The sequence below is a fragment of the Schistocerca gregaria genome, chromosome 10 (assembly GCF_023897955.1).
Source record: "Schistocerca gregaria isolate iqSchGreg1 chromosome 10, iqSchGreg1.2, whole genome shotgun sequence".
In the NCBI taxonomy this organism is placed as follows: Eukaryota; Metazoa; Arthropoda; class Insecta; order Orthoptera; family Acrididae; genus Schistocerca; species Schistocerca gregaria.
In genome coordinates, this window is record NC_064929.1 from 60,073,714 (window position 1) to 60,217,892 (window position 144,179).

General features: G+C 49.4%; 21 non-coding genes across 21 annotated transcripts; all 21 read right to left on the bottom strand.

Moving 5' to 3' along the window:
- Positions 1-46,757: 46,757 nt before the first annotated feature.
- On the bottom strand, positions 46,758-46,830 carry Trnaa-cgc (transfer RNA alanine (anticodon CGC)). Its single transcript has one exon. It is a non-coding gene; the product is annotated as a tRNA-Ala (tRNA).
- Positions 46,831-68,934: 22,104 nt separating this feature from the next.
- Positions 68,935-69,007, bottom strand: Trnaa-cgc (transfer RNA alanine (anticodon CGC)). The gene has a single exon. It is a non-coding gene; the product is annotated as a tRNA-Ala (tRNA).
- Positions 69,008-76,863: 7,856 nt separating this feature from the next.
- Positions 76,864-76,936, bottom strand: Trnaa-cgc (transfer RNA alanine (anticodon CGC)). The gene has a single exon. It is a non-coding gene; the product is annotated as a tRNA-Ala (tRNA).
- Positions 76,937-84,812: 7,876 nt separating this feature from the next.
- On the bottom strand, positions 84,813-84,885 carry Trnaa-cgc (transfer RNA alanine (anticodon CGC)). The gene has a single exon. It is a non-coding gene; the product is annotated as a tRNA-Ala (tRNA).
- Positions 84,886-86,403: 1,518 nt separating this feature from the next.
- On the bottom strand, positions 86,404-86,476 carry Trnaa-cgc (transfer RNA alanine (anticodon CGC)). The gene has a single exon. It is a non-coding gene; the product is annotated as a tRNA-Ala (tRNA).
- A 1,517-nt stretch (positions 86,477-87,993) lies between these two features.
- On the bottom strand, positions 87,994-88,066 carry Trnaa-cgc (transfer RNA alanine (anticodon CGC)). The gene has a single exon. It is a non-coding gene; the product is annotated as a tRNA-Ala (tRNA).
- A 1,016-nt stretch (positions 88,067-89,082) lies between these two features.
- Trnat-agu (transfer RNA threonine (anticodon AGU)) lies at positions 89,083-89,156 on the bottom strand. The gene has a single exon. It is a non-coding gene; the product is annotated as a tRNA-Thr (tRNA).
- A 427-nt stretch (positions 89,157-89,583) lies between these two features.
- Trnaa-cgc (transfer RNA alanine (anticodon CGC)) lies at positions 89,584-89,656 on the bottom strand. The gene has a single exon. It is a non-coding gene; the product is annotated as a tRNA-Ala (tRNA).
- Positions 89,657-91,171: 1,515 nt separating this feature from the next.
- Positions 91,172-91,244, bottom strand: Trnaa-cgc (transfer RNA alanine (anticodon CGC)). Its single transcript has one exon. It is a non-coding gene; the product is annotated as a tRNA-Ala (tRNA).
- A 1,516-nt stretch (positions 91,245-92,760) lies between these two features.
- Positions 92,761-92,833, bottom strand: Trnaa-cgc (transfer RNA alanine (anticodon CGC)). Its single transcript has one exon. It is a non-coding gene; the product is annotated as a tRNA-Ala (tRNA).
- Positions 92,834-94,351: 1,518 nt separating this feature from the next.
- On the bottom strand, positions 94,352-94,424 carry Trnaa-cgc (transfer RNA alanine (anticodon CGC)). Its single transcript has one exon. It is a non-coding gene; the product is annotated as a tRNA-Ala (tRNA).
- Positions 94,425-95,941: 1,517 nt separating this feature from the next.
- On the bottom strand, positions 95,942-96,014 carry Trnaa-cgc (transfer RNA alanine (anticodon CGC)). Its single transcript has one exon. It is a non-coding gene; the product is annotated as a tRNA-Ala (tRNA).
- A 1,516-nt stretch (positions 96,015-97,530) lies between these two features.
- Trnaa-cgc (transfer RNA alanine (anticodon CGC)) lies at positions 97,531-97,603 on the bottom strand. The gene has a single exon. It is a non-coding gene; the product is annotated as a tRNA-Ala (tRNA).
- A 3,105-nt stretch (positions 97,604-100,708) lies between these two features.
- Positions 100,709-100,781, bottom strand: Trnaa-cgc (transfer RNA alanine (anticodon CGC)). The gene has a single exon. It is a non-coding gene; the product is annotated as a tRNA-Ala (tRNA).
- A 1,516-nt stretch (positions 100,782-102,297) lies between these two features.
- On the bottom strand, positions 102,298-102,370 carry Trnaa-cgc (transfer RNA alanine (anticodon CGC)). The gene has a single exon. It is a non-coding gene; the product is annotated as a tRNA-Ala (tRNA).
- A 1,531-nt stretch (positions 102,371-103,901) lies between these two features.
- Trnaa-cgc (transfer RNA alanine (anticodon CGC)) lies at positions 103,902-103,974 on the bottom strand. The gene has a single exon. It is a non-coding gene; the product is annotated as a tRNA-Ala (tRNA).
- Positions 103,975-107,284: 3,310 nt separating this feature from the next.
- Positions 107,285-107,357, bottom strand: Trnaa-cgc (transfer RNA alanine (anticodon CGC)). Its single transcript has one exon. It is a non-coding gene; the product is annotated as a tRNA-Ala (tRNA).
- A 1,719-nt stretch (positions 107,358-109,076) lies between these two features.
- Positions 109,077-109,149, bottom strand: Trnaa-cgc (transfer RNA alanine (anticodon CGC)). Its single transcript has one exon. It is a non-coding gene; the product is annotated as a tRNA-Ala (tRNA).
- Positions 109,150-110,667: 1,518 nt separating this feature from the next.
- On the bottom strand, positions 110,668-110,740 carry Trnaa-cgc (transfer RNA alanine (anticodon CGC)). The gene has a single exon. It is a non-coding gene; the product is annotated as a tRNA-Ala (tRNA).
- Positions 110,741-112,258: 1,518 nt separating this feature from the next.
- On the bottom strand, positions 112,259-112,331 carry Trnaa-cgc (transfer RNA alanine (anticodon CGC)). Its single transcript has one exon. It is a non-coding gene; the product is annotated as a tRNA-Ala (tRNA).
- A 30,915-nt stretch (positions 112,332-143,246) lies between these two features.
- On the bottom strand, positions 143,247-143,319 carry Trnat-agu (transfer RNA threonine (anticodon AGU)). Its single transcript has one exon. It is a non-coding gene; the product is annotated as a tRNA-Thr (tRNA).
- Positions 143,320-144,179: the final 860 nt, after the last annotated feature.

Sequence of the window (144,179 nt, forward strand, 5' to 3'; positions counted from 1 at the left end):
TGCTTGCTTGTCAGAGACAGATTATCGCAAAACATACAACTCACTCCATGATTTGATTGCTACGGCATCTGTTATCAGCAGTCACAACTAGCAACACCAGTAGCAGCCGACTGCACGCAAAGAATAGGAATGTGCAGTGGGATTTACGTGAACTCGGCGCAAGGCAGATCTTTCCGACATAGGCTTGAGAATCTTACGGGAACACTTGTACTGTTTCTAAATTAAGTGTAGGCGTGGGAGGAGCGTGCTTCCCGCGCACTAATAACAGCACGCTTGCCAATTGTGGATGCTAATCATTCGCTTGTATCTTCCTAGACACATCTGCAGGCTGAGAATTATTCCACTTGCATGGCAAGGTGCGCATGTAGGTGTGTTAAAAGTTCTGGAGGCACTGGGTATTGATCCCAGTACCTCACGCTTACTAAGCGAGCGCTCTACCATCTGAGCTACGCCCGCCCCCCCGAAGACTAATGGTGCTACATACAGCCATATAGAAGACAAAGACCCTTGCACTCCCATTATTCAGCAGACAAACACTACTCTCTATGTATCCGTTAGGGTGTCTTTCAGGTTTCGTGCATTCTGTATCGAATCGTAGTTGGCCACACTGAAAGTGGCACGTATAACGTCGAAAATAGAGTTCGGACACCGCTCTGAGTAAGACGAACGTGTTGTCCACCCTCTAGACTTCAATGAGGTTAAGCCGTGATACCTAAGACAGATCTGCACTCGATGACACCTCGATTACAGCCGGTCCCCACACTTACATCTTGCTCTCCTTACGTCAGTATACATCATTTCAGTTTGTGACGCTGGCTTTGCAACATCTTGCGTGCCTTTAGGTTCGCCGCGACCAACACTTACGATGCACTGCCCACAAAAAATTGGGGCGCCGCGGCTTGAACCCTGCACCTTTCTCATGCGAAGAGAACGCTCCACCATCTCAGCTACGCCCCAGGCACGACCAAACTGCGCTATTCCCCATTCTTTGCGACTCTGATGCGCACGGACACGATGGTTGGTTGGTTTGTAGCGGTGAAAGGAGCAGAGTACAAAGGCGCGGACACGTTCATGTACACAAAAGTTCCAAGTAGTTTCGATGCTCTGGTATTACAAATGCAAATTCCGTCTGTTTTTAACGTCTTAAATTGAAAGAGCCGTCACAAATTGCTCCGTTTTCACTCCTTGTCGACAATCATACAGTACCTGAGGTAACAAACACATCTCGAGCCCCATTGTGCACTCCATTATTCATGCCAACTCAGAGCCCCGCTATTTACTACTGTGTACTAATCTTGTCGTCCAACTGCAAAACACTGGGCCACAACAAGTTTCCGCGTCTCCATTGCACTGCGCATACTACAAAACGCTCCCCAAACTTGGCACTCACCCACGCAGCCGACTTTTCCGACTTTCCACGACGCTCACGCTAGTGACAGCATTATTTAAGTTCGACGTCGCGCCAAAGCGAATGAGCACATTTCGCCTACGGCTTAGGCAGCCCTCCTAGTGTGGCTGCTCGGTGTCTGCAGGCAGCGAGCGTCTGCTAGCTTCCTGTGTTCGTACCTATGTCACCTGTGCTTGCTTGTCAGAGACAGACTATCGCAAAACATACAACTCACTCCATGATTTGATTGCTACGGCATCTGTTATCAGCAGTCACAACTAGCAACACCAGTAGCAGCCGACTGCACGCAAAGAATAGGAATGTGCAGTGGGATTTACGTGAACTCGGCGCAAGACAGATCTTTCCGACATAGGCTTGAGAATCTTACGGGAACACTTGTACTGTTTCTAAATAAAGTGTAGGCGTGGGAGGAGGGTGCTTCCCGCGCACTAATAACAGCACGCTTGCCAATTGTGGATGCTAATCATTCGCTTGTATCTTCCTAGACACATCTGCAGGCTGAGAATTATTCCACTTGCATGGCAAGGTGCGCATGTAGGTGTGTTAAAAGTTCTGGAGGCACTGGGTATTGATCCCAGTACCTCACGCTTACTAAGCGAGCGCTCTACCATCTGAGCTACGCCCGCCCCCCCGAAGACTAATGGTGCTACATACAGCCATATAGAAGACACAGACCCTTGCACTCCCATTATTCAGCAGACAAACACTACTCTCTATGTATCCGTTAGGGTGTCTTTCAGGTTTCGTGCATTCTGTATCGAATCGTAGTTGGCCACACTGAAAGTGGCACGTATAACGTCGAAAATAGAGTTCGGACACCGCTCTGAGTAAGACGAACGTGTTGTCCACCCTCTAGACTTCAATGAGGTTAAGCCGTGATACCTAAGACAGATCTGCACTCGATGACACCTCGATTACAGCCGGTCCCCACACTTACATCTTGCTCTCCTTACGTCAGTATACATCATTTCAGTTTGTGACGCTGGCTTTGCAACATCTTGCGTGCCTTTAGGTTCGCCGCGACCAACACTTACAATGCACTGCCCAAAAAAAATTGGGGCGCCGCGGCTTGAACCCTGCACCTTTCTCATGCGAAGCGAACGCTCTACCATCTCAGCTACGCCCCAGGCACGACCAAACTGCGCTATTCCCCATTCTTTGCGACTCTGATGCGCACGGACACGATGGTTGGTTGGTTTGTAGCGGTGAAGGGAGCAGAGTACAAAGGCGCGGACACGTTCATATACACAAAAGTTCCAAGTAGTTTCGATGCTCTGGTATTACAAATGCAAATTCCGTCTGTTTTTAACGTCTTAAATTGAAAGAGCCGTCACAAATTGCTCCGTTTTCACTCCTTGTCGACAATCATACAGCACCTGAGGTAACAAACACATCTCGAGCCCCATTGTGCACTCCATTATTCATGCCAACTCAGTGCCTCGCTCTTTACTACTGTGTACCAATCTTGTCGTCCAACTGCAAAACACTGGGCCACAACAAGTTTCCGCGTCTCCATTGCACTGCGCATACTACAAAACGCTCCCCAAACTTGGCACTCACCCACGCAGCCGACTTTTCCGACTTTCCACGACGCTCACGCTAGTGACAGCATTATTTATAGTTCGACGTCGCGCCAAAGCGAATGAGCACATTTCGCCTACGGCTTAGGCAGCCCTCCTAGAGTGGCTGCTCGGTGTCTGCAGGCAGCGAGGGTCTGCTAGCTTCCTGTGTTCGCACCTATGTCACCTGTGCTTGCTTGTCAGAGACAGATTATCGCAAAACATACAACTCACTCCATGATTTGATTGCTACGGCATCTGTTATCAGCAGTCACAACTAGCAACACCAGTAGCAGCCGACTGCACGCAAAGAATAGGAATGTGCAGTGGGATTTACGTGAACTCGGCGCAAGGCAGATCTTTCCGACATAGGCTTGAGAATCTTACGGGAACACTTGTACTGTTTCTAAATTAAGTGTAGGCGTGGGAGGAGCGTGCTTCCCGCGCAGTAATAACAGCACGCTTGCCAATTGTGGATGCTAATCATTCGCTTGTATCTTCCTAGACACATCTGCAGGCTGAGAATTATTCCACTTGCATGGCAAGGTGCGCATGTAGGTGTGTTAAAAGTTCTGGAGGCACTGGGTATTGATCCCAGTACCTCACGCTTACTAAGCGAGCGCTCTACCATCTGAGCTACGCCCGCCCCCCCGAAGACTAATGGTGCTACATACAGCCATATAGAAGACAAAGACCCTTGCACTCCCATTATTCAGCAGACAAACACTACTCTCTATGTATCCGTTAGGGTGTCTTTCAGGTTTCGTGCATTCTGTATCGAATCGTAGTTGGCCACACTGAAAGTGGCACGTATAACGTCGAAAATAGAGTTCGGACACCGCTCTGAGTAAGACGAACGTGTTGTCCACCCTCTAGACTTCAATGAGGTTAAGCCGTGATACCTAAGACAGATCTGCACTCGATGACACCTCGATTACAGCCGGTCCCCACACTTACATCTTGCTCTCCTTACGTCAGTATACATCATTTCAGTTTGTGACGCTGGCTTTGCAACATCTTGCGTGCCTTTAGGTTCGCCGCGACCAACACTTACGATGCACTGCCCACAAAAAATTGGGGCGCCGCGGCTTGAACCCTGCACCTTTCTCATGCGAAGAGAACGCTCCACCATCTCAGCTACGCCCCAGGCACGACCAAACTGCGCTATTCCCCATTCTTTGCGACTCTGATGCGCACGGACACGATGGTTGGTTGGTTTGTAGCGGTGAAAGGAGCAGAGTACAAAGGCGCGGACACGTTCATGTACACAAAAGTTCCAAGTAGTTTCGATGCTCTGGTATTACAAATGCAAATTCCGTCTGTTTTTAACGTCTTAAATTGAAAGAGCCGTCACAAATTGCTCCGTTTTCACTCCTTGTCGACAATCATACAGTACCTGAGGTAACAAACACATCTCGAGCCCCATTGTGCACTCCATTATTCATGCCAACTCAGTGCCTCGCTCTTTACTACTGTGTACTAATCTTGTCGTCCAACTGCAAAACACTGGGCCACAACAAGTTTCCGCGTGTCCATTGCACTGCGCATACTACAAAACGCTCCCCAAACTTGGCACTCACCCACGCAGCCGACTTTTCCGACTTTCCACGACGCTCACGCTAGTGACAGCATTATTTATAGTTCGACGTCGCGCCAAAGCGAATGAGCACATTTCGCCTACGGCTTAGGCAGCCCTCCTAGTGTGGCTGCTCGGTGTCTGCAGGCAGCGAGGGTCTGCTAGCTTCCTGTGTTCGCACCTATGTCACCTGTGCTTGCTTGTCAGAGACAGACTATCGCAAAACATACAACTCACTCCATGAATTGATTGCTACGGCATCTGTTATCAGCAGTCACAACTAGCAACACCAGTAGCAGCCGACTGCACGCAAAGAATAGGAATGTGCAGTGGGATTTACGTGAACTCGGCGCAAGGCAGATCTTTCCGACATAGGCTTGAGAGAATCTTACGGGAACACTTGTACTGTTTCTAAATAAAGTGTAGGCGTGGGAGGAGGGTGCTTCCCGCGCACTAATAACAGCACGCTTGCCAATTGTGGATGCTAATCATTCGCTTGTATCTTCCTAGACACATCTGCAGGCTGAGAATTATTCCACTTGCATGGCAAGGTGCACATGTAGGCATGTTAAAAATTCTGGAGGCACTGGGTATTGATCCCAGTACCTCACGCTTACTAAGCGAGCGCTCTACCATCTGAGCTACGCCCGCCCCCCCCGAAGACTAATGGTGATACATACAGCCATATAGAAGACACAGACCCTTGCACTCCCATTATTCAGCAGACAAACACTACTCTCTATGTATCCGTTAGGGTGTCTTTCAGGTTTCGTGCATTCTGTATCGAATCGTAGTTGGCCACACTGAAAGTGGCACGTATAACGTCGAAAATAGAGTTCGGACACCGCTCTGAGTAAGACGAAGGTGTTGTCCATCCTCTAGACTTCAATGAGGTTAAGCCGTGATACCTAAGACAGATCTGCACTCGATGACACCTCGATTACAGCCGGTCCCCACACTTACATCTTGCTCTCCTTACGTCAGTATACATCATTTCAGTTTGTGACGCTGGCTTTGCAACATCTTGCGTGCCTTTAGGTTCGCCGCGACCAACACTTACAATGCACTGCCCACAAAAAATTGGGGCGCCGCGGCTTGAACCCTGCAACTTTCTCATGCGAAGCGAACGCTCTACCATCTCAGCTACGCCCCAGGCACGACCAAACTGCGCTATTCCCCATTCTTTGCGACTCTGATGCGCACGGACACGATGGTTGGTTGGTTTGTAGCGGTGAAGGGAGCAGAGTACAAAGGCGCGGACACGTTCATATACACAAAAGTTCCAAGTAGTTTCGATGCTCTGGTATTACAAATGCAAATTCCGTCTGTTTTTAACCTCTTAAATTGAAAGAGCCGTCACAAATTGCTCCGTTTTCACTCCTTGTCGACAATCATACAGCACCTGAGGTAACAAACACATCTCGAGCCCCATTGTGCACTCCATTATTCATGCCAACTCAGTGCCTCGCTCTTTACTACTGTGTACTAATCTTGTCGTCCAACTGCAAAACACTGGGCCACAGCAAGTTTCCGCGTCTCCATTGCACTGCGCATACTACAAAACGCTCCCCAAACTTGGCACTCACCCACGCAGCCGACTTTTCCGACTTTCCACGACGCTCACGCTAGTGACAGCATTATTTATAGTTCGACGTCGCGCGAAAGCGAATGAGCACATTTCGCCTACGGCTTAGGCCGCCCTCCTAGAGTGGCTGCTCGGTGTCTGCAGGCAGCGAGGGTGTGCTAGCTTCCTGTGTTCGCACCTATGTCACCTGTGCTTGCTTGTCAGAGACAGACTATCGCAAAACATACAACTCACTCCATGAATTGATTGCTACGGCATCTGTTATCAGCAGTCACAACTAGCAACACCAGTAGCAGCCGACTGCACGCAAAGAATAGGAATGTGCAGTGGGATTTACGTGAACTCGGCGCAAGGCAGATCTTTCCGACATAGGCTTGAGAATCTTACGGGAACACTTGTACTGTTTCTAAATAAAGTGTAGGCGTGGGAGGAGGGTGCTCCCCGCGCACTAATAACAGCACGCTTGCCAATTGTGGATGGTAATCATTCGCTTGTATCTTCCTAGACACATCTGCAGGCTGAGAATTATTCCACTTGCATGGCAAGGTGCGCATGTAGGTGTGTTAAAAATTGTGGAGGCACTGGGTATTGATCCCAGTACCTCACACTTACTAAGCGAGCGCTCTACCATCTGAGCTACGCCCGCCCCCCCGAAGACTAATGGTGCTACATACAGCCATATAGAAGACACAGACCCTTGCACTCCCATTATTCAGCAGACAAACACTACTCTCTATGTATCCGTTAGGGTGTACTTCAGGTTTCGTGCATTCTGTATCGAATCGTAGTTGGCCACACTGAAAGTGGCACGTATAACGTCGAAAATAGAGTTCGGACACCGCTCTGAGTAAGACGAACGAGTTGTCCACCCTCTAGACTTCAATGAGGTTAAGCCGTGATACCTAAGACAGATCTGCACTCGATGACACCTCGATTACAGCCGATCCCCACACTTACATCTTGCTCTCCTTACGTCAGTATACATCATTTCAGTTTGTGACGCTGGCTTTGCAACATCTTGCGTGCCTTTAGGTTCGCCGCGACCAACACTTACAATGCAGTGCCCACAAAAAATTGGGGCGCCGCGGATTGAACCCTGCACCTTTCTCATGCGAAGCGAACGCTCTACCATCTCAGCTATGCCCCAGGCACGACCAAACTGCGCTATTCCCCATTCTTTGCGACTCTGATGCGCACGGACACGATGGTTGGTTGGTTTGTAGCGGTGAAGGGAGCAGAGTACAAAGGCGCGGACACGTTCATATACACAAAAGTTCCAAGTAGTTTCGATGCTCTTGTATTACAAATGCAAATTCCGTCTGTTTTTAACGTCTTAAATTGAAAGAGCCGTCACAAATTGCTCCGTTTTCACTCCTTGTCGACAAACATACAGCACCTGAGGTAACAAACACATCTCGAGCCCCATTGTGCACTCCATTATTCATGCCAACTCAGTGCCTCGCTCTTTACTACTGTGTACTAATCTTGTCGTCCAACTGCAAAACACTGGGCCACAACAAGTTTCCGCGTCTCCATTGCACTGCGCATACTACAAAACGCTCCCCAAACTTGGCACTCACCCACGCAGCCGACTTTTCCGATTTTCCACGACGCTCACGCAACGCTCACGCTAGTGACAGCATTATTTATAGTTCGACGTCGCGCGAAAGCGAATGAGCACATTTCGCCTACGGCTTAGGCCGCCCTCCTAGAGTGGCTGCTCGGTGTCTGCAGGCAGCGAGGGTCTGCTAGCTTCCTGTGTTCGCACCTATGTCACCTGTGCTTGCTTGTCAGAGACAGACTATCGCAAAACATACAACTCACTCCATGAATTGATTGCTACGGCATCTGTTATCAGCAGTCACAACTAGCAACACCAGTAGCAGCCGACTGCACGCAAAGAATAGGAATGTGCAGTGGGATTTACGTGAACTCGGCGCAAGGCAGATCTTTCCGACATAGGCTTGAGAATCTTACGGGAACACTTGTACTGTTTCTAAATAAAGTGTAGGCGTGGGAGGAGGGTGCTTCCCGCGCACTAATAACAGCACGCTTGCCAATTGTGGATGCTAATCATTCGCTTGTATCTTCCTAGACACATCTGCAGGCTGAGAATTATTCCACTTGCATGGCAAGGTGCGCATGTAGGTGTGTTAAAAATTCTGGAGCCACTGGGTATTGATCCCAGTACCTCACGCTTACTAAGCGAGCGCTCTACCATCTGAGCTACGCCCGCCCCCCCGAAGACTAATGGTGCTACATACAGCCATATAGAAGACACAGACCCTTGCACTCCCATTATTCAGCAGACAAACACTACTCTCTATGTATCCGTTAGGGTGTCTTTCAGGTTTCGTCCATTCTGTATCGAATCGTAGTTGGCCACACTGAAAGTGGCACGTATAACGTCGAAAATAGAGTTCGGACACCGCTCTGAGTAAGACGAACGTGTTGTCCACCCTCTAGACTTCAATGAGGTTAAGCCGTGATACCTAAGACAGATCTGCACTCGATGACACCTCGATTACAGCCGGTCCCCACACTTACATCTTGCTCTCCTTACGTCAGTATACATCATTTCAGTTTGTGACGCTGGCTTTGCAACATCTTGCGTGCCTTTAGGTTCGCCGCGACCAACACTTACAATGCACTGCCCACAAAAAATTGGGGCGCCGCGGCTTGAACCCTGCACCTTTCTCATGCGAAGCGAACGCTCTACCATCTCAGTTACGCCCCAGGCACGACCAAACTGCGCTATTCCCCATTCTTTGCGACTCTGATGCGCACGGACACGATGGTTGGTTGGTTTGTAGCGGTGAAGGGAGCAGAGTACAAAGGCGCGGACACGTTCATATACACAAAAGTTCCAAGTAGTTTCGATGCTCTGGTATTACAAATGCAAATTCCGTCTGTTTTTAACGTCTTAAATTGAAAGAGCCGTCACAAATTGCTCCGTTTTCACTCCTTGTCGACAATCATACAGCACCTGAGGTAACAAAAACATCTCGAGCCCCATTGTGCACTCCATTATTCATGCCAACTCAGTGCCTCGCTCTTTACTACTGTGTACTAATCTTGTCGTCCAACTGCAAAACACTGGGCCACAACAAGTTTCCGCGTCTCCATTGCACTGCGCATACTACAAAACGCTCCCCAAACTTGGCACTCACCCACGCAGCCGAATTTTCTGACTTTCCACGACGCTCACGCAACGCTCACGCTAGTGACAGCATTATTTATAGTTCGACGTCGCGCGAAAGCGAATGAGCACATTTCGCCTACGGCTTAGGCCGCCCTCCTAGAGTGCCTGCTCGGTGTCTGCAGGCAGCGAGGGTCTGCTAGCTTCCTGTGTTAGCACCTATGTCACCTGTGCTTGCTTGTCAGAGACAGACTATCGCAAAACATACAACTCACTCCATGAATTGATTGCTACGGCATCTGTTATCAGCAGTCACAACTTGCAACACCAGTAGCAGCCGACTGCACGCAAAGAATAGGAATGTGCAGTGGGATTTACGTGAACTCGGCGCAAGGCAGATCTTTCCGACATAGGCTTGAGAATCTTACGGGAACACTTGTACTGTTTCTAAATAAAGTGTAGGCGTGGGAGGAGGGTGCTTCCCGCGCACTAATAACAGCACACTTGCCAATTGTGGATGCTAATCATTCGCTTGTATCTTCCTAGACACATCTGCAGGCTGAGAATTATTACACCTGCATGGCAAGGAGCGCATGTAGGTGTGTTAAAAATTCTGGAGGCACTGGGTATTGATCCCAGTACCTCACGCTTACTAAGCGAGCGCTCTACCATCTGAGCTACGCCCGCCCCCCCGAAGACTAATGGTGCTACATACAGCCATATAGAAGACACAGACCCTTGCACTCCCATTATTCAGCAGACAAACACTACTCTCTATGTATCCGTTAGGGTGTCTTTCAGGTTTCGTGCATTCTGTATCGAATCGTAGTTGGCCACACTGAAAGTGGCACGTATAACGTCGAAAATAGAGTTCGGACACCGCTCTGAGTAAGACTTAGGTGTTGTCCACCCTCTAGACTTCAATGAGGTTAAGCCGTGATACCTAAGACAGATCTGCACTCGATGACACCTCGATTACAGCCGGTCCCCACACTTACATCTTGCTCTCCTTACGTCAGTATACATCATATCAGTTTGTGACGCTGGCTTTGCAACATCTTGCGTGCCTTTAGGTTCGCCGCGACCAACACTTACAAATTCACTGCCCACAAAAAATTGAGGTGCCGCGGCTTGAACCCTGCACCTTTCTCATGCGAAGCGAACGCTCTACCATCTGAGCTACGCCCCAGGCACGACCAAACTGCGCTATTCCCCATTCTTTGCGACTCTGATGCGCACGGACACGATGGTTGGTTGGTTTGTAGCGGTGAAGGGAGCAGAGTACAAAGGCGCGGACACGTTCATATACACAAAAGTTCCAAGTAGTTTCGATGCTCTGGTATTACAAATGCAAATTCCGTCTGTTTTTAACGTCTTAAATTGAAAGAGCCGTCACAAATTGCTCCGTTTTCACTCCTTGTCGACAATCATACAGCACCTGAGGTAACAAACACATCTCGAGCCCCATTGTGCACTCCATTATTCATGCCAACTCAGTGCCTCGCTCTTTACTACTGTGTACTAATCTTGTCGTCCAACTGCAAAACACTGGGCCACAACAAGTTTCCGCGTCTCCATTGCACTGCGCATACTACAAAACGCTCCCCAAACTTGGCACTCACCCACGCAGCCGACTTTTCCAACTTTCCACGACGCTCACGCTAGTGACAGCATTATTTATAGTTCGACGTCGCGCCAAAGCGAATGAGCACATTTCGCCTACGGCTTAGGCCGCCCTCCTAGAGTGCCTGCTCGGTGTCTGCAGGCAGCGAGGGTCTGCTAGCTTCCTGTGTTAGCACCTATGTCACCTGTGCTTGCTTGTCAGAGACAGACTATCGCAAAACATACAACTCACTCCATGAATTGATTGCTACGGCATCTGTTATCAGCAGTCACAACTTGCAACACCAGTAGCAGCCGACTGCACGCAAAGAATAGGAATGTGCAGTGGGATTTACGTGAACTCGGCGCAAGGCAGATCTTTCCGACATAGGCTTGAGAATCTTACGGGAACACTTGTACTGTTTCTAAATAAAGTGTAGACGTGGGAGGAGGGTGCTTCCCGCGCACTAATAACAGCACACTTGCCAATTGTGGATGCTAATCATTCGCTTGTATCTTCCTAGACACATCTGCAGGCTGAGAATTATTCCACTTGCATGGCAAGGTGCGCATGTAGGTGTGTTAAAAATTCTGGAGGCACTGGGTATTGATCCCAGTACCTCACGCTTACTAAGCGAGCGCTCTACCATCTGAGCTACGCCCGCCCCCCCGAAGAGTAATGGTGCTACATACAGCCATATAGAAGACACAGACCCTTGCACTCCCATTATTCAGCAGACAAACACTACTCTCTATGTATCCGTTAGGGTGTCTTTCAGGTTTCGTGAATTCTGTATCGAATCGTAGTTGGCCACACTGAAAGTGGCACGTATAACGTCGAAAATAGAGTTCGGACACCGCTCTGAGTAAGACGAACGTGTTGTCCACCCTCTAGACTTCAATGAGGTTAAGCCGTGATACCTAAGACAGATCTGCACTCGATGACACCTCGATTACAGCCGGTCCCCACACTTACATCTTGCTCTCCTTACGTCAGTATACATCATATCAGTTTGTGACGCTGGCTTTGCAACATCTTGCGTGCCTTTAAGTTCGCCGCGACCAACACTTACAATGCACTGCCCACAAAAAATTGAGGCGCCGCGGCTTGAACCCTGCACCTTTCTCATGCGAAGCGAACGCTCTACCATCTGAGCTACGCCCCAGGCACGACCAAACTGCGCTATTCCCCATTCTTTGCGACTCTGATGCGCACGGACACGATGGTTGGTTGGTTTGTAGCGGTGAAGGGAGCAGAGTACAAAGGCGCGGACACGTTCATATACACAAAAGTTCCAAGTAGTTTCGATGCTCTGGTATTACAAATGCAAATTCCGTCTGTTTTTAACGTCTTAAATTGAAAGAGCCGTCACAAATTGCTCCGTTTTCACTCCTTGTCGACAATCATACAGCACCTGAGGTAACAAACACATCTCGAGCCCCATTGTGCACTCCATTATTCATGCCAACTCAGTGCCTCGCTCTTTACTACTGTGTACTAATCTTGTCGTCCAACTGCAAAACACTGGGCCACAACAAGTTTCCGCGTCTCCATTGCACTGCGCATACTACAAAACGCTCCCCAAACTTGGCACTCACCCACGCAGCCGACTTTTCCGACTTTTCACGACGCTCACGCTAGTGACAGCATTATTTATAGTTCGACGTCGCGCCAAAGCGAATGAGCACATTTCGCCTACGGCTTAGGCCGCCCTCCTAGAGTGGCTGCTCGGTGTCTGCAGGCAGCGAGGGTCTGCTAGCTTCCTGTGTTCGCACCTATGTCACCTGTGCTTGCTTGTCAGAGACAGACTATCGCAAACCATACAACTCACTCCATGAATTGATTGCTACGGCATCTGTTATCAGCAGTCACAACTAGCAACACCAGTAGCAGCCGACTGCACGCAAAGAATAGGAATGTGCAGTGGGATTTACGTGAACTCGGCGCAAGGCAGATCTTTCCGACATAGGCTTGAGAATCTTACGGGAACACTTGTACTGTTTCTAAATAAAGTGTAGGCGTGGGAGGAGGGTGCTTCCCGCGCACTAATAACAGCACGCTTGCCAATTGTGGATGCTAATCATTCGCTTGTATCTTCCTAGACACATCTGCAGGCTGAGAATTATTCCACCTGCATGGCAAGGTGCGCATGTAGGTGTGTTAAAAATTCTGGAGGCACTGGGTATTGATCCCAGTACCTCACGCTTACTAAGCGAGCGCTCTACCATCTGAGCTACGCCCGCCCCCCCGAAGACTAATGGTGCTACATACAGCCATATAGAAGAAACAGACCCTTGCACTCCCATTATTCAGCAGACAAACACTACTCTCTATGTATCCGTTAGGGTGTCTTTCAGGTTTCGTGCATTCTGTATCGAATCGTAGTTGGCCACACTGAAAGTGGCACGTATAACGTCGAAAATAGAGTTCGGACACCGCTCTGAGTAAGACGAACGTGTTGTCCACCCTCTAGACTTCAATGAGGTTAAGCCGTGATACCTAAGACAGATCTGCACTCGATGACACCTCGATTACAGCCGGTCCCCACACTTACATCTTGCTCTCCTTACGTCAGTATACATCATATCAGTTTGTGACGCTGGCTTTGCAACATCTTGCGTGCCTTTAGGTTCGCCGCGACCAACACTTACAAATTCACTGCCCACAAAAAATTGAGGCGCCGCGGCTTGAACCCTGCACCTTTCTCATGCGAAGCGAACGCTCTACCATCTGAGCTACGCCCCAGGCACGACCAAACTGCGCTATTCCCCATTCTTTGCAACTCTGATGCGCACGGACACGATGGTTGGTTGGTTTGTAGCGGTGAAGGGAGCAGAGTACAAAGGCGCGGACACGTTCATATACACAAAAGTTCCAAGTAGTTTCGATGCTCTGGTATTACAAATGCAAATTCCGTCTGTTTTTAACGTCTTAAATTGAAAGAGCCGTCACAAATAGCTCCGTTTTCACTCCTTGTCGACAATCATACAGCACCTGAGGTAACAAACACATCTCGAGCCCCATTGTGCACTCCATTATTCATGCCAACTCAGTGCCTCGCTCTTTACTACTGTGTACTAATCTTGTCGTCCAACTGCAAAACACTGGGCCACAACAAGTTTCCGCGTCTCCATTGCACTGCGCATACTACAAAACGCTCCCCAAACTTGGCACTCACCCACGCAGCCGACTTTTCCGACTTTCCACGACGCTCACGCTAGTGACAGCATTATTTATAGTTCGACGTCGCGCCAAAGCGAATGAGCACATTTCGCCTACGGCTTAGGCCGCCCTCCTAGAGTGGCTGCTCGGTGTCTGCAGGCAGCGAGGGTCTGCTAGCTTCCTGTGTTCGCACCTATGTCACCTGTGCTTGCTTGTCAGAGACAGACTATCGCAAAACATACATCTCACTCCATGAATTGATTGCTACGGCATCTGTTATCAGCAGTCACAACTAGCAACACCAGTAGCAGCCGACTGCACGCAAAGAATAGGAATGTGCAGTGGGATTTACGTGAACTCGGCGCAAGGCAGATCTTTCCGACATAGGCTTGAGAATCTTACGGGAACACTTGTACTGTTTCTAAATAAAGTGTAGGCGTGGGAGGAGGGTGCTTCCCGCGCACTAATAACAGCACGCTTGCCAATTGTGGATGCTAATCATTCGCTTGTATCTTCCTAGACACATCTGCAGGCTGAGAATTATTCCACTTGCATGGCAAGGTGCGCATGTAGGTGTGTTAAAAATTCTGGAGGCACTGGGTATTGATCCCAGTACCTCACGCTTACTAAGCGAGCGCTCTACCATCTGAGCTACGCCCGCCCCCCTGAAGACTAATGGTGCTACATACAGCCATATAGAAGACACAGACCCTTGCACTCCCATTATTCAGCAGACAAACACTACTCTCTATGTATCCGTTAGGGTGTCTTTCAGGTTTCGTGCATTCTGTATCGAATCGTAGTTGGCCACACTGAAAGTGGCACGTATAACGTCGAAAATAGAGTTCGGACACCGCTCTGAGTAAGACGAACGTGTTGTCCACCCTCTAGACTTCAATGAGGTTAAGCCGTGATACCTAAGACAGATCTGCACTCGATGACACCTCGATTACAGCCGGTCCCCACACTTACATCTTGCTCTCCTTACGTCAGTATACATCATATCAGTTTGTGACGCTGGCTTTGCAACATCTTGCGTGCCTTTAGGTTCGCCGCGACCAACACTTACAAATTCACTGCCCACAAAAAATTGAGGCGCCGCGGCTTGAACCCTGCACCTTTCACATGCGAAGCGAACGCTCTACCATCTGAGCTACGCCCCAGGCACGACCGAACTGCGCTATTCCCCATTCTTTGCGACTCTGATGCGCACGGACACGATGGTTGGTTGGTTTGTAGCGGTGAAGGGAGCAGAGTACAAAGGCGCGGACACGTTCATATACACAAAAGTTCCAAGTAGTTTCGATGCTCTGGTATTACAAATGCAAATTCCGTCTGTTTTTTAACGTCTTAAATTGAAAGAGCCGTCACAAATTGCTCCGTTTTCACTCCTTGTCGACAATCATACAGCACCTGAGGTAACAAACACATCTCGAGCCCCATTGTGCACTCCATTATTCATGCCAACTCAGTGCCTCGCTCTTTACTACTGTGTACTAATCTTGTCGTCCAACTGCAAAACACTGGGCCACAACAAGTTTCCGCGTCTCCATTGCACTGCGCATACTACAAAACGCTCCCCAAACTTGGCACTCACCCACGCAGCCGACTTTTCTGACTTTCCACGACGCTCACGCAACGCTCACGCTAGTGACAGCATTATTTATAGTTCGACGTCGCGCCAAAGCGAATGAGCACATTTCGCCTACGGCTTAGGCCGCCCTCCTAGAGTGGCTGCTCGGTGTCTGCAGGCAGCGAGCGTCTGCTAGCTTCCTGTGTTCGCACCTATGTCACCTGTGCTTGCTTGTCAGAGACAGACTATCGCAAAACATACATCTCACTCCATGAATTGATTGCTACGGCATCTGTTATCAGCAGTCACAACTAGCAACACCAGTAGCAGCCGACTGCACGCAAAGAATAGGAATGTGCAGTGGGATTTACGTGAACTCGGCGCAAGGCAGATCTTTCCGACATAGGCTTGAGAATCTTACGGGAACACTTGTACTGTTTCTAAATAAAGTGTAGGCGTGGGAGGAGGGTGCTTCCCGCGCACTAATAACAGCACGCTTGCCAATTGTGGATGCTAATCATTCGCTTGTATCTTCCTAGACACATCTGCAGGCTGAGAATTATTCCACTTGCATGGCAAGGTGCGCATGTAGGTGTGTTAAAAATTCTGGAGGCACTGGGTATTGATCCCAGTACCTCACGCTTACTAAGCGAGCGCTCTACCATCTGAGCTACGCCCGCCCCCCCGAAGACGAATGGTGCTACATACAGCCATATAGAAGACACAGACCCTTGCACTCCCATTATTCAGCAGACAAACACTACTCTCTATGTATCCGTTAGGGTGTCTTTCAGGTTTCGTGCATTCTGTATCGAATCGTAGTTGGCCACACTGAAAGTGGCACGTATAACGTCGAAAATAGAGTTCGGACACCGCTCTGAGTAAGACGAACGTGTTGTCCACCCTCTAGACTTCAATGAGGTTAAGCCGTGATACCTAAGACAGATCTGCACTCGATGACACCTCGATTACAGCCGGTCCCCACACTTACATCTTGCTCTCATTACGTCAGTATACATCATATCAGTTTGTGACGCTGGCTTTGCAACATCTTGCGTGCCTTTAGGTTCGCCGCGACCAACACTTACAATGCACTGCCCACAAAAAATTGGGGCGCCGCGGCTTGAACCCTGCACCTTTCTCATGCGAAGCGAACGCTCTACCATCTCAGCTACGCCCCAGGCACGACCAAACTGCGCTATTCCCCATTCTTTGCGACTCTGATGCGCACGGACACGATGGTTGGTTGGTTTGTAGCGGTGAAGGGAGCAGAGTACAAAGGCGCGGACACGTTCATATACACAAAAGTTCCAAGTAGTTTCGATGCTCTGGTATTACAAATGCAAATTCCGTCTGTTTTTAACGTCTTAAATTGAAAGAGCCGTCACAAATTGCTCCGTTTTCACTCCTTGTCGACAATCATACAGCACCTGAGGTAACAAACACATCTCGAGCCCCATTGTGCACTCCATTATTCATGCCAACTCAGTGCCTCGCTCTATACTTCTGTACTAATCTTGTCGTCCAACTGCAAAACACTGGGCCACAACAAGTTTCCGCGTCTCCATTGCACTGCGCATACTACAAAACGCTCCCCAAACTTGGCACTCACCCACGCAGCCGACTTTTCCGACTTTCCACGGCGCTCACGCTAGTGACAGCATTATTTATAGTTCGACGTCGCGCCAAAGCGAATGAGCAACTTTCGCCTACGGCTTAGGCCGCCCTCCTAGAGTGGCTGCTCGTTGTCTGCAGGCAGCGAGGGTCTGCTAGCTTCCTGTGTTCGCACCTATGTCACCTGTGCTTGCTTGTCAGAGACAGACTATCGCAAAACATACAACTCACTCCATGAATTGATTGCTACGGCATCTGTTATCAGCAGTCACAACTAGCAACACCAGTAGCAGCCGACTGCACGCAAAGAATAGGAATGTGCAGTGGGATTTACGTGAACTCGGCGCAAGGCAGATCTTTCCGACATAGGCTTGAGAATCTTACGTGAACACTTGTACTGTTTCTAAATAAAGTGTAGGCGTGGGAGGAGGGTGCTTCCCGCGCACTAATATCAGCACGCTTGCCAATTGTGGATGCTAATCATTCGCTTGTATCTTCCTAGACACATCTGCAGGCTGAGAATTATTCCACTTGCATGGCAAGGTGCGCATGTAGGTGTGTTAAAAATTCTGGAGGCACTGGGTATTGATACCAGTACCTCACGCTTACTAAGCGAGCGCTCTACCATCTGAGCTACGCCCGCCCCCCCGAAGACTAATGGTGCTACATACAGCCATATAGAAGACACAGACCCTTGCACTCCCATTATTCAGCAGACAAACACTACTCTCTATGTATCCGTTAGGGTGTCTTTCAGGTTTCGTGCATTCTGTATCGAATCGTAGTTGGCCACTCTGAAAGTGGCACGTATAACGTCGAAAATAGAGTTCGGACACCGCTCTGAGTAAGACGAACGTGTTGTCCACCCTCTAGACTTCAATGAGGTTAAGCCGTGATACCTAAGACAGATCTGCACTCGATGACACCTCGATTACAGCCGGTCCCCACACTTACATCTTGCTCTCCTTACGTCAGTATACATCATTTCAGTTTGTGACGCTGGCTTTGCAACATCTTGCGTGCCTTTAGGTTCGCCGCGACCAACACTTACAAATTCTCTGCCCACAAAAAATTGAGGCGCCGCGGCTTGAACCCTGCACCTTTCTCATGCGAAGCGAACGCTCTACCATCTGAGCTACGCCCCAGGCACGACCAAACTGCGCTATTCCCCATTCTTTGCGACTCTGATGCGCACGGACACGATGGTTGGTTGGTTTGTAGCGGTGAAGGGAGCAGGGTACAAAGGCGCGGACACGTTCATATACACAAAAGTTCCAAGTAGTTCCGATGCTCTGGTATTACAAATGCAAATTCCGTCTGTTTTTAACGTCTTAAATTGAAAGAGCCGTCACAAATTGCTCCGTTTTCACTCCTTGTCGGCAATCATACAGCACCTGAGGTAACAAACACATCTCGAGCCCCATTGTGCACTCCATTATTCATGCCAACTCAGTGCCTCGCTCTTTACTACTGTGTACTAATCTTGTCGTCCAACTGCAAAACACTGGGCCACAACAAGTTTCCGCGTCTCCATTGCACTGCGCATACTACAAAACGCTCCCCAAACTTGGCACTCACCCACGCAGCCCAATTTTCCGACTTTCCACGACGCTCACGCTAGTGACAGCATTATTTATAGTTCGACGTCGCGCCAAAGCGAATGAGCACATTTCGCCTATGGCTTAGGCAGCCCTCCTAGTGTGGCTGCTCGGTGTCTGCAGGCAGCGAGGGTCTGCTAGCTTCCTGTGTTCGCACCTATGTCCCCTATGCTTGCTTGTCAGAGACAGACTATCGCAAAACGTACAACTCACTCCATGAATTGATTGCTACGGCATCTGTTATCAGCAGTCACAACTAGCAGCACCAGTAGCAGCCGACTGCACGCAAAGAATAGGAATGTGCAGTGGGATTTACGTGAACTCGGCGCAAGGCAGATCTTTCCGACATAGGCTTGAGAATCTTACGGGAACACTTGTACTGTTTCTAAATAAAGTGTAGGCGTGGGAGGAGGGTGCTTCCCACGCACTAATAACAGCACGCTTGCCAATTGTGGATGGTAATCATTCGCTTGTATCTTCCTAGACACATCTGCAGGCTGAGAATTATTCCACTTGCATGGCAAGGTGCGCATGTAGGTGTGTTAAAAATTCTGGAGGCACTGGGTATTGATTCCAGTACCTCACGCTTACTAAGCGAGCGCTCTACCATCTGAGCTACGCCCGCCCCCTCCGAAGACTAATGGTGCTACATACAGCCATATAGAAGACACAGACCCTTGCACTCCCATTATTCAGCAGACAAACACTACTCTCTATGTATCCGTTAGGGTGTCTTTCAGGTTTCGTGCATTCTGTATCGAATCGTAGTTGGCCACACTGAAAGTGGCACGTATAACGTCGAAAATAGAGTTCGGAAACCGCTCTGAGTAAGACGAACGTGTTGTCCACCCTCTAGACTTCAATGAGGTTAAGCCGTGATACCTAAGACAGATCTGCACTCGATGACACCTCGATTACAGCCGGTCCCCACACTTACATCTTGCTCTCCTTACGTCAGTATACATCATATCAGTTTGTGACGCTGGCTTTGCAACATCTTGCGTGCCTTTAGGTTCGCCGCGACCAACACTCACAATGCACTGCACACAAAAAATTGAGGCGCCGCGGCTTGAACCCTGCACCTTTCTCATGCGAAGCGAACGCTCTACCATCTGAGCTACGCCCCAGGCACGACCAAACTGCGCTATTCCCCATTCTTTGCGACTCTGATGCGCACGGACACGATGGTTGGTTGGTTTGTAGCGGTGAAGGGAGCAGAGTACAAAGGCGCGGACACGTTCATATACACAAAAGTTCCAAGTAGTTTCGATGCTCTGGTATTACAAATGCAAATTCCGTCTGTTTTTAACGTCTTAAATTGAAAGAGCCGTCACAAATTGCTCCGTTTTCACTCCTTGTCGACAATCATACAGCACCTGAGGTAACAAACACATCTCGAGCCCCATTGTGCACTCCATTATTCATGCCAACTCAGTGCCTCGCTCTTTACTACTGTGTACTAATCTTGTCGTCCAACTGCAAAACACTGGGCCACAACAAGTTTCCGCGTCTCCATTGCACTGCGCATACTACAAAACGCTCCCCAAACTTGGCACTCACCCACGCAGCCGACTTTTCCGACTTTCCACGACGCTCACGCTAGTGACAGCATTATTTATAGTTCGACGTCGCGCCAAAGCGAATGAGCACATTTCGCCTACGGCTTAGGCAGCCCTCCTAGTGTGGCTGCTCGTTGTCTGCAGGCAGCGAGGGTCTGCTAGCTTCCTGTGTTCGCACCTATGTCACCTGTGCTTGCTTGTCAGAGACAGACTATCGCAAAACATACAACTCACTCCATGAATTGATTGCTACGGCATCTGTTATCAGCAGTCACAACTAGCAACACCAGTAGCAGCCGACTGCACGCAAAGTGTAGGAATGTGCAGTGGGATTGACGTGAACTCGGCGCAAGGCAGATCTTTCCGACATAGGCTTGAGAATCTTACGGGAACACTTGTACTGTTTCTAAATAAAGTGTAGGCGTGGGAGGAGGGTGCTTCCCGCGCACTAATAACAGCACGCTTGCCAATTGTGGATGGTAATCATTCGCTTGTATCTTCCTAGACACATCTGCAGGCTGAGAATTATTCCACTTGCATGGCAAGGTGCGCATGTAGGTGTGTTAAAAATTCTGGAGGCACTGGGTATTGATCCCACTACCTCAAGCTTACTAAGCGAGCGCTCTACCATCTAAGCTACGCCCGCCGCCCCGAAGACTAATGGTGCTACATACAGCCATATAGAAGACACAGACCCTTGCACTCCCATTATTCAGTAGACAAACACTACTCTCTATGTATCCGTTAGGGTGTCTTTCAGGTTTCGTGCATTCTGTATCGAATCGTAGTTGGCCACACTGAAAGTGGCACGTATAACGTCGAAAATAGAGTTCGGACACCGCTCTGAGTAAGACGAAGGTGTTGTCCACCCTCTAGACTTCAATGAGGTTAAGCCGTGATACCTAAGACAGATCTGCACTCGATGACACCTCGATTACAGCCGGTCCCCACACTTACATCTTGCTCTCCTTACGTCAGTATACATCATATCAGTTTGTGACGCTGGCTTTGCAACATCTTGCGTGCCTTTAGGTTCGCCGCGACCAACACTTACAATGCACTGCCCACAAAAAATTGAGGTGCCGCGGCTTGAACCCTGCACCTTTCTCATGCGAAGCGAACGCTCTACCATATGAGCTACGCCCCAGGCACGACCAAACTGCGCTATTCCCCATTCTTTGCGACTCTGATGCGCACGGACACGATGGTTGGTTGGTTTGTAGCGGTGAAGGGAGCAGAGTACAAAGGCGCGGACACGTTCATATACACAAAAGTTCCAAGTAGTTTCGATGCTCTGGTATTACAAATGCAAATTCCGTCTGTTTTTAACGTCTTAAATTGAAAGAGCCGTCACAAATAGCTCCGTTTTCACTCCTTGTCGACAATCATACAGCACCTGAGGTAACAAACACATCTCGAGCCCCATTGTGCACTCCATTATTCATGCCAACTCAGTGCCTCGCTATTTACTACTGTGTACTAATCTAGTCGTCCAACTGCAAAACACTGGGCCACAACAAGTTTCCGCGTCTCCATTGCACTGCGCATACTACAAAACGCTCCCCAAACTTGGCACTCACCCACGCAGCCGACTTTTCCGACTTTCCACGACGATCACGCAACGCTCACGCTAGTGACAGCATTATTTATAGTTCGACGTCGCGCCAAAGCGAATGAGCACATTTCGCCTACGGCTTAGGCAGCCCTCCTAGTGTGGCTGCTCGGTGTCTGCAGGCAGCGAGGGTCTGCTAGCTTCCTGTGTTCGCACCTATGTCACCTGTGCTTGCTTGTCAGAGACAGACTATCGCAAAACATACAACTCACTCCATGAATTGATTGCTACGGCATCTGTTATCAGCAGTCACAACTAGCAACACCAGTAGCAGCCGACTGCACGCAAAGAATAGGAATGTGCAGTGGGATTTACGTGAACTCGGCGCAAGGCAGATCTTTCCGACATAGGCTTGAGAATCTTACGGGAACACTTGTACTGTTTCTAAATAAAGTGTAGGCGTGGGAGGAGGGTGCTTCCCGCGCACTAATAACAGCACGCTTGCCAATTGTGGATGCTAATCATTCGCTTGTATCTTCCTAGACACATCTGCAGGCTGAGAATTATTCCACTTGCATGGCAAGGTGCGCATGTAGGTGTGTTAAAAATTCTGGAGGCACTGGGTATTGATTCCAGTACCTCACGCTTACTAAGCGAGCGCTCTACCATCTGAGCTACGCCCGCCCCCCACGAAGACTAATGGTGCTACATACAGCCATATAGACGACACAGACCCTTGCACTCCCATTATTCAGCAGACAAACACTACTCTCTATGTATCCGTTAGGGTGTACTTCAGGTTTCGTGCATTCTGTATCGAATCGTAGTTGGCCACACTGAAAGTGGCACGTATAACGTCGAAAATAGAGTTCGGACACCGCTCTGAGTAAGACGAAGGTGTTGTCCACCCTCTAGACTTCAATGAGGTTAAGCCGTGATACCTAAGACAGATCTGCACTCGATGACACCTCGATTACAGCCGGTCCCCACACTTACATCTTGCTCTCCTTACGTCAGTATACATCATATCATTTTGTGACGCTGGCTTTGCAACATCTTGCGTGCCTTTAGGTTCGCCGCGACCAACACTTACAAATTCACTGCCCACAAAAAATTGAGGCGCCGCGGCTTGAACCCTGCACCTTTCTCATGCGAAGCGAACGCTCTACCATCTGAGCTACGCCCCAGGCACGACCAAACTGCGCTATTCCCCATTCTTTGCGACTCTGATGCGCACGGACACGATGGTTGGTTGGTTTGTAGCGGTGAAGGGAGCAGAGTACAAAGGCGCGGACACGTTCATATACACAAAAGTTCCAAGTAGTTTCGATGCTCTGGTATTACAAATGCAAATTCCGTCTGTTTTTAACGTCTTAAATTGAAAGAGCCGTCACAAATTGCTCCGTTTTCACTCCTTGTCGACAATCATACAGCACCTGAGGTAACAAACACATCTCGAGCCCCATTGTGCACTCCATTATTCATGCCAACTCAGTGCCTCGCTCTTTACTACTGTGTACTAATCTTGTCGTCCAACTGCAAAACACTGGGCCACAACAAGTTTCCGCGTCTCCATTGCACTGCGCATACTACAAAACGCTCCCCAAACTTGGCACTCACCCACGCAGCCGACTTTTCCGACTTTCCACGACGCTCACGCTAGTGACAGCATTATTTATAGTTCGACGTCGCGCCAAAGCGAATGAGCACATTTCGCCTACGGCTTAGGCCGCCCTCCTAGAGTGGCTGCTCGGTGTCTGCAGGCAGCGAGGGTCTGCTAGCTTCCTGTGTTCGCACCTATGTCACCTGTGCTTGCTTGTCAGAGACAGACTATCGCAAAACATACAACTCACTCCATGAATTGATTGCTACGGCATCTGTTATCAGCAGTCACAACTAGCAGCACCAGTAGCAGCCGACTGCACGCAAAGAATAGGAATGTGCAGTGGGATTTACGTGAACTCGGCGCAAGGAAGATCTTTCCGACATAGGCTTGAGAATCTTACGGGAACACTTGTACTGTTTCTAAATAAAGTGTAGGCGTGGGAGGAGGGTGCTTCCCACGCACTAATAACAGCACGCTTGCCAATTGTGGATGCTAATCATTCGCTTGTATCTTCCTAGACACATCTGCAGGCTGAGAATTATTCCACTTGCATGGCAAGGTGCGCATGTAGGTGTGTTAAAAATTCTGGAGGCACTGGGTATTGATCCCAGTACCTCACGCTTACTAAGCGAGCGCTCTACCATCTGAGCTACGCCCGCCCCCCCGAAGACTAATGGTGCTACATACAGCCATATAGAAGACACAGACCCTTGCACTCCCATTATTCAGCAGACAAACACTACTCTCTATGTATCCGTTAGGGTGTCTTTCAGGTTTCGTGCATTCTGTATCGAATCGTAGTTGGCCACACTGAAAGTGGCACGTATAACGTTGAAAATAGAGTTCGGACACCGCTCTGAGTAAGACGAACGTGTTGTCCACCCTCTAGACTTCAATGAGGTTAAGCCGTGATACCTAAGACAGATCTGCACTCGATGACACCTCGATTACAGCCGGTCCCCACACTTACATCTTGCTCTCCTTACGTCAGTATACATCATATCAGTTTGTGACGCTGGCTTTGCAACATCTTGCGTGCCTTTAGGTTCGCCGCGACCAACACCCACAATGCACTGCACACAAAAAATTGAGGCGCCGCGGCTTGAACCCTGCACCTTTCTCATGCGAAGCGAACGCTCTACCATCTGCGCTACGCCCCAGGCACGACCAAACTGCGCTATTCCCCATTCTTTGCGACTCTGATGCGCACGGACACGATGGTTGGTTGGTTTGTAGCGGTGAAGGGAGCAGAGTACAAAGGCGCGGACACGTTCATATACACAAAGGTTCCAAGTAGTTTCGATGCTCTGGTATTACAAATGCAAATTCCGTCTGTTTTTAACGTCTTAAATTGAAAGAGCCGTCACAAATTGCTCCGTTTTCACTCCTTGTCGACAATCATACAGCACCTGAGGTAACAAACACATCTCGAGCCCCATTGTGCACTCCATTATTCATGCCAACTCAGTGCCTCGCTCTTTACTACTGTGTACTAATCTTGTCGTCCAACTGCAAAACACTGGGCCACAACAAGTTTCCGCGTCTCCATTGCACTGCGCATACTACAAAACGCTCCCCAAACTTGGCACTCACCCACGCAGCCGACTTTTCCGACTTTCCACGACGCTCACGCTAGTGACAGCATTATTTATAGTTCGACGTCGCGCCAAAGCGAATGAGCACATTTCGCCTACGGCTTAGGCCGCCCTCCTAGAGTGGCTGCTCGGTGTCTGCAGGCAGCGAGGGTCTGCTAGCTTCCTGTGTTCGCACCTATGTCACCTGTGCTTGCTTGTCAGAGACAGACTATCGCAAAACATACAACTCACTCCATGAATTGATTGCTACGGCATCTGTTATCAGCAGTCACAACTAGCAACACCAGTAGCAGCCGACTGCACGCAAAGAATAGGAATGTGCAGTGGGATTTACGTGAACTCGGCGCAAGGCAGATCTTTCCGACATAGGCTTCAGAATCTTACGGGAACACTTGTACTGTTTCTAAATAAAGTGTAGGCGTGGGAGGAGGGTGCTTCCCGCGCACTAATAACAGCACGCTTGCCAATTGTGGATGGTAATCATTCGCTTGTATCTTCCTAGACACATCTGCAGGCTGAGAATTATTCCACTTGCATGGCAAGGTGCGCATGTAGGTGTGTTAAAAATTCTGGAGGCACTGGGTATTGATCCCACTACCTCAAGCTTACTAAGCGAGCGCTCTACCATCTGAGCTACGCCCGCCCCCCCGAAGACTAATGGTGCTACATACTGCCATATAGAAGACACAGACCCTTGCACTCCCATTATTCAGCAGACAAACACTACTCTCTATGTATCCGTTAGGGTGTACTTCAGGTTTCGTGCATTCTGTATCGAATCGTAGTTGGCCACACTGAAAGTGGCACGTATAACGTCGAAAATAGAGTTCGGACACCGCTCTGAGTAAGACGAACGTGTTGTCCACCCTCTAGACTTCAATGAGGTTAAGCCGTGATACCTAAGACAGATCTGCACTCGATGACACCTCGATTACAGCCGGTCCCCACACTTACATCTTGCTCTCCTTACGTCAGTATACATCATATCAGTTTGTGACGCTGGCTTTGCAACATCTTGCGTGCCTTTAGGTTCGCCGCGACCAACACTTACAATGCACTGCCCACAAAAAATTGAGGCGCCGCGGCTTGAACCCTGCACCTTTCTCATGCGAAGCGAACGCTGTACCATCTGAGCTACGCCCCAGGCACGACTAAACTGCGCTATTCCCCATTCTTTGCGACTCTGATGCGCACGGACACGATGGTTGGTTGGTTTGTAGCGGTGAAGGGAGCAGAGTACAAAGGCGCGGACACGTTCATATACACAAAAGTTCCAAGTAGTTTCGATGCTCTGGTATTACAAATGCAAATTCCGTCTGTTTTTAACGTCTTAAATTGAAAGAGCCGTCACAAATAGCTCCGTTTTCACTCCTTGTCGACAATCATACAGCACCTGAGGTAACAAACACATCTCGAGCCCCATTGTGCACTCCATTATTCATGCCAACTCAGTGCCTCGCTCTTTACTACTGTGTACTAATCTTGTCGTCCAACTGCAAAACACTGGGCCACAACAAGTTTCCGCGTCTCCATTGCACTGCGCATACTACAAAACTCTCCCCAAACTTGGCACTCACCCACGCAGCCGACTTTTCCGACTTTCCACGACGCTCACGCTAGTGACAGCATTATTTATAGTTCGACGTCACGCCAAAGCGAATGAGCACATTTCGCCTACGGCTTAGGCAGCCCTCCTAGAGTGGCTGCTCGGTGTCTGCAGGCAGCGAGGGTCTGCTAGCTTCCTGTGTTCGCACCTATGTCACCTGTGCTTGCTTGTCAGAGACAGACTATCGCAAAACATACAACTCACTCCATGAATTGATTGCTACGGCATCTGTTATCAGCAGTCACAACTAGCAACACCAGTAGCAGCCGACTGCACGCAAAGAATAGGAATGTGCAGTGGGATTTACGTGAACTCGGCGCAAGGCAGATCTTTCCGACATAGGCTTGAGAATCTTACGGGAACACTTGTACTGTTTCTAAATAAAGTGTAGGCGTGGGAGGAGGGTGCTTCCCGCGCACTAATAACAGCACGCTTGCCAATTGTGGATGCTAATCATTCGCTTGTATCTTCCTAGACACATCTGCAGGCTGAGAATTATTCCACTTGCATGGCAAGGTGCGCATGTAGGTGTGTTAAAAATTCTGGAGGCACTGGGTATTGATTCCAGTACCTCACGCTTACTAAGCGAGCGCTCTACCATCTGAGCTACGCCCGCCCCCCCGAAGACTAATGGTGCTACATACAGCCATATAGAAGACACAGACCCTTGCACTCCCATTATTCAGCAGACAAACACTACTCTCTATGTATCCGTTAGGGTGTCTTTCAGGTTTCGTGCATTCTGTATCGAATCGTAGTTGGCCACACTGAAAGTGGCACGTATAACGTCGAAAATAGAGTTCGGACACCGCTCTGAGTAAGACGAACGTGTTGTCCACCCTCTAGACTTCAATGAGGTTAAGCCGTGATACCTAAGACAGATCTGCACTCGATGACACCTCGATTACAGCCGGTCCCCACACTTACATCTTGCTCTCCTTACGTCAGTATACATCATATCAGTTTGTGACGCTGGCTTTGCAACATCTTGCGTGCCTTTAGGTTCGCCGCGACCAACACCCACAATGCACTGCACACAAAAAATTGAGGCGCCGCGGCTTGAACCCTGCACCTTTCTCATGCGAAGCGAACGCTCTACCATCTGAGCTACGCCCCAGGCACGACCAAACTGCGCTATTCCCCATTCTTTGCGACTCTGATGCGCACGGACACGATGGTTGGTTGGTTTGTAGCGGTGAAGGGAGCAGAGTACAAAGGCGCGGACACGTTCATATACACAAAAGTTCCAAGTAGTTTCGATGCTCTGGTATTACAAATGCAAATTCCGTCTGTTTTTAACGTCTTAAATTGAAAGAGCCGTCACAAATTGCTCCGTTTTCACTCCTTGTCGACAATCATACAGCACCTGAGGTAACAAACACATCTCGAGCCCCATTGTGCACTCCATTATTCATGCCAACTCAGTGCCTCGCTCTTTACTACTGTGTACTAATCTTGTCGTCCAACTGCAAAACACTGGGCCACAACAAGTTTCCGCGTCTCCATTGCACTGCGCATACTACAAAACGCTCCCCAAACTTGGCACTCACCCACGCAGCCGACTTTTCCGACTTTCCACGACGCTCACGCTAGAGACAGCATTATTTATAGTTCGACGTCGCGCCAAAGCGAATGAGCACATTTCGCCTACGGCTTAGGCCGCCCTCCTAGAGTGGCTGCTCGGTGTCTGCAGGCAGCGAGGGTCTGCTAGCTTCCTGTGTTCGCACCTATGTCACCTGTGCTTGCTTGTCAGAGACAGACTATCGCAAAACATACAACTCACTCCATGAATTGATTGCTACGGCATCTGTTATCAGCAGTCACAACTAGCAACACCAGTAGCAGCCGACTGCACGCAAAGAATAGGAATGTGCAGTGGGATTTACGTGAACTCGGCGCAAGGCAGATCTTTCCGACATAGGCTTGAGAATCTTACGGGAACACTTGTACTGTTTCTAAATAAAGTGGTGGCGTGGGAGGAGGGTGCTTCCCGCGCACTAATAACAGCACGCTTGCCAATTGTGGATGCTAATCATTCGCTTGTATCTTCCTAGACACATCTGCAGGCTGAGAATTATTCCACTTGCATGGCAAGGTGCGCATGTAGGTGTGCTAAAAATTCTGGAGGCACTGGGTATTGATCCCACTACCTCAAGCTTACTAAGCGAGCGCTCTACCATCTGAGCTACGCCCGCCCCCCCGAAGACTAATGGTGCTACATACAGCCATATAGACGACACAGACCCTTGCACTCCCATTATTCAGCAGACAAACACTACTCTCTATGTATCCGTTAGGGTGTACTTCAGGTTTCGTGCATTCTGTATCGAATCGTAGTTGGCCACACTGAAAGTGGCACGTATAACGTCGAAAATAGAGTTCGGACACCGCTCTGAGTAAGACGAAGGTGTTGTCCACCCTCTAGACTTCAATGAGGTTAAGCCGTGATACCTAAGACAGATCTGCACTCGATGACACCTCGATTACAGCCGGTCCCCACACTTACATCTTGCTCTCCTTACGTCAGTATACATCATATCAGTTTGTGACGCTGGCTTTGCAACATCTTGCGTGCCTTTAGGTTCGCCGCGACCAACACTTACAAATTCACTGCCCACAAAAAATTGAGGCGCCGCGGCTTGAACCCTGCACCTTTCTCATGCGAAGCGAACGCTCTACAATCTGAGCTACGCCCCAGGCACGACCAAACTGCGCTATTCCCCATTCTTTGCGACTCTGATGCGCACGGACACGATGGTTGGTTGGTTTGTAGCGGTGAAGGGAGCAGAGTACAAAGGCGCGGACACGTTCATATACACAAAAGTTCCAAGTAGTTTCGATGCTCTGGTATTACAAATGCAAATTCCGTCTGTTTTTAACGTCTTAAATTGAAAGAGCCGTCACAAATTGCTCCGTTTTCACTCCTTGTCGACAATCATACAGCACCTGAGGTAACAAACACATCTCGAGCCCCATTGTGCACTCCATTATTCATGCCAACTCAGTGCCTCGCTCTTTACTACTGTGTACTAATCTTGTCGTCCAACTGCAAAACACTGGGCCACAACAAGTTTCCGCGTCTCCATTGCACTGCGCATACTACAAAACGCTCCCCAAACTTGGCACTCACCTACGCAGCCGACTTTTCCGACTTTCCACGACGCTCACGCAACGCTCACGCTAGTGACAGCATTATTTATAGTTCGACGTCGCGCCAAAGCGAATGAGCACATTTCGCCTACGGCTTAGGCAGCCCTCCTAGTGTGGCTGCTCGGTGTCTGCAGGCAGCGAGGGTCTGCTAGCTTCCTGTGTTCGCACCTATGTCACCTGTGCTTGCTTGTCAGAGAAAGACTATCGCAAAACATACAACTCACTCCATGAATTGATTGCTACGGCATCTGTTATCAGCAGTCACAACTAGCAACACCAGTAGCAGCCGACTGCACGCAAAGAATAGGAATGTGCAGTGGGATTTACGTGAACTCGGCGCAAGGCAGAACTTTCCGACATAGGCTTGAGAATCTTACGGGAACACTTGTACTGTTTCTAAATAAAGTGTAGGCGTGGGAGGAGGGTGCTTCCCGCGCACTAATAACAGCACGCTTGCCAATTGTGGATGGTAATCATTCGCTTGTATCTTCCTAGACACATCTGCAGGCTGAGAATTATTCCACTTGCATGGCAAGGTGCGCATGTAGGTGTGTTAAAAATTCTGGAGGCACTGGGTATTGATTCCAGTACCTCACGCTTACTAAGCGAGCGCTCTACCATCTGAGCTACGCCCGCCCCCCACGAAGACTAATGGTGCTACATACAGCCATATAGACGACACAGACCCTTGCACTCCCATTATTCAGCAGACAAACACTACTCTCTATGTATCCGTTAGGGTGTACTTCAGGTTTCGTGCATTGTGTATCGAATCGTAGTTGGCCACACTGAAAGTGGCACGTATAACGTCGAAAATAGAGTTCGGACACCGCTCTGAGTAAGACGAACGTGTTGTCCACCCTCTAGACTTCAATGAGGTTAAGCCGTGATACCTAAGACAGATCTGCACTCGATGACACCTCGATTACAGCCGGTCCCCACACTTACATCTTGCTCTCCTTACGTCAGTATACATCATATCAGTTTGTGACGCTGGCTTTGCAACATCTTGCGTGCCTTTAGGTTCGCCGCGACCAACACTTACAAATTCACCGCCCACAAAAAATTGAGGCGCCGCGGCTTGAACCCTGCACCTTTCTCATGCGAAGCGAACGCTCTACCATCTGAGCTACGCCCCAGGCACGACGAAACTGCGCTATTCCCCATTCTTTGCGACTCTGATGCGCACGGACACGATGGTTGGTTGGTTTGTAGCGGTGAAGGGAGCAGAGTACAAAGGCGCGGACACGTTCATATACACAAAAGTTCCAAGTAGTTTCGATGCTCTGGTATTACAAATGCAAATTCCGTCTGTTTTTAACGTCTTAAATTGAAAGAGCCGTCACAAATTGCTCCGTTTTCACTCCTTGTCGACAATCATACAGCACCTGAGGTAACAAACACATCTCGAGCCCCATTGTGCACTCCATTATTCATGCCAACTCAGTGCCTCGCTCTTTACTACTGTGTACTAATCTTGTCGTCCAACTGCAAAACACTGGGCCACAACAAGTTTCCGCGTCTCCATTGCACTGCGCATACTACAAAACGCTCCCCAAACTTGGCACTCACCCACGCAGCCGACTTTTCCGACTTTCCACGACGCTCACGCTAGTGACAGCATTATTTATAGTTCGACGTCGCGCCAAAGCGAATGAGCACATTTCGCCTACGGCTTAGGCCGCCCTCCTAGAGTGGCTACTCGGTGTCTGCAGGCAGCGAGGGTCTGCTAGCTTCCTGTGTTCGCACCTATGTCACCTGTGCTTGCTTGTCAGAGACAGACTATCGCAAAACATACAACTCACTCCATGAATTGATTGCTACGGCATCTGTTATCAGCAGTCACAACTAGCAACACCAGTAGCAGCCGACTGCACGCAAAGAATAGGAATGTGCAGTGGGATTTACGTGAACTCGGCGCAAGGCAGATCTTTCCGACATAGGCTTGAGAATCTTACGGGAACACTTGTACTGTTTCTAAAAAAAGTGGTGGCGTGGGAGGAGGGTGCTTCCCGCGCACTAATAACAGCACGCTTGCCTATTGTGGATGCTAATCATTCGCTTGTATCTTCCTAGACACATCTGCAGGCTGAGAATTATTCCACTTGCATGGCAAGGTGCGCATGTAGGTGTGTTAAAAATTCTGGAGGCACTGGGTATTGATCCCAGTACCTCTCGCATACTAAGCGAGCGCTCTACCATCTGAGCTACGCCCGCCCCCCCGAAGACTAATGGTGCTACATACAGCCATATAGACGACACAGACCCTTGCACTCCCATTAATCAGCAGACAAACACTACTCTCTATGTATCCGTTAGGGTGTCTTTCAGGTTTCGTGCATTCTGTATCGAATCGTAGTTGGCCACACTGAAAGTGGCACGTATAACGTCGAAAATAGAGTTCGGACACCGCTCTGAGTAAGACGAACGTGTTGTCCACCCTCTAGACTTCAATGAGGTTAAGCCGTGATACCTAAGACAGATCTGCACTCGATGACACCTCGATTACAGCCGGTCCCCACACTTACATCTTGCTCTCCTTACGTCAGTATACATCATATCAGTTTGTGACGCTGGCTTTGCAACATCTTGCGTGCCTTTAGGTTCGCCGCGACCAACACTTACAATGCACTGACCACAAAAAATTGGGGCGCCGCGGCTTGAACCCTGCACCTTTCTCATGCGAAGCGAACGCTCTACCATCTCAGCTACGCCCAAGGCACGACGAAACTGCGCTATTCCCCATTCTTTGCGACTCTGATGCGCACGGACACGATGGTTGGTTGGTTTGTAGCGGTGAAGGGAGCAGAGTACAAAGGCGCGGACACGTTCATATACACAAAAGTTCCAAGTAGTTTCGATGCTCTGGTATTACAAATGCAAATTCCGTCTGTTTTTAACGTCTTAAATTGAAAGAGCCGTCACAAATTGCTCCGTTTTCACTCCTTGTCGACAATCATACAGCACCTGAGGTAACAAACACATCTCGAGCCCCATTGTGCACTCCATTATTCATGCCAACTCAGTGCCTCGCTCTTTACTACTGTGTACTAATCTTGTCGTCCAACTGCAAAACACTGGGCCACAACAAGTTTCCGCGTCTCCATTGCACTGCGCATACTACAAAACGCTCCCCAAACTTGGCACTCACCCACGCAGCCGACTTTTCCGACTTTCCACGACGCTCACGCTAGTGACAGCATTATTTATAGTTCGACGTCGCGCCAAAGCGAATGAGCACATTTCGCCTACGGCTTAGGCAGCCCTCCTAGTGTGGCTGCTCGTTGTCTGCAGGCAGCGAGGGTCTGCTAGCTTCCTGTGTTCGCACCTATGTCACCTGTGCTTGCTTGTCAGAGACAGACTATCGCAAAACATACAACTCACTCCATGAATTGATTGCTACGGCATCTGTTATCAGCAGTCACAACTAGCAACACCAGTAGCAGCCGACTGCACGCAAAGTGTAGGAATGTGCAGTGGGATTGACGTGAACTCGGCGCAAGGCAGATCTTTCCGACATAGGCTTGAGAATCTTACGGGAACACTTGTACTGTTTCTAAATAAAGTGTAGGCGTGGGAGGAGGGTGCTTCCCGCGCACTAATAACAGCACGCTTGCCAATTGTGGATGGTAATCATTCGCTTGTATCTTCCTAGACACATCTGCAGGCTGAGAATTATTCCACTTGCATGGCAAGGTGCGCATGTAGGTGTGTTAAAAATTCTGGAGGCACTGGGTATTGATCCCACTACCTCAAGCTTACTAAGCGAGCGCTCTACCATCTAAGCTACGCCCGCCGCCCCGAAGACTAATGGTGCTACATACAGCCATATAGAAGACACAGACCCTTGCACTCCCATTATTCAGTAGACAAACACTACTCTCTATGTATCCGTTAGGGTGTCTTTCAGGTTTCGTGCATTCTGTATCGAATCGTAGTTGGCCACACTGAAAGTGGCACGTATAACGTCGAAAATAGAGTTCGGACACCGCTCTGAGTAAGACGAAGGTGTTGTCCACCCTCTAGACTTCAATGAGGTTAAGCCGTGATACCTAAGACAGATCTGCACTCGATGACACCTCGATTACAGCCGGTCCCCACACTTACATCTTGCTCTCCTTACGTCAGTATACATCATATCAGTTTGTGACGCTGGCTTTGCAACATCTTGCGTGCCTTTAGGTTCGCCGCGACCAACACTTACAATGCACTGCCCACAAAAAATTGAGGTGCCGCGGCTTGAACCCTGCACCTTTCTCATGCGAAGCGAACGCTCTACCATATGAGCTACGCCCCAGGCACGACCAAACTGCGCTATTCCCCATTCTTTGCGACTCTGATGCGCACGGACACGATGGTTGGTTGGTTTGTAGCGGTGAAGGGAGCAGAGTACAAAGGCGCGGACACGTTCATATACACAAAAGTTCCAAGTAGTTTCGATGCTCTGGTATTACAAATGCAAATTCCGTCTGTTTTTAACGTCTTAAATTGAAAGAGCCGTCACAAATAGCTCCGTTTTCACTCCTTGTCGACAATCATACAGCACCTGAGGTAACAAACACATCTCGAGCCCCATTGTGCACTCCATTATTCATGCCAACTCAGTGCCTCGCTATTTACTACTGTGTACTAATCTAGTCGTCCAACTGCAAAACACTGGGCCACAACAAGTTTCCGCGTCTCCATTGCACTGCGCATACTACAAAACGCTCCCCAAACTTGGCACTCACCCACGCAGCCGACTTTTCCGACTTTCCACGACGCTCACGCTAGTGACAGCATTATTTATAGTTCGACGTCGCGCCAAAGCGAATGAGCACATTTCGCCTACGGCTTAGGCAGCCCTCCTAGTGTGGCTGCTCGGTGTCTGCAGGCAGCGAGGGTCTGCTAGCTTCCTGTGTTCGCACCTATGTCACCTGTGCTTGCTTGTCAGAGACAGACTATCGCAAAACATACAACTCACTCCATGAATTGATTGCTACGGCATCTGTTATCAGCAGTCACAACTAGCAGCACCAGTAGCAGCCGACTGCACGCAAAGAATAGGAATGTGCAGTGGGATTTACGTGAACTCGGCGCAAGGAAGATCTTTCCGACATAGGCTTGAGAATCTTACGGGAACACTTGTACTGTTTCTAAATAAAGTGTAGGCGTGGGAGGAGGGTGCTTCCCACGCACTAATAACAGCACGCTTGCCAATTGTGGATGCTAATCATTCGCTTGTATCTTCCTAGACACATCTGCAGGCTGAGAATTATTCCACTTGCATGGCAAGGTGCGCATGTAAGTGTGTTAAAAATTCTGGAGGCACTGGGTATTGATCCCAGTACCTCACGCTTACTAAGCGAGCGCTCTACCATCTGAGCTACGCCCGCCCCCCCCGAAGACTAATGGTGCTACATACAGCCATATAGAAGACACAGACCCTTGCACTCCCATTATTCAGCAGACAAACACTACTCTCTATGTATCCGTTAGGGTGTCTTTCAGGTTTCGTGCATTCTGTATCGAATCGTAGTTGGCCACACTGAAAGTGGCACGTATAACGTCGAAAATAGAGTTCGGACACCGCTCTGAGTAAGACGAACGTGTTGTCCACCCTCTAGACTTCAATGAGGTTAAGCCGTGATACCTAAGACAGATCTGCACTCGATGACACCTCGATTACAGCCGGTCCCCACACTTACATCTTGCTCTCCTTACGTCAGTATACATCATATCAGTTTGTGACGCTGGCTTTGCAACATCTTGAGTGCCTTTAGGTTCGCCGCGACCAACACCCACAATGCACTGCACACAAAAAATTGAGGCGCCGCGGCTTGAACCCTGCACCTTTCTCATGCGAAGCGAACGCTCTACCATCTGCGCTACGCCCCAGGCACGACCAAACTGCGCTATTCCCCATTCTTTGCGACTCTGATGCGCACGGACACGATGGTTGGTTGGTTTGTAGCGGTGAAGGGAGCAGAGTACAAAGGCGCGGACACGTTCATATACACAAAGGTTCCAAGTAGTTTCGATGCTCTGGTATTACAAATGCAAATTCCGTCTGTTTTTAACGTCTTAAATTGAAAGAGCCGTCACAAATTGCTCCGTTTTCACTCCTTGTCGACAATCATACAGCACCTGAGGTAACAAACACATCTCGAGCCCCATTGTGCACTCCATTATTCATGCCAACTCAGTGCCTCGCTCTTTACTACTGTGTACTAATCTTGTCGTCCAACTGCAAAACACTGGGCCACAACAAGTTTCCGCGTCTCCATTGCACTGCGCATACTACAAAACGCTCCCCAAACTTGGCACTCACCCACGCAGCCGACTTTTCCGACTTTCCACGACGCTCACGCTAGTGACAGCATTATTTATAGTTCGACGTCGCGCCAAAGCGAATGAGCACATTTCGCCTACGGCTTAGGCCGCCCTCCTAGAGTGGCTGCTCGGTGTCTGCAGGCAGCGAGGGTCTGCTAGCTTCCTGTGTTCGCACCTATGTCACCTGTGCTTGCTTGTCAGAGACAGACTATCGCAAAACATACAACTCACTCCATGAATTGATTGCTACGGCATCTGTTATCAGCAGTCACAACTAGCAACACCAGTAGCAGCCGACTGCACGCAAAGAATAGGAATGTGCAGTGGGATTTACGTGAACTCGGCGCAAGGCAGATCTTTCCGACATAGGCTTCAGAATCTTACGGGAACACTTGTACTGTTTCTAAATAAAGTGTAGGCGTGGGAGGAGGGTGCTTCCCGCGCACTAATAACAGCACGCTTGCCAATTGTGGATGGTAATCATTCGCTTGTATCTTCCTAGACACATCTGCAGGCTGAGAATTATTCCACTTGCATGGCAAGGTGCGCATGTAGGTGTGTTAAAAATTCTGGAGGCACTGGGTATTGATCCCACTACCTCTACCATCTGAGCTACGCCCGCCCCCCCGAAGACTAATGGTGCTACATACAGCCATATAGAAGACACAGACCCTTGCACTCCCATTATTCAGCAGACAAACACTACTCTCTATGTATCCGTTAGGGTGTACTTCAGGTTTCGTGCATTCTGTATCGAATCGTAGTTGGCCACACTGAAAGTGGCACGTATAACGTCGAAAATAGAGTTCGGACACCGCTCTGAGTAAGACGAACGTGTTGTCCACCCTCTAGACTTCAATGAGGTTAAGCCGTGATACCTAAGACAGATCTGCACTCGATGACACCTCGATTACAGCCGGTCCCCACACTTACATCTTGCTCTCCTTACGTCAGTATACATCATATCAGTTTGTGACGCTGGCTTTGCAACATCTTGCGTGCCTTTAGGTTCGCCGCGACCAACACTTACAATGCACTGCCCACAAAAAATTGAGGCGCCGCGGCTTGAACCCTGCACCTTTCTCATGCGAAGCGAACGCTGTACCATCTGAGCTACGCCCCAGGCACGACTAAACTGCGCTATTCCCCATTCTTTGCGACTCTGATGCGCACGGACACGATGGTTGGTTGGTTTGTAGCGGTGAAGGGAGCAGAGTACAAAGGCGCGGACACGTTCATATACACAAAAGTTCCAAGTAGTTTCGATGCTCTGGTATTACAAATGCAAATTCCGTCTGTTTTTAACGTCTTAAATTGAAAGAGCCGTCACAAATAGCTCCGTTTTCACTCCTTGTCGGCAATCATACAGCACCTGAGGTAACAAACACATCTCGAGCCCCATTGTGCACTCCATTATTCATGCCAACTCAGTGCCTCGCTCTTTACTACTGTGTACTAATCTTGTCGTCCAACTGCAAAACACTGGGCCACAACAAGTTTCCGCGTCTCCATTGCACTGCGCATACTACAAAACTCTCCCCAAACTTGGCACTCACCCACGCAGCCGACTTTTCCGACTTTCCACGACGCTCACGCTAGTGACAGCATTATTTATAGTTCGACGTCACGCCAAAGCGAATGAGCACATTTCGCCTACGGCTTAGGCAGCCCTCCTAGAGTGGCTGCTCGGTGTCTGCAGGCAGCGAGGGTCTGCTAGCTTCCTGTGTTCGCACCTATGTCACTTGTGCTTGCTTGTCAGAGACAGACTATCGCAAAACATACAACTCACTCCATGAATTGATTGCTACGGCATCTGTTATCAGCAGTCACAACTAGCAACACCAGTAGCAGCCGACTGCACGCAAAGAATAGGAATGTGCAGTGGGATTTACGTGAACTCGGCGCAAGGCAGATCTTTCCGACATAGGCTTGAGAATCTTACGGGAACACTTGTACTGTTTCTAAATAAAGTGTAGGCGTGGGAGGAGGGTGCTTCCCGCGCACTAATAAAAGCACGCTTGCCAATTGTGGATGCTAATCATTCGCTTGTATCTTCCTAGACACATCTGCAGGCTGAGAATTATTCCACTTGCATGGCAAGGTGCGCATGTAGGTGTGTTAAAAATTCTGGAGGCACTGGGTATTGATTCCAGTACCTCACGCTTACTAAGCGAGCGCTCTACCATCTGAGCTACGCCCGCCCCCTCGAAGACTAATGGTGCTACATACAGCCATATAGAAGACACAGACCCTTGCACTCCCATTATTCAGCAGACAAACACTACTCTCTATGTATCCGTTAGGGTGTCTTTCAGGTTTCGTGCATTCTGTATCGAATCGTAGTTGGCCACACTGAAAGTGGCACGTATAACGTCGAAAATAGAGTTCGGACACCGCTCTGAGTAAGACGAACGTGTTGTCCACCCTCTAGACTTCAATGAGGTTAAGCCGTGATACCTAAGACAGATCTGCACTCGATGACACCTCGATTACAGCCGGTCCCCACACTTACATCTTGCTCTCCTTACGTCAGTATACATCATATCAGTTTGTGACGCTGGCTTTGCAACATCTTGCGTGCCTTTAGGTTCGCCGCGACCAACACCCACAATGCACTGCACACAAAAAATTGAGGCGCCGCGGCTTGAACCCTGCACCTTTCTCATGCGAAGCGAACGCTCTACCATCTGAGCTACGCCCCAGGCACGACGAAACTGCGCTATTCCCCATTCTTTGCGACTCTGATGCGCACGGACACGATGGTTGGTTGGTTTGTAGCGGTGAAGGGAGCAGAGTACAAAGGCGCGGACACGTTCATATACACAAAAGTTCCAAGTAGTTTCGATGCTCTGGTATTACAAATGCAAATTCCGTCTGTTTTTAACGTCTTAAATTGAAAGAGCCGTCACAAATTGCTCCGTTTTCACTCCTTGTCGACAATCATACAGCACCTGAGGTAACAAACACATCTCGAGCCCCATTGTGCACTCCATTATTCATGCCAACTCAGTGCCTCGCTCTTTACTACTGTGTACTAATCTTGTCGTCCAACTGCAAAACACTGGGCCACAACAAGTTTCCGCGTCTCCATTGCACTGCGCATACTACAAAACGCTCCCCAAACTTGGCACTCACCCACGCAGCCGACTTTTCCGACTTTCCACGACGCTCACGCTAGTGACAGCATTATTTATAGTTCGACGTCGCGCCAAAGCGAATGAGCACATTTCGCCTACGGCTTAGGCCGCCCTCCTAGAGTGGCTGCTCGGTGTCTGCAGGCAGCGAGGGTCTGCTAGCTTCCTGTGTTCGCACCTATGTCACCTGTGCTTGCTTGTCAGAGACAGACTATCGCAAAACATACAACTCACTCCATGAATTGATTGCTACGGCATCTGTTATCAGCAGTCACAACTAGCAACACCAGTAGCAGCCGACTACACGCAAAGAATAGGAATGTGCAGTGGGATTTACGTGAACTCGGCGCAAGGCAGATCTTTCCGACATAGGCTTCAGAATCTTACGGGAACACTTGTACTGTTTCTAAATAAAGTGGTGGCGTGGGAGGAGGGTGCTTCCCGCGCACTAATAACAGCACGCTTGCCAATTGTGGATGCTAATCATTCGCTTGTATCTTCCTAGACACATCTGCAGGCTGAGAATTATTCCACTTGCATGGCAAGGTGCGCATGTAGGTGTGTTAAAAATTCTGGAGGCACTGGGTATTGATTCCACTACCTCAAGCTTACTAAGCGAGCGCTCTACCATCTGAGCTACGCCCGCCCCCCCGAAGACTAATGGTGCTACATACAGCCATATAGACGACACAGACCCTTGCACTCCCATTATTCAGCAGACAAACACTACTCTCTATGTATCCGTTAGGGTGTACTTCAGGTTTCGTGCATTCTGTATCGAATCGTAGTTGGCCACACTGAAAGTGGCACGTATAACGTCGAAAATAGAGTTCGGACACCGCTCTGAGTAAGACGAACGTGTTGTCCACCCTCTAGACTTCAATGAGGTTAAGCCGTGATACCTAAGACAGATCTGCACTCGATGACACCTCGATTACAGCCGGTCCCCACACTTACATCTTGCTCTCCTTACGTCAGTATACATCATTTCAGTTTGTGACGCTGGCTTTGCAACATCTTGCGTGCCTTTAGGTTCGCCGCGACCAACACTTACAAATTCACTGCCCACAAAAAATTGAGGCGCCGCGGCTTGAACCCTGCACCTTTCTCATGCGAAGCGAACGCTCTACCATCTGAGCTACGCCCCAGGCACGACCAAACTGCGCTATTCCCCATTCTTTGCGACTCTGATGCGCACGGACACGATGGTTGGTTGGTTTGTAGCGGTGAAGGGAGCAGAGTACAAAGGCGCGGACACGTTCATATACACAAAAGTTCCAAGTAGTTTCGATGCTCTGGTATTACAAATGCAAATTCCGTCTGTTTTTAACGTCTTAAATTGAAAGAGCCGTCACAAATTGCTCCGTTTTCACTCCTTGTCGACAATCATACAGCACCTGAGGTAACAAACACATCTCGAGCCCCATTGTGCACTCCATTATTCATGCCAACTCAGTGCCTCGCTCTTTACTACTGTGTACTAATCTTGTCGTCCAACTGCAAAACACTGGGCCACAACAAGTTTCCGCGTCTCCATTGCACTGCGCATACTACAAAACGCTCCCCAAACTTGGCACTCACCCACGCAGCCGACTTTTCCGACTTTCCACGACGCTCACGCAACGCTCACGCTAGTGACAGCATTATTTATAGTTCGACGTCGCGCCAAAGCGAATGAGCACATTTCGCCTACGGCTTAGGCAGCCCTCCTAGTGTGGCTGCTCGGTGTCTGCAGGCAGCGAGGGTCTGCTAGCTTCCTGTGTTCGCACCTATGTCACCTGTGCTTGCTTGTCAGAGAAAGACTATCGCAAAACATACAACTCACTCCATGAATTGATTGCTACGGCATCTGTTATCAGCAGTCACAACTAGCAACACCAGTAGCAGCCGACTGCACGCAAAGAATAGGAATGTGCAGTGGGATTTACGTGAACTCGGCGCAAGGCAGAACTTTCCGACATAGGCTTGAGAATCTTACGGGAACACTTGTACTGTTTCTAAATAAAGTGTAGGCGTGGGAGGAGGGTGCTTCCCGCGCACTAATAACAGCACGCTTGCCAATTGTGGATGGTAATCATTCGCTTGTATCTTCCTAGACACATCTGCAGGCTGAGAATTATTCCACTTGCATGGCAAGGTGCGCATGTAGGTGTGTTAAAAATTCTGGAAGCACTGGGTATTGATTCCAGTACCTCACGCTTACTAAGCGAGCGCTCTACCATCTGAGCTACGCCCGCCCCCCACGAAGACTAATGGTGCTACATACAGCCATATAGACGACACAGACCCTTGCACTCCCATTATTCAGCAGACAAACACTACTCTCTATGTATCCGTTAGGGTGTACTTCAGGTTTCGTGCATTCTGTATCGAATCGTAGTTGGCCACACTGAAAGTGGCACGTATAACGTCGAAAATAGAGTTCGGACACCGCTCTGAGTAAGACGAACGTGTTGTCCACCCTCTAGACTTCAATGAGGTTAAGCCGTGATACCTAAGACAGATCTGCACTCGATGACACCTCGATTACAGCCGGTCCCCACACTTACATCTTGCTCTCCTTACGTCAGTATACATCATATCAGTTTGTGACGCTGGCTTTGCAACATCTTGCGTGCCTTTAGGTTCGCCGCGACCAACACTTACAAATTCACCGCCCACAAAAAATTGAGGCGCCGCGGCTTGAACCCTGCACCTTTCTCATGCGAAGCGAACGCTCTACCATCTGAGCTACGCCCCAGGCACGACCAAACTGCGCTATTCCCCATTCTTTGCGACTCTGATGCGCACGGACACGATGGTTGGTTGGTTTGTAGCGGTGAAGGGAGCAGAGTACAAAGGCGCGGACACGTTCATATACACAAAAGTTCCAAGTAGTTTCGATGCTCTGGTATTACAAATGCAAATTCCGTCTGTTTTTAACGTCTTAAATTGAAAGAGCCGTCACAAATTGCTCCGTTTTCACTCCTTGTCGACAATCATACAGCACCTGAGGTAACAAACACATCTCGAGCCCCATTGTGCACTCCATTATTCATGCCAACTCAGTGCCTCGCTCTTTACTACTGTGTACTAATCTTGTCGTCCAACTGCAAAACACTGGGCCACAACAAGTTTCCGCGTCTCCATTGCACTGCGCATACTACAAAACGCTCCCCAAACTTGGCACTCACCCACGCAGCCGACTTTTCCGACTTTCCACGACGCTCACGCTAGTGACAGCATTATTTATAGTTCGACGTCGCGCCAAAGCGAATGAGCACATTTCGCCTACGGCTTAGGCCGCCCTCCTAGAGTGGCTACTCGGTGTCTGCAGGCAGCGAGGGTCTGCTAGCTTCCTGTGTTCGCACCTATGTCACCTGTGCTTGCTTGTCAGAGACAGACTATCGCAAAACATACAACTCACTCCATGAATTGATTGCTACGGCATCTGTTATCAGCAGTCACAACTAGCAACACCAGTAGCAGCCGACTGCACGCAAAGAATAGGAATGTGCAGTGGGATTTACGTGAACTCGGCGCAAGGCAGATCTTTCCGACATAGGCTTGAGAATCTTACGGGAACACTTGTACTGTTTCTAAAAAAAGTGGTGGCGTGGGAGGAGGGTGCTTCCCGCGCACTAATAACAGCACGCTTGCCTATTGTGGATGCTAATCATTCGCTTGTATCTTCCTAGACACATCTGCAGGCTGAGAATTATTCCACTTGCATGGCAAGGTGCGCATGTAGGTGTGTTAAAAATTCTGGAGGCACTGGGTATTGATCCCAGTACCTCTCGCATACTAAGCGAGCGCTCTACCATCTGAGCTACGCCCGCCACCCCGAAGACTAATGGTGCTACATACAGCCATATAGACGACACAGACCCTTGCACTCCCATTAATCAGCAGACAAACACTACTCTCTATGTATCCGTTAGGGTGTCTTTCAGGTTTCGTGCATTCTGTATCGAATCGTAGTTGGCCACACTGAAAGTGGCACGTATAACGTCGAAAATAGAGTTCGGACACCGCTCTGAGTAAGACGAACGTGTTGTCCACCCTCTAGACTTCAATGAGGTTAAGCCGTGATACCTAAGACAGATCTGCACTCGATGACACCTCGATTACAGCCGGTCCCCACACTTACATCTTGCTCTCCTTACGTCAGTATACATCATATCAGTTTGTGACGCTGGCTTTGCAACATCTTGCGTGCCTTTAGGTTCGCCGCGACCAACACTTACAATGCACTGACCACAAAAAATTGGGGCGCCGCGGCTTGAACCCTGCACCTTTCTCATGCGAAGCGAACGTTCTACCATCTCAGCTACGCCCCAGGCACGACGAAACTGCGCTATTCCCCATTCTTTGCGACTCTGATGCGCACGGACACGATGGTTGGTTGGTTTGTAGCGGTGAAGGGAGCAGAGTACAAAGGCGCGGACACGTTCATATACACAAAAGTTCCAAGTAGTTTCGATGCTCTGGTATTACAAATGCAAATTCCGTCTGTTTTTAACGTCTTAAATTGAAAGAGCCGTCACAAATTGCTCCGTTTTCACTCCTTGTCGACAATCATACAGCACCTGAGGTAACAAACACATCTCGAGCCCCATTGTGCACTCCATTATTCATGCCAACTCAGTGCCTCGCTCTTTACTACTGTGTACTAATCTTGACGTCCAACTGCAAAACACTGGGCCACAACAAGGTTCCGCGTCTCCTATGCACTGCGCATACTAAAAAACGCTCCCCAATCTTGGCACTCACCCACGCAGCCGACTTTTCCGACCTTCCACGACGCTCACGCAACGCTCACGCTAGTGACAGCATTATTTATAGTTCGACGTCGCGCCAAAGTGAATGAGCACATTTCGCCTACGGCTTAGGCCGCCCTCCTAGAGTGGCTGCTCGGTGTCTGCAGGCAGCGAGGGTCTGCTAGCTTCCTGTGTTCGCACCTATGTCACCTGTGCTTGCTTGTCAGAGACAGACTATCGCAAAACATACAACTCACTCCATGAATTGATTGCTACGGCATCTGTTATCAGCAGTCACAACTAGCAACACCAGTAGCAGCCGACTGCACGCAAAGAATAGGAATGTGCAGTGGGATTTACGTGAACTCGGCGCAAGGCAGATCTTTCCGACATAGGCTTGAGAATCTTACGGGAACACTTGTACTGTTTCTAAATAAAGTGGTGGCGTGGGAGGAGGGTGCTTCCCGCGCACTAATAACAGCACGCTTGCCTATTGTGGATGCTAATCATTCGCTTGTATCTTCCTAGACACATCTGCAGGCTGAGAATTATTCCACTTGCATGGCAAGGTGCGCATGTAGGTGTGTTAAAAATTCTGGAGGCACTGGGTATTGATCCCAGTACCTCTCGCATACTAAGCGAGCGCTCTACCATCTGAGCTACGCCCGCCACCCCGAAGACTAATGGTGCTACATACAGCCATATAGACGACACAGACCCTTGCACTCCCATTAATCAGCAGACAAACACTACTCTCTATGTATCCGTTAGGGTGTCTTTCAGGTTTCGTGCATTCTGTATCGAATCGTAGTTGGCCACACTGAAAGTGGCACGTATAACGTCGAAAATAGAGTTCGGACACCGCTCTGAGTAAGACGAACGTGTTGTCCACCCTCTAGACTTCAATGAGGTTAAGCCGTGATACCTAAGACAGATCTGCACTCGATGACACCTCGATTACAGCCGGTCCCCACACTTACATCTTGCTCTCCTTACGTCAGTATACATCATATCAGTTTGTGACGCTGGCTTTGCAACATCTTGCGTGCCTTTAGGTTCGCCGCGACCAACACTTACAATGCACTGACCACAAAAAATTGGGGCGCCGCGGCTTGAACCCTGCACCTTTCTCATGCGAAGCGAACGCTCTACCATCTCAGCTACGCCCCAGGCACGACGAAACTGCGCTATTCCCCATTCTTTGCGACTCTGATGCGCACGGACACGATGGTTGGTTGGTTTGTAGCGGTGAAGGGAGCAGAGTACAAAGGCGCGGACACGTTCATATACACAAAAGTTCCAAGTAGTTTCGATGCTCTGGTATTACAAATGCAAATTCCGTCTGTTTTTAACGTCTTAAATTGAAAGAGCCGTCACAAATTGCTCCGTTTTCACTCCTTGTCGACAATCATACAGCACCTGAGGTAACAAACACATCTCGAGCCCCATTGTGCACTCCATTATTCATGCCAACTCAGTGCCTCGCTCTTTACTACTGTGTACTAATCTTGTCGTCCAACTGCAAAACACTGGGCCACAACAAAGTTCCGCGTCTCCATTGCACTGCGCATACTACAAAACGCTCCCCAAACTTGGCACTCACCCACGCAGCCGACTTTTCCGACTTTCCACGACGCTCACGCAACGCTCACGCTAGTGACAGCATTATTTATAGTTCGACGTCGCGCCAAAGCGAATGAGCACATTTCGCCTACGGCTTAGGCAGCCCTCCTAGTGTGGCTGCTCGGTGTCTGCAGGCAGCGAGGGTCTGCTAGCTTCCTGTGTTCGCACCTATGTCACCTGTGCTTGCTTGTCAGAGACAGACTATCGCAAAACATACAACTCAATCCATGAATTGATTGCTACGGCATCTGTTATCAGCAGTCACAACTAGCAACACCAGTAGCAGCCGACTGCACGCAAAGAATAGGAATGTGCAGTGGGATTTACGTGAACTCGGCGCAAGGCAGATCTTTCCGACATAGGCTTGAGAATCTTACGGGAACACTTGTACTGTTTCTAAATAAAGTGGTGGCGTGGGAGGAGGGTGCTTCCCGCGCACTAATAACAGCACGCTTGCCTATTGTGGATGCTAATCATTCGCTTGTATCTTCCTAGACACATCTGCAGGCTGAGAATTATTCCACTTGCATGGCAAGGTGCGCATGTAGGTGTGTTAAAAATTCTGGAGGCACTGGGTATTGATCCCAGTACCTCTCGCATACTAAGCGAGCGCTCTACCATCTGAGCTACGCCCGCCCCCCCGAAGACTAATGGTGCTACATACAGCCATATAGACGACACAGACCCTTGCACTCCCATTAATCAGCAGACAAACACTACTCTCTATGTATCCGTTAGGGTGTCTTTCAGGTTTCGTGCATTCTGTATCGAATCGTAGTTGGCCACACTGAAAGTGGCACGTATAACGTCGAAAATAGAGTTCGGACACCGCTCTGAGTAAGACGAACGTGTTGTCCACCCTCTAGACTTCAATGAGGTTAAGCCGTGATACCTAAGACAGATCTGCACTCGATGACACCTCGATTACAGCCGGTCCCCACACTTACATCTTGCTCTCCTTACGTCAGTATACATCATATCAGTTTGTGACGCTGGCTTTGCAACATCTTGCGTGCCTTTAGGTTCGCTGCGACCAACACTTACAATGCACTGACCACAAAAAATTGAGGCGCCGCGGCTTGAACCCTGCACCTTTCACATGCGAAGCGAACGCTCTACCAACTGAGCTACGCCCCAGACACGACGAAACTGCGCTATTCCCCATTCTTTGCGACTCTGATGCGCACGGACACGATGGTTGGTTGGTTTGTAGCGGTGAAGGGAGCAGAGTACAAAGGCGCGGACACGTTCATATACACAAAAGTTCCAAGTAGTTTCGATGCTCTGGTATTACAAATGCAAATTCCGTCTGTTTTTAACGTCTTAAATTGAAAGAGCCGTCACAAATTGCTCCGTTTTCACTCCTTGTCGACAATCATACAGCACCTGAGGTAACAAACACATCTCGAGCCCCATTGTGCACTCCATTATTCATGCCAACTCAGTGCCCCGCTCTTTACTACTGTGTACTAATCTTGTCGTCCAACTGCAAAACACTGGGCCACAACAAGTTTCCGCGTCTCCATTGCACTGCGCATACTAAAAAACGCTCCCCAATCTTGGCACTCACCCACGCAGCCGACTTTTCCGACCTTCCACGACGCTCACGCAACGCTCACGCTAGTGACAGCATTATTTATAGTTCGACGTCGCGCCAAAGTGAATGAGCACATTTCGCCTACGGCTTAGGCCGCCCTCCTAGAGTGGCTGCTCGGTGTCTGCAGGCAGCGAGGGTCTGCTAGCTTCCTGTGTTCGCACCTATGTCACCTGTGCTTGCTTGTCAGAGACAGACTATCGCAAAACATACAACTCACTCCATGAATTGATTGCTACGGCATCTGTTATCAGCAGTCACAACTAGCAACACCAGTAGCAGCCGACTGCACGCAAAGAATAGGAATGTGCAGTGGGATTTACGTGAACTCGGCGCAAGGCAGATCTTTCCGACATAGGCTTGAGAATCTTACGGGAACACTTGTACTGTTTCTAAATAAAGTGGTGGCGTGGGAGGAGGGTGCTTCCCGCGCACTAATAACAGCACGCTTGCCTATTGTGGATGCTAATCATTCGCTTGTATCTTCCTAGACACATCTGCAGGCTGAGAATTATTCCACTTGCATGGCAAGGTGCGCATGTAGGTGTGTTAAAAATTCTGGAGGCACTGGGTATTGATCCCAGTACCTCTCGCATACTAAGCGAGCGCTCTACCATCTGAGCTACGCCCGCCACCCCGAAGACTAATGGTGCTACATACAGCCATATAGACGACACAGACCCTTGCACTCCCATTAATCAGCAGACAAACACTACTCTCTATGTATCCGTTAGGGTGTCTTTCAGGTTTCGTGCATTCTGTATCGAATCGTAGTTGGCCACACTGAAAGTGGCACGTATAACGTCGAAAATAGAGTTCGGACACCGCTCTGAGTAAGACGAACGTGTTGTCCACCCTCTAGACTTCAATGAGGTTAAGCCGTGATACCTAAGACAGATCTGCACTCGATGACACCTCGATTACAGCCGGTCCCCACACTTACATCTTGCTCTCCTTACGTCAGTATACATCATATCAGTTTGTGACGCTGGCTTTGCAACATCTTGCGTGCCTTTAGGTTCGCCGCGACCAACACTTACAATGCACTGACCACAAAAAATTGGGGCGCCGCGGCTTGAACCCTGCACCTTTCTCATGCGAAGCGAACGCTCTACCATCTCAGCTACGCCCCAGGCACGACGAAACTGCGCTATTCCCCATTCTTTGCGACTCTGATGCGCACGGACACGATGGTTGGTTGGTTTGTAGCGGTGAAGGGAGCAGAGTACAAAGGCGCGGACACGTTCATATACACAAAAGTTCCAAGTAGTTTCGATGCTCTGGTATTACAAATGCAAATTCCGTCTGTTTTTAACGTCTTAAATTGAAAGAGCCGTCACAAATTGCTCCGTTTTCACTCCTTGTCGACAATCATACAGCACCTGAGGTAACAAACACATCTCGAGCCCCATTGTGCACTCCATTATTCATGCCAACTCAGTGCCTCGCTCTTTACTACTGTGTACTAATCTTGTCGTCCAACTGCAAAACACTGGGCCACAACAAGGTTCCGCGTCTCCTATGCACTGCGCATACTACAAAACGCTCCCCAAACTTGGCACTCACCCACGCAGCCGACTTTTCCGACTTTCCACGACGCTCACGCAACGCTCACGCTAGTGACAGCATTATTTATAGTTCGACGTCGCGCCAAAGCGAATGAGCACATTTCGCCTACGGCTTAGGCAGCCCTCCTAGTGTGGCTGCTCGGTGTCTGCAGGCAGCGAGGGTCTGCTAGCTTCCTGTGTTCGCACCTATGTCACCTGTGCTTGCTTGTCAGAGACAGACTATCGCAAAACATACAACTCAATCCATGAATTGATTGCTACGGCATCTGTTATCAGCAGTCACAACTAGCAACACCAGTAGCAGCCGACTGCACGCAAAGAATAGGAATGTGCAGTGGGATTTACGTGAACTCGGCGCAAGGCAGATCTTTCCGACATAGGCTTGAGAATCTTACGGGAACACTTGTACTGTTTCTAAATAAAGTGGTGGCGTGGGAGGAGGGTGCTTCCCGCGCACTAATAACAGCACGCTTGCCTATTGTGGATGCTAATCATTCGCTTGTATCTTCCTAGACACATCTGCAGGCTGAGAATTATTCCACTTGCATGGCAAGGTGCGCATGTAGGTGTGTTAAAAATTCTGGAGGCACTGGGTATTGATCCCAGTACCTCTCGCATACTAAGCGAGCGCTCTACCATCTGAGCTACGCCCGCCACCCCGAAGACTAATGGTGCTACATACAGCCATATAGACGACACAGACCCTTGCACTCCCATTAATCAGCAGACAAACACTACTCTCTATGTATCCGTTAGGGTGTCTTTCAGGTTTCGTGCATTCTGTATCGAATCGTAGTTGGCCACACTGAAAGTGGCACGTATAACGTCGAAAATAGAGTTCGGACACCGCTCTGAGTAAGACGAACGTGTTGTCCACCCTCTAGACTTCAATGAGGTTAAGCCGTGATACCTAAGACAGATCTGCACTCGATGACACCTCGATTACAGCCGGTCCCCACACTTACATCTTGCTCTCCTTACGTCAGTATACATCATATCAGTTTGTGACGCTGGCTTTGCAACATCTTGCGTGCCTTTAGGTTCGCCGCGACCAACACTTACAATGCACTGACCACAAAAAATTGGGGCGCCGCGGCTTGAACCCTGCACCTTTCTCATGCGAAGCGAACGCTCTACCATCTCAGCTACGCCCCAGGCACGACGAAACTGCGCTATTCCCCATTCTTTGCGACTCTGATGCGCACGGACACGATGGTTGGTTGGTTTGTAGCGGTGAAGGGAGCAGAGTACAAAGGCGCGGACACGTTCATATACACAAAAGTTCCAAGTAGTTTCGATGCTCTGGTATTACAAATGCAAATTCCGTCTGTTTTTAACGTCTTAAATTGAAAGAGCCGTCACAAATTGCTCCGTTTTCACTCCTTGTCGACAATCATACAGCACCTGAGGTAACAAACACATCTCGAGCCCCATTGTGCACTCCATTATTCATGCCAACTCAGTGCCTCGCTCTTTACTACTGTGTACTAATCTTGTCGTCCAACTGCAAAACACTGGGCCACAACAAGGTTCCGCGTCTCCTATGCACTGCGCATACTACAAAACGCTCCCCAAACTTGGCACTCACCCACGCAGCCGACTTTTCCGACTTTCCACGACGCTCACGCTAGTGACAGCATTATTTATAGTTCGACGTCGCGCCAAAGCGAATGAGCACATTTCGCCTACGGCTTAGGCAGCCCTCCTAGTGTGGCTGCTCGGTGTCTGCAGGCAGCGAGGGTCTGCTAGCTTCCTGTGTTCGCACCTATGTCACCTGTGCTTGCTTGTCAGAGACAGACTATCGCAAAACATACAACTCAATCCATGAATTGATTGCTACGGCATCTGTTATCAGCAGTCACAACTAGCAACACCAGTAGCAGCCGACTGCACGCAAAGAATAGGAATGTGCAGTGGGATTTACGTGAACTCGGCGCAAGGCAGATCTTTCCGACATAGGCTTGAGAATCTTACGGGAACACTTGTACTGTTTCTAAATAAAGTGGTGGCGTGGGAGGAGGGTGCTTCCCGCGCACTAATAACAGCACGCTTGCCAATTGTGGATGCTAATCATTCGCTTGTATCTTCCTAGACACATCTGCAGGCTGAGAATTATTCCACTTGCATGGCAAGGTGCGCATGTAGGTGTGTTAAAAATTCTGGAGGCACTGGGTATTGATTCCAGTACCTCACGCTTACTAAGCGAGCGCTCTACCATCTGAGCTACGCCCGCCCCCCACGAAGACTAATGGTGCTACATACAGCCATATAGACGACACAGACCCTTGCACTCCCATTATTCAGCAGACAAACACTACTCTCTATGTATCCGTTAGGGTGTACTTCAGGTTTCGTGCATTCTGTATCGAATCGTAGTTGGCCACACTGAAAGTGGCACGTATAACGTCGAAAATAGAGTTCGGACACCGCTCTGAGTAAGACGAACGTGTTGTCCACCCTCTAGACTTCAATGAGGTTAAGCCGTGATACCTAAGACAGATCTGCACTCGATGACACCTCGATTACAGCCGGTCCCCACACTTACATCTTGCTCTCCTTACGTCAGTATACATCATTTCAGTTTGTGACGCTGGCTTTGCAACATCTTGCGTGCCTTTAGGTTCGCCGCGACCAACACTTACAAATTCACTGCCCACAAAAAATTGAGGCGCCGCGGCTTGAACCCTGCACCTTTCTCATGCGAAGCGAACGCTCTACCATCTGAGCTACGCCCCAGGCACGACCAAACTGCGCTATTCCCCATTCTTTGCGACTCTGATGCGCACGGACACGATGGTTGGTTGGTTTGTAGCGGTGAAGGGAGCAGAGTACAAAGGCGCGGACACGTTCATATACACAAAAGTTCCAAGTAGTTTCGATGCTCTGGTATTACAAATGCAAATTCCGTCTGTTTTTAACGTCTTAAATTGAAAGAGCCGTCACAAATTGCTCCGTTTTCACTCCTTGTCGACAATCATACAGCACCTGAGGTAACAAACACATCTCGAGCCCCATTGTGCACTCCATTATTCATGCCAACTCAGTGCCTCGCTCTTTACTACTGTGTACTAATCTTGTCGTCCAACTGCAAAACACTGGGCCACAACAAGTTTCCGCGTCTCCATTGCACTGCGCATACTACAAAACGCTCCCCAAACTTGGCACTCACCCACGCAGCCGACTTTTCCGACTTTCCACGACGCTCACGCTAGTGACAGCATTATTTATAGTTCGACGTCGCGCCAAAGCGAATGAGCACATTTCGCCTACGGCTTAGGCCGCCCTCCTAGAGTGGCTGCTCGGTGTCTGCAGGCAGCGAGGGTCTGCTAGCTTCCTGTGTTCGCACCTATGTCACCTGTGCTTGCTTGTCAGAGACAGACTATCGCAAAACATACAACTCACTCCATGAATTGATTGCTACGGCATCTGTTATCAGCAGTCACAACTAGCAACACCAGTAGCAGCCGACTGCACGCAAAGAATAGGAATGTGCAGTGGGATTTACGTGAACTCGGCGCAAGGCAGATCTTTCCGACATAGGCTTGAGAATCTTACGGGAACACTTGTACTGTTTCTAAATAAAGTGGTGGCGTGGGAGGAGGGTGCTTCCCGCGCACTAATAACAGCACGCTTGCCTATTGTGGATGCTAATCATTCGCTTGTATCTTCCTAGACACATCTGCAGGCTGAGAATTATTCCACTTGCATGGCAAGGTGCGCATGTAGGTGTGTTAAAAATTCTGGAGGCACTGGGTATTGATCCCAGTACCTCTCGCATACTAAGCGAGCGCTCTACCATCTGAGCTACGCCCGCCACCCCGAAGACTAATGGTGCTACATACAGCCATATAGACGACACAGACCCTTGCACTCCCATTAATCAGCAGACAAACACTACTCTCTATGTATCCGTTAGGGTGTCTTTCAGGTTTCGTGCATTCTGTATCGAATCGTAGTTGGCCACACTGAAAGTGGCACGTATAACGTCGAAAATAGAGTTCGGACACCGCTCTGAGTAAGACGAACGTGTTGTCCACCCTCTAGACTTCAATGAGGTTAAGCCGTGATACCTAAGACAGATCTGCACTCGATGACACCTCGATTACAGCCGGTCCCCACACTTACATCTTGCTCTCCTTACGTCAGTATACATCATATCAGTTTGTGACGCTGGCTTTGCAACATCTTGCGTGCCTTTAGGTTCGCCGCGACCAACACTTACAATGCACTGACCACAAAAAATTGGGGCGCCGCGGCTTGAACCCTGCACCTTTCTCATGCGAAGCGAACGCTCTACCATCTCAACTACGCCCCAGGCACGACGAAACTGCGCTATTCCCCATTCTTTGCGACTCTGATGCGCACGGACACGATGGTTGGTTGGTTTGTAGCGGTGAAGGGAGCAGAGTACAAAGGCGCGGACACGTTCATATACACAAAAGTTCCAAGTAGTTTCGATGCTCTGGTATTACAAATGCAAATTCCGTCTGTTTTTAACGTCTTAAATTGAAAGAGCCGTCACAAATTGCTCCGTTTTCACTCCTTGTCGACAATCATACAGCACCTGAGGTAACAAACACATCTCGAGCCCCATTGTGCACTCCATTATTCATGCCAACTCAGTGCCTCGCTCTTTACTACTGTGTACTAATCTTGTCGTCCAACTGCAAAACACTGGGCCACAACAAGGTTCCGCGTCTCCTATGCACTGCGCATACTACAAAACGCTCCCCAAACTTGGCACTCACCCACGCAGCCGACTTTTCCGATTTTCCACGACGCTCACGCAACGCTCACGCTAGTGACAGCATTATTTATAGTTCGACGTCGCGCCAAAGCGAATGAGCACATTTCGCCTACGGCTTAGGCAGCCCTCCTAGTGTGGCTGCTCGGTGTCTGCAGGCAGCGAGGGTCTGCTAGCTTCCTGTGTTCGCACCTATGTCACCTGTGCTTGCTTGTCAGAGACAGACTATCGCAAAACATACAACTCAATCCATGAATTGATTGCTACGGCATCTGTTATCAGCAGTCACAACTAGCAACACCAGTAGCAGCCGACTGCACGCAAAGAATAGGAATGTGCAGTGGGATTTACGTGAACTCGGCGCAAGGCAGATCTTTCCGACATAGGCTTGAGAATCTTACGGGAACACTTGTACTGTTTCTAAATAAAGTGGTGGCGTGGGAGGAGGGTGCTTCCCGCGCACTAATAACAGCACGCTTGCCAATTGTGGATGCTAATCATTCGCTTGTATCTTCCTAGACACATCTGCAGGCTGAGAATTATTCCACTTGCATGGCAAGGTGCGCATGTAGGTGTGTTAAAAATTCTGGAGGCACTGGGTATTGATTCCAGTACCTCACGCTTACTAAGCGAGCGCTCTACCATCTGAGCTACGCCCGGCCCCCACGAAGACTAATGGTGCTACATACAGCCATATAGACGACACAGACCCTTGCACTCCCATTATTCAGCAGACAAACACTACTCTCTATGTATCCGTTAGGGTGTACTTCAGGTTTCGTGCATTCTGTATCGAATCGTAGTTGGCCACACTGAAAGTGGCACGTATAACGTCGAAAATAGAGTTCGGACACCGCTCTGAGTAAGACGAACGTGTTGTCCACCCTCTAGACTTCAATGAGGTTAAGCCGTGATACCTAAGACAGATCTGCACTCGATGACACCTCGATTACAGCCGGTCCCCACACTTACATCTTGCTCTCCTTACGTCAGTATACATCATATCAGTTTGTGACGCTGGCTTTGCAACATCTTGCGTGCCTTTAGGTTCGCCGCGACCAACACTTACAAATTCACTGCCCACAAAAAATTGAGGCGCCGCGGCTTGAACCCTGCACCTTTCTCATGCGAAGCGAACGCTCTACCATCTGAGCTACGCCCCAGGCACGACCAAACTGCGCTATTCCCCATTCTTTGCGACTCTGATGCGCACGGACACGATGGTTGGTTGGTTTGTAGCGGTGAAGGGAGCAGAGTACAAAGGCGCGGACACGTTCATATACACAAAAGTTCCAAGTAGTTTCGATGCTCTGGTATTACAAATGCAAATTCCGTCTGTTTTTAACGTCTTAAATTGAAAGAGCCGTCACAAATTGCTCCGTTTTCACTCCTTGTCGACAATCATACAGCACCTGAGGTAACAAACACATCTCGAGCCCCATTGTGCACTCCATTATTCATGCCAACTCAGTGCCTCGCTCTTTACTACTGTGTACTAATCTTGTCGTCCAACTGCAAAACACTGGGCCACAACAAGTTTCCGCGTCTCCATTGCACTGCGCATACTACAAAACGCTCCCCAAACTTGGCACTCACCCACGCAGCCGACTTTTCCGACTTTCCACGACGCTCACGCTAGTGACAGCATTATTTATAGTTCGACGTCGCGCCAAAGCGAATGAGCACATTTCGCCTACGGCTTAGGCCGCCCTCCTAGAGTGGCTGCTCGGTGTCTGCAGGCAGCGAGGGTCTGCTAGCTTCCTGTGTTCGCACCTATGTCACCTGTGCTTGCTTGTCAGAGACAGACTATCGCAAAACATACAACTCACTCCATGAATTGATTGCTACGGCATCTGTTATCAGCAGTCACAACTAGCAACACCAGTAGCAGCCGACTGCACGCAAAGAATAGGAATGTGCAGTGGGATTTACGTGAACTCGGCGCAAGGCAGATCTTTCCGACATAGGCTTGAGAATCTTACGGGAACACTTGTACTGTTTCTAAATAAAGTGGTGGCGTGGGAGGAGGGTGCTTCCCGCGCACTAATAACAGCACGCTTGCCTATTGTGGATGCTAATCATTCGCTTGTATCTTCCTAGACACATCTGCAGGCTGAGAATTATTCCACTTGCATGGCAAGGTGCGCATGTAGGTGTGTTAAAAATTATGGAGGCACTGGGTATTGATCCCAGTACCTCTCGCATACTAAGCGAGCGCTCTACCATCTGAGCTACGCCCGCCACCCCGAAGACTAATGGTGCTACATACAGCCATATAGACGACACAGACCCTTGCACTCCCATTAATCAGCAGACAAACACTACTCTCTATGTATCCGTTAGGGTGTCTTTCAGGTTTCGTGCATTCTGTATCGAATCGTAGTTGGCCACACTGAAAGTGGCACGTATAACGTCGAAAATAGAGTTCGGACACCGCTCTGAGTAAGACGAACGTGTTGTCCACCCTCTAGACTTCAATGAGGTTAAGCCGTGATACCTAAGACAGATCTGCACTCGATGACACCTCGATTACAGCCGGTCCCCACACTTACATCTTGCTCTCCTTACGTCAGTATACATCATATCAGTTTGTGACGCTGGCTTTGCAACATTTTGCGTGCCTTTAGGTTCGCCGCGACCAACACTTACAATGCACTGACCACAAAAAATTGGGGCGCCGCGGCTTGAACCCTGCACCTTTCTCATGCGAAGCGAACGCTCTACCATCTCAGCTACGCCCCAGGCACGACGAAACTGCGCTATTCCCCATTCTTTGCGACTCTGATGCGCACGGACACGATGGTTGGTTGGTTTGTAGCGGTGAAGGGAGCAGAGTACAAAGGCGCGGACACGTTCATATACACAAAAGTTCCAAGTAGTTTCGATGCTCTGGTATTACAAATGCAAATTCCGTCTGTTTTTAACGTCTTAAATTGAAAGAGCCGTCACAAATTGCTCCGTTTTCACTCCTTGTCGACAATCATACAGCACCTGAGGTAACAAACACATCTCGAGCCCCATTGTGCACTCCATTATTCATGCCAACTCAGTGCCTCGCTCTTTACTACTGTGTACTAATCTTGTCGTCCAACTGCAAAACACTGGGCCACAACAAGTTTCCGCGTCTCCATTGCACTGCGCATACTACAAAACGCTCCCCAAACTTGGCACTCACCCACGCAGCCGACTTTTCCGACTTTCCACGACGCTCACGCTAGTGACAGCATTATTTATAGTTCGACGTCGCGCCAAAGCGAATGAGCACATTTCGCCTACGGCTTAGGCCGCCCTCCTAGAGTGGCTGCTCGGTGTCTGCAGGCAGCGAGGGTCTGCTAGCTTCCTGTGTTCGCACCTATGTCACCTGTGCTTGCTTGTCAGAGACAGACTATCGCAAAACATACAACTCACTCCATGAATTGATTGCTACGGCATCTGTTATCAGCAGTCACAACTAGCAACACCAGTAGCAGCCGACTGCACGCAAAGAATAGGAATGTGCAGTGGGATTTACGTGAACTCGGCGCAAGGCAGATCTTTCCGACATAGGCTTGAGAATCTTACGGGAACACTTGTACTGTTTCTAAATAAAGTGGTGGCGTGGGAGGAGGGTGCTTCCCGCGCACTAATAACAGCACGCTTGCCTATTGTGGATGCTAATCATTCGCTTGTATCTTCCTAGACACATCTGCAGGCTGAGAATTATTCCACTTGCATGGCAAGGTGCGCATGTAGGTGTGTTAAAAATTCTGGAGGCACTGGGTATTGATCCCAGTACCTCTCGCATACTAAGCGAGCGCTCTACCATCTGAGCTACGCCCGCCACCCCGAAGACTAATGGTGCTACATACAGCCATATAGACGACACAGACCCTTGCACTCCCATTAATCAGCAGACAAACACTACTCTCTATGTATCCGTTAGGGTGTCTTTCAGGTTTCGTGCATTCTGTATCGAATCGTAGTTGGCCACACTGAAAGTGGCACGTATAACGTCGAAAATAGAGTTCGGACACCGCTCTGAGTAAGACGAACGTGTTGTCCACCCTCTAGACTTCAATGAGGTTAAGCCGTGATACCTAAGACAGATCTGCACTCGATGACACCTCGATTACAGCCGGTCCCCACACTTACATCTTGCTCTCCTTACGTCAGTATACATCATATCAGTTTGTGACGCTGGCTTTGCAACATCTTGCGTGCCTTTAGGTTCGCCGCGACCAACACTTACAAATTCACTGCCCACAAAAAATTGAGGCGCCGCGGCTTGAACCCTGCACCTTTCTCATGCGAAGCGAACGCTCTACCATCTGAGCTACGCCCCAGGCACGACCAAACTGCGCTATTCCCCATTCTTTGCGACTCTGATGCGCACGGACACGATGGTTGGTTGGTTTGTAGCGGTGAAGGGAGCAGAGTACAAAGGCGCGGACACGTTCATATACACAAAAGTTCCAAGTAGTTTCGATGCTCTGGTATTACAAATGCAAATTCCGTCTGTTTTTAACGTCTTAAATTGAAAGAGCCGTCACAAATTGCTCCGTTTTCACTCCTTGTCGACAATCATACAGCACCTGAGGTAACAAACACATCTCGAGCCCCATTGTGCACTCCATTATTCATGCCAACTCAGTGCCTCGCTCTTTACTACTGTGTACTAATCTTGTCGTCCAACTGCAAAACACTGGGCCACAACAAGTTTCCGCGTCTCCATTGCACTGCGCATACTACAAAACGCTCCCCAAACTTGGCACTCACCCACGCAGCCGACTTTTCCGACTTTCCACGACGCTCACGCTAGTGACAGCATTATTTATAGTTCGACGTCGCGCCAAAGCGAATGAGCACATTTCGCCTACGGCTTAGGCCGCCCTCCTAGAGGGGCTGCTCGGTGTCTGCAGGCAGCGAGGGTCTGCTAGCTTCCTGTGTTCGCACCTATGTCACCTGTGCTTGCTTGTCAGAGACAGACTATCGCAAAACATACAACTCACTCCATGAATTGATTGCTACGGCATCTGTTATCAGCAGTCACAACTAGCAACACCAGTAGCAGCCGACTGCACGCAAAGAATAGGAATGTGCAGTGGGATTTACGTGAACTCGGCGCAAGGCAGATCTTTCCGACATAGGCTTGAGAATCTTACGGGAACACTTGTACTGTTTCTAAATAAAGTGGTGGCGTGGGAGGAGGGTGCTTCCCGCGCACTAATAACAGCACGCTTGCCTATTGTGGATGCTAATCATTCGCTTGTATCTTCCTAGACACATCTGCAGGCTGAGAATTATTCCACTTGCATGGCAAGGTGCGCATGTAGGTGTGTTAAAAATTCTGGAGGCACTGGGTATTGATCCCAGTACCTCTCGCATACTAAGCGAGCGCTCTACCATCTGAGCTACGCCCGCCACCCCGAAGACTAATGGTGCTACATACAGCCATATAGACGACACAGACCCTTGCACTCCCATTAATCAGCAGACAAACACTACTCTCTATGTATCCGTTAGGGTGTCTTTCAGGTTTCGTGCATTCTGTATCGAATCGTAGTTGGCCACACTGAAAGTGGCACGTATAACGTCGAAAATAGAGTTCGGACACCGCTCTGAGTAAGACGAACGTGTTGTCCACCCTCTAGACTTCAATGAGGTTAAGCCGTGATACCTAAGACAGATCTGCACTCGATGACACCTCGATTACAGCCGGTCCCCACACTTACATCTTGCTCTCCTTACGTCAGTATACATCATATCAGTTTGTGACGCTGGCTTTGCAACATTTTGCGTGCCTTTAGGTTCGCCGCGACCAACACTTACAATGCACTGACCACAAAAAATTGGGGCGCCGCGGCTTGAACCCTGCACCTTTCTCATGCGAAGCGAACGCTCTACCATCTCAGCTACGCCCCAGGCACGACGAAACTGCGCTATTCCCCATTCTTTGCGACTCTGATGCGCACGGACACGATGGTTGGTTGGTTTGTAGCGGTGAAGGGAGCAGAGTACAAAGGCGCGGACACGTTCATATACACAAAAGTTCCAAGTAGTTTCGATGCTCTGGTATTACAAATGCAAATTCCGTCTGTTTTTAACGTCTTAAATTGAAAGAGCCGTCACAAATTGCTCCGTTTTCACTCCTTGTCGACAATCATACAGCACCTGAGGTAACAAACACATCTCGAGCCCCATTGTGCACTCCATTATTCATGCCAACTCAGTGCCTCGCTCTTTACTACTGTGTACTAATCTTGTCGTCCAACTGCAAAACACTGGGCCACAACAAGTTTCCGCGTCTCCATTGCACTGCGCATACTACAAAACGCTCCCCAAACTTGGCACTCACCCACGCAGCCGACTTTTCCGACTTTCCACGACGCTCACGCTAGTGACAGCATTATTTATAGTTCGACGTCGCGCCAAAGCGAATGAGCACATTTCGCCTACGGCTTAGGCCGCCCTCCTAGAGTGGCTGCTCGGTGTCTGCAGGCAGCGAGGGTCTGCTAGCTTCCTGTGTTCGCACCTATGTCACCTGTGCTTGCTTGTCAGAGACAGACTATCGCAAAACATACAACTCACTCCATGAATTGATTGCTACGGCATCTGTTATCAGCAGTCACAACTAGCAACACCAGTAGCAGCCGACTGCACGCAAAGAATAGGAATGTGCAGTGGGATTTACGTGAACTCGGCGCAAGGCAGATCTTTCCGACATAGGCTTGAGAATCTTACGGGAACACTTGTACTGTTTCTAAATAAAGTGGTGGCGTGGGAGGAGGGTGCTTCCCGCGCACTAATAACAGCACGCTTGCCTATTGTGGATGCTAATCATTCGCTTGTATCTTCCTAGACACATCTGCAGGCTGAGAATTATTCCACTTGCATGGCAAGGTGCGCATGTAGGTGTGTTAAAAATTCTGGAGGCACTGGGTATTGATCCCAGTACCTCTCGCATACTAAGCGAGCGCTCTACCATCTGAGCTACGCCCGCCACCCCGAAGACTAATGGTGCTACATACAGCCATATAGACGACACAGACCCTTGCACTCCCATTAATCAGCAGACAAACACTACTCTCTATGTATCCGTTAGGGTGTCTTTCAGGTTTCGTGCATTCTGTATCGAATCGTAGTTGGCCACACTGAAAGTGGCACGTATAACGTCGAAAATAGAGTTCGGACACCGCTCTGAGTAAGACGAACGTGTTGTCCACCCTCTAGACTTCAATGAGGTTAAGCCGTGATACCTAAGACAGATCTGCACTCGATGACACCTCGATTACAGCCGGTCCCCACACTTACATCTTGCTCTCCTTACGTCAGTATACATCATATCAGTTTGTGACGCTGGCTTTGCAACATTTTGCGTGCCTTTAGGTTCGCCGCGACCAACACTTACAATGCACTGACCACAAAAAATTGGGGCGCCGCGGCTTGAACCCTGCACCTTTCTCATGCGAAGCGAACGCTCTACCATCTCAGCTACGCCCCAGGCACGACGAAACTGCGCTATTCCCCATTCTTTGCGACTCTGATGCGCACGGACACGATGGTTGGTTGGTTTGTAGCGGTGAAGGGAGCAGAGTACAAAGGCGCGGACACGTTCATATACACAAAAGTTCCAAGTAGTTTCGATGCTCTGGTATTACAAATGCAAATTCCGTCTGTTTTTAACGTCTTAAATTGAAAGAGCCGTCACAAATTGCTCCGTTTTCACTCCTTGTCGACAATCATACAGCACCTGAGGTAACAAACACATCTCGAGCCCCATTGTGCACTCCATTATTCATGCCAACTCAGTGCCTCGCTCTTTACTACTGTGTACTAATCTTGTCGTCCAACTGCAAAACACTGGGCCACAACAAGGTTCCGCGTCTCCTATGCACTGCGCATACTACAAAACGCTCCCCAAACTTGGCACTCACCCACGCAGCCGACTTTTCCGACTTTCCACGACGCTCACGCAACGCTCACGCTAGTGACAGCATTATTTATAGTTCGACGTCGCGCCAAAGCGAATGAGCACATTTCGCCTACGGCTTAGGCAGCCCTCCTAGTGTGGCTGCTCGGTGTCTGCAGGCAGCGAGGGTCTGCTAGCTTCCTGTGTTCGCACCTATGTCACCTGTGCTTGCTTGTCAGAGACAGACTATCGCAAAACATACAACTCAATCCATGAATTGATTGCTACGGCATCTGTTATCAGCAGTCACAACTAGCAACACCAGTAGCAGCCGACTGCACGCAAAGAATAGGAATGTGCAGTGGGATTTACGTGAACTCGGCGCAAGGCAGATCTTTCCGACATAGGCTTGAGAATCTTACGGGAACACTTGTACTGTTTCTAAATAAAGTGGTGGCGTGGGAGGAGGGTGCTTCCCGCGCACTAATAACAGCACGCTTGCCTATTGTGGATGCTAATCATTCGCTTGTATCTTCCTAGACACATCTGCAGGCTGAGAATTATTCCACTTGCATGGCAAGGTGCGCATGTAGGTGTGTTAAAAATTCTGGAGGCACTGGGTATTGATCCCAGTACCTCTCGCATACTAAGCGAGCGCTCTACCATCTGAGCTACGCCCGCCCCCCCGAAGACTAATGGTGCTACATACAGCCATATAGACGACACAGACCCTTGCACTCCCATTAATCAGCAGACAAACACTACTCTCTATGTATCCGTTAGGGTGTCTTTCAGGTTTCGTGCATTCTGTATCGAATCGTAGTTGGCCACACTGAAAGTGGCACGTATAACGTCGAAAATAGAGTTCGGACACCGCTCTGAGTAAGACGAACGTGTTGTCCACCCTCTAGACTTCAATGAGGTTAAGCCGTGATACCTAAGACAGATCTGCACTCGATGACACCTCGATTACAGCCGGTCCCCACACTTACATCTTGCTCTCCTTACGTCAGTATACATCATATCAGTTTGTGACGCTGGCTTTGCAACATCTTGCGTGCCTTTAGGTTCGCCGCGACCAACACTTACAATGCACTGACCACAAAAAATTGGGGCGCCGCGGCTTGAACCCTGCACCTTTCTCATGCGAAGCGAACGCTGTACCATCTGAGCTACGCCCCAGGCACGACGAAACTGCGCTATTCCCCATTCTTTGCGACTCTGATGCGCACGGACACGATGGTTGGTTGGTTTGTAGCGGTGAAGGGAGCAGAGTACAAAGGCGCGGACACGTTCATATACACAAAAGTTCCAAGTAGTTTCGATGCTCTGGTATTACAAATGCAAATTCCGTCTGTTTTTAACGTCTTAAATTGAAAGAGCCGTCACAAATTGCTCCGTTTTCACTCCTTGTCGACAATCATACAGCACCTGAGGTAACAAACACATCTCGAGCCCCATTGTGCACTCCATTATTCATGCCAACTCAGTGCCTCGCTCTTTACTACTGTGTACTAATCTTGTCGTCCAACTGCAAAACACTGGGCCACAACAAGTTTCCGCGTCTCCATTGCACTGCGCATACTACAAAACGCTCCCCAAACTTGGCACTCACCCACGCAGCCGACTTTTCCGACTTTCCACGACGCTCACGCTAGTGACAGCATTATTTATAGTTCGACGTCGCGCCAAAGCGAATGAGCACATTTCGCCTACGGCTTAGGCCGCCCTCCTAGAGTGGCTGCTCGGTGTCTGCAGGCAGCGAGGGTCTGCTAGCTTCCTGTGTTCGCACCTATGTCACCTGTGCTTGCTTGTCAGAGACAGACTATCGCAAAACATACAACTCACTCCATGAATTGATTGCTACGGCATCTGTTATCAGCAGTCACAACTAGCAACACCAGTAGCAGCCGACTGCACGCAAAGAATAGGAATGTGCAGTGGGATTTACGTGAACTCGGCGCAAGGCAGATCTTTCCGACATAGGCTTGAGAATCTTACGGGAACACTTGTACTGTTTCTAAATAAAGTGGTGGCGTGGGAGGAGGGTGCTTCCCGCGCACTAATAACAGCACGCTTGCCTATTGTGGATGCTAATCATTCGCTTGTATCTTCCTAGACACATCTGCAGGCTGAGAATTATTCCACTTGCATGGCAAGGTGCGCATGTAGGTGTGTTAAAAATTCTGGAGGCACTGGGTATTGATCCCAGTACCTCTCGCATACTAAGCGAGCGCTCTACCATCTGAGCTACGCCCGCCACCCCGAAGACTAATGGTGCTACATACAGCCATATAGACGACACAGACCCTTGCACTCCCATTAATCAGCAGACAAACACTACTCTCTATGTATCCGTTAGGGTGTCTTTCAGGTTTCGTGCATTCTGTATCGAATCGTAGTTGGCCACACTGAAAGTGGCACGTATAACGTCGAAAATAGAGTTCGGACACCGCTCTGAGTAAGACGAACGTGTTGTCCACCCTCTAGACTTCAATGAGGTTAAGCCGTGATACCTAAGACAGATCTGCACTCGATGACACCTCGATTACAGCCGGTCCCCACACTTACATCTTGCTCTCCTTACGTCAGTATACATCATATCAGTTTGTGACGCTGGCTTTGCAACATTTTGCGTGCCTTTAGGTTCGCCGCGACCAACACTTACAATGCACTGACCACAAAAAATTGGGGCGCCGCGGCGTGAACCCTGCACCTTTCTCATGCGAAGCGAACGCTCTACCATCTCAGCTACGCCCCAGGCACGACGAAACTGCGCTATTCCCCATTCTTTGCGACTCTGATGCGCACGGACACGATGGTTGGTTGGTTTGTAGCGGTGAAGGGAGCAGAGTACAAAGGCGCGGACACGTTCATATACACAAAAGTTCCAAGTAGTTTCGATGCTCTGGTATTACAAATGCAAATTCCGTCTGTTTTTAACGTCTTAAATTGAAAGAGCCGTCACAAATTGCTCCGTTTTCACTCCTTGTCGACAATCATACAGCACCTGAGGTAACAAACACATCTCGAGCCCCATTGTGCACTCCATTATTCATGCCAACTCAGTGCCTCGCTCTTTACTACTGTGTACTAATCTTGTCGTCCAACTGCAAAACACTGGGCCACAACAAGGTTCCGCGTCTCCTATGCACTGCGCATACTACAAAACGCTCCCCAAACTTGGCACTCACCCACGCAGCCGACTTTTCCGACTTTCCACGACGCTCACGCAACGCTCACGCTAGTGACAGCATTATTTATAGTTCGACGTCGCGCCAAAGCGAATGAGCACATTTCGCCTACGGCTTAGGCAGCCCTCCTAGTGTGGCTGCTCGGTGTCTGCAGGCAGCGAGGGTCTGCTAGCTTCCTGTGTTCGCACCTATGTCACCTGTGCTTGCTTGTCAGAGACAGACTATCGCAAAACATACAACTCAATCCATGAATTGATTGCTACGGCATCTGTTATCAGCAGTCACAACTAGCAACACCAGTAGCAGCCGACTGCACGCAAAGAATAGGAATGTGCAGTGGGATTTACGTGAACTCGGCGCAAGGCAGATCTTTCCGACATAGGCTTGAGAATCTTACGGGAACACTTGTACTGTTTCTAAATAAAGTGGTGGCGTGGGAGGAGGGTGCTTCCCGCGCACTAATAACAGCACGCTTGCCTATTGTGGATGCTAATCATTCGCTTGTATCTTCCTAGACACATCTGCAGGCTGAGAATTATTCCACTTGCATGGCAAGGTGCGCATGTAGGTGTGTTAAAAATTCTGGAGGCACTGGGTATTGATCCCAGTACCTCTCGCATACTAAGCGAGCGCTCTACCATCTGAGCTACGCCCGCCCCCCCGAAGACTAATGGTGCTACATACAGCCATATAGACGACACAGACCCTTGCACTCCCATTAATCAGCAGACAAACACTACTCTCTATGTATCCGTTAGGGTGTCTTTCAGGTTTCGTGCATTCTGTATCGAATCGTAGTTGGCCACACTGAAAGTGGCACGTATAACGTCGAAAATAGAGTTCGGACACCGCTCTGAGTAAGACGAACGTGTTGTCCACCCTCTAGACTTCAATGAGGTTAAGCCGTGATACCTAAGACAGATCTGCACTCGATGACACCTCGATTACAGCCGGTCCCCACACTTACATCTTGCTCTCCTTACGTCAGTATACATCATATCAGTTTGTGACGCTGGCTTTGCAACATCTTGCGTGCCTTTAGGTTCGCCGCGACCAACACTTACAATGCACTGACCACAAAAAATTGGGGCGCCGCGGCTTGAACCCTGCACCTTTCTCATGCGAAGCGAACGCTGTACCATCTGAGCTACGCCCCAGGCACGACGAAACTGCGCTATTCCCCATTCTTTGCGACTCTGATGCGCACGGACACGATGGTTGGTTGGTTTGTAGCGGTGAAGGGAGCAGAGTACAAAGGCGCGGACACGTTCATATACACAAAAGTTCCAAGTAGTTTCGATGCTCTGGTATTACAAATGCAAATTCCGTCTGTTTTTAACGTCTTAAATTGAAAGAGCCGTCACAAATTGCTCCGTTTTCACTCCTTGTCGACAATCATACAGCACCTGAGGTAACAAACACATCTCGAGCCCCATTGTGCACTCCATTATTCATGCCAACTCAGTGCCTCGCTCTTTACTACTGTGTACTAATCTTGTCGTCCAACTGCAAAACACTGGGCCACAACAAGTTTCCGCGTCTCCATTGCACTGCGCATACTACAAAACGCTCCCCAAACTTGGCACTCACCCACGCAGCCGACTTTTCCGACTTTCCACGACGCTCACGCTAGTGACAGCATTATTTATAGTTCGACGTCGCGCCAAAGCGAATGAGCACATTTCGCCTACGGCTTAGGCCGCCCTCCTAGAGTGGCTGCTCGGTGTCTGCAGGCAGCGAGGGTCTGCTAGCTTCCTGTGTTCGCACCTATGTCACCTGTGCTTGCTTGTCAGAGACAGACTATCGCAAAACATACAACTCACTCCATGAATTGATTGCTACGGCATCTGTTATCAGCAGTCACAACTAGCAACACCAGTAGCAGCCGACTGCACGCAAAGAATAGGAATGTGCAGTGGGATTTACGTGAACTCGGCGCAAGGCAGATCTTTCCGACATAGGCTTGAGAATCTTACGGGAACACTTGTACTGTTTCTAAATAAAGTGGTGGCGTGGGAGGAGGGTGCTTCCCGCGCACTAATAACAGCACGCTTGCCTATTGTGGATGCTAATCATTCGCTTGTATCTTCCTAGACACATCTGCAGGCTGAGAATTATTCCACTTGCATGGCAAGGTGCGCATGTAGGTGTGTTAAAAATTATGGAGGCACTGGGTATTGATCCCAGTACCTCTCGCATACTAAGCGAGCGCTCTACCATCTGAGCTACGCCCGCCACCCCGAAGACTAATGGTGCTACATACAGCCATATAGACGACACAGACCCTTGCACTCCCATTAATCAGCAGACAAACACTACTCTCTATGTATCCGTTAGGGTGTCTTTCAGGTTTCGTGCATTCTGTATCGAATCGTAGTTGGCCACACTGAAAGTGGCACGTATAACGTCGAAAATAGAGTTCGGACACCGCTCTGAGTAAGACGAACGTGTTGTCCACCCTCTAGACTTCAATGAGGTTAAGCCGTGATACCTAAGACAGATCTGCACTCGATGACACCTCGATTACAGCCGGTCCCCACACTTACATCTTGCTCTCCTTACGTCAGTATACATCATATCAGTTTGTGACGCTGGCTTTGCAACATTTTGCGTGCCTTTAGGTTCGCCGCGACCAACACTTACAATGCACTGACCACAAAAAATTGGGGCGCCGCGGCTTGAACCCTGCACCTTTCTCATGCGAAGCGAACGCTCTACCATCTCAGCTACGCCCCAGGCACGACGAAACTGCGCTATTCCCCATTCTTTGCGACTCTGATGCGCACGGACACGATGGTTGGTTGGTTTGTAGCGGTGAAGGGAGCAGAGTACAAAGGCGCGGACACGTTCATATACACAAAAGTTCCAAGTAGTTTCGATGCTCTGGTATTACAAATGCAAATTCCGTCTGTTTTTAACGTCTTAAATTGAAAGAGCCGTCACAAATTGCTCCGTTTTCACTCCTTGTCGACAATCATACAGCACCTGAGGTAACAAACACATCTCGAGCCCCATTGTGCACTCCATTATTCATGCCAACTCAGTGCCTCGCTCTTTACTACTGTGTACTAATCTTGTCGTCCAACTGCAAAACACTGGGCCACAACAAGGTTCCGCGTCTCCTATGCACTGCGCATACTACAAAACGCTCCCCAAACTTGGCACTCACCCACGCAGCCGACTTTTCCGACTTTCCACGACGCTCACGCAACGCTCACGCTAGTGACAGCATTATTTATAGTTCGACGTCGCGCCAAAGCGAATGAGCACATTTCGCCTACGGCTTAGGCAGCCCTCCTAGTGTGGCTGCTCGGTGTCTGCAGGCAGCGAGGGTCTGCTAGCTTCCTGTGTTCGCACCTATGTCACCTGTGCTTGCTTGTCAGAGACAGACTATCGCAAAACATACAACTCAATCCATGAATTGATTGCTACGGCATCTGTTATCAGCAGTCACAACTAGCAACACCAGTAGCAGCCGACTGCACGCAAAGAATAGGAATGTGCAGTGGGATTTACGTGAACTCGGCGCAAGGCAGATCTTTCCGACATAGGCTTGAGAATCTTACGGGAACACTTGTACTGTTTCTAAATAAAATGGTGGCGTGGGAGGAGGGTGCTTCCCGCGCACTAATAACAGCACGCTTGCCTATTGTGGATGCTAATCATTCGCTTGTATCTTCCTAGACACATCTGCAGGCTGAGAATTATTCCACTTGCATGGCAAGGTGCGCATGTAGGTGTGTTAAAAATTCTGGAGGCACTGGGTATTGATCCCAGTACCTCTCGCATACTAAGCGAGCGCTCTACCATCTGAGCTACGCCCGCCCCCCCGAAGACTAATGGTGCTACATACAGCCATATAGACGACACAGACCCTTGCACTCCCATTAATCAGCAGACAAACACTACTCTCTATGTATCCGTTAGGGTGTCTTTCAGGTTTCGTGCATTCTGTATCGAATCGTAGTTGGCCACACTGAAAGTGGCACGTATAACGTCGAAAATAGAGTTCGGACACCGCTCTGAGTAAGACGAACGTGTTGTCCACCCTCTAGACTTCAATGAGGTTAAGCCGTGATACCTAAGACAGATCTGCACTCGATGACACCTCGATTACAGCCGGTCCCCACACTTACATCTTGCTCTCCTTACGTCAGTATACATCATATCAGTTTGTGACGCTGGCTTTGCAACATCTTGCGTGCCTTTAGGTTCGCCGCGACCAACACTTGCAATGCACTGACCACAAAAAATTGAGGCGCCGCGGCTTGAACCCTGCACCTTTCACATGCGAAGCGAACGCTCTACCAACTGAGCTACGCCCCAGACACGACGAAACTGCGCTATTCCCCATTCTTTGCGACTCTGATGCGCACGGACACGATGGTTGGTTGGTTTGTAGCGGTGAAGGGAGCAGAGTACAAAGGCGCGGACACGTTCATATACACAAAAGTTCCAAGTAGTTTCGATGCTCTGGTATTACAAATGCAAATTCCGTCTGTTTTTAACGTCTTAAATTGAAAGAGCCGTCACAAATTGCTCCGTTTTCACTCCTTGTCGACAATCATACAGCACCTGAGGTAACAAACACATCTCGAGCCCCATTGTGCACTCCATTATTCATGCCAACTCAGTGCCTCGCTCTTTACTACTGTGTACTAATCTTGTCGTCCAACTGCAAAACACTGGGCCACAACAAGTTTCCGAGTCTCCATTGCACTGCGCATACTACAAAACGCTCCCCAAACTTGGCACTCACCCACGCAGCCGACTTTTCCGACTTTCCACGACGCTCACGCTAGTGACAGCATTATTTATAGTTCGACGTCGCGCCAAAGCGAATGAGCACATTTCGCCTACGGCTTAGGCCGCCCTCCTAGAGTGGCTGCTCGGTGTCTGCAGGCAGCGAGGGTCTGCTAGCTTCCTGTGTTCGCACCTATGTCACCTGTGCTTGCTTGTCAGAGACAGACTATCGCAAAACATACAACTCACTCCATGAATTGATTGCTACGGCATCTGTTATCAGCAGTCACAACTAGCAACACCAGTAGCAGCCGACTGCACGCAAAGAATAGGAATGTGCAGTGGGATTTACGTGAACTCGGCGCAAGGCAGATCTTTCCGACATAGGCTTGAGAATCTTACGGGAACACTTGTACTGTTTCTAAATAAAGTGGTGGCGTGGGAGGAGGGTGCTTCCCGCGCACTAATAACAGCACGCTTGCCTATTGTGGATGCTAATCATTCGCTTGTATCTTCCTAGACACATCTGCAGGCTGAGAATTATTCCACTTGCATGGCAAGGTGCGCATGTAGGTGTGTTAAAAATTCTGGAGGCACTGGGTATTGATCCCAGTACCTCTCGCATACTAAGCGAGCGCTCTACCATCTGAGCTACGCCCGCCACCCCGAAGACTAATGGTGCTACATACAGCCATATAGACGACACAGACCCTTGCACTCCCATTAATCAGCAGACAAACACTACTCTCTATGTATCCGTTAGGGTGTCTTTCAGGTTTCGTGCATTCTGTATCGAATCGTAGTTGGCCACACTGAAAGTGGCACGTATAACGTCGAAAATAGAGTTCGGACACCGCTCTGAGTAAGACGAACGTGTTGTCCACCCTCTAGACTTCAATGAGGTTAAGCCGTGATACCTAAGACAGATCTGCACTCGATGACACCTCGATTACAGCCGGTCCCCACACTTACATCTTGCTCTCCTTACGTCAGTATACATCATATCAGTTTGTGACGCTGGCTTTGCAACATCTTGCGTGCCTTTAGGTTCGCCGCGACCAACACTTACAATGCACTGACCACAAAAAATTGGGGCGCCGCGGCTTGAACCCTGCACCTTTCTCATGCGAAGCGAACGCTCTACCATCTCAGCTACGCCCCAGGCACGACGAAACTGCGCTATTCCCCATTCTTTGCGACTCTGATGCGCACGGACACGATGGTTGGTTGGTTTGTAGCGGTGAAGGGAGCAGAGTACAAAGGCGCGGACACGTTCATATACACAAAAGTTCCAAGTAGTTTCGATGCTCTGGTATTACAAATGCAAATTCCGTCTGTTTTTAACGTCTTAAATTGAAAGAGCCGTCACAAATTGCTCCGTTTTCACTCCTTGTCGACAATCATACAGCACCTGAGGTAACAAACACATCTCGAGCCCCATTGTGCACTCCATTATTCATGCCAACTCAGTGCCTCGCTCTTTACTACTGTGTACTAATCTTGTCGTCCAACTGCAAAACACTGGGCCACAACAAGTTTCCGAGTCTCCGTTGCACTGCGCATACTACAAAACGCTCCCCAAACTTGGCACTCACCCACGCAGCCGACTTTTCCGACTTTCCACGACGCTCACGCTAGTGACAGCATTATTTATAGTTCGACGTCGCGCCAAAGCGAATGAGCACATTTCGCCTACGGCTTAGGCCGCCCTCCTAGAGTGGCTGCTCGGTGTCTGCAGGCAGCGAGGGTCTGCTAGCTTCCTGTGTTCGCACCTATGTCACCTGTGCTTGCTTGTCAGAGACAGACTATCGCAAAACATACAACTCACTCCATGAATTGATTGCTACGGCATCTGTTATCAGCAGTCACAACTAGCAACACCAGTAGCAGCCGACTGCACGCAAAGAATAGGAATGTGCAGTGGGATTTACGTGAACTCGGCGCAAGGCAGATCTTTCCGACATAGGCTTGAGAATCTTACGGGAACACTTGTACTGTTTCTAAATAAAGTGGTGGCGTGGGAGGAGGGTGCTTCCCGCGCACTAATAACAGCACGCTTGCCTATTGTGGATGGTAATCATTCGCTTGTATCTTCCTAGACACATCTGCAGGCTGAGAATTATTCCACTTGCATGGCAAGGTGCGCATGTAGGTGTGTTAAAAATTCTGGAGGCACTGGGTATTGATCCCAGTACCTCTCGCATACTAAGCGAGCGCTCTACCATCTGAGCTACGCCCGCCACCCCGAAGACTAATGGTGCTACATACAGCCATATAGACGACACAGACCCTTGCACTCCCATTAATCAGCAGACAAACACTACTCTCTATGTATCCGTTAGGGTGTCTTTCAGGTTTCGTGCATTCTGTATCGAATCGTAGTTGGCCACACTGAAAGTGGCACGTATAACGTCGAAAATAGAGTTCGGACACCGCTCTGAGTAAGACGAACGTGTTGTCCACCCTCTAGACTTCAATGAGGTTAAGCCGTGATACCTAAGACAGATCTGCACTCGATGACACCTCGATTACAGCCGGTCCCCACACTTACATCTTGCTCTCCTTACGTCAGTATACATCATATCAGTTTGTGACGCTGGCTTTGCAACATCTTGCGTGCCTTTAGGTTCGCCGCGACCAACACTTACAATGCACTGACCACAAAAAATTGAGGCGCCGCGGCTTGAACCCTGCACCTTTCACATGCGAAGCGAACGCTTTACCAACTGAGCTACGCCCCAGACACGACGAAACTGCGCTATTCCCCATTCTTTGCGACTCTGATGCGCACGGACACGATGGTTGGTTGGTTTGTAGCGGTGAAGGGAGCAGAGTACAAAGGCGCGGACACGTTCATATACACAAAAGTTCCAAGTAGTTTCGATGCTCTGGTATTACAAATGCAAATTCCGTCTGTTTTTAACGTCTTAAATTGAAAGAGCCGTCACAAATTGCTCCGTTTTCACTCCTTGTCGACAATCATACAGCACCTGAGGTAACAAACACATCTCGAGCCCCATTGTGCACTCCATTATTCATGCCAACTCAGTGCCCCGCTCTTTACTACTGTGTACTAATCTTGTCGTCCAACTGCAAAACACTGGGCCACAACAAGTTTCCGCGTCTCCATTGCACTGCGCATACTACAAAACGCTCCCCAATCTTGGCACTCACCCACGCAGCCGACTTTTCCGACCTTCCACGACGCTCACGCAACGCTCACGCTAGTGACAGCATTATTTATAGTTCGACGTCGCGCCAAAGTGAATGAGCACATTTCGCCTACGGCTTAGGCCGCCCTCCTAGAGTGGCTGCTCGGTGTCTGCAGGCAGCGACGGTCTGCTAGCTTCCTGTGTTCGCACCTATGTCACCTGTGCTTGCTTGTCAGAGACAGACTATCGCAAAACATACAACTCACTCCATGAATTGATTGCTACGGCATCTGTTATCAGCAGTCACAACTAGCAACACCAGTAGCAGCCGACTGCACGCAAAGAATAGGAATGTGCAGTGGGATTTACGTGAACTCGGCGCAAGGCAGATCTTTCCGACATAGGCTTGAGAATCTTACGGGAACACTTGTACTGTTTCTAAATAAAGTGGTGGCGTGGGAGGAGGGTGCTTCCCGCGCACTAATAACAGCACGCTTGCCTATTGTGGATGCTAATCATTCGCTTGTATCTTCCTAGACACATCTGCAGGCTGAGAATTATTCCACTTGCATGGCAAGGTGCGCATGTAGGTGTGTTAAAAATTCTGGAGGCACTGGGTATTGATCCCAGTACCTCTCGCATACTAAGCGAGCGCTCTACCATCTGAGCTACGCCCGCCACCCCGAAGACTAATGGTGCTACATACAGCCATATAGACGACACAGACCCTTGCACTCCCATTAATCAGCAGACAAACACTACTCTCTATGTATCCGTTAGGGTGTCTTTCAGGTTTCGTGCATTCTGTATCGAATCGTAGTTGGCCACACTGAAAGTGGCACGTATAACGTCGAAAATAGAGTTCGGACACCGCTCTGAGTAAGACGAACGTGTTGTCCACCCTCTAGACTTCAATGAGGTTAAGCCGTGATACCTAAGACAGATCTGCACTCGATGACACCTCGATTACAGCCGGTCCCCACACTTACATCTTGCTCTCCTTACGTCAGTATACATCATATCAGTTTGTGACGCTGGCTTTGCAACATCTTGCGTGCCTTTAGGTTCGCCGCGACCAACACTTACAATGCACTGACCACAAAAAATTGGGGCGCCGCGGCTTGAACCCTGCACCTTTCTCATGCGAAGCGAACGCTCTACCATCTCAGCTACGCCCCAGGCACGACGAAACTGCGCTATTCCCCATTCTTTGCGACTCTGATGCGCACGGACACGATGGTTGGTTGGTTTGTAGCGGTGAAGGGAGCAGAGTACAAAGGCGCGGACACGTTCATATACACAAAAGTTCCAAGTAGTTTCGATGCTCTGGTATTACAAATGCAAATTCCGTCTGTTTTTAACGTCTTAAATTGAAAGAGCCGTCACAAATTGCTCCGTTTTCACTCCTTGTCGACAATCATACAGCACCTGAGGTAACAAACACATCTCGAGCCCCATTGTGCACTCCATTATTCATGCCAACTCAGTGCCCCGCTCTTTACTACTGTGTACTAATCTTGTCGTCCAACTGCAAAACACTGGGCCACAACAAGTTTCCGCGTCTCCATTGCACTGCGCATACTACAAAACGCTCCCCAATCTTGGCACTCACCCACGCAGCCGACTTTTCCGACCTTCCACGACGCTCAAGCAACGCTCACGCTAGTGACAGCATTATTTATAGTTCGACGTCGCGCCAAAGTGAATGAGCACATTTCGCCTACGGCTTAGGCCGCCCTCCTAGAGTGGCTGCTCGGTGTCTGCAGGCAGCGACGGTCTGCTAGCTTCCTGTGTTCGCACCTATGTCACCTGTGCTTGCTTGTCAGAGACAGACTATCGCAAAACATACAACTCACTCCATGAATTGATTGCTACGGCATCTGTTATCAGCAGTCACAACTAGCAACACCAGTAGCAGCCGACTGCACGCAAAGAATAGGAATGTGCAGTGGGATTTACGTGAACTCGGCGCAAGGCAGATCTTTCCGACATAGGCTTGAGAATCTTACGGGAACACTTGTACTGTTTCTAAATAAAGTGGTGGCGTGGGAGGAGGGTGCTTCCCGCGCACTAATAACAGCACGCTTGCCTATTGTGGATGCTAATCATTCGCTTGTATCTTCCTAGACACATCTGCAGGCTGAGAATTATTCCACTTGCATGGCAAGGTGCGCATGTAGGTGTGTTAAAAATTCTGGAGGCACTGGGTATTGATCCCAGTACCTCTCGCATACTAAGCGAGCGCTCTACCATCTGAGCTACGCCCGCCCCCCCGAAGACTAATGGTGCTACATACAGCCATATAGACGACACAGACCCTTGCACTCCCATTAATCAGCAGACAAACACTACTCTCTATGTATCCGTTAGGGTGTCTTTCAGGTTTCGTGCATTCTGTATCGAATCGTAGTTGGCCACACTGAAAGTGGCACGTATAACGTCGAAAATAGAGTTCGGACACCGCTCTGAGTAAGACGAACGTGTTGTCCACCCTCTAGACTTCAATGAGGTTAAGCCGTGATACCTAAGACAGATCTGCACTCGATGACACCTCGATTACAGCCGGTCCCCACACTTACATCTTGCTCTCCTTACGTCAGTATACATCATATCAGTTTGTGACGCTGGCTTTGCAACATCTTGCGTGCCTTTAGGTTCGCCGCGACCAACACTTACAATGCACTGACCACAAAAAATTGGGGCGCCGCGGCTTGAACCCTGCACCTTTCTCATGCGAAGCGAACGCTCTACCATCTCAGCTACACCCCAGGCACGACGAAACTGCGCTATTCCCCATTCTTTGCGACTCTGATGCGCACGGACACGATGGTTGGTTGGTTTGTAGCGGTGAAGGGAGCAGAGTACAAAGGCGCGGACACGTTCATATACACAAAAGTTCCAAGTAGTTTCGATGCTCTGGTATTACAAATGCAAATTCCGTCTGTTTTTAACGTCTTAAATTGAAAGAGCCGTCACAAATTGCTCCGTTTTCACTCCTTGTCGACAATCATACAGCACCTGAGGTAACAAACACATCTCGAGCCCCATTGTGCACTCCATTATTCATGCCAACTCAGTGCCTCGCTCTTTACTACTGTGTACTAATCTTGTCGTCCAACTGCAAAACACTGGGCCACAACAAGGTTCCGCGTCTCCTATGCACTGCGCATACTACAAAACGCTCCCCAAACTTGGCACTCACCCACGCAGCCGACTTTTCCGACTTTCCACGACGCTCACGCAACGCTCACGCTAGTGACAGCATTATTTATAGTTCGACGTCGCGCCAAAGCGAATGAGCACATTTCGCCTACGGCTTAGGCAGCCCTCCTAGTGTGGCTGCTCGGTGTCTGCAGGCAGCGAGGGTCTGCTAGCTTCCTGTGTTCGCACCTATGTCACCTGTGCTTGCTTGTCAGAGACAGACTATCGCAAAACATACAACTCAATCCATGAATTGATTGCTACGGCATCTGTTATCAGCAGTCACAACTAGCAACACCAGTAGCAGCCGACTGCACGCAAAGAATAGGAATGTGCAGTGGGATTTACGTGAACTCGGCGCAAGGCAGATCTTTCCGACATAGGCTTGAGAATCTTACGGGAACACTTGTACTGTTTCTAAATAAAGTGGTGGCGTGGGAGGAGGGTGCTTTCCGCGCACTAATAACAGCACGCTTGCCTATTGTGGATGCTAATCATTCGCTTGTATCTTCCTAGACACATCTGCAGGCTGAGAATTATTCCACTTGCATGGCAAGGTGCGCATGTAGGTGTGTTAAAAATTCTGGAGGCACTGGGTATTGATCCCAGTACCTCTCGCATACTAAGCGAGCGCTCTACCATCTGAGCTACGCCCGCCCCCCCCGAAGACTAATGGTGCTACATACAGCCATATAGACGACACAGACCCTTGCACTCCCATTAATCAGCAGACAAACACTACTCTCTATGTATCCGTTAGGGTGACTTTCAGGTTTCGTGCATTCTGTATCGAATCGTAGTTGGCCACACTGAAAGTGGCACGTATAACGTCGAAAATAGAGTTCGGACACCGCTCTGAGTAAGACGAACGTGTTGTCCACCCTCTAGACTTCAATGAGGTTAAGCCGTGATACCTAAGACAGATCTGCACTCGATGACACCTCGATTACAGCCGGTCCCCACACTTACATCTTGCTCTCCTTACGTCAGTATACATCATATCAGTTTGTGACGCTGGCTTTGCAACATCTTGCGTGCCTTTAGGTTCGCCGCGACCAACACTTACAATGCACTGACCACAAAAAATTGAGGCGCCGCGGCTTGAACCCTGCACCTTTCACATGCGAAGCGAACGCTCTACCAACTGAGCTACGCCCCAGACACGACGAAACTGCGCTATTCCCCATTCTTTGCGACTCTGATGCGCACGGACACGATGGTTGGTTGGTTTGTAGCGGTGAAGGGAGCAGAGTACAAAGGCGCGGACACGTTCATATACACAAAAGTTCCAAGTAGTTTCGATGCTCTGGTATTACAAATGCAAATTCCGTCTGTTTTTAACGTCTTAAATTGAAAGAGCCGTCACAAATTGCTCCGTTTTCACTCCTTGTCGACAATCATACAGCACCTGAGGTAACAAACACATCTCGAGCCCCATTGTGCACTCCATTATTCATGCCAACTCAGTGCCTCGCTCTTTACTACTGTGTACTAATCTTGTCGTCCAACTGCAAAACACTGGGCCACAACAAAGTTCCGCGTCTCCATTGCACTGCGCATACTACAAAACGCTCCCCAAACTTGGCACTCACCCACGCAGCCGACTTTTCCGACTTTCCACGACGCTCACGCAACGCTCACGCTAGTGACAGCATTATTTATAGTTCGACGTCGCGCCAAAGCGAATGAGCACATTTCGCCTACGGCTTAGGCAGCCCTCCTAGTGTGGCTGCTCGGTGTCTGCAGGCAGCGAGGGTCTGCTAGCTTCCTGTGTTCGCACCTATGTCACCTGTGCTTGCTTGTCAGAGACAGACTATCGCAAAACATACAACTCAATCCATGAATTGATTGCTACGGCATCTGTTATCAGCAGTCACAACTAGCAACACCAGTAGCAGCCGACTGCACGCAAAGAATAGGAATGTGCAGTGGGATTTACGTGAACTCGGCGCAAGGCAGATCTTTCCGACATAGGCTTGAGAATCTTACGGGAACACTTGTACTGTTTCTAAATAAAGTGGTGGCGTGGGAGAAGGGTGCTTCCCGCGCACTAATAACAGCACGCTTGCCTATTGTGGATGCTAATCATTCGCCTGTATCTTCCTAGACACATCTGCAGGCTGAGAATTATTCCACTTGCATGGCAAGGTGCGCATGTAGGTGTGTTAAAAATTCTGGAGGCACTGGGTATTGATCCCAGTACCTCTCGCATACTAAGCGAGCGCTCTACCATCTGAGCTACGCCCGCCCCCCCCGAAGACTAATGGTGCTACATACAGCCATATAGACGACACAGACCCTTGCACTCCCATTAATCAGCAGACAAACACTACTCTCTATGTATCCGTTAGGGTGTCTTTCAGGTTTCGTGCATTCTGTATCGAATCGTAGTTGGCCACACTGAAAGTGGCACGTATAACGTCGAAAATAGAGTTCGGACACCGCTCTGAGTAAGACGAACGTGTTGTCCACCCTCTAGACTTCAATGAGGTTAAGCCGTGATACCTAAGACAGATCTGCACTCGATGACACCTCGATTACAGCCGGTCCCCACACTTACATCTTGCTCTCCTTACGTCAGTATACATCATATCAGTTTGTGACGCTGGCTTTGCAACATCTTGCGTGCCTTTAGGTTCGCCGCGACCAACACTTACAATGCACTGACCACAAAAAATTGAGGCGCCGCGGCTTGAACCCTGCACCTTTCACATGCGAAGCGAACGCTTTACCAACTGAGCTACGCCCCAGACACGACGAAACTGCGCTATTCCCCATTCTTTGCGACTCTGATGCGCACGGACACGATGGTTGGTTGGTTTGTAGCGGTGAAGGGAGCAGAGTACAAAGGCGCGGACACGTTCATATACACAAAAGTTCCAAGTAGTTTCGATGCTCTGGTATTACAAATGCAAATTCCGTCTGTTTTTAACGTCTTAAATTGAAAGAGCCGTCACAAATTGCTCCGTTTTCACTCCTTGTCGACAATCATACAGCACCTGAGGTAACAAACACATCTCGAGCCCCATTGTGCACTCCATTATTCATGCCAACTCAGTGCCCCGCTCTTTACTACTGTGTACTAATCTTGTCGTCCAACTGCAAAACACTGGGCCACAACAAGTTTCCGCGTCTCCATTGCACTGCGCATACTACAAAACGCTCCCCAATCTTGGCACTCACCCACGCAGCCGACTTTTCCGACCTTCCACGACGCTCAAGCAACGCTCACGCTAGTGACAGCATTATTTATAGTTCGACGTCGCGCCAAAGTGAATGAGCACATTTCGCCTACGGCTTAGGCCGCCCTCCTAGAGTGGCTGCTCGGTGTCTGCAGGCAGCGACGGTCTGCTAGCTTCCTGTGTTCGCACCTATGTCACCTGTGCTTGCTTGTCAGAGACAGTATCGCAAAACATACAACTCACTCCATGAATTGATTGCTACGGCATCTGTTATCAGCAGTCACAACTAGCAACACCAGTAGCAGCCGACTGCACGCAAAGAATAGGAATGTGCAGTGGGATTTACGTGAACTCGGCGCAAGGCAGATCTTTCCGACATAGGCTTGAGAATCTTACGGGAACACTTGTACTGTTTCTAAATAAAGTGGTGGCGTGGGAGGAGGGTGCTTCCCGCGCACTAATAACAGCACGCTTGCCTATTGTGGATGCTAATCATTCGCTTGTATCTTCCTAGACACATCTGCAGGCTGAGAATTATTCCACTTGCATGGCAAGGTGCGCATGTAGGTGTGTTAAAAATTCTGGAGGCACTGGGTATTGATCCCAGTACCTCTCGCATACTAAGCGAGCGCTCTACCATCTGAGCTACGCCCGCCCCCCCGAAGACTAATGGTGCTACATACAGCCATATAGACGACACAGACCCTTGCACTCCCATTAATCAGCAGACAAACACTACTCTCTATGTATCCGTTAGGGTGTCTTTCAGGTTTCGTGCATTCTGTATCGAATCGTAGTTGGCCACACTGAAAGTGGCACGTATAACGTCGAAAATAGAGTTCGGACACCGCTCTGAGTAAGACGAACGTGTTGTCCACCCTCTAGACTTCAATGAGGTTAAGCCGTGATACCTAAGACAGATCTGCACTCGATGACACCTCGATTACAGCCGGTCCCCACACTTACATCTTGCTCTCCTTACGTCAGTATACATCATATCAGTTTGTGACGCTGGCTTTGCAACATCTTGCGTGCCTTTAGGTTCGCCGCGACCAACACTTACAATGCACTGACCACAAAAAATTGGGGCGCCGCGGCTTGAACCCTGCACCTTTCTCATGCGAAGCGAACGCTCTACCATCTCAGCTACACCCCAGGCACGACGAAACTGCGCTATTCCCCATTCTTTGCGACTCTGATGCGCACGGACACGATGGTTGGTTGGTTTGTAGCGGTGAAGGGAGCAGAGTACAAAGGCGCGGACACGTTCATATACACAAAAGTTCCAAGTAGTTTCGATGCTCTGGTATTACAAATGCAAATTCCGTCTGTTTTTAACGTCTTAAATTGAAAGAGCCGTCACAAATTGCTCCGTTTTCACTCCTTGTCGACAATCATACAGCACCTGAGGTAACAAACACATCTCGAGCCCCATTGTGCACTCCATTATTCATGCCAACTCAGTGCCTCGCTCTTTACTACTGTGTACTAATCTTGTCGTCCAACTGCAAAACACTGGGCCACAACAAGGTTCCGCGTCTCCTATGCACTGCGCATACTACAAAACGCTCCCCAAACTTGGCACTCACCCACGCAGCCGACTTTTCCGACTTTCCACGACGCTCACGCAACGCTCACGCTAGTGACAGCATTATTTATAGTTCGACGTCGCGCCAAAGCGAATGAGCACATTTCGCCTACGGCTTAGGCAGCCCTCCTAGTGTGGCTGCTCGGTGTCTGCAGGCAGCGAGGGTCTGCTAGCTTCCTGTGTTCGCACCTATGTCACCTGTGCTTGCTTGTCAGAGACAGACTATCGCAAAACATACAACTCAATCCATGAATTGATTGCTACGGCATCTGTTATCAGCAGTCACAACTAGCAACACCAGTAGCAGCCGACTGCACGCAAAGAATAGGAATGTGCAGTGGGATTTACGTGAACTCGGCGCAAGGCAGATCTTTCCGACATAGGCTTGAGAATCTTACGGGAACACTTGTACTGTTTCTAAATAAAGTGGTGGCGTGGGAGGAGGGTGCTTTCCGCGCACTAATAACAGCACGCTTGCCTATTGTGGATGCTAATCATTCGCTTGTATCTTCCTAGACACATCTGCAGGCTGAGAATTATTCCACTTGCATGGCAAGGTGCGCATGTAGGTGTGTTAAAAATTCTGGAGGCACTGGGTATTGATCCCAGTACCTCTCGCATACTAAGCGAGCGCTCTACCATCTGAGCTACGCCCGCCCCCCCCGAAGACTAATGGTGCTACATACAGCCATATAGACGACACAGACCCTTGCACTCCCATTAATCAGCAGACAAACACTACTCTCTATGTATCCGTTAGGGTGACTTTCAGGTTTCGTGCATTCTGTATCGAATCGTAGTTGGCCACACTGAAAGTGGCACGTATAACGTCGAAAATAGAGTTCGGACACCGCTCTGAGTAAGACGAACGTGTTGTCCACCCTCTAGACTTCAATGAGGTTAAGCCGTGATACCTAAGACAGATCTGCACTCGATGACACCTCGATTACAGCCGGTCCCCACACTTACATCTTGCTCTCCTTACGTCAGTATACATCATATCAGTTTGTGACGCTGGCTTTGCAACATCTTGCGTGCCTTTAGGTTCGCCGCGACCAACACTTACAATGCACTGACCACAAAAAATTGAGGCGCCGCGGCTTGAACCCTGCACCTTTCACATGCGAAGCGAACGCTTTACCAACTGAGCTACGCCCCAGACACGACGAAACTGCGCTATTCCCCATTCTTTGCGACTCTGATGCGCACGGACACGATGGTTGGTTGGTTTGTAGCGGTGAAGGGAGCAGAGTACAAAGGCGCGGACACGTTCATATACACAAAAGTTCCAAGTAGTTTCGATGCTCTGGTATTACAAATGCAAATTCCGTCTGTTTTTAACGTCTTAAATTGAAAGAGCCGTCACAAATTGCTCCGTTTTCACTCCTTGTCGACAATCATACAGCACCTGAGGTAACAAACACATCTCGAGCCCCATTGTGCACTCCATTATTCATGCCAACTCAGTGCCCCGCTCTTTACTACTGTGTACTAATCTTGTCGTCCAACTGCAAAACACTGGGCCACAACAAGTTTCCGCGTCTCCATTGCACTGCGCATACTACAAAACGCTCCCCAATCTTGGCACTCACCCACGCAGCCGACTTTTCCGACCTTCCACGACGCTCAAGCAACGCTCACGCTAGTGACAGCATTATTTATAGTTCGACGTCGCGCCAAAGTGAATGAGCACATTTCGCCTACGGCTTAGGCCGCCCTCCTAGAGTGGCTGCTCGGTGTCTGCAGGCAGCGACGGTCTGCTAGCTTCCTGTGTTCGCACCTATGTCACCTGTGCTTGCTTGTCAGAGACAGTATCGCAAAACATACAACTCACTCCATGAATTGATTGCTACGGCATCTGTTATCAGCAGTCACAACTAGCAACACCAGTAGCAGCCGACTGCACGCAAAGAATAGGAATGTGCAGTGGGATTTACGTGAACTCGGCGCAAGGCAGATCTTTCCGACATAGGCTTGAGAATCTTACGGGAACACTTGTACTGTTTCTAAATAAAGTGGTGGCGTGGGAGGAGGGTGCTTCCCGCGCACTAATAACAGCACGCTTGCCTATTGTGGATGCTAATCATTCGCTTGTATCTTCCTAGACACATCTGCAGGCTGAGAATTATTCCACTTGCATGGCAAGGTGCGCATGTAGGTGTGTTAAAAATTCTGGAGGCACTGGGTATTGATCCCAGTACCTCTCGCATACTAAGCGAGCGCTCTACCATCTGAGCTACGCCCGCCCCCCCGAAGACTAATGGTGCTACATACAGCCATATAGACGACACAGACCCTTGCACTCCCATTAATCAGCAGACAAACACTACTCTCTATGTATCCGTTAGGGTGTCTTTCAGGTTTCGTGCATTCTGTATCGAATCGTAGTTGGCCACACTGAAAGTGGCACGTATAACGTCGAAAATAGAGTTCGGACACCGCTCTGAGTAAGACGAACGTGTTGTCCACCCTCTAGACTTCAATGAGGTTAAGCCGTGATACCTAAGACAGATCTGCACTCGATGACACCTCGATTACAGCCGGTCCCCACACTTACATCTTGCTCTCCTTACGTCAGTATACATCATATCAGTTTGTGACGCTGGCTTTGCAACATCTTGCGTGCCTTTAGGTTCGCCGCGACCAACACTTACAATGCACTGACCACAAAAAATTGGGGCGCCGCGGCTTGAACCCTGCACCTTTCTCATGCGAAGCGAACGCTCTACCATCTCAGCTACACCCCAGGCACGACGAAACTGCGCTATTCCCCATTCTTTGCGACTCTGATGCGCACGGACACGATGGTTGGTTGGTTTGTAGCGGTGAAGGGAGCAGAGTACAAAGGCGCGGACACGTTCATATACACAAAAGTTCCAAGTAGTTTCGATGCTCTGGTATTACAAATGCAAATTCCGTCTGTTTTTAACGTCTTAAATTGAAAGAGCCGTCACAAATTGCTCCGTTTTCACTCCTTGTCGACAATCATACAGCACCTGAGGTAACAAACACATCTCGAGCCCCATTGTGCACTCCATTATTCATGCCAACTCAGTGCCTCGCTCTTTACTACTGTGTACTAATCTTGTCGTCCAACTGCAAAACACTGGGCCACAACAAGGTTCCGCGTCTCCTATGCACTGCGCATACTACAAAACGCTCCCCAAACTTGGCACTCACCCACGCAGCCGACTTTTCCGACTTTCCACGACGCTCACGCAACGCTCACGCTAGTGACAGCATTATTTATAGTTCGACGTCGCGCCAAAGCGAATGAGCACATTTCGCCTACGGCTTAGGCAGCCCTCCTAGTGTGGCTGCTCGGTGTCTGCAGGCAGCGAGGGTCTGCTAGCTTCCTGTGTTCGCACCTATGTCACCTGTGCTTGCTTGTCAGAGACAGACTATCGCAAAACATACAACTCAATCCATGAATTGATTGCTACGGCATCTGTTATCAGCAGTCACAACTAGCAACACCAGTAGCAGCCGACTGCACGCAAAGAATAGGAATGTGCAGTGGGATTTACGTGAACTCGGCGCAAGGCAGATCTTTCCGACATAGGCTTGAGAATCTTACGGGAACACTTGTACTGTTTCTAAATAAAGTGGTGGCGTGGGAGGAGGGTGCTTTCCGCGCACTAATAACAGCACGCTTGCCTATTGTGGATGCTAATCATTCGCTTGTATCTTCCTAGACACATCTGCAGGCTGAGAATTATTCCACTTGCATGGCAAGGTGCGCATGTAGGTGTGTTAAAAATTCTGGAGGCACTGGGTATTGATCCCAGTACCTCTCGCATACTAAGCGAGCGCTCTACCATCTGAGCTACGCCCGCCCCCCCCGAAGACTAATGGTGCTACATACAGCCATATAGACGACACAGACCCTTGCACTCCCATTAATCAGCAGACAAACACTACTCTCTATGTATCCGTTAGGGTGACTTTCAGGTTTCGTGCATTCTGTATCGAATCGTAGTTGGCCACACTGAAAGTGGCACGTATAACGTCGAAAATAGAGTTCGGACACCGCTCTGAGTAAGACGAACGTGTTGTCCACCCTCTAGACTTCAATGAGGTTAAGCCGTGATACCTAAGACAGATCTGCACTCGATGACACCTCGATTACAGCCGGTCCCCACACTTACATCTTGCTCTCCTTACGTCAGTATACATCATATCAGTTTGTGACGCTGGCTTTGCAACATCTTGCGTGCCTTTAGGTTCGCCGCGACCAACACTTACAATGCACTGACCACAAAAAATTGAGGCGCCGCGGCTTGAACCCTGCACCTTTCACATGCGAAGCGAACGCTCTACCAACTGAGCTACGCCCCAGACACGACGAAACTGCGCTATTCCCCATTCTTTGCGACTCTGATGCGCACGGACACGATGGTTGGTTGGTTTGTAGCGGTGAAGGGAGCAGAGTACAAAGGCGCGGACACGTTCATATACACAAAAGTTCCAAGTAGTTTCGATGCTCTGGTATTACAAATGCAAATTCCGTCTGTTTTTAACGTCTTAAATTGAAAGAGCCGTCACAAATTGCTCCGTTTTCACTCCTTGTCGACAATCATACAGCACCTGAGGTAACAAACACATCTCGAGCCCCATTGTGCACTCCATTATTCATGCCAACTCAGTGCCCCGCTCTTTACTACTGTGTACTAATCTTGTCGTCCAACTGCAAAACACTGGGCCACAACAAAGTTCCGCGTCTCCATTGCACTGCGCATACTACAAAACGCTCCCCAAACTTGGCACTCACCCACGCAGCCGACTTTTCCGACTTTCCACGACGCTCACGCAACGCTCACGCTAGTGACAGCATTATTTATAGTTCGACGTCGCGCCAAAGCGAATGAGCACATTTCGCCTACGGCTTAGGCAGCCCTCCTAGTGTGGCTGCTCGGTGTCTGCAGGCAGCGAGGGTCTGCTAGCTTCCTGTGTTCGCACCTATGTCACCTGTGCTTGCTTGTCAGAGACAGACTATCGCAAAACATACAACTCAATCCATGAATTGATTGCTACGGCATCTGTTATCAGCAGTCACAACTAGCAACACCAGTAGCAGCCGACTGCACGCAAAGAATAGGAATGTGCAGTGGGATTTACGTGAACTCGGCGCAAGGCAGATCTTTCCGACATAGGCTTGAGAATCTTACGGGAACACTTGTACTGTTTCTAAATAAAGTGGTGGCGTGGGAGAAGGGTGCTTCCCGCGCACTAATAACAGCACGCTTGCCTATTGTGGATGCTAATCATTCGCCTGTATCTTCCTAGACACATCTGCAGGCTGAGAATTATTCCACTTGCATGGCAAGGTGCGCATGTAGGTGTGTTAAAAATTCTGGAGGCACTGGGTATTGATCCCAGTACCTCTCGCATACTAAGCGAGCGCTCTACCATCTGAGCTACGCCCGCCCCCCCCGAAGACTAATGGTGCTACATACAGCCATATAGACGACACAGACCCTTGCACTCCCATTAATCAGCAGACAAACACTACTCTCTATGTATCCGTTAGGGTGTCTTTCAGGTTTCGTGCATTCTGTATCGAATCGTAGTTGGCCACACTGAAAGTGGCACGTATAACGTCGAAAATAGAGTTCGGACACCGCTCTGAGTAAGACGAACGTGTTGTCCACCCTCTAGACTTCAATGAGGTTAAGCCGTGATACCTAAGACAGATCTGCACTCGATGACACCTCGATTACAGCCGGTCCCCACACTTACATCTTGCTCTCCTTACGTCAGTATACATCATATCAGTTTGTGACGCTGGCTTTGCAACATCTTGCGTGCCTTTAGGTTCGCCGCGACCAACACTTACAATGCACTGACCACAAAAAATTGAGGCGCCGCGGCTTGAACCCTGCACCTTTCACATGCGAAGCGAACGCTCTACCAACTGAGCTACGCCCCAGACACGACGAAACTGCGCTATTCCCCATTCTTTGCGACTCTGATGCGCACGGACACGATGGTTGGTTGGTTTGTAGCGGTGAAGGGAGCAGAGTACAAAGGCGCGGACACGTTCATATACACAAAAGTTCCAAGTAGTTTCGATGCTCTGGTATTACAAATGCAAATTCCGTCTGTTTTTAACGTCTTAAATTGAAAGAGCCGTCACAAATTGCTCCGTTTTCACTCCTTGTCGACAATCATACAGCACCTGAGGTAACAAACACATCTCGAGCCCCATTGTGCACTCCATTATTCATGCCAACTCAGTGCCTCGCTCTTTACTACTGTGTACTAATCTTGTCGTCCAACTGCAAAACACTGGGCCACAACAAAGTTCCGCGTCTCCATTGCACTGCGCATACTACAAAACGCTCCCCAAACTTGGCACTCACCCACGCAGCCGACTTTTCCGACTTTCCACGACGCTCACGCAACGCTCACGCTAGTGACAGCATTATTTATAGTTCGACGTCGCGCCAAAGCGAATGAGCACATTTCGCCTACGGCTTAGGCAGCCCTCCTAGTGTGGCTGCTCGGTGTCTGCAGGCAGCGAGGGTCTGCTAGCTTCCTGTGTTCGCACCTATGTCACCTGTGCTTGCTTGTCAGAGACAGACTATCGCAAAACATACAACTCAATCCATGAATTGATTGCTACGGCATCTGTTATCAGCAGTCACAACTAGCAACACCAGTAGCAGCCGACTGCACGCAAAGAATAGGAATGTGCAGTGGGATTTACGTGAACTCGGCGCAAGGCAGATCTTTCCGACATAGGCTTGAGAATCTTACGGGAACACTTGTACTGTTTCTAAATAAAGTGGTGGCGTGGGAGGAGGGTGCTTCCCGCGCACTAATAACAGCACGCTTGCCTATTGTGGATGCTAATCATTCGCTTGTATCTTCCTAGACACATCTGCAGGCTGAGAATTATTCCACTTGCATGGCAAGGTGCGCATGTAGGTGTGTTAAAAATTCTGGAGGCACTGGGTATTGATCCCAGTACCTCTCGCATACTAAGCGAGCGCTATACCATCTGAGCTACGCCCGCCCCCCCGAAGACTAATGGTGCTACATACAGCCATATAGACGACACAGACCCTTGCACTCCCATTAATCAGCAGACAAACACTACTCTCTATGTATCCGTTAGGGTGTCTTTCAGGTTTCGTGCATTCTGTATCGAATCGTAGTTGGCCACACTGAAAGTGGCACGTATAACGTCGAAAATAGAGTTCGGACACCGCTCTGAGTAAGACGAACGTGTTGTCCACCCTCTAGACTTCAATGAGGTTAAGCCGTGATACCTAAGACTGATCTGCACTCGATGACACCTCGATTACAGCCGGTCCCCACACTTACATCTTGCTCTCCTTACGTCAGTATACATCATATCAGTTTGTGACGCTGGCTTTGCAACATCTTGCGTGCCTTTAGGTTCGCCGCGACCAACACTTACAATGCACTGACCACAAAAAATTGAGGCGCCGCGGCTTGAACCCTGCACCTTTCACATGCGAAGCGAACGCTCTACCAACTGAGCTACGCCCCAGACACGACGAAACTGCGCTATTCCCCATTCTTTGCGACTCTGATGCGCACGGACACGATGGTTGGTTGGTTTGTAGCGGTGAAGGGAGCAGAGTACAAAGGCGCGGACACGTTCATATACACAAAAGTTCCAAGTAGTTTCGATGCTCTGGTATTACAAATGCAAATTCCGTCTGTTTTTAACGTCTTAAATTGAAAGAGCCGTCACAAATTGCTCCGTTTTCACTCCTTGTCGACAATCATACAGCACCTGAGGTAACAAACACATCTCGAGCCCCATTGTGCACTCCATTATTCATGCCAACTCAGTGCCTCGCTCTTTACTACTGTGTACTAATCTTGTCGTCCAACTGCAAAACACTGGGCCACAACAAAGTTCCGCGTCTCCATTGCACTGCGCATACTACAAAACGCTCCCCAAACTTGGCACTCACCCACGCAGCCGACTTTTCCGACTTTCCACGACGCTCACGCAACGCTCACGCTAGTGACAGCATTATTTATAGTTCGACGTCGCGCCAAAGCGAATGAGCACATTTCGCCTACGGCTTAGGCAGCCCTCCTAGTGTGGCTGCTCGGTGTCTGCAGGCAGCGAGGGTCTGCTAGCTTCCTGTGTTCGCACCTATGTCACCTGTGCTTGCTTGTCAGAGACAGACTATCGCAAAACATACAACTCACTCCATGAATTGATTGCTACGGCATCTGTTATCAGCAGTCACAACTAGCAACACCAGTAGCAGCCGACTGCACGCAAAGAATAGGAATGTGCAGTGGGATTTACGTGAACTCGGCGCAAGGCAGATCTTTCCGACATAGGCTTGAGAATCTTACGGGAACACTTGTACTGTTTCTAAATAAAGTGGTGGCGTGGGAGGAGGGTGCTTCCCGCGCACTAATAACAGCACGCTTGCCTATTGTGGATGCTAATCATTCGCTTGTATCTTCCTAGACACATCTGCAGGCTGAGAATTATTCCACTTGCATGGCAAGGTGCGCATGTAGGTGTGTTAAAAATTCTGGAGGCACTGGGAATTGATCCCAGTACCTCTCGCATACTAAGCGAGCGCTCTACCATCTGAGCTACGCCCGCCACCCCGAAGACTAATGGTGCTACATACAGCCATATAGACGACACAGACCCTTGCACTCCCATTAATCAGCAGACAAACACTACTCTCTATGTATCCGTTAGGGTGTCTTTCAGGTTTCGTGCATTCTGTATCGAATCGTAGTTGGCCACACTGAAAGTGGCACGTATAACGTCGAAAATAGAGTTCGGACACCGCTCTGAGTAAGACGAACGTGTTGTCCACCCTCTAGACTTCAATGAGGTTAAGCCGTGATACCTAAGACAGATCTGCACTCGATGACACCTCGATTACAGCCGGTCCCCACACTTACATCTTGCTCTCCTTACGTCAGTATACATCATATCAGTTTGTGACGCTGGCTTTGCAACATCTTGCGTGCCTTTAGGTTCGCCGCGACCAACACTTACAATGCACTGACCACAAAAAATTGAGGCGCCGCGGCTTGAACCCTGCACCTTTCACATGCGAAGCGAACGCTCTACCAACTGAGCTACGCCCCAGACACGACGAAACTGCGCTATTCCCCATTCTTTGCGACTCTGATGCGCACGGACACGATGGTTGGTTGGTTTGTAGCGGTGAAGGGAGCAGAGTACAAAGGCGCGGACACGTTCATATACACAAAAGTTCCAAGTAGTTTCGATGCTCTGGTATTACAAATGCAAATTCCGTCTGTTTTTAACGTCTTAAATTGAAAGAGCCGTCACAAATTGCTCCGTTTTCACTCCTTGTCGACAATCATACAGCACCTGAGGTAACAAACACATCTCGAGCCCCATTGTGCACTCCATTATTCATGCCAACTCAGTGCCTCGCTCTTTACTACTGTGTACTAATCTTGTCGTCCAACTGCAAAACACTGGGCCACAACAAAGTTCCGCGTCTCCATTGCACTGCGCATACTACAAAACGCTCCCCAAACTTGGCACTCACCCACGCAGCCGACTTTTCCGACTTTCCACGACGCTCACGCAACGATCACGCTAGTGACAGCATTATTTATAGTTCGACGTCGCGCCAAAGCGAATGAGCACATTTCGCCTACGGCTTAGGCAGCCCTCCTAGTGTGGCTGCTCGGTGTCTGCAGGCAGCGAGGGTCAGCTAACTTCCTGTGTTCGCACCTATGTCACCTGTGCTTGCTTGTCAGAGACAGTATCGCAAAACATACAACTCAATCCATGAATTGATTGCTACGGCATCTGTTATCAGCAGTCACAACTAGCAACACCAGTAGCAGCCGACTGCACGCAAAGAATAGGAATGTGCAGTGGGATTTACGTGAACTCGGCGCAAGGCAGATCTTTCCGACATAGGCTTGAGAATCTTACGGGAACACTTGTACTGTTTCTAAATAAAGTGTAGGCGTGGGAGGAGGGTGCTTCCCGCGCACTAATAACAGCACGCTTGCCAATTGTGGATGCTAATCATTCGCTTGTATCTTCCTAGACACATCTGCAGGCTGAGAATTATTCCACTTGCATGGCAAGGTGCGCATGTAGGTGTGTTAAAAATTCTGGAGGCACTGGGTATTGATCCCAGTACCTCTCGCATACTAAGCGAGCGCTCTACCATCTGAGCTACGCCCGCCCCCCCGAAGACTAATGGTGCTACATACAGCCATATAGACGACACAGACCCTTGCACTCCCATTAATCAGCAGACAAACACTACTCTCTATGTATCCGTTAGGGTGTCTTTCAGGTTTCGTGCATTCTGTATCGAATCGTAGTTGGCCACACTGAAAGTGGCACGTATAACGTCGAAAATAGAGTTCGGACACCGCTCTGAGTAAGACGAACGTGTTGTCCACCCTCTAGACTTCAATGAGGTTAAGCCGTGATACCTAAGACAGATCTGCACTCGATGACACCTCGATTACAGCCGGTCCCCACACTTACATCTTGCTCTCCTTACGTCAGTATACGTCATATCAGTTTGTGACGCTGGCTTTGCAACATCTTGCGTGCCTTTAGGTTCGCCGCGACCAACACTTACAATGCACTGACCACAAAAAATTGAGGCGCCGCGGCTTGAACCCTGCACCTTTCACATGCGAAGCGAACGCTCTACCAACTGAGCTACGCCCCAGGCACGACGAAACTGCGCTATTCCCCATTCTTAGCGACTCTGATGCGCACGGACACGATGGTTGGTTGGTTTGTAGCGGTGAAGGGAGCAGAGTACAAAGGCGCGGACACGTTCATATACACAAAAGTTCCAAGTAGTTTCGATGCTCTGGTATTACAAATGCAAATTCCGTCTGTTTTTAACGTCTTAAATTGAAAGAGCAGTCACAAATTGCTCCGTTTTCACTCCTTGTCGACAATCATACAGCACCTGAGGTAACAAACACATCTCGAGCCCCATTGTGCACTCCATTATTCATGCCAACTCAGTGCCACGCTCTTTACTACTGTGTACTAGTCTTGTCGTCCAACTGCAAAACACTGGGCCACAACAAGTTTCCGCGTCTCCATTGCACTGCGCATACTACAAAACGCTCCCCAAACTTGGCACTCACCCACGCAGCCGACTTTTCCGACTTTCCACGACGCCCACGCAACGCTCACGCTAGTGACAGCATTATTTATAGTGCGTCGTCGCGCCAAAGCGAATGAGCACATTTCGCCTATGGCTTAGGCCGCCCTCCTAGAGTGGCTGCTCGGTGACTGCAGGCAGCGAGGGTCTGCTAGCTTCCTGTGTTCGCACCTATGTCACCTGTGCTTGCTTGTCAGAGACAGACTATCGCAAAACATACAACTCACTCCATGAATTGATTGCTACGGCATCTGTTATCAGCAGTCACAACTAGCAACACCAGTAGCAGCCGACTGCACGCAAAGAATAGGAATGTGCAGTGGGATTTACGTGAACTCGGCGCAAGGCAGATCCTTCCGACATAGGCTTGAGAATCTTACGGGAACACTTGTACTGTTTCTAAATAAAGTGTAGGCGTGGGAGGAGGGTGCTTCCCGCGCACTAATAACAGCACGCTTGCCAATTGTGGATGCTAATCATTCGCTTGTATCTTCCTAGACACATCTGCAGGCTGAGAATTATTCCACTTGCATGGCAAGGTGCGCATGTAGGTGTGTTAAAAATTCTGGAGGCACTGGGTATTGATACCAGTACCTCTCGCATACTAAGCGAGCGCTCTACCATCTGAGCTACGCCCGCCCCCCCGAAGACTAATGGTGCTACATACAGCCATATAGACGACACAGACCCTTGCACTCCCATTAATCAGCAGACAAACACTACTCTCTATGTATCCGTTAGGGTGTCTTTCAGGTTTCGTGCATTCTGTATCGAATCGTAGTTGGCCACACTGAAAGTGGCACGTATAACGTCGAAAATAGAGTTAGGACACCGCTCTGAGTAAGACGAACGTGTTGTCCACCCTCTAGACTTCAATGAGGTTAAGCCGTGATACCTAAGACAGATCTGCACTCGATGACACCTCGATTACAGCCGGTCCCCACACTTACATCTTGCTCTCCTTACGTCAGTATACATCATATCAGTTTGTGACGCTGGCTTTGCAACATCTTGCGTGCCTTTAGGTTCGCCGCGACCAACACTTACAATGCACTGACCACAACAATTGAGGCGCCGCGGCTTGAACCCTGCACCTTTCACATGCGAAGCGAACGCTCTACCAACTGAGCTACGCCCCAGGCACGACCAAACTGCGCTATTCCCCATTCTTTGCGACTCTGATGCGCACGGACACGATGGTTGGTTGGTTTGTAGCGGTGAAGGGAGCAGAGTACAAAGGCGCGGACACGTTCATATACACAAAAGTTCCAAGTAGTTTCGATGCTCTGGTATTACAAATGCAAATTCCGTCTGTTTTTAACGTCTTAAATTGAAAGAGCCGTCACAAATTGCTCCGTTTTCACTCCTTGTCGACAATCATACAGCACCTGAGGTAACAAACACATCTCGAGCCTCATTGTGCACTCCATTATTCATGCCAACTCAGTGCCACGCTCTTTACTACTGTGTACTAGTCTTGTCGTCCAACTGCAAAACACTGGGCCACAACAAGTTTCCGCGTCTCCATTGCACTGCGCATACTACAAAACGCTCCCCAAACTTGGCACTCACCCACGCAGCCGACTTTTCCGACTTTCCACGACGCCCACGCAACGCTCACGCTAGTGACAGCATTATTTATAGTGCGTCGTCGCGCCAAAGCGAATGAGCACATTTCGCCTATGGCTTAGGCCGCCCTCCTAGAGTGGCTGCTCGGTGACTGCAGGCAGCGAGGGTCTGCTAGCTTCCTGTGTTCGCACCTATGTCACCTGTGCTTGCTTGTCAGAGACAGACTATCGCAAAACATACAACTCACTCCATGAATTGATTGCTACGGCATCTGTTATCAGCAGTCACAACTAGCAACACCAGTAGCAGCCGACTGCACGCAAAGAATAGGAATGTGCAGTGGGATTTACGTGAACTCGGCGCAAGGCAGATCCTTCCGACATAGGCTTGAGAATCTTACGGGAACACTTGTACTGTTTCTAAATAAAGTGTAGGCGTGGGAGGAGGGTGCTTCCCGCGCACTAATAACAGCACGCTTGCCAATTGTGGATGCTAATCATTCGCTTGTATCTTCCTAGACACATCTGCAGGCTGAGAATTATTCCACTTGCATGGCAAGGTGCGCATGTAGGTGTGTTAAAAATTCTGGAGGCACTGGGTATTGATACCAGTACCTCTCGCATACTAAGCGAGCGCTCTACCATCTGAGCTACGCCCGCCCCCCCCGAAGACTAATGGTGCTACTTACAGCCATATAGACGACACAGACCCTTGCACTCCCATTAATCAGCAGACAAACACTACTCTCTATGTATCCGTTAGGGTGTCTTTCAGGTTTCGTGCATTCTGTATCGAATCGTAGTTGGCCACACTGAAAGTGGCACGTATAACGTCGAAAATAGAGTTCGGACACCGCTCTGAGTAAGACGAACGTGTTGTCCACCCTCTAGACTTCAATGAGGTTAAGCCGTGATACCTAAGACAGATCTGCACTCGATGACACCTCGATTACAGCCGGTCCCCACACTTACATCTTGCTCTCCTTACGTCAGTATACATCATATCAGTTTGTGACGCTGGCTTTGCAACATCTTGCGTGCCTTTAGGTTCGCCGCGACCAACACTTACAATGCACTGACCACAAAAAATTGAGGCGCCGCGGCTTGAACCCTGCACCTTTCACATGCGAAGCGAACGCTCTACCAACTGAGCTACGCCCCAGACACGACGAAACTGCGCTATTCCCCATTCTTTGCGACTCTGATGCGCACGGACACGATGGTTGGTTGGTTTGTAGCGGTGAAGGGAGCAGAGTACAAAGGCGCGGACACGTTCATATACACAAAAGTTCCAAGTAGTTTCGATGCTCTGGTATTACAAATGCAAATTCCGTCTGTTTTTAACGTCTTAAATTGAAAGAGCCGTCACAAATTGCTCCGTTTTCACTCCTTGTCGACAATCATACAGCACCTGAGGTAACAAACACATCTCGAGCCCCATTGTGCACTCCATTATTCATGCCAACTCAGTGCCTCGCTCTTTACTACTGTGTACTAATCTTGTCGTCCAACTGCAAAACACTGGGCCACAACAAAGTTCCGCGTCTCCATTGCACTGCGCATACTACAAAACGCTCCCCAAACTTGGCACTCACCCACGCAGCCGACTTTTCCTACTTTCCACGACGCTCACGCAACGATCACGCTAGTGACAGCATTATTTATAGTTCGACGTCGCGCCAAAGCGAATGAGCACATTTCGCCTACGGCTTAGGCAGCCCTCCTAGTGTGGCTGCTCGGTGTCTGCAGGCAGCGAGGGTCAGCTAACTTCCTGTGTTCGCACCTATGTCACCTGTGCTTGCTTGTCAGAGACAGACTATCGCAAAACATACAACTCAATCCATGAATTGATTGCTACGGCATCTGTTATCAGCAGTCACAACTAGCAACACCAGTAGCAGCCGACTGCACGCAAAGAATAGGAATGTGCAGTGGGATTTACGTGAACTCGGCGCAAGGCAGATCTTTCCGACATAGGCTTGAGAATCTTACGGGAACACTTGTACTGTTTCTAAATAAAGTGTAGGCGTGGGAGGAGGGTGCTTCCCGCGCACTAATAACAGCACGCTTGCCAATTGTGGATGCTAATCATTCGCTTGTATCTTCCTAGACACATCTGCAGGCTGAGAATTATTCCACTTGCATGGCAAGGTGCGCATGTAGGTGTGTTAAAAATTCTGGAGGCACTGGGTATTGATCCCAGTACCTCTCGCATACTAAGCGAGCGCTCTACCATCTGAGCTACGCCCGCCCCCCCGAAGACTAATGGTGCTACATACAGCCATATAGACGACACAGACCCTTGCACTCCCATTAATCAGCAGACAAACACTACTCTCTATGTATCCGTTAGGGTGTCTTTCAGGTTTCGTGCATTCTGTATCGAATCGTAGTTGGCCACACTGAAAGTGGCACGTATAACGTCGAAAATAGAGTTCGGACACCGCTCTGAGTAAGACGAACGTGTTGTCCACCCTCTAGACTTCAATGAGGTTAAGCCGTGATACCTAAGACAGATCTGCACTCGATGACACCTCGATTACAGCCGGTCCCCACACTTACATCTTGCTCTCCTTACGTCAGTATACGTCATATCAGTTTGTGACGCTGGCTTTGCAACATCTTGCGTGCCTTTAGGTTCGCCGCGACCAACACTTACAATGCACTGACCACAAAAAATTGAGGCGCCGCGGCTTGAACCCTGCACCTTTCACATGCGAAGCGAACGCTCTACCAACTGAGCTACGCCCCAGGCACGACGAAACTGCGCTATTCCCCATTCTTAGCGACTCTGATGCGCACGGACACGATGGTTGGTTGGTTTGTAGCGGTGAAGGGAGCAGAGTACAAAGGCGCGGACACGTTCATATACACAAAAGTTCCAAGTAGTTTCGATGCTCTGGTATTACAAATGCAAATTCCGTCTGTTTTTAACGTCTTAAATTGAAAGAGCAGTCACAAATTGCTCCGTTTTCACTCCTTGTCGACAATCATACAGCACCTGAGGTAACAAACACATCTCGAGCCCCATTGTGCACTCCATTATTCATGCCAACTCAGTGCCACGCTCTTTACTACTGTGTACTAGTCTTGTCGTCCAACTGCAAAACACTGGGCCACAACAAGTTTCCGCGTCTCCATTGCACTGCGCATACTACAAAACGCTCCCCAAACTTGGCACTCACCCACGCAGCCGACTTTTCCGACTTTCCACGACGCCCACGCAACGCTCACGCTAGTGACAGCATTATTTATAGTGCGTCGTCGCGCCAAAGCGAATGAGCACATTTCGCCTATGGCTTAGGCCGCCCTCCTAGAGTGGCTGCTCGGTGACTGCAGGCAGCGAGGGTCTGCTAGCTTCCTGTGTTCGCACCTATGTCACCTGTGCTTGCTTGTCAGAGACAGACTATCGCAAAACATACAACTCACTCCATGAATTGATTGCTACGGCATCTGTTATCAGCAGTCACAACTAGCAACACCAGTAGCAGCCGACTGCACGCAAAGAATAGGAATGTGCAGTGGGATTTACGTGAACTCGGCGCAAGGCAGATCCTTCCGACATAGGCTTGAGAATCTTACGGGAACACTTGTACTGTTTCTAAATAAAGTGTAGGCGTGGGAGGAGGGTGCTTCCCGCGCACTAATAACAGCACGCTTGCCAATTGTGGATGCTAATCATTCGCTTGTATCTTCCTAGACACATCTGCAGGCTGAGAATTATTCCACTTGCATGGCAAGGTGCGCATGTAGGTGTGTTAAAAATTCTGGAGGCACTGGGTATTGATACCAGTACCTCTCGCATACTAAGCGAGCGCTCTACCATCTGAGCTACGCCCGCCCCCCCGAAGACTAATGGTGCTACATACAGCCATATAGACGACACAGACCCTTGCACTCCCATTAATCAGCAGACAAACACTACTCTCTATGTATCCGTTAGGGTGTCTTTCAGGTTTCGTGCATTCTGTATCGAATCGTAGTTGGCCACACTGAAAGTGGCACGTATAACGTCGAAAATAGAGTTAGGACACCGCTCTGAGTAAGACGAACGTGTTGTCCACCCTCTAGACTTCAATGAGGTTAAGCCGTGATACCTAAGACAGATCTGCACTCGATGACACCTCGATAACAGCCGGTCCCCACACTTACATCTTGCTCTCCTTACGTCAGTATACATCATATCAGTTTGTGACGCTGGCTTTGCAACATCTTGCGTGCCTTTAGGTTCGCCGCGACCAACACTTACAATGCACTAACCACAACAATTGAGGCGCCGCGGCTTGAACCCTGCACCTTTCACATGCGAAGCGAACGCTCTACCAACTGAGCTACGCCCCAGGCACGACCAAACTGCGCTATTCCCCATTCTTTGCGACTCTGATGCGCACGGACACGATGGTTGGTTGGTTTGTAGCGGTGAAGGGAGCAGAGTACAAAGGCGCGGACACGTTCATATACACAAAAGTTCCAAGTAGTTTCGATGCTCTGGTATTACAAATGCAAATTCCGTCTGTTTTTAACGTCTTAAATTGAAAGAGTCGTCACAAATTGCTCCGTTTTCACTCCTTGTCGACAATCATACAGCACCTGAGGTAACAAACACATCTCGAGCCTCATTGTGCACTCCATTATTCATGCCAACTCAGTGCCACGCTCTTTACTACTGTGTACTAGTCTTGTCGTCCAACTGCAAAACACTGGGCCACAACAAGTTTCCGCGTCTCCATTGCACTGCGCATACTACAAAACGCTCCCCAAACTTGGCACTCACCCACGCAGCCGACTTTTCCGACTTTCCACGACGCCCACGCAACGCTCACGCTAGTGACAGCATTATTTATAGTGCGTCGTCGCGCCAAAGCGAATGAGCACATTTCGCCTATGGCTTAGGCCGCCCTCCTAGAGTGGCTGCTCGGTGACTGCAGGCAGCGAGGGTCTGCTAGCTTCCTGTGTTCGCACCTATGTCACCTGTGCTTGCTTGTCAGAGACAGACTATCGCAAAACATACAACTCACTCCATGAATTGATTGCTACGGCATCTGTTATCAGCAGTCACAACTAGCAACACCAGTAGCAGCCGACTGCACGCAAAGAATAGGAATGTGCAGTGGGATTTACGTGAACTCGGCGCAAGGCAGATCCTTCCGACATAGGCTTGAGAATCTTACGGGAACACTTGTACTGTTTCTAAATAAAGTGTAGGCGTGGGAGGAGGGTGCTTCCCGCGCACTAATAACAGCACGCTTGCCAATTGTGGATGCTAATCATTCGCTTGTATCTTCCTAGACACATCTGCAGGCTGAGAATTATTCCACTTGCATGGCAAGGTGCGCATGTAGGTGTGTTAAAAATTCTGGAGGCACTGGGTATTGATACCAGTACCTCTCGCATACTAAGCGAGCGCTCTACCATCTGAGCTACGCCCGCCCCCCCGAAGACTAATGGTGCTACATACAGCCATATAGACGACACAGACCCTTGCACTCCCATTAATCAGCAGACAAACACTACTCTCTATGTATCCGTTAGGGTGTCTTTCACGTTTCGTGCATTCTGTATCGAATCGTAGTTGGCCACACTGAAAGTGGCACGTATAACGTCGAAAATAGAGTTCGGACACCGCTCTGAGTAAGACGAACGTGTTGTCCACCCTCTAGACTTCAATGAGGTTAAGCCGTGATACCTAAGACAGATCTGCACTCGATGACACCTCGATTACAGCCGGTCCCCACACTTACATCTTGCTCTCCTTACGTCAGTATACATCATATCAGTTTGTGACGCTGGCTTTGCAACATCTTGCGTGCCTTTAGGTTCGCCGCGACCAACACTTACAATGCACTGACCACAACAATTGAGGCGTCGCGGCTTGAACCCTGCACCTTTCACATGCGAAGCGAACGCTCTACCAACTGAGCTACGCCCCAGGCACGACCAAACTGCGCTATTCCCCATTCTTTGCGAATCTGATGCGCACGGACACGATGGTTGGTTGGTTTGTAGCGGTGAAGGGAGCAGAGTACAAAGGCGCGGACACGTTCATATACACAAAAGTTCCAAGTAGTTTCGATGCTCTGGTATTACAAATGCAAATTCCGTCTGTTTTTAACGTCTTAAATTGAAAGAGCAGTCACAAATTGCTCCGTTTTCACTCCTTGTCGACAATCATACAGCACCTGAGGTAACAAACACATCTCGAGCCCCATTGTGCACTCCATTATTCATGCCAACTCAGTGCCACGCTCTTTACTACTGTGTACTAGTCTTGTCGTCCAACTGCAAAACACTGGGCCACAACAAGTTTCCGCGTCTCCATTGCACTGCGCATACTACAAAACGCTCCCCAAACTTGGCACTCACCCACGCAGCCGACTTTTCCGACTTTCCACGACGCCCACGCAACGCTCACGCTAGTGACAGCATTATTTATAGTGCGTCGTCGCGCCAAAGCGAATGAGCACATTTCGCCTATGGCTTAGGCCGCCCTCCTAGAGTGGCTGCTCGGTGACTGCAGGCAGCGAGGGTCTGCTAGCTTCCTGTGTTCGCACCTATGTCACCTGTGCTTGCTTGTCAGAGACAGACTATCGCAAAACATACAACTCACTCCATGAATTGATTGCTACGGCATCTGTTATCAGCAGTCACAACTAGCAACACCAGTAGCAGCCGACTGCACGCAAAGAATAGGAATGTGCAGTGGGATTTACGTGAACTCGGCGCAAGGCAGATCCTTCCGACATAGGCTTGAGAATCTTACGGGAACACTTGTACTGTTTCTAAATAAAGTGTAGGCGTGGGAGGAGGGTGCTTCCCGCGCACTAATAACAGCACGCTTGCCAATTGTGGATGCTAATCATTCGCTTGTATCTTCCTAGACACATCTGCAGGCTGAGAATTATTCCACTTGCATGGCAAGGTGCGCATGTAGGTGTGTTAAAAATTCTGGAGGCACTGGGTATTGATACCAGTACCTCTCGCATACTAAGCGAGCGCTCTACCATCTGAGCTACGCCCGCCCCCCCGAAGACTAATGGTGCTACATACAGCCATATAGACGACACAGACCCTTGCACTCCCATTAATCAGCAGACAAACACTACTCTCTATGTATCCGTTAGGGTGTCTTTCAGGTTTCGTGCATTCTGTATCGAATCGTAGTTGGCCACACTGAAAGTGGCACGTATAACGTCGAAAATAGAGTTAGGACACCGCTCTGAGTAAGACGAACGTGTTGTCCACCCTCTAGACTTCAATGAGGTTAAGCCGTGATACCTAAGACAGATCTGCACTCGATGACACCTCGATTACAGCCGGTCCCCACACTTACATCTTGCTCTCCTTACGTCAGTATACATCATATCAGTTTGTGACGCTGGCTTTGCAACATCTTGCGTGCCTTTAGGTTCGCCGCGACCAACACTTACAATGCACTGACCACAACAATTGAGGCGCCGCGGCTTGAACCCTGCACCTTTCACATGCGAAGCGAACGCTCTACCAACTGAGCTACGCCCCAGGCACGACCAAACTGCGCTATTCCCCATTCTTTGCGACTCTGATGCGCACGGACACGATGGTTGGTTGGTTTGTAGCGGTGAAGGGAGCAGAGTACAAAGGCGCGGACACGTTCATATACACAAAAGTTCCAAGTAGTTTCGATGCTCTGGTATTACAAATGCAAATTCCGTCTGTTTTTAACGTCTTAAATTGAAAGAGCCGTCACAAATTGCTCCGTTTTCACTCCTTGTCGACAATCATACAGCACCTGAGGTAACAAACACATCTCGAGCCTCATTGTGCACTCCATTATTCATGCCAACTCAGTGCCACGCTCTTTACTACTGTGTACTAGTCTTGTCGTCCAACTGCAAAACACTGGGCCACAACAAGTTTCCGCGTCTCCATTGCACTGCGCATACTACAAAACGCTCCCCAAACTTGGCACTCACCCACGCAGCCGACTTTTCCGACTTTCCACGACGCCCACGCAACGCTCACGCTAGTGACAGCATTATTTATAGTGCGTCGTCGCGCCAAAGCGAATGAGCACATTTCGCCTATGGCTTAGGCCGCCCTCCTAGAGTGGCTGCTCGGTGACTGCAGGCAGCGAGGGTCTGCTAGCTTCCTGTGTTCGCACCTATGTCACCTGTGCTTGCTTGTCAGAGACAGACTATCGCAAAACATACAACTCACTCCATGAATTGATTGCTACGGCATCTGTTATCAGCAGTCACAACTAGCAACACCAGTAGCAGCCGACTGCACGCAAAGAATAGGAATGTGCAGTGGGATTTACGTGAACTCGGCGCAAGGCAGATCCTTCCGACATAGGCTTGAGAATCTTACGGGAACACTTGTACTGTTTCTAAATAAAGTGTAGGCGTGGGAGGAGGGTGCTTCCCGCGCACTAATAACAGCACGCTTGCCAATTGTGGATGCTAATCATTCGCTTGTATCTTCCTAGACACATCTGCAGGCTGAGAATTATTCCACTTGCATGGCAAGGTGCGCATGTAGGTGTGTTAAAAATTCTGGAGGCACTGGGTATTGATACCAGTACCTCTCGCATACTAAGCGAGCGCTCTACCATCTGAGCTACGCCCGCCCCCCCGAAGACTAATGGTGCTACATACAGCCATATAGACGACACAGACCCTTGCACTCCCATTAATCAGCAGACAAACACTACTCTCTATGTATCCGTTAGGGTGTCTTTCACGTTTCGTGCATTCTGTATCGAATCGTAGTTGGCCACACTGAAAGTGGCACGTATAACGTCGAAAATAGAGTTCGGACACCGCTCTGAGTAAGACGAACGTGTTGTCCACCCTCTAGACTTCAATGAGGTTAAGCCGTGATACCTAAGACAGATCTGCACTCGATGACACCTCGATTACAGCCGGTCCCCACACTTACATCTTGCTCTCCTTACGTCAGTATACATCATATCAGTTTGTGACGCTGGCTTTGCAACATCTTGCGTGCCTTTAGGTTCGCCGCGACCAACACTTACAATGCACTGACCACAACAATTGAGGCGCCGCGGCTTGAACCCTGCACCTTTCACATGCGAAGCGAACGCTCTACCAACTGAGCTACGCCCCAGGCACGACCAAACTGCGCTATTCCCCATTCTTTGCGAATCTGATGCGCACGGACACGATGGTTGGTTGGTTTGTAGCGGTGAAGGGAGCAGAGTACAAAGGCGCGGACACGTTCATATACACAAAAGTTCCAAGTAGTTTCGATGCTCTGGTATTACAAATGCAAATTCCGTCTGTTTTTAACGTCTTAAATTGAAAGAGCCGTCACAAATTGCTCCGTTTTCACTCCTTGTCGACAATCATACAGCACCTGAGGTAACAAACACATCTCGAGCCCCATTGTGCACTCCATTATTCATGCCAACTCAGTGCCTCGCTCTTTACTACTGTGTACTAATCTTGTCGTCCAACTGCAAAACACTGGGCCACAACAAGTTTCCGCGTCTCCATTGCACTGCGCATACTACAAAACGCTCCCCAAACTTGGCACTCACCCACGCAGCCGACGTTTCCGACTTTCCACGACGCCCACGCAACGCTCACGCTAGTGACAGCATTATTTATAGTTCGTCGTCGCGCCAAAGCGAATGAGCACATTTCGCCTACGGCTTAGGCCGCCCTCCTAGAGTGGCTGCTCGGTGACTGCAGGCAGCGAGGGTCTGCTAGCTTCCTGTGTTCGCACTTATGTCACCTGTGCTTGCTTGTCAGAGACAGACTATCGCAAAACATACAACTCACTCCATGAATTGATTGCTACGGCATCTGTTATCAGCAGTCACAACTAGCAACACCAGTAGCAGCCGACTGCACGCAAAGAATAGGAATGTGCAGTGGGATTTACGTGAACTCGGCGCAAGGCAGATCTTTCCGACATAGGCTTGAGAATCTTACGGGAACACTTGTACTGTTTCTAAATAAAGTGTAGGCGTGGGAGGAGGGTGCTTCCCGCGCACTAATAACAGCACGCTTGCCAATTGTGGATGCTAATCATTCGCTTGTATCTTCCTAGACACATCTGCAGGCTGAGAATTATTCCACTTGCATGGCAAGGTGCGCATGTAGGTGTGTTAAAAATTCTGGAGGCACTGGGTATTGATACCAGTACCTCTCGCATACTAAGCGAGCGCTCTACCATCTGAGCTACGCCCGCCCCCCCCCCCCCCCCCCCCCGAAGGCTAATGGTGCTACATTCAGCCATATAGACGACACAGACCCTTGCACTCCCATTAATCAGCAGACAAACACTACTCTCTATGTATCCGTTAGGGTGTCTTTCAGGTTTCGTGCATTCTGTATCGAATCGTAGTTGGCCACACTGAAAGTGGCACGTATAACGTCGAAAATAGAGTTCGGACACCGCTCTGAGTAAGACGAAGGTGTTGTCCACCCTCTAGACTTCAATGAGGTTAAGCCGTGATACCTAAGACAGATCTGCACTCGATGACACCTCGATAACAGCCGGTCCCCACACTTACATCTTGCTCTCCTTACGTCAGTATACATCATATCAGTCTGTGACGCTGGCTTTGCAACATCTTGCGTGCCTTTAGGTTCGCCGCGACCAACACTTACAATGCACTGACCACAAAAAATTGAGGCGCCGCGGCTTGAACCCTGCACCTTTCACATGCGAAGCGAACGCTCTACCAACTGAGCTACGCCCCAGGCACGACCAAACTGCGCTATTCCCCATTCTTTGCGACTCTGATGCGCACGGACACGATGGTTGGTTGGTTTGTAGCGGTGAAGGGAGCAGAGTACAAAGGCGCGGACACGTTCATATACACAAAAGTTCCAAGTAGTTTCGATGCTCTGGTATTACAAATGCAAATTCCGTCTGTTTTTAACGTCTTAAATTGAAAGAGCCGTCACAAATTGCTCCGTTTTCACTCCTTGTCGACAATCATACAGCACCTGAGGTAACAAACACATCTCGAGCCCCATTGTGCACTCCATTATTCATGCCAACTCAGTGCCTCGCTCTTTACTACTGTGTACTAATCTTGTCGTCCAACTGCAAAACACTGGGCCACAACAAGTTTCCGCGTCTCCATTGCACTGCGCATACTACAAAACGCTCCCCAAACTTGGCACTCACCCACGCAGCCGACGTTTCCGACTTTCCACGACGCCCACGCAACGCTCACGCTAGTGACAGCATTATTTATAGTTCGTCGTCGCGCCAAAGCGAATGAGCAAATTTCGCCTACGGCTTAGGCCGCCCTCCTAGAGTGGCTGCTCGGTGACTGCAGGCAGCGAGGGTCTGCTAGCTTCCTGTGTTCGCACTTATGTCACCTGTGCTTGCTTGTCAGAGACAGACTATCGCAAAACATACAACTCACTCCATGAATTGATTGCTACGGCATCTGTTATCAGCAGTCACAACTAGCAACACCAGTAGCAGCCGACTGCACGCAAAGAATAGGAATGTGCAGTGGGATTTACGTGAACTCGGCGCAAGGCAGATCTTTCCGACATAGGCTTAAGAATCTTACTGGAACACTTGTACTGTTTCTAAATAAAGTGTAGGCGTGGGAGGAGGGTGCTTCCCGCGCACTAATAACAGCACGCTTGCCAATTGTGGATGGTAATCATTCGCTTGTATCTTCCTAGACACATCTGCAGGCTGAGAATTATTCCACTTGCATGGCAAGGTGCGCATGTAGGTGTGTTAAAAATTCTGGAGGCACTGGGTATTGATACCAGTACCTCTCGCATACTAAGCGAGCGCTCTACCATCTGAGCTACGCCCGCCCCCCCCGAAGGCTAATGGTGCTACATACAGCCATATAGACGACACAGACCCTTGCACTCCCATTAATCAGCAGACAAACACTACTCTCTATGTATCCGTTAGGGTGTCTTTCAGGTTTCGTGCATTCTGTATCGAATCGTAGTTGGCCACACTGAAAGTGGCACGTATAACGTCGAAAATAGAGTTCGGACACCGCTCTGAGTAAGACGAACGTGTTGTCCACCCTCTAGACTTCAATGAGGTTAAGCCGTGATACCTAAGACAGATCTGCACTCGATGACACCTCGATAACAGCCGGTCCCCACACTTACATCTTGCTCTCCTTACGTCAGTATACATCATATCAGTCTGTGACGCTGGCTTTGCAACATCTTGCGTGCCTTTAGGTTCGCCGCGACCAACACTTACAATGCACTGACCACAAGAAATTGAGGCGCCGCGGCTTGAACCCTGCACCTTTCACATGCGAAGCGATCGCTCTACCAACTGAGCTACGCCCCAGGCACGACCAAACTGCGCTATTCCCCATTCTTTGCGACTCTGATGCGCACGGACACGATGGTTGGTTGGTTTGTAGCGGTGAAGGGAGCAGAGTACAAAGGCGCGGACACGTTCATATACACAAAAGTTCCAAGTAGTTTCGATGCTCTGGTATTACAAATGCAAATTCCGTCTGTTTTTAACGTCTTAAATTGAAAGAGCCGTCACAAATTGCTCCGTTTTCACTCCTTGTCGACAATCATACAGCACCTGAGGTAACAAACACATCTCGAGCCCCATTGTGCACTCCATTATTCATGCCAACTCAGTGCCTCGCTCTTTACTACTGTGTACTAATCTTGTCGTCCAACTACAAAACACTGGGCCACAACAAGTTTCAAAAAAATGGTTCAAATGGCTCTGAGCACTATGGGACTCAACTGCTGTAGTCATTAGTCCCCTAGAACTTAGAACTACTTAAACCTAACTAACCTAAGGACATCACACACATCCACGCCCGAGGCAGGATTCGAACCTGCGACCGTAGCAGTCGCACGGTTCCGGACTGCGCGCCTAGAACCGCGAGACCACCGCGGCCGGCAATAAGTTTCCGCGTCTCCATTGCACTGCGCATACTACAAAACGCTCCCCAAACTTCTCACTCACCCACGCAGCCGACTTTTCCGACTTTCCACGACGCTCACGCTAGTGACAGCATTATTTATAGTTCGACGTCGCGCCAAACCGAATGAGCACATTTCGCCTACGGCTTAGGCCGCCCTCCTAGAATGGCTGCTCGGTGTCTGCAGGCAACGAGGGTCTGCTAGCTTCCTGTGTTCGCACCTATGTCACCTGTGCTTGCTTGTCAGAGACAGACTATCGCAAAACATACAACTCACTCCATGAATTGATTGCTACGGCATCTGTTATCAGCAGTCACAACTAGCAACACCAGTAGCAGCCGACTGCACGCAAAGAATAGGAATGTGCAGTGGGATTTACGTGAACTCGGCGCAAGGCAGATCTTTCCGACATAGGCTTGAGAATCTTACGGGAACACTTGTACTGTTTCTAAATAAAGTGGTGGCGTGGGAGGAGGGTGCTTCCCGCACACTAATAACAGCACGCTTGCCAATTGTGGATGCTAATCATTCGCTTGTATCTTCCTAGACACATCTGCAGGCTGAGAATTATTCCACTTGCATGGCAAGGTGCGCATGTAGGTGTGTTAAAAATTCTGGAGGCACTGGGTATTGATCCCAGTACCTCTCGCATACTAAGCGAGCGCTCTACCATCTGAGCTACGCCCGCCCCCCACGAAGACTAATGGTGCTACATACAGCCATATAGACGACACAGACCCTTGCACTCCCATTAATCAGCAGACAAACACTACTCTCTATGTATCCGTTAGGGTGTCTTTCAGGTTTCGTGCATTCTGTATCGAATCGTAGTTGGCCACACTGAAAGTGGCACGTATAACGTCGAAAATAGAGTTCGGACACCGCTCTGAGTAAGACGAACGTGTTGTCCACCCTCTAGACTTCAATGAGGTTAAGCCGTGATACCTAAGACAGATCTGCACTCGATGACACCTCGATAACAGCCGGTCCCCACACTTACATCTTGCTCTCCTTACGTCAGTATACATCATATCAGTCTGTGACGCTGGCTTTGCAACATCTTGCGTGCCTTTAGGTTCGCCGCGACCAACACTTACAATGCACTGACCACAAAAAATTGAGGCGCCGCGGCTTGAACCCTGCACCTTTCACATGCGAAGCGAACGCTCTACCAACTGAGCTACGCCCCAGGCACGACCAAACTGCGCTATTCCCCATTCTTTGCGACTCTGATGCGCACGGACACGATGGTTGGTTGGTTTGTAGCGGTGAAGGGAGCAGAGTACAAAGGCGCGGACACGTTCATATACACAAAAGTTCCAAGTAGTTTCGATGCTCTGGTATTACAAATGCAAATTCCGTCTGTTTTTAACGTCTTAAATTGAAAGAGCCGTCACAAATTGCTCCGTTTTCACTCCTTGTCGACAATCATACAGCACCTGAGGTAACAAACACATCTCGAGCCCCATTGTGCACTCCATTATTCATGCCAACTCAGTGCCTCGCTCTTTACTACTGTGTACTAATCTTGTCGTCCAACTACAAAACACTGGGCCACAACAAGTTTCAAAAAAATGGTTCAAATGGCTCTGAGCACTATGGGACTCAACTGCTGTAGTCATTAGTCCCCTAGAACTTAGAACTACTTAAACCTAACTAACCTAAGGACATCACACACATCCACGCCCGAGGCAGGATTCGAACCTGCGACCGTAGCAGTCGCACGGTTCCGGACTGCGCGCCTAGAACCGCGAGACCACCGCGGCCGGCAATAAGTTTCCGCGTCTCCATTGCACTGCGCATACTACAAAACGCTCCCCAAACTTCTCACTCACCCACGCAGCCGACTTTTCCGACTTTCCACGACGCTCACGCTAGTGACAGCATTATTTATAGTTCGACGTCGCGCCAAACCGAATGAGCACATTTCGCCTACGGCTTAGGCCGCCCTCCTAGAATGGCTGCTCGGTGTCTGCAGGCAACGAGGGTCTGCTAGCTTCCTGTGTTCGCACCTATGTCACCTGTGCTTGCTTGTCAGAGACAGACTATCGCAAAACATACAACTCACTCCATGAATTGATTGCTACGGCATCTGTTATCAGCAGTCACAACTAGCAACACCAGTAGCAGCCGACTGCACGCAAAGAATAGGAATGTGCAGTGGGATTTACGTGAACTCGGCGCAAGGCAGATCTTTCCGACATAGGCTTGAGAATCTTACGGGAACACTTGTACTGTTTCTAAATAAAGTGGTGGCGTGGGAGGAGGGTGCTTCCCGCACACTAATAACAGCACGCTTGCCAATTGTGGATGCTAATCATTCGCTTGTATCTTCCTAGACACATCTGCAGGCTGAGAATTATTCCACTTGCATGGCAAGGTGCGCATGTAGGTGTGTTAAAAATTCTGGAGGCACTGGGTATTGATCCCAGTACCTCTCGCATACTAAGCGAGCGCTCTACCATCTGAGCTACGCCCGCCCCCCACGAAGACTAATGGTGCTACATACAGCCATATAGACGACACAGACCCTTGCACTCCCATTATTCAGCAGACAAACACTACTCTCTATATATCCATTAGGGTGTACTTCAGGTTTCGTGCATTCTGTATCGAATCGTAGTTGGCCACAATGAAAGTGGCACGTATAACGTTGAAAATAGAGTTCGGACACCGCTCTGAGTAAGACGAACGTGTTGTCCACCCTCTAGACTTCAATGAGGTTAAGCCGTGATACCTAAGACAGATCTGCACTCGATGACACCTCGATAACAGCCGGTCCCCACACTTACATCTTGCTCTCCTTACGTCAGTATACATCATATCAGTCTGTGACGCTGGCTTTGCAACATCTTGCGTGCCTTTAGGTTCGCCGCGACCAACACTTACAATGCACTGACCACAAAAAATTGAGGCGCCGCGGCTTGAACCCTGCACCTTTCACATGCGAAGCGAACGCTCTACCAACTGAGCTACGCCCCAGGCACGACCAAACTGCGCTATTCCCCATTCTTTGCGACTCTGATGCGCACGGACACGATGGTTGGTTGGTTTGTAGCGGTGAAGGGAGCAGAGTACAAAGGCGCGGACACGTTCATATACACAAAAGTTCCAAGTAGTTTCGATGCTCTGGTATTACAAATGCAAATTCCGTCTGTTTTTAACGTCTTAAATTGAAAGAGCCGTCACAAATTGCTCCGTTTTCACTCCTTGTCGACAATCATACAGCACCTGAGGTAACAAACACATCTCGAGCCCCATTGTGCACTCCATTATTCATGCCAACTCAGTGCCTCGCTCTTTACTACTGTGTACTAATCTTGTCGTCCAACTGCAAAACACTGGGCCACAACAAGTTTCCGCGTCTCCATTGCACTGCGCATACTACGAAACGCTCCATAAACTTGGCACTCACCCACGCAGCCGACTTTTCCGACTTTCCACGACGCTCACGCAACGCTCACGCTAGTGACAGCATTATTTATAGTTCGACGTCGAGCCAAAGCGAATGAGCACATTTCGCCTATGGCTTAGGCCGCCCTCCTAGAATGGCTGCTCGGTGTCTGCAGGCAACGAGGGTCTGCTAGCTTCCTGTGTTCGCACCTATGTCACCTGTGCTTGCTTGTCAGAGACAGACTATCGCAAAACATACAACTCACTCCATGAATTGATTGCTACGGCATCTGTTATCAGCAGTCACAACTAGCAACACCAGTAGCAGGCGACTGCACGCAAAGAATAGGAATGTGCAGTGGGATTTACGTGAACTCGGCGCAAGGCAGATCTTTCCGACATAGGCTTGAGAATCTTACGGGAACACTTGTACTGTTTCTAAATAAAGTGGTGGCGTGGGAGGAGGGTGCTTCCCGCACACTAATAACAGCACGCTTGCCAATTGTGGATGCTAATCATTCGCTTGTATCTTCCTAGACACATCTGCAGGCTGAGAATTATTCCACTTGCATGGCAAGGTGCGCATGTAGGTGTGTTAGAAATTCTGGAGGCACTGGGTATTGATCCCAGTACCTCTCGCATACTAAGCGAGCGCTCTACCATCTGAGCTACGCCCGCCCCCCACGAAGACTAATGGTGCTACATACAGCCATATAGACGACACAGACCCTTGCACTCCCATTATTCAGCAGACAAACACTACTCTCTATATATCCATTAGGGTGTACTTCAGGTTTCGTGCATTCTGTATCGAATCGTAGTTGGCCACAATGAAAGTGGCACGTATAACGTTGAAAATAGAGTTCGGACACCGCTCTGAGTAAGACGAACGTGTTGTCCACCCTCTAGACTTCAATGAGGTTAAGCCGTGATACCTAAGACAGATCTGCACTCGATGACACCTCGATAACAGCCGGTCCCCACACTTACATCTTGCTCTCCTTACGTCAGTATACATCATATCAGTCTGTGACGCTGGCTTTGCAACATCTTGCGTGCCTTTAGGTTCGCCGCGACCAACACTTACAATGCACTGACCACAAAAAATTGAGGCGCCGCGGCTTGAACCCTGCACCTTTCACATGCGAAGCGAACGCTCTACCAACTGAGCTACGCCCCAGGCACGACGAAACTGCGCTATTCCCCATTCTTTGCGACTCTGATGCGCACGGACACGATGGTTGGTTGGTTTGTAGCGGTGAAGGGAGCAGAGTACAAAGGCGCGGACACGTTCATATACACAAAAGTTCCAAGTAGTTTCGATGCTCTGGTATTACAAATGCAAATTCCGTCTGTTTTTAACGTCTTAAATTGAAAGAGCCGTCACAAATTGCTCCGTTTTCACTCCTTGTCGACAATCATACAGCACCTGAGGTAACAAACACATCTCGAGCCCCATTGTGCACTCCATTATTCATGCCAACTCAGTGCCTCGCTCTTTACTACTGTGTACTAATCTTGTCGTCCAACTGCAAAACACTGGGCCACAACAAGTTTCCGCGTCTCCATTGCACTGCGCATACTACGAAACGCTCCATAAACTTGGCACTCACCCACGCAGCCGACTTTTCCAACTTTCCACGACGCTCACGCAACGCTCACGCTAGTGACAGCATTATTTATAGTTCGACGTCGAGCCAAAGCGAATGAGCACATTTCGCCTACGGCTTAGGCCGCCCTCCTAGAGTGGCTGCTCGGTGTCTGCAGGCAACGAGGGTCTGCTAGCTTCCTGTGTTCGCACCTATGTCACCTGTGCTTGCTTGTCAGAGACAGACTATCGCAAAACATACAACTCACTCCATGAATTGATTGCTACGGCATCTGTTATCAGCAGTCACAACTAGCAACACCAGTAGCAGCCGACTGCACGCAAAGAATAGGAATGTGCAGTGGGATTTACGTGAACTCGGCGCAAGGCAGATCTTTCCGACATAGGCTTGAGAATCTTACGGGAACACTTGTACTGTTTCTAAATAAAGTGGTGGCGTGGGAGGAGGGTGCTTCCCGCACACTAATAACAGCACGCTTGCCAATTGTGGATGCTAATCATTCGCTTGTATCTTCCTAGACACATCTGCAGGCTGAGAATTATTCCACTTGCATGGCAAGGTGCGCATGTCGGTGTGTTAGAAATTCTGGAGGCACTGGGTATTGATCCCAGTACCTCTCGCATACTAAGCGAGCGCTCTACCATCTGAGCTACGCCCGCCCCCCACGAAGACTAATGGTGCTACATACAGCCATATAGACGACACAGACCCTTGCACTCCCATTATTCAGCAGACAAACACTACTCTCTATGTATCCATTAGGGTGTACTTCAGGTTTCGTGCATTCTGTATCGAATCGTAGTTTGCCACAATGAAAGTGGCACGTATAACGTTGAAAATAGAGTTCGGACACCGCTCTGAGTAAGACGAACGTGTTGTCCACCCTCTAGACTTCAATGAGGTTAAGCCGTGATACCTAAGACAGATCTGCACTCGATGACACCTCGATAACAGCCGGTCCCCACACTTACATCTTGCTCTCCTTACGTCAGTATACATCATATCAGTCTGTGACGCTGGCTTTGCAACATCTTGCGTGCCTTTAGGTTCGCCGCGACCAACACTTACAATGCACTGACCACAAAAAATTGAGGCGCCGCGGCTTGAACCCTGCACCTTTCACATGCGAAGCGAACGCTCTACCAACTGAGCTACGCCCCAGGCACGACCAAACTGCGCTATTCCCCATTCTTTGCGACTCTGATGCGCACGGACACGATGGTTGGTTGGTTTGTAGCGGTGAAGGGAGCAGAGTACAAAGGCGCGGACACGTTCATATACACAAAAGTTCCAAGTAGTTTCGATGCTCTGGTATTACAAATGCAAATTCCGTCTGTTTTTAACGTCTTAAATTGAAAGAGCCGTCACAAATTGCTCCGTTTTCACTCCTTGTCGACAATCATACAGCACCTGAGGTAACAAACACATCTCGAGCCCCATTGTGCACTCCATTATTCATGCCAACTCAGTGCCTCGCTCTTTACTACTGTGTACTAATCTTGTCGTCCAACTGCAAAACACTGGGACACAACAAGTTTCCGCGTCTCCATTGCACTGCGCATACTACAAAACGCTCCCCAAACTTGGCACTCACCCACGCAGCCGACTTTTCCGACTTTCCACGACACTCACGCTAGTGACAGCATTATTTATAGTTCGACGTCGCGCCAAAGCGAATGAGCACATTTCGCCTACGGCTTAGGCCGCCCTCCTAGAGTGGCTGCTCGGTGTCTGCAGGCAGCGAGGGTCTGCTAGCTTCCTGTGTTCGCACCTATGTCACCTGTGCTTGCTTGTCAGAGACAGACTATCGCAAAACATACAACTCACTCCATGAATTGATTGCTACGGCATCTGTTATCAGCAGTCACAACTAGCAACACCAGTAGCAGCCGACTGCACGCAAAGAATAGGAATGTGCAGTGGGATTTACGTGAACTCGGCGCAAGGCAGATCATTCCGACATAGGCTTGAGAATCTTACGGGAACACTTGTACTGTTTCTAAATAAAGTGGTGGCGTGGGAGGAGGGTGCTTCCCGCGCACTAATAACAGCACGCTTGCCAATTGTGGATGCTAATCATACGCTTGTATCTTCCTAGACACATCTGCAGGCTGAGAATTATTCCACTTGCATGGCAAGGTGCGCATGTAGGTGTGTTAAAAATTCTGGAGGCACTGGGTATTGATCCCAGTACCTCTCGCATACTAAGCGAGCGCTCTACCATCTGAGCTACGCCCGCCCCCCACGAAGACTAATGGTGCTACATACAGCCATATAGACGACACAGACCCTTGCACTCCCATTATTCAGCAGACTAACACTACTCTCTATGTATCCATTAGGGTGTACTTCAGGTTTCGTGCATTCTGTATCGAATCGTAGTTGGCCACAATGAAAGTGGCACGTATAACGTTGAAAATAGAGTTCGGACACCGCTCTGAGTAAGACGAACGTGTTGTCCACCCTCTAGACTTCAATGAGGTTAAGCCGTGATACCTAAGACAGATCTGCACTCGATGACACCTCGATAACAGCCGGTCCCCACACTTACATCTTGCTCTCCTTACGTCAGTATACATCATATCAGTCTGTGACGCTGGCTTTGCTACATCTTGCGTGCTTTTAGGTTCGCCGCGACCAACACTTACAATGCACTGACCACAAAAAATTGAGGCGCCGCGGCTTGAACCCTGCACCTTTCACATGCGAAGCGAACGCTCTACCAACTGAGCTGCGCCCCAGGCACGACCAAACTGCGCTATTCCCCATTCTTTGCGACTCTGATGCGCACGGACACGATGGTTGGTTGGTTTGTAGCGGTGAAGGGAGCAGAGTACAAAGGCGCGGACACGTTCATATACACAAAAGTTCCAAGTAGTTTCGATGCTCTGGTATTACAAATGCAAATTCCGTCTGTTTTTAACGTCTTAAATTGAAAGAGCCGTCACAAATTGCTCCGTTTTCACTCCTTGTCGACAATCATACAGCACCTGAGGTAACAAACACATCTCGAGCCCCATTGTGCACTCCATTATTCATGCCAACTCAGTGCCTCGCTCTTTACTACTGTGTACTAATCTTGTGTTCCAACTGCAAAACACTGGGCCACAACAAGTTTCCGCGTCTCCATTGCACTGCGCATACTACAAAACGCTCCCCAAACTTGGCACTCACCCACGCAGCCGACTTTTCCGACTTTCCACGACGCTCACGCAACGCTCACGCTAGTGACAGCATGATTTATAGTTCGACGTCGCGCCAAAGCGAATGAGCACATTTCGCCTACGGCTTAGGCCGCCCTCCTAGAGTGGCTGCTCGGTGTCTGCAGGCAGCGAGGGTCTGCTAGCTTCCTGTGTTCGCACCTATGTCACCTGTGCTTGATTGTCAGAGACAGACTATCGCCAAACATACAACTCACTCCATTTATTGATTGCTACGGCATCTGTTATCAGCAGTCACAACTAGCAACACCAGTAGCAGCCGACTGCACGCAAAGAATAGGAATGTGCAGTGGGATTTACGTGAACTCGGCGCAAGGCAGATCTTTCCGACATAGGCTTGAGAATCCTACGGGAACACTTGTAGTGTTTCTAAATAAAGTGTAGGCGTGGGAGGAGGGTGCTCCCCGAGCACTAATAACAGCACGCTTGCCAATTGTGGATGCTAATCATTCGCTTGTATCTTCCTAGACACATCTGCAGGCTGAGAATTATTCCACTTGCATGGCAAGGTGCGCATGTAGGTGTGTTAAAAATTCCGGAGGCACTGGGTATTGATCCCAGTACCTCTCGCATACTAAGCGAGCGCTCTACCATCTGAGCTACGCCGGCCCCCCACGAAGACTAATGGTGCTACATACAGCCATAAAGACGACACAGACCCTTGCACTCCCATTATTCAGCAGACAAACACTACTCTCTATGTATCCGTTAGGGTGTACTTCAGGTTTCGTGCATTCTGTATCGAATCGTAGTTGGCCACAATGAAAGTGGCACGTATAACGTTGAAAATAGAGTTCGGACACCACTCTGAGTAAGACGAACGTGTTGTCCACCCTCTAGACTTCAATGAGGTTAAGCCGTGACACCTAAGACAGATCTGCACTCGATGACACCTCGATAACAGCCGGTCCCCACACTTACATCTTGCTCTCCTTACGTCAGTATACATCATATCAGTCTGTGACGCTGGCTTTGCAACATCTTGCGTGCCTTTAGGTTCGCCGCGACCAACACTTACAATGCACTGACCACAAAAAATTGAGGCTCCGCGGCTTGAACCCTGCACCTTTCACATGCGAAGCGAACGCTCTACCAACTGAGCTACGCCCCAGGCACGACCAAACTGCGCTATTCCCCATTCTTTGCGACTCTGATGCGCACGGACACGATGGTTGGTTGGTTTGTAGCGGTGAAGGGAGCAGAGTACAAAGGCGCGGACACGTTCATATACACAAAAGTTCCAAGTAGTTTCGATGCTCTGGTATTACAAATGCAAATTCCGTCTGTTTTTAACGTCTTAAATTGAAAGAGCCGTCACAAATTGCTCCGTTTTCACTCCTTGTCGACAATCATACAGCACCTGAGGTAACAAACACATCTCGAGCCCCATTGTGCACTCCATTATTCATGCCAACTCAGTGCCTCGCTCTTTACGACTGTGTACTAATCTTGTCGTCCAACTGCAAAACACTGGGCCACAACAAGTTTCCGCGTGTCCATTGCACTGCGCATACTACAAAACACTCCCCAAACTTGGCACTCACCCACGCAGCCGACTTTTCCGACTTTCCACGACGCCCACGCAACGCTCACGCTAGTGACAGCATTATTTATAGTTCGACGTCGCGCCAAAGCGAATGAGCACATTTCGCCTACGGCTTAGGCCGCCCTCCTAGAGTGGCTGCTCGGTGTCTGCAGGCAGCGAGGGTCTGCTAGCTTCCTGTGTTCGCACCTATGTCATCTGTGCTTGCTTGTCAGAGACAGACTATCGCAAAACATACAAATCACTCCATGAATTGATTGCTACGGCATCTGTTATCAGCAGTCACAACTAGCAACACCAGTAGCAGCCGACTGCACGCAAAGAATAGGAATGTGCAGTGGGATTTACGTGAACTCGGCGCAAGGCAGATCTTTCCGACATAGGCTTGAGAATCTTACGGGAACACTTGTACTGATTCTAAATAAAGTGGTGGCGTGGGAGGATTGTGCTCCCCGCGCACTAATAACAGCACGCTTGCCAATTGTGGATGCTAATCATTCGGTTGTATCTTCCTAGACACATCTGCAGGCTGAGAATTATTCCACTTGCATGGCAAGGTGCGCATGTAGGTGTGTTAAAAATTCTGGAGGCACTGGGTATTGATCCCAGTACCTCTCGCATACTAAGCGAGCGCTCTACCATCTGAGCTACGCCCGCCCCCCACGAAGACTAATGGTGCTACATACAGCCATATAGACGACACAGACCCTTGCACTCCCATTATTCAGCAGACAAACACTACTCTCTATGTATCCATTAGGGTGTACTTCAGGTTTCGTGCATTCTGTATCGAATCGCAGTTGGCCACAATGAAAGTGGCACGTATAACGTTGAAAATAGAGTTCGGACACCGCTCTGAGTAAGACGAACGTGTTGTCCACCCTCTAGACTTCAATGAGGTTAAGCCGTGATACCTAAGACAGATCTGCACTCGATGACACCTCGATAACAGCCGGTCCCCACACTTACATCTTGCTCTCCTTACGTCAGTATACATCATATCAGTCTGTGACGCTGGCTTTGCAACATCTTGCGTGCTTTTAGGTTCGCCGCGACCAACACTTACAATGCACTGACCACAAAAAATTGAGGCGCCGCGGCTTGAACCCTGCACCTTTCACATGCGAAGCGAACGCTCTACCAACTGAGCTGCGCCCCAGGCACGACCAAACTGCGCTATTCCCCATTCTTTGCGACTCTGATGCGCACGGACACGATGGTTGGTTGGTTTGTAGCGGTGAAGGGAGCAGAGTACAAAGGCGCGGACACGTTCATATACACAAAAGTTCCAAGTAATTTCGATGCTCTGGTATTACAAATGCAAATTCCGTCTGTTTTTAACGTCTTAAATTGAAAGAGCCGTCACAAATTGCTCCGTTTTCACTCATTGTCGACAATCATACAGCACCTGAGGTAACAAACACATCTCGAGCCCCATTGTGCACTCCATTATTCATGCCAACTCAGTGCCTCGCTCTTTACTACTGTGTACCAATCTTGTCGTCCAACTGCAAAACACTGGGCCACAACAAGTTTCCGCGTCTCCATTGCACTGCGCATACTACAAAACGCTCCCCAAACTTGGCACTCACCCACGCAGCCGACTTTTCCGACTTTCCACGACGCTCACGCAACGCTCACGCTAGTGACAGCATGATTTATAGTTCGACGTCGCGCCAAAGCGAATGAGCACATTTCGCCTACGGCTTAGGCCGCCCTCCTAGAGTGGCTGCTCGGTGTCTGCAGGCAGCGAGGGTCTGCTAGCTTCCTGTGTTCGCACCTATGTCACCTGTGCTTGATTGTCAGAGACAGACTATCGCCAAACATACAACTCACTCCATGAATTGATTGCTCCGGCATCTGTTATCAGCAGTCACAACTAGCAACACCAGTAGCAGCCGACTGCACGCAAAGAATAGGAATGTGCAGTGGGATTTACGTGAACTCGGCGCAAGGCAGGTCTTTCCGACATAGGCTTGAGAATCTTACGGGAACACTTGTACTGTTTCTAAATAAAGTGTAGGCGTGGGAGGAGGGTGCTCCCCGAGCACTAATAACAGCACGCTTGCCAATTGTGGATGCTAATCATTCGCTTGTATCTTCCTAGACACATCTGCAGGCTGAGAATTATTCCACTTGCATGGCAAGTTGCGCATGTAGGTGTGTTAAAAATTCCGGAGGCACTGGGTATTGATCCCAGTACTCTCGCATACTAAGCGAGCGCTCTACCATCTGAGCTACGCCGGCCCTCCACGAAGACTAATGGCGCTACATACAGCCATAAAGACGACACAGACCCTTGCACTCCCATTATTCAGCAGACAAACACTACTCTCTATGTATCCGTTAGGGTGTACTTCAGGTTTCGTGCATTCTGTATCGAATCGTAGTTGGCCACAATGAAAGTGGCACGTATAACGTTGAAAATAGAGTTCGGACACCGCTCTGAGTAAGACGAACGTGTTGTCCACCCTCTAGACTTCAATGAGGTTAAGCCGTGACACCTAAGACAGATCTGCACTCGATGACACTTCGATAACAGCCGGTCCCCACACTTACATCTTGCTCTCCTTACGTCAGTATACATCATATCAGTCTGTGACGCTGGCTTTGCAACATCTTGCGTGCCTTTAGGTTCGCCGCGACCAACACTTACAATGCACTGACCACAAAAAATTGAGGCTCCGCGGCTTGAACCCTGCACCTTTCACATGCGAAGCGAACGCTCTACCAACTGAGCTACGCCCCAGGCACGACGAAACTGCGCTATTCCCCATTCTTTGCGACTCTGATGCGCACGGACACGATGGTTGGTTGGTTTGTAGCGGTGAAGGGAGCAGAGTACAAAGGCGCGGACACGTTCATATACACAAAAGTTCCAAGTAGTTTCGATGCTCTGGGATTACAAATGCAAATTCCGTCTGTTTTTAACGTCTTAAATTGAAAGAGCCGTCACAAATTGCTCCGTTTTCACTCCTTGTCGACAATCATACAGCACCTGAGGTAACAAACACATCTCGAGCCCCATTGTGCACTCCATTATTCATGCCAACTCAGTGCCTCGCTCTTTACTACTGTGTACTAATCTTGTCGTCCAACTGCAAAACACTGGGCCACAACAAGTTTCCGCGTCTCCATTGCACTGCGCATACTACAAAACGCTCCCCAAACTTGGCACTCACCCACGCAGCCGACTTTTCCGACTTTCCACGACGCCCACGCAACGCTCACGCTAGTGACAGCATTATTTATAGTTCGACGTCGCGCCAAAGCGAATGAGCACATTTCGCCTACGGCTTAGGCCGCCCTCCTAGAGTGGCTGCTCGGAGTCTGCAGGCAGCGAGGGTCTGCTAGCTTCCTGTGTTCGCACCTATGTCATCTGTGGTTGCTTGTCAGAGACAGACTATCGCAAAACATACAACTCACTCCATGAATTGATTGCTACGGCATCTGTTATCAGCAGTCACAACTAGCAACACCAGTAGCAGCCGACTGCACGCAAAGAATAGGAATGTGCAGTGGGATTTACGTGAACTCGGCGCAAGGCAGATCTTTCCGACATAGGCTTGAGAATCTTACGGGAACACTTGTACTGTTTCTAAATAAAGTGGTGGCGTGGGAGGAGCGTGCTTCCCGCGCACTAATAACAGCACGCTTGCCAATTGTGGATGGTAATCATTCGCTTGTATCTTCCTAGACACATCTGCAGGCTGAGATTTATTCCACTTGCATGGCAAGGTGAGCATGTAGGTGTGTTAAAAATTCTGGAGGCACTGGGTATTGATCCCAGTATCTCTCGCATACTAAGCGAGCGCTCTACCATCTGAGCTACGCCCGCCCCCCACGCTACATACAGCCATATAGACGACACAGACCCTTGCACTCCCATTATTCAGCAGACAAACACTACTCTCTATGTATCCATTAGGGTGTACTTCAGGTTTCGTGCATTCTGTATCGAATCGTAGTTGGCCACAATGAAAGTGGCACGTGTAACGTTGAAAATAGAGTTCGGACACCGCTCTGAGTAAGACGAACGTGTTGTCCACCCTCTAGACTTCAATGAGGTTAAGCCGTGATACCTAAGACAGATCTGCACTCGATGACACCTCGATAACAGCCGGTCCCCACACTTACATCTTGCTCTCCTTACGTCAGTATACATCATATCAGTCTGTGACACTGCCTTTGCAACATCTTGCGTGCCTTTAGGTTCGTCGCGACCAACACTTACAATGCACTGACCACAAAAAATTGAGGCGCCGCGGCTTGAATCCTGCACCTTTCACATGCGAAGCGAACGCTCTACCAACTGAGCTACGCCCCAGGCACGACCAAACTGCGCTATTCCCCATTCTTTGCGACTCTGATGCGCACGGACACGATGGTTGGTTGGTTTGTAGCGGTGAAGGGAGCAGAGTACAAAGGCGCGGACACGTTCATATACACAAAAGTTCCAAGTAGTTTCGATGCTCTGGGATTACAAATGCAAATTCCGTCTGTTTTTAAAGTCTTAAATTGAAAGAGCCGTCACAAATTGCTCCGTTTTCACTCCTCGTCGACAATCATACAGCACCTGAGGTAACAAACACATCTCGAGCCCCATTGTGCACTCCATTATTCATGCCAACTCAGTGCCTCGCTCTTTACTACTGTGTACTAATCTTGTCGTCCAACTGCAAAACACTGGGCCACAACAAGTTTCCGCGTCTCCATTGCACTGCGCATACTACAAAACACTCCCCAAACTTGGCACTCACCCACGCAGCCGACGTTTCCGACTTTCCACGACGCCCACGCAACGCTCACGCTAGTGACAGCATTATTTATAGTTCGACGTCGCGCCAAAGCGAATGAGCACATTTCGCCTACGGCTTGGGCCGCCCTCCTAGTGTGGCTGCTCGGTGTCTGCAGGCAGCGAGGGTCTGCTAGCTTCCTGTGTTCGCACCTATGTCACCTGTGCTTGCTTGTCAGAGACAGACTATCGCAAAACATACAACTCACTCCAAGAATTGATTGCTACGGCATCTGCTATCAGCAGTCACAACTAGCAACACCAGTAGCAGCCGACTGCACGCAAAGAATAGGAATGTGCAGTGGGATTTACGTAAACTAGGCGCAAGGCAGATCTTTCCGACATAGGCTTGAGAATCTTACTGGAACACTTGTACTGTTTCTAAATGAAGTGTAGGCGTGGGAGGAGGGTGCTAACCGCGCACTAATAACAGCACGCTTGCCAATTGTGGATGCTAATCATTCGCTTGTATCTTCCTAGACACATCTGCAGGCTGAGAATTATTCTACTTGCATGGCAAGGTGCGCATGTAGGTGTGTTAAAAATTCTGGAGGCACTGGGTATTGATCACAGTACCTCTCGCATACTAAGCGAGCGCTCTACCATCTGAGCTACGCCCGTCCCCCACGAAGACTAATGGTGCTACATACAGCCATATAGACGACACAGACCCTTGCACTCCCATTACTCAGCAGACAAACACTACTCTCTATGTATCCGTTAGGGTGTACTTCAGGTTTCGTGCATTCTGTATCGAATCGTAGTTGGCCACAATGAAAGTGGCACGTATAACGTCGAAAATAGAGTTCGGACACCGCTCTGAGTAAGACGAACGTGTTGTCCACCCTCTAGACTTCAATGAGGTTAAGCCGTGATACCTAAGACAGATCTGCACTCGATGACACCTCGATAACAGCCGGTCCCCACACATTCATCTTGCTCTCCTTACGTCAGTATACATCATATCAGTCTGTGACGCTGGCTTTGCAACATCTTGCGTGCCTCTAGGTTCGCCGCGACCAACACTTACAATGCACTGACCACAAAAAATGGAGGCGCCGCGGCTTGAACCGCGGACCTTTCACATGCGAAGCGAAAGCTCTACCAACTGAGCTACGCCCCAGGCACGACCAAACTGCGCTATTCCCCATTCTTTGCGACTCTGATGCGCACGGACACGATGGTTGGTTGATTTGTAGCCGTGAAGGGAGCAGAGTACAAAGGCGCGGACACGTTCATAAACACAAAAGTTCCAAGTAGTTTCACACTAGATCGCGTGTTAATGCAAATTCCGTCTGTTTTTAACGTCTTAAATTGAAAGAGCCGTCACAAATTGCTCCGTTTTCACTCCTTGTCGACAATCATACAGCACCTGAGGTAACAAACACATCTCGAGCCCCATTGTGCACTCCATTATTCATGCCAACTCAGTGCCTCGCTCTTTACTACTGTGTACTAATCTTGTCGTCCAACTGCAAAACACTGGGCCACAACAAGTTTCCGCGTCTCCATTGCACTGCGCATACTACAAAACGCTCCCCAAACTTGGCACTCACCCACGCAGCCGACTTTTCCGACTTTCCACGCAGCTCACGCTAGTTACAGCATTATTTATAGTTCGACGTCGCGCCAAAGCGAATAAGCACATTTCGCCTACGGCTTAGGCCGCCCTCCTAGAGTGGCTGCTCGGTGTCTGCAGGCAGCGAGGGTCTGCTAGCTTCCTGTGTTCGCACCTATGTCACCTGTGCTTGCTTGTCAGAGACAGACTATCGCAAAACATACAACTCACTCCATGAATTGATTGCTACGGCATCTGTTATCAGCAGTCACAACTAACAACACCAGTAGCAGCCGACTGCTCGCAAAGAATAGGAATGTGCAGTGGGATTTACGTGAACTCGGCGCAAGGCAGATCTTTCCGACATAGGCTTGAGAATCTTACGGGAACACTTGTACTGTTTCTAAATAAAGTGTAGGCGTGGGAGGAGGGTGCTTCCCGCGCACTAATAACAGCACGCTTGCCAATTGTGGATGCTAATCATTCGCTTGTATCTTCCTAGACACATCTGCAGGCTGAGAATTATTCCACTTGCATGGCAAGGTGCGCATGTAGGTGTGTTAAAAATTCTGGGGGCACTGGTTATTGATCCCAGTACCTCTCGCATACTAAGCGAGCGCTCTACCATCTGAGCTACGCCCACCCCCACGAAGACTAATGGTGCTACATACAGCCATATAGACGACACAGACCCTTGCACTCCCATTATTCAGCAGACAAACACTACTCTCTATGTATCCGTTAGGGTGTCTTTCAGGTTTCGTGCATTCTTCATCGAATCGTAGTTGGCCACACTGAAAGTGGAACGTATAACGTCGAAAATAGAGTTCGGACACCGCTCTGAGTAAGACGAAAGTGTTGTCCACCCTCTAGACTTCAATGAGGTTAAGCCGTGATACCTAAGACAGATCTGCACTCGATGACACCTCGATAACAGCCGGTCCCCACACTTACATCTTGCTCTCCTTACGTCAGTATACATCATATCAGTCTGTGACGCTGGCTTTGCAACATCTTTAGGTTCGCATCTACCAACACTTACCACGCACTGACGACAAAAAGTGGAGGCGCCGCGGCTTGAACCCTGGACCTTTCTCATGCGAAGCGAACGCTCTACCAACTGAGCTACACCATATGCACGACCAAACTGCGCTATTCCCCATTCTTTGCGACTCTGATGCGCACGGACACGATGGTTGGTTGGTTTGTAGCGGTGAAGGGAGCAGAGTACAAAGGCGCGGACACGTTCATAAACACAAAAGTTCCAAGTAGTTTCGATGCTCTGCTATTACAAATGCAAATTCCGTCTGTTTTTAACGTCTTAAATTGAAAGAGCCGTCACAAATTGTTCCGTTTTCACTCCTTGTCGACAATCATACAGCACCTGAAGTAACAAACACATCTCGAGCCCCATTGTGCACTCCATTATTCATGCCAACTCAGTGCCTCGCTCTTTACCACTGTGTACCAATCTTGTCGTCCAACTGCAAAACACTTTGCCACAACAAGTTTCCGCGTCTCCATTGCACTGCGCATACTACGAAACGCTCCCGAAACTTGGCACTCACCCACGCAGCCGACTTGTCTTACTTTCCACGACGCTCACGCTAGTGACAGCATTATTTATAGTTCGACGTCGCGCCAAAGCGAATGAGCACATTTCGCCTACGGCTTAGGCCGCCCTCCTAGTGTGGCTGCTCGTTGTCTGCAGGCAGCGAGGGTCTGCAAGCTTCCTGTGTTCGCACCTATGTCACCTGTGCTTGCTTGTCAGAGACAGACTATCGCAAAACATACAACTCACTCCATGAATTAATTGCTATGGCATCTGTTATCAGCAGTCACAACTAGCAACACCAGTAGCAGCCGACTGCAAGCAAAGAATAGGAATGTGCAGTGGGATTTACGTGAACTCGGCGCAATGCAGATCTTTCCGACATAGGCTTGAGAATCTTACGGGAACACTTGTACTGTTTCTAAATGAAGTGTAGGCGTGGGAGGAGGGTGCTTCCCGCGCACTAATAACAGCACGCTTGCCAATTGTGGATGCTAATGATTCGCTTGTATCTTCCTAGACACATCTGCTGGCTGTGAATTATTCCACTTGTATGACAAGGTGCGCATGTAGGTGTGTTAAAATTTCTGGAGGCACTGGGTATTGATCCCAGTTTCTCTCGCATAGTAAGCGAGCGCTCTACCATCTGAGCTACGCCCGCCCCCCACGAAGACTAATGGTTCTACATACACCCATATAGACGACACAGACCCTTGCACTCCCATTATTCAGCAGACAAACACTACTCTCTATGTATCCGTTAGGGTGTACTTCAGGTTTCGTGCATTCTGTATCGAATCGTAGTTGGCCACAATGAAAGTGGCACGTATAACGTTGAAAATAGAGTTCGGACACCGCTCTGAGTAAGACGAACGTGTTGTCCACCCTCTAGACTTCAATGAGGTTAAGCCGTGATACCTAAGACAGATCTGCACTCGATGACACCTCGATAACAGCCGGTCCCCACACTTACATCTTGCTCTCCTTACGTCAGTATACATCATATCAGTCTGTGACGCTGGCTTTGCAACATCTTGCGTGCCTTTAGGTTCGCCGCGACCAACACTTACCATGCACTGACCACAAAAAATGGAGGCGCCGCGGCTTAAACCCTGGACCTTTCACATGCGAAGCGAACGCTCTACCAACTGAGCTACGCCCCATGCACAAATAAACTGCGCTATTCCCCATTCTTTGCGACTCTGATGCGCACGGACACGATGGTTGATTGGTTTGTAGCGGTGAAGGGAGCAGAGTACAAAGGCGCGGACACGTTCATACACACATTAGTTCCAAGTGGTTTCGATGCTCTGGTATTACATATGCAAATTCCGTCTGTTTTTAACGTCTTAAATTGAAAGAGCCGTCACAAATTGCTCCGTTTTCACTCGTTGTCGACAATCATACAGCACCAGAGGTAACAAACACATCTCGAGCCCCATTGTGCACTCCATTATTCATGCCAACTCAGTGCCCCGCTCTTTACCACTGTGTACCAATCTTGTCGTCCAACTGCCAAACACTGGGCCACAACAAGTTTCCGCGTCTCCATTGCACTGCGCATACTACGAAACGCTCCCCAAACTTGGCACTCACCCACGCAGCCGACTTTTCCGACTTTCCACGACGCTCACGCTAGTGACAGCATTATTTATAGTTCGACGTCGCGCCAAAGCGAATGAGCACATTTCGCCTACGGCTTAGGCGGCCCTCCTAGTGTGGCTGATCGGTGTCTGCAGGCAGCGAGGGCCTGCAAGCTTCCTGTGTTCGCACCTATGTCATCTGTGCTTGCTTGTCAGAGACAGACTATCGCAAAACATACAACTCACTCCAAGAATTGATTGCTACGGCATCTGTCATCAGCAGTCACATCTAGCAACACCAGTAGCAGCCGACTGCACGCAAAGAATAGGAATGTGCAGTGGGATTTACGTGATCTCGGCGCAAGGCAGATCTTTCCGACATAGGCTTGAGAATCTTACGGGAACACTTGTACTGTTTCTAAATTAAGTGTAGGCGTGGGAGGAGGGTCTTCCCGCGCACTAATAACAGCACGCTTGCCAATTGTGGTTGCCAATCATTCGCTTGCATCTTCCTAGACTCATCTGCTGGCTGTGAATTATTCCACTTGCAAGGCAAGGTGCGCATGTATGTGTGTTAAAAATTCTGGAGGCACTAAGTATTGATCCCAGTACCTCTCGCACACTAAGCGAGCGCTCTACCATCTTAGCTACGCCTGCCCTACCCACCCCCCCCCCCCCCCCCCCCGAAGACTAGTGGTGCTACATACAGCCATATAGACGACACAGACCCTTGCACTCCCATTATTCAGCAGACAAACACTACTCTATATGTATACGTTAGGGTGTCTTTCAGGTTTCGTGCATTCAGTATCGAATCGTAGTTGGCCACAATGAAAGTGGCACGTATAACGTCGAAAATAGAGTTCGGACACCGCTCTGAGTAAGACGAACGTGTTGTCCACCCTCTAGACTTCAATGAGGTTAAGCCGTGATACCTAAGACAGATCTGCACTCGATGACACCTCGATAACAGCCGGTCTCCACACTTACATCTTACTCTCCTTACGTCAGTATACAGCATATCAGTCTGTGACGCTGGCTTTGCAACATCTTGCGTGCCTTTAGGTTCGCCGCGACCAACACTTACCTTGCTCTGACCACAAAAAATGGAGGCGCCGCGGCTTGAACCCCGCACTTTTCACATTCTAAGCGAACGCTCTTCCAACTGAGCAACGCCGATGCACGAACTAACTCCGCTATTGCCCATTCTTTGCGACTCTGATGCGCACGGACACGATGGTTGGTTGGTTTGTAGCGGTGAAGGGAGCAGAGTACAAAGGCGCGGACACGTTCATATACACAAAAGTTCCAAGTAGTTTCAATGCTCTGGTATTACAAATGCAAATTCCCTCTGTTTTTAACGTCTTAAATTGAAAGAGCCGTCACAAATGGCTCCGTTTTCACTCCTTGTCGACAATCATACAGCACCTGAGGTAACAAACACATCTCGAGCCCCATTGTGCACTCCATTATTCATGCCAACTCAGTGCCTCGCTCTTTACCACTGTGTACCAATCTTGTCGTCCAACTGCAAAACATTGGCCCACAACAAGTTTCAGCGTCTCCATTGCACTGCGCATACTACAAAACGCTCCCAAAACGTGGCACTCACCCACGCAGCCGACTTTTCCGACTTTCCACGACGCTCACGCTAGTGACAGCATTATTTATAGTTCGACGTCGCGCCAAAGCGAATGAGCACATTTCGCCTACGGCTTAGGCCGCCCTCCTAGTGTGGCTGCTCGGTGTCTGCAGGCAGCGAGGGTCTGCAAGCTTCCTGTGTTCGCACCTATGTCACCTGTTCTTACTTGTCAGAGAGAGACTATCGCAAAACATACAACTCACTCCATGAATTGATTGCTACGGCATCTGTTATCAGCAGTCACAACTAGCAACACCAGTAGCAGCCGACTGCACGCAAAGAATAAAAATGTGCAGTGGGATTTACGTGAACTCGGCGCAAGGCAGATCTTTCCGACACAGGCTTGAGAATCTTACGGGAACACTTGTACTGTTTCTAAATTAAGTGTACGCGTTGGAGGAGAGTGCTTCCCGCGCACTAATAACAGCAGGCAAGCCAATTGTGGATGCTAATCATTCGCTTGTATCTTCCTAGACACATCTGCTGGCTGTGAATTATTCCACTTTCATGGCAAGGTGCGCATGTAGGTGTGTTAAAAATTCTGAAGGCACTGGGTATTGATCGCATACTAAGCGAGCGCTCTACCATCTGAGCTACGCCCGCCCCCCCCCCCCCCCACCCCGAAGACTAATGGAGCTACATAGAGCCATATTGACGACACATACCCTTGCACTCCCGTTATTCAGCAGACAAACACTACTCTCTATGTATCCGTTAGAGTGTCTTTAAGGTTTCGTGCATTCTGTATCGAATCGTAGTTGGCCACAATGAAAGTGGCACGTATAACGTCGAAAATAGAGTTCGGACACCGCTCTGACTAAGACGAACGTGTTGTCCACCCTCTACACTTCAATGAGGTTAAGCCGTGATACCTAAGACAGATGTGCACTCGATGACACCTCGATAACAGCCGGTCCCCACACTTACATCTTGCTCTCCTTACGTCAGTATACATCATATCAGTCTGTGACTCTGGCTTTGCAGCATCTTGCGTGCCCTTAGGTTCTCATGCGACCAATACTTACCATGCACTGACCACAAAAAATGGAGGCGTCGCGGCTTGAACCCTGGACCTTACACATGCGAAGCGAACGCTCTACCAACTGAGCTACGCCCCATGCACGACCAAATTGCGCTATTCCCCGTTCTTTGCGACTCTGATGCGCGCGGACACGATGGTTGGATGGTTTGTAGCGTTGAAGGGAGCAGAGTACAAAGGCGCGGACACGTTCATATACACAAAAGTTCCAAGTAGTTTCGATGCTCTGGTATTACAAATGCAAATTCCGTCTGTTTTTAACATCATATCAGTATGTGACACTGGCTTTGCAACATCTTGCGTGCCTTTAGAATCGCCGCGATCGACACTTACCATGCACTGACCACAAAAAGTGGAGGCGCCGCGGCTTGAACTCTGGACCTGTCACATGCGAAGCGACCGCTCTACCAACTGAGCTACGCCCCATGCACGAGCAGACTGCGCTGTTCCCCATTCTTTGCGACTCTGATGTGCACGGACACGATGGTTGGTTGGTTTGTAGCGGTGAAGGGAGCAGAGTACAAAGGCGCGGACACGTTCATATACACAAAAGTTCCAAGTAGTTTCGATGCTCTGGTATTACAAATGCAAATTCCGTCTGTTTTTAACGTCTTAAATTGAAAGAGCCGTCACAAATTGCTCCGTTTTCACTCCTTGTCGACAATCATACAGCACCTGAGGTAACAAACACATCTCGAGCCCCATTGTGCACTCCATTATTCATGCTAACTCAGTGCCTCGCTCTTTACTACTGTGTACCAATCTTGTCGTCCAACTGCCAAACACTGGGCCACAAAAAGTTTCCGCGTCTCCATTGCACTGCGCATACTACGAAACGCTCTCCAAACTTGGCACTCACCCACGCAGCCGACTTTTCCGACTTTCCACGACGCTCACGCTAGTGACAGCATTATTTATAGTTCGACGTCGCGCCAAAGCGAATGAGCACATTTCGCCTACGGCTTAGGCCGTTCTCATAGTGTGGCTGCTCGGTGTCTGCAGGCAGCGAGGGTCTGCAAGCTTCATGTGTTCGCACCTATGTCAGCTGTGCTTGCTTGTCAGAGACAGACTATCGCAAAACATACAACTCACTCCATGAATTGATTGCTACGGCATGTGTTATCAGCAGTCACAACTAGCAACACCGGTAGCAGCCGACTGCACGCAGAGAATAGGAATGTGCAGTGGGATTTACGTGAACTCGGCGCAAGGAAGATCTTTCCGACATAGGCTTGAGAATCTTACGGGAACACTTGTACTGTTTCTAAATGAAGTGTAGGCGTGGGAGGAGGGTGCTTCCCGCGCACTAATAACAGCACGCTTGCCAATTGTGGATGCTAATCATTCGCTTGTATCTTCCTAGACACATCTGCTGGCTGTGAATTATTCCACTTGCATGGCAAGGTGCGCATGTAGGTGTGTTAAAAATTCTGCAGGCACTGGGTATTGATGCCAGTATCTCTCGCATACTAAGCGAGCGCTCTACCATCTGAGCTACGCCCGCCCCCCCGAAGACTAATGGTGCTACATACAGCCATATAGACGACACAGATCCTTGCACTCCCATTATTCAGCAGACAAACACTACTCTCTATGTATCCGTTAGAGTGTCTTTCAGGTTTCGTGCATTCTGTATCGAATCGTAGTTGGCCACAATGAAAGTGGCACGTATAACGTCGAAAATAGAGTTCGGACACCGCTCTGAGTAAGACGAACGTGTTGTCCACCCTCTAGACTTCAATGAGGTTAAGCCGTGATACCTAAGACAGGTCTGCACTCGATGACACCTCGATAACAGCCGGTCCCCACACTTACATCTTGCTCTCCTTACGTCAGTATACATCATATCAGTCTGTGACGCTGGCTTTGCAACATCTTGCGTGCCCTTAGGTTCGCCGCGACCAACACTTACCATGCACTGACCACAAAAAGTGGAGGCGCCGCGACTTGAACCCCGGACCTTTCACATGCGAAGCGAACGCTCTACCAACTGAGCTACGCCCCATGCACGACCATACTGCACTATTCCCCATTCTTTGCGACTCTGATGTGCACGGACACGATGGTTGGTTGGTTTGTAGCGGTGAAGGGAGCAGAGTACAAAGGCGCGGACACGTTCATATACACAAAAGTTCCAAGTAGTTTCGATGCTCTGTTATTACAAATGCAAATTCCGTCTGTTTTTAACGTCTTAAATTGAAAGAGCCGTCACAAATTGCTCCGTTTTCACTCCTTGTCGACAGTCATACAGCACCTGAGGTATCAAACACATCTCGACCCCCATTGTGCACTCCATTATTCATGCCAACTCAGTGCCTCGCTCTTTACTACTGTGTACCAATCTTGTCGTCCAACTGCCAAACACTGGGCCACAACCAGTTTCCGCGTCTCCATTGCACTGCACATACTACGAAACGCTTCCCAAACTTGGCACTCACTAACGCAGCCGACTTTTCCGACTTTCCACGACGCTCACGCAATGCTCACGCTAGTGACAGCATTATTTATAGTTCGACGTCGCGCCAAAGCGAATGAGCACATTTCGCCTACGGCTTAGGCCGTTCTCATAGTGTGGCTGCTCGGTGTCTGCATGCAGCGAGGGTCTGCAAGCTTCCTGTGTTCGCACCTATGTCACCTGTGCTTGCTTGTCAGAGACAGACTATCGCAAAACATACAACTCACTCCATGAACTGATTGCTACGGCATGTGTTATCAGCAGTCACAACTAGCAACACCAGTAGCAGCCGACTGCACGCAGAGAATAGGAATGTGCAGTGGGATTTACGTGAACTCGGCGCAAGGCAGATCTTTCCGACATAGGATTGAGAATCTTACGGGAACACTTGTACTGTTTCTAAATGAAGTGTAGGCGTGGGAGGAGGGTGCTTCCCGCGCACTAATAACAGCTCGCTTGCCAATTGTGGATGCTAATCATTCGCTTGTATCTTCCTAGACACATCTGCTGGCTGTGAATTATTCCACTTTCATGGCAAGGTGCGCATGTAGGTGTGTTAAAAATTCTGAAGGCACTGGGTATTGATCGCATACTAAGCGAGCGCTCTACCATCTGAGCTACGCCCGCCCCCCCCCCCCCCCCCCACCCCGAAGACTAATGGAGCTACATAGAGCCATATTGACGACACATACCCTTGCACTCCCGTTATTCAGCAGACAAACACTACTCTCTATGTATCCGTTAGAGTGTCTTTAAGGTTTCGTGCATTCTGTATCGAATCGTAGTTGGCCACAATGAAAGTGGCACGTATAACGTCGAAAATAGAGTTCGGACACCGCTCTGACTAAGACGAACGTGTTGTCCACCCTCTACACTTCAATGAGGTTAAGCCGTGATACCTAAGACAGATGTGCACTCGATGACACCTCGATAACAGCCGGTCCCCACACTTACATCTTGCTCTCCTTACGTCAGTATACATCATATCAGTCTGTGACTCTGGCTTTGCAGCATCTTGCGTGCCCTTAGGTTCTCATGCGACCAATACTTACCATGCACTGACCACAAAAAATGGAGGCGTCGCGGCTTGAACCCTGGACCTTACACATGCGAAGCGAACGCTCTACCAACTGAGCTACGCCCCATGCACGACCAAATTGCGCTATTCCCCGTTCTTTGCGACTCTGATGCGCGCGGACACGATGGTTGGATGGTTTGTAGCGTTGAAGGGAGCAGAGTACAAAGGCGCGGACACGTTCATATACACAAAAGTTCCAAGTAGTTTCGATGCTCTGGTATTACAAATGCAAATTCCGTCTGTTTTTAACATCATATCAGTATGTGACACTGGCTTTGCAACATCTTGCGTGCCTTTAGTATCGCCGCGATCGACACTTACCATGCACTGACCACAAAAAGTGGAGGCGCCGCGGCTTGAACTCTGGACCTGTCACATGCGAAGCGACCGCTCTACCAACTGAGCTACGCCCCATGCACGAGCAGACTGCGCTGTTCCCCATTCTTTGCGACTCTGATGTGCACGGACACGATGGTTGGTTGGTTTGTAGCGGTGAAGGGAGCAGAGTACAAAGGCGCGGACACGTTCATATACACAAAAGTTCCAAGTAGTTTCGATGCTCTGGTATTACAAATGCAAATTCCGTCTGTTTTTAACGTCTTAAATTGAAAGAGCCGTCACAAATTGCTCCGTTTTCACTCCTTGTCGACAATCATACAGCACCTGAGGTAACAAACACATCTCGAGCCCCATTGTGCACTCCATTATTCATGCTAACTCAGTGCCTCGCTCTTTACTACTGTGTACCAATCTTGTCGTCCAACTGCCAAACACTGGGCCACAAAAAGTTTCCGCGTCTCCATTGCACTGCGCATACTACGAAACGCTCTCCAAACTTGGCACTCACCCACGCAGCCGACTTTTCCGACTTTCCACGACGCTCACGCTAGTGACAGCATTATTTATAGTTCGACGTCGCGCCAAAGCGAATGAGCACATTTCGCCTACGGCTTAGGCCGTTCTCATAGTGTGGCTGCTCGGTGTCTGCAGGCAGCGAGGGTCTGCAAGCTTCATGTGTTCGCACCTATGTCAGCTGTGCTTGCTTGTCAGAGACAGACTATCGCAAAACATACAACTCACTCCATGAATTGATTGCTACGGCATCTGTTATCAGCAGTCACAACTAGCAACACCGGTAGCAGCCGACTGCACGCAGAGAATAGGAATGTGCAGTGGGATTTACGTGAACTCGGCGCAAGGAAGATCTTTCCGACATAGGCTTGAGAATCTTACGGGAACACTTGTACTGTTTCTAAATGAAGTGTAGGCGTGGGAGGAGGGTGCTTCCCGCGCACTAATAACAGCACGCTTGCCAATTGTGGATGCTAATCATTCGCTTGTATCTTCCTAGACACATCTGCTGGCTGTGAATTATTCCACTTGCATGGCAAGGTGCGCATGTAGGTGTGTTAAAAATTCTGCAGGCACTGGGTATTGATGCCAGTACCTCTCGCATACTAAGCGAGCGCTCTACCATCTGAGCTACGCCCGCCCCCCCGAAGACTAATGGTGCTACATACAGCCATATAGACGACACAGATCCTTGCACTCCCATTATTCAGCAGACAAACACTACTCTCTATGTATCCGTTAGAGTGTCTTTCAGGTTTCGTGCATTCTGTATCGAATCGTAGTTGGCCACAATGAAAGTGGCACGTATAACGTCGAAAATAGAGTTCGGACACCGCTCTGAGTAAGACGAACGTGTTGTCCACCCTCTAGACTTCAATGAGGTTAAGCCGTGATACCTAAGACAGGTCTGCACTCGATGACACCTCGATAACAGCCGGTCCCCACACTTACATCTTGCTCTCCTTACGTCAGTATACATCATATCAGTCTGTGACGCTGGCTTTGCAACATCTTGCGTGCCCTTAGGTTCGCCGCGACCAACACTTACCATGCACTGACCACAAAAAGTGGAGGCGCCGCGACTTGAACCCCGGACCTTTCACATGCGAAGCGAACGCTCTACCAACTGAGCTACGCCCCATGCACGACCATACTGCACTATTCCCCATTCTTTGCGACTCTGATGTGCACGGACACGATGGTTGGTTGGTTTGTAGCGGTGAAGGGAGCAGAGTACAAAGGCGCGGACACGTTCATATACACAAAAGTTCCAAGTAGTTTCGATGCTCTGTTATTACAAATGCAAATTCCGTCTGTTTTTAACGTCTTAAATTGAAAGAGCCGTCACAAATTGCTCCGTTTTCACTCCTTGTCGACAGTCATACAGCACCTGAGGTAACAAACACATCTCGACCCCCATTGTGCACTCCATTATTCATGCCAACTCAGTGCCTCGCTCTTTACTACTGTGTACCAATCTTGTCGTCCAACTGCCAAACACTGGGCCACAACCAGTTTCCGCGTCTCCATTGCACTGCACATACTACGAAACGCTCCCCAAACTTGGCACTCACTAACGCAGCCGACTTTTCCGACTTTCCACGACGCTCACGCAATGCTCACGCTAGTGACAGCATTATTTATAGTTCGACGTCGCGCCAAAGCGAATGAGCACATTTCGCCTACGGCTTAGGCCGTTCTCATAGTGTGGCTGCTCGGTGTCTGCATGCAGCGAGGGTCTGCAAGCTTCCTGTGTTCGCACCTATGTCACCTGTGCTTGCTTGTCAGAGACAGACTATCGCAAAACATACAACTCACTCCATGAATTGATTGCTACGGCATGTGTTATCAGCAGTCACAACTAGCAACACCAGTAGCAGCCGACTGCACGCAGAGAATAGGAATGTGCAGTGGGATTTACGTGAACTCGGCGCAAGGCAGATCTTTCCGACATAGGATTGAGAATCTTACGGGAACACTTGTACTGTTTCTAAATGAAGTGTAGGCGTGGGAGGAGGGTGCTTCCCGCGCACTAATAACAGCTCGCTTGCCAATTGTGGATGCTAATCATTCGCTTGTATCTTCCTAGACACATCTGCTGGCTGTGAATTATTCCACTTGCATGGCAAGGTGCGCATGTAGGTGTGTTAAAAATTCTGGAGGCACTGGGTATTGATCGCATACTAAGCGAGCGCTCTACCATCTGAGCTACGCCCGCCCCCCCCCCCCCACCCCGAAGACTAATGGAGCTACATAGAGCCATATAGACGACACAGACCCTTGCACTCCCATTATTCAGCAGACAAACACTACTCTCTATGTATCCGTTAGAGTGTCTTTCAGGTTTCGTGCATTCTGTATCGAATCGTAGTTGGCCACAATGAAAGTGGCACGTATAACGTCGAAAATAGAGTTCGGACACCGCTCTGACTAAGACGAACGTGTTGTCCACCCTCTAGACTTCAATGAGGTTAAGCCGTGATACCTAAGACAGATGTGCACTCGATGACACCTCGATAACAGCCGGTCCCCACACTTACATCTTGCTCTCCTTACGTCAGTATACATCATATCAGTCTGTGACTCTGGCTTTGCAACATCTTGCGTGCCCTTAGGTTCTCATGCGACCAACACTTACCATGCACTGACCACAAAAAATGGAGGCGTCGCGGCTTGAACCCTGGACCTTTCACATGCGAAGCGAACGCTCTACCAAGTGAGCTACGCCCCACGCACGACCAAACTGCCCTATTCCCCATTCTTTGCGACTCTGATGCGCACGGACACGATGGTTGGTAGGTTTGTAGCGGTGAAGGGAGCAGAGTAAAAAGGCGCGGACACGTTCATATACACAAAAGTTCCAAGTAGTTTCGATGCTCTGGTATTACAAATGCAAATTCCATCTGTTTTTAACGTCTTAAATTGAAAGAGCCGTCACAAATTGCTCCGTTTTCACTCCTTGTCAAAAGTCATACAGCACCTGAGGTAACAAACACGTCTCGAGCCCCATTGTGCACTCCATTATTCATGCCAACTCAGTGCCTCGCTCTTTACTACTGTGTACCAATATTGTCGTCCTACTGCAAAACACTGGGCCACAACAAGTTTCCGTGTCTCCATTGCACTGCGCATACTACGAAACGCTCCCCAAACTTGGCACTCACCCACGCAGCCGGCTTTTACGACTTTCCACGACGCTCACGCTAGTGACAGCATTATTTATAGTTCGACGTCGCGCCAAAGCGAATGAGCACATTTCGCCTACGGCTTAGGCCGCCCTCCTAGTGTGGCTGCTGGGTGTTTGCAGGCAGCGAGGTGCAGCAAGCTTCCTGTGTTCGCACCTATGTCACCTGTGCTTGCTTGTCAGAGACAGACTATCGCAAAACATACAACTCACTCCATGAATTGATTGCTACGGCATCTGTTATCAGCAGTCACAACTAGCAACACCAGCAGCAGCCGACTGCACGCAAAGAATAGGAATGTGCAGTGGGATTTACGTGAACTCGGCGCAAGGCAGATATTTCCGACATAGGCTTGAGAATCTTACGGGAACACTTGTACTGTTTCTAAATTAAGTGTAGGCGTGGGAGGAGGGTGCTTCCCGCGCACTAATAACAGCACGCTTGCCAATTGTGGATGCTGATCATTCGCTTGTATCTTCCTAGACACATCTGCTGGCTGTGAATTATTCCACTTGCATGGCAAGGTGCGCATGTAGGTGTGTTAAAAATTCTGTAGGCACTGGGTATTGATGCCAATACCTCTCGCATACTAAGCGAGTGCTCTACCATCTGAGCTACGCCCGTCCCCCGAACACTAATGGTGCTACATACAGCTATATAGACGACACAGACCCTTGCACTTCCATTATTCTGCAGACAAACACTACTCTCTATGTATCCGTTAGGGTGTCTTTCAGGTTGCATGCATTCTGTATCGAATCGTAGTTGGCCACAATGAAAGTGGCACGTATAACGTCGAAAATAGAGTTCGGACACCGCTCTGAGTAAGGCGAACGTGTTGTCCACCCTCTAGACTTCAATGAGGTTAAGCCGTGATACCTAAGACAGATCTGCACTCGATGAAACCTCGATAACAGCCGGTCCCCACACTTACATCTTGCTCTCCTTACGTCAGTATACATCATATCAGTCTGTGACGCTGGCTTTGCAACATATTGCGTGCCTTTAGGTTCGCCGCGACCAACACTTACCATGCACTGACCACAAAAAATGGAGGCGCCGCACCTTGAACCCTGGACCTTTCAAATGCGAAGCGAACGCTCTACCAACTTTTTTTTTATTTTTTTATTTTTTTATTTTTTATTGATCGACGCAGAAGAAGTAAATTAAAATTTGTGCCACGGCCGGGACTCGAAACCGGGTCATCTTGCTTACTTTTTTTTTTTTAAATTTCTAATAAGACGCTACCCTTTTTTTTTATCTGGACAGGAAAGGAAAAACTACAAAAAAAAATGTCTATTTGCCTCCGCCACTTGTATTCTAACAAAAAAATAAAATTAAATGCACCTCTTCAGGCGTTGGCACCTATCTACACCTATTCCAAAACAACTAACCTATTACTGCAAAGGTGTAGGAAAGGAAGAAAGTAGGGGGAAGAAACATAGAGAGTAGCGATAAAAAAATGAAATTTGTTGTGAACAGGAACTTTTTTTTTTAGTTTATTGTATTGCATTTTTGTTTTCTTTATTTTTCTTTTTTTTTTTTTGTATGTATGTTTTTATTTATTCATTTTTTTGTATTATGGCAGTCGTTGCACCAGAATTCTAGGAGTCGCTTGCGCCGTCTGATTGGCGGAACATCCAAACGTGTCTTCTCGAAATTTTAGTGGGGATTCCGTGTGTAGTACGTTCAGAACATCATATCGGTAAAAAAGCATCAGCATCTCATGGCTTGGACGTTCCAGCTGGAAGGCGGGTCATGAAAGGCGCTCCGTAGAAAATTGGAAAAGAACTGCTTGTATCTGGGGTTGCGAACAAGTGCACAATGTCGATCGTTAAGGTACGTCCAATAACCTAGTTCTGATTTCTCATCGGGCCCAAAAAGGTAGCGGACTGTATGACCGCGTATCCAATTCACGGCATTAGTTTTTGTTGTGGGGTAATGAATCACATCCGGGAATAGAAGCGTCAGGAAAATAATCTGAGCAGGCGGCTGTCGGGTGAGGAAAGCCAGGATACGCTGCGCGAGCCTCCAGGCGTCAGCAGACGGACCACATGAGAACCGATGAGCGTCCGTGTCCTCTACACCACAGTGAACACAGAGTGGTGTGTCAGCAAGGCGGATGCGGTGCAAACGAGACTGGTTGACCTGTTTGCCATTGACGGTGATATACCAGGTGGACTGAACGCTGGTGTCGAGGTAACCAGCATGCACTGCTTCCCACACACGGCGCCATATGATCTGGGGAAACTTGTGTTCAATGGGGTTGGGGGTTTGACACATTTGTAAGGTGTCGTATACAGTCTTTGTCTGGAGTATACGGAGAAGGGGTAAGGAGTGCAGAATGTAACTGATTTCAAAGAAGAAGTACCGAAAGTGATAAAAGGGGGGTGGAATGTCGGATAACATGACCGGGGCTGACATGGAGACTGGTGCGTATTCACGCAAAAGCAGTCCGGTCAGGCTCGTCGGGCAGCGACGCCAGACTTTCAGTTGGGAGCTAACAAAAAGTGCGGTAACTCTGTCTGGCACATGGAATAAGCCCACTCCACCACGCTCCCGCGGGAGGGCAAGGGAGGAATATTGAACTTTAAATAACATCCCGGCACAGACAAAGGATCCCATCGCCATCAACATACGACGTGCGAGGGTAATCGGAACCGGGAACACTTGTGCCACATGGGGGATGCGTGAGGCGTGATAAACATTTACGTATTGCGCGCTGTATAATGTCGAGGGATCGAAGCCGGTGGTCCACAAGGCCAGCCCTGATCGTTTGTAGGAGACGTCGACCGTTGGTTGCCGCTGAGCGACGGAGGTCATTCATAAAATCAATGCCCAAACAGCGGACACTGGTGGCCACACTTAGAGGAGCGACAGATCTTTCTGGTAGACCCTCACCAATGAGCAGAACCTTCGATTTGGAAATGTTAAGAGAACTGCCCGATGCCTCCCCATAAGTCGTCACCCAAGTCAGAGCAGCGCGAACGTCGTCTTCATTGCGGAGGTAGAGGACTAGATCGTCAGCATAGGCTGTACAACAGAAGCGGTGCCCATGCAATGTCAGGCCCACCAGGCGTTGGCGAAGCCCCTGTAGGAGGGGCTCTAATGCCAAAGCATACAGTATTGTGGAAAGTGGGCATCCCTGTCGGACAGAGTGCTCGATCGCTAGAGGCGCGGTGAGGCGACCATTACAGAGTATTCTTGAAGTTGCGCCGCTCAAGAGCCGCATTACCACGGTGATTGTGCGAACCGGAAAACCCATGTGTTGGAGGACCGATTTCAGAAAAGTAGGGTTACACGGTCGAAAGCTTGACGGAAGTCAAGCGATGCCAATGCGCCAGGTAAATGTCGCGAGCGCGCGAGCGCAATCATGTCCCTATAACGGCAAAGGGCCGTATGGATGTTGTTGTCACCGCCCAACGAAGTCTGATCAAGGGAGGTGACGGATCTTGCTGCCTTCTTGAGGCGTGAGGCCAACAAACAGGTGAAAATTTTCATGTCACTGTTGAGTAGAGTGATGGGCCGGTAATCAAAGATCCGTGATCGCCCATGTGGCTTAGGGACCAGGATGATGACCCCATCAAGGAAGGTGGCTGGGATCATCGTTGTGGGTGACATCAATTCACGACAGATGGACGTCCAAGCAGGTAACAAAAGGTAGCTAAAATACTTGTAAAAGTCGAGGGGGAGGCCGTCAGGTCCAGGGGACTTGTTGGCAGCCCCCAACTTGATTGCATCTAGGACTTCATCAGAGGTCACTTGTTCCTGAAGTTCTTGAGCCACATCCTCTGGCATGGTGTTGACAGTCATTGCTGCCACCTCCTCAATTAAGGTCGGGGGATGAGGGACGGCAGCGAACAGTTGACGGAAATGAGAATAGAAAGCGTGACCAATGTCGCATTGCGTAGTGTGTCGTCGTCCTTCCGCATCTGTGAGATCGTGGATGAGGGTTCGACGACGACGTCGGCGTTCCCTGAGAAGGTGGTACATCGATGGCGTTTCATGAGGCATATGGTCACGGGTGCAGGATCTGACAATAGTCCCTTCTAAGCGCCGTCGCGTGAGGGAAGTGATCTGCGCTTTAGCACGATGCACCATCATCTGACGATCAGGAGAGAAGGCCATCGAAGTGCAGTCACGAAGGACTGCATAATAAAAGTCCATGGTGCTCGCTTGCCAGGCTTTGAAGTCTTTGCCATATCCTATCAGCGCCCTGCGCAGAGCTGGTTTCGCGCATGATACCCACCACGATAAGGTGGATGCGTAGGCGGGGCGACGACGATGACAGAGGGCCCACGCATCCTCAACGAGTCGTCGGCAGTCAGGGACAGTCAGGTGGGAAACGTTGAATTTCCACAAGCCGCGGCTGTGCCACACTTGTTGGCGGGCGAGGACGACATCGCAGATGTAGGCGTCATGGTCAGAGAAAGCCAGAGGCCATACTTCGGCATGTCGAGTGTCGGCAGCAAGGGAACGTGTGAGGTATATACGATCGAGACGACTAGATGAATGCGCCGTATAATATGTGAAACCTGCACGGGTGCCATGCACCTTTGTCCATGTGTCAACAAGCTGGAGTCTGTCGATGATGACGGAGAGGGCCGCACAAGGGGAATGATGTGGTAATTGATCTTCAGGCCTTTGCGTGGAGTTGAAATCGCCACCGAGGACTATATCATCTAGGGGACCCTCAAACAGCGGCGTTACCTCGTCAGCAAAGAAAGTGTGTCGATCACGACGTCGACTGGAGCCGGACGGCGCATATACATTGAGGATACGGACGCCGAACAGCGTGAGAGCCATACCCCTAGCATTAGCAAGGTACACTACATCTTCAGCAGGGAGTCCAGAACGGAGGAGGATGGCAACTCCACTACCGTTGTCAGAAGCATGGGAGATGTGTGCCACGTAGCCAGTGGGGGCATGGAAATCGGCGACAAACACTTCTTGGAGGAGGGCAATGTCGACATCAGCAGCATAAATGGTCTCACGGAACATTGCCAGTTTATGGGGGGCCCGAATGGTGGCCAGATTCATCGTCGCTATGCGGTAATGTTGGGGGCGTGCTCCCACCATTGGCACAGATGTTCCGGCAGAGATGTCTGGCTGGCGTGTAACATCTGACGTAGTCACCGTTGTCGTAATCACTGGCTGGAAGGTGGGTCAGGCACCTCCATGGGGCACTGCCTGATGGGAGGACCACCATCTCGAACTGCTCCTTCGACGATATCATCAGCCCAGGAGACTGGAACAGACGGTGAGCGACTGTCACACTCCTCGAGGGCGAGTTGTAGCGACGCTGCTGTAGTGGGGTCCAGGGAGGCACCCTCCTTGGAATCCGTCATATTCGTGTGAGATCGTTCTTCAGATGGGACATCAGGAGCAGCCTCTCCTGTCGTCAGAACGCTCGAAGGGAGATCACTGTCGTGTATCAGCTCCACTGCCTGTGATGCCACATGAAGAAGTGTGTCGTCAGATGGCGTTTGACTCCTCTTCTTCCGTTTTCTGGGCGACCGTTGCTTTCGGAGGTGCTGTTCTGAATCAGAATGTGGATGTTCGATGTCCGAGGTCGCGCCAGTCTGAAGAAAGGCAGAGGTAGGCACCGCATTCGCGTCGATGTCCATCGAGCTCTGGAGAGTTGGTGGTGTCGTAGCCGTCAGAGGAGATGGTGCCGGTGAGGCCATGGCAGCACGGTCATTTCCAGTGGGGAGTGCCGGGTGGAGAAGAGGTGCTTCCTGAAGTGACGCATCGGGGCTGCGTACGGCTGTGGCGTAGCTATCTGGTAAAGAAGCGGGCGTCACTTTGGGAGCTGAGTCACTGGTCGGGACCTGGAGCAAACGTCGGCGGAGACATTCTGACCGAACATGGCCCTCCTGTCCGCAACCGGCACACGTCCGCGGCTGGCCATCATACATAACGATGGCTCGCACGCCACCTATCAGCAGATAGGATGGTACATGTTTGGAGAGTTCGATTTTGATTTCGCGGACACCATTCAACACGTTGTATGTCGTGAATGTCTGCCATTTCTCCGCGATGTGCCCCACAACATTGCCATAGGGTCGGAAAGCTTCGACGACCACATCTTGCGGCACTTCGAAAGGGAGCTCAAAAACCCGGATTGTTCGAAGTCCGAAACCAGCGTGATCGACCGTCACCTCTCCAATTTGCCCGTCAGAATGTTTGAACTTGAGTCCGCGTGCGTATTGTCGAACTACGTTAGCACACGCTTCCTCCGTCGTCATCTTAATATAGACGATGCTGCTAGTGATAGAGAAATGAATACCTATCACTTCCTGAGGGTCCAGACGTAGCTCTTCACGAATGAATTGTTCAATTTCAAAAGCGCGTGGTCTAGCATGTTCAGCTTGGAATGTTACGTTAACTGTCGCTCGGCGGTAACAGTGCGCCATGAGGTGCAATAGAAATGGACGCTACACAACACGAAATACCGCGACGCGGAAGTAAACAAACTACGGTGCGCTGTCCGGCGCGCGGAGCCGGTCCGCACGCGACCACGGCCGAAAGCCGACTGCCAAATGAGCTACGCCCCATGCACGACCAAATTGCACTAGTCCCAATTCTTTGCGACTCTGATGCGCGCGGACACGATGGTTGGTTGGTTTGTAGCGGTGAAGGGAGCAGAGTACAAAGGCGCGGACACGTTCATATACACAAAAGTTCCAAGTAGTTTCGATGCTCTGGTATTACAAATGCAAATTCCGTCTGTTTTTAACGTCTTAAATTGAAAGAGCTGTCACAAATTGCTCCGTTCTCACTCCTTGTCGACAATCATACAGCACCTGAGGTAACAAACACATCTCGAGCCCCATTGTGCACTCCATTATTCATGCCAACTCAGTGCCTCGCTCTTTACTACTGTGTACCAATCTTATCGTCCAACTGCCAAACACTGGGCCACAACCAGTTTCCGCGTCTCCATTGCACTGCGCATACTACGAAACGCTCCCCAAACTTGGCACTCACCAACGCAGCCGACTTTTCCGACTTTCCACGACGCTCACGCAATGCTCACGCTAGTGACAGCATTATTTATAGTTCGACGTCGCGCCAAAGCGAAAGAGCACATTTCGCCTACGGCTTAGGCCGCCCTCCTAGTGTGGCTGCTCGGTGTCTGCATGCAGCGGGGGTCTGCAAGCTTCCTGTGTTCGCTCCTATGTCACCTGTGCTTGCTTGTCAGAGACAGACTATCGCAAAACATACAACTCACTCCATGAATTGATTGCTACGGCATCTGTTATCAGCAGTCACAACTAGCAACACCAGTAGCAGCCGATTGCACGCAAAGAATAGGAATGTGCAGTGGGATTTACGTGAACTCGGCGCAAGGCAGATCTTTCCGACATAGGCTTGAGAATCTTACGGGAACACTTGTACTGTTTCTAAATGAAGTGTAGGCGTGGGAGGAGGGTGCTTCGCGCGCACTAATAACAGCACGCTTGCCAATTGTGGATGCTAATCATTCGCTTGTATCTTCCTAGACACATCTGCTGGCTTTGAATTATTCCACTAGCATGGCAAGGTGAGCATGTAGGTGTGTTAATAATCCTGTAGGCACTGGGTATTGATCCCAGAACCTCTCGCATACTAAGCGAGCGCTCTACCATCTGAGCTACGCCCGCCCCCACGAAGACTAATGGTGCTACATACAGCCATATAGACGACACAGACCCTTGCACTCCCATTATTCAGCAGACAAACACTACTCTCTATGTATCCGTTAGGGTGTCTTTCAGGTTTCATGCATTCTGTATCGAATCGTTGTTGGCCACAATGAAAGTGGCACGTATAACGTCGAAAATAGAGTTCGGACACCGCTCTGAGTAAGGCGAACGTGTTGTCCACCCTCTAGACTTCAATGAGGTTAAGCCGTGATACCTAAGACAGATCTGCACTCGATGAAACCTCGATAACAGCCGTTCCCCACACTTACATCTTGCTCTCCTTACGTCAGTATACATCATATCAGTCTGTGACGCTGGCTTTGCAACACCTTGCGTGCCTTTAGGTTCGCCGCGACCAACACTTACCATGCACTGACCACAAAAATATAGACGCCGCGGCTTGAACCCTGCACCTTTCACATGCGAAGCGAACGCTCTACAAACTGAGCTACGCCCCATGCACGACCAAACTGTGCTATTCCCCATTCTTTGCGACTCTGATGCGCACGGACACGATGGTTGGTTGGTTTGTAGCGGTGAAGGGAGCAGAGTACAAAGGCGCGGACACGTTCATATACACAAAAGTTCCAAGTAGTTTCGATGCTCTGGTATTACAAATGCAAATTCCATCTGTTTTTAACATCATATCAGTCTGTGACGCTGGCTTTGCAACATCTTGCGTGCCCTTAGGTTCGCCGCGACCAACACTTACCATGCACTGACCACAAAAAATGGAGGCGCCGCGGCTTGAACTCTGGACCTTTCACATGCGAAGCGAACGCTCTACCAACTTTTTTTTTTTAGCTTAGGGAAAATAA